At 44.3% G+C, this 129,532-nt stretch overlaps 2 protein-coding genes and 2 long non-coding RNA genes across 6 annotated transcripts in view; all 4 read right to left on the reverse strand.

The window, feature by feature from the left end:
• Positions 1–5,013: 5,013 nt before the first annotated feature.
• TLX3 (T cell leukemia homeobox 3) lies at positions 5,014–6,859 on the reverse strand. Its single transcript, XM_054288172.1, has 3 exons — positions 6,430–6,859; positions 5,805–6,048; positions 5,014–5,224 (listed from the first exon to the last, which is right to left on the reverse strand). Exons 1-3 carry the CDS (start codon positions 6,857–6,859, stop codon positions 5,014–5,016), a joined length of 885 nt encoding a protein of 294 aa, XP_054144147.1.
• A 6,782-nt stretch (positions 6,860–13,641) lies between these two features.
• Positions 13,642–58,908, reverse strand: LOC128944649 (uncharacterized). 3 transcript variants are annotated; one of them, XR_008483816.1, is made up of 8 exons: positions 58,590–58,908; positions 54,940–55,009; positions 51,509–51,583; positions 47,605–47,720; positions 47,218–47,465; positions 32,461–32,619; positions 19,072–19,170; positions 13,642–14,523 (listed from the first exon to the last, which is right to left on the reverse strand). It is a non-coding gene; the product is annotated as an uncharacterized LOC128944649 (long non-coding RNA). The 3 variants fall into 3 exon arrangements; XR_008483817.1 differs by lacking the exons at positions 54,940–55,009; positions 58,590–58,908 and having other exon boundaries at positions 47,218–47,423; positions 51,509–51,853; XR_008483815.1 differs by lacking the exons at positions 54,940–55,009; positions 58,590–58,908 and having other exon boundaries at positions 51,509–51,853.
• Positions 58,909–62,885: 3,977 nt separating this feature from the next.
• On the reverse strand, positions 62,886–121,267 carry LOC128944650 (uncharacterized). The gene is made up of 4 exons (XR_008483818.1): positions 121,179–121,267; positions 81,007–81,098; positions 74,097–74,171; positions 62,886–65,067 (listed from the first exon to the last, which is right to left on the reverse strand). It is a non-coding gene; the product is annotated as an uncharacterized LOC128944650 (long non-coding RNA).
• A 7,104-nt stretch (positions 121,268–128,371) lies between these two features.
• Positions 128,372–129,532, reverse strand: part of LOC128944549 (kazal-type serine protease inhibitor domain-containing protein 1-like) — a 9,993-nt gene continuing 8,832 nt past the window's right edge. The window contains exon 4 of the mRNA XM_054287852.1: positions 128,372–129,311. Coding sequence (XP_054143827.1) covers positions 129,166–129,311 — 146 coding nt within the window. The 3' untranslated portion in view covers positions 128,372–129,165. The remainder of the gene's footprint in view (positions 129,312–129,532) is intronic.

The raw sequence follows: 129,532 nt of genomic DNA on the forward strand, positions 1-129,532 counted from the left end.
GGCAGGGGGTGGAATGGGATGAGCTTTAAGGTCCCTTCCAACCCAAACCATTCCATGATTCTGTGATCCCACAGTTTGTGGGGCTGGGGTGGAGCACAGCTCACACCCCTCCTGCACAAGTGTGGAACTTCCTGAAGAGCACAGAGCCCTCTCAATGTCTCTGTCTCTGTGCAGCATTTCCAGCTCTGGGCACAGCCTGCAAAGGACACATGGACAGTTCTGAATAAATGATGCAGAGATGCCTTTAGGCAGCTGGCTTATTTTGCCACAATGATCTGGGAAGACTATTTTATTTCTTATACTTAAATTAAATTAATGGGAGCCTTTATCAAAATACCATTACTGCTCTGATCTTAACAACAGATTTTTAAGATATCTGAAATGTTTAGAAATGCTGAGACCCTCTCAAAAAGGGGAGAAAAGCACATAGGTGCCAAACTGCCACAAACTGCACTATAGCTCTGCCCATCAAAGCCACCAGGAGGCAAATCCAGATACCCAAAAACAAGTGGGCACCAAGTAGAAATATTTATTTTGCTGCTGAGTCAGAAAAAAGATAGGAGCTTAAAAGACTCAAAAGACCAGGCAAATGAAACACACGGCATTGAAGGGAAATGCTCCAAACAGCCTAAACCAAGGGTGTAAATACCTCTTCCTCAAAAAATGCCCACCTGCACAGAAGCAAATACTTCACCCACCTGGTCCAACTCAGGCAGCACATAATCTACTGACTGAGGAGGAACAGCTACCTGAGCAAGTCCTCACCTGAGTGAGCCACAGCCCTTAAATTATCACTCCTCAGCAGTGGGGATGATTTTGGTGCAGAAATAAATGCTTCGAGGAAAGTTATGAGGTGTGATGTAAATCTCAGTATTATTTATGTCGTCTATAAATGAGCTAAATTATGACCTAGCTGAGCAAAACACTTTTGTAAACCAAGCCATTGAATATTGTGTAGTTTGCATGTTTAACAGGACCAGGCTTTCATCACGGAGAGGAGGAGAGCTAATAACCCATTGATTTTAGGGCCCATTTAGGAAAAGAATTGCCTATACAGATTTGATCACCACGCATTACTTTGTAACATCTAATACCCTGGGCACAAAATAATGCTGAGAGAGGCAAATTGTGGAGCCATTTTTATCCGGAGTGTTTTTGCATGAGGGCATGGCACAGGGGCTGCTTTGGGCTGGGGCTCACAGCAAAGGCAGGAGGAGCTCTGAGGAGGTGGTTGATGTTCCTCCAGTTTGCCAAGCTCTGCCTTCTGCATCCACCCACGGAGCTGCTCAGCCCTACCCGGGAGATCATTCACACAAACAATTAAGCAAAGCTTGGAAAACAACCTGTCCAAAATTAAGTCCCACTGACAGTTCAATAATCCTTAATCCTCATTGCATTTTTCCATCCTTGTTCAAGAAAGTGTTTCTGGGCTTAAAACTTCCAAACAGAGGAATTTGGGTACATAGAATGGGCTTTTCAAAACATAAATTCACAGAAGTATTTCACTTGTAGATTTAAGACTGCTTGGGAAAGATCCAAATGCTAAGAATTATCAATTTCATAGCAGCATCAAGCATCAACAGATTAAAACTCAGCTCGATGTGATGTGCAGCATCTTCAGCACTCTCAGACCACATCTCCATCACGACTTTCACTGCTTGCCCTGGAACAGCCACGCTGCAGTGCAGCTGCAGGAGCTCCTGCTGCCCTCGCCCTGCCTGCACACCACGGATCTGTTCCTCGGCTGACTGGAGCCCTTTAAGGAGTCTCCCACGGACGCAAAGGAGCATTTAGTGATGAATGAGGGGTGAGAGACACACAATGCTCCCCCGTGCTCCCCCACGGCTGGCAGGGCCGGTGCTGCCAGAAGGGTGTTTCAGAAATTGGGAAGTCAAACTGCTGCCCGTACACAACAGCTCCACTTTAGTTGTTTGCACAGCCCAAGTGCAAAATGTGAAAATGTGGGCAGGACAATCAACAGGATCAGGACAACAGCCAGCCCACCCCAAAAATGTGTCCTCTCCTCCACCGAGCACCCAAACGCTTCACAATTACAATTCCTGGGATGAAAAGGCTCAAGCTCGTAGGATCTAAAGTCTGTGCAGGTCCCTTCAGGCATCTCTCTCTCTGTTGACAGACCTTCAGAGAGACACAGCAGGGATCGTCAGACAATCCTGTCACACCTGAACCAGGCCGGCAGGGAACACTGCTCTCATTCACAGGGACAAATACCCTGTGTTTGCTCCAAGTGGTGTTTCCCTGAGGCTCCTGTAAGCACTGGATTAACTGGGCAGAGTAATTGGAGGGAACCCCCGCTTGTGTCCCCCTCAGCACGTCGAGCCCCCGCATCGCCCCCGCTCTCCTGCCGTAGGAGCCGCGGATGCGCGCGGAGCCTGCGCCCCTCGTCCTCACACAGCCCCAAATGCACCTGAGACAGCTCCTCGGGAACAAAGGCACCAGGCACGGACACCAGCCAGCCCAAGGCAGCTCCCGGGACGTAAATCCCGCTATTTGATGGCTGCTCAGATGGTTGAAATCGAAGTTTGGTTGTGATTTATGAAATCCTTTGACAAACTGGGGTGCCCTGAGGCTCAGCCTCGCTGCCTGTGGCACAGCCCATGGGCAGCAGTGGCGAGGGGACCTCCTGGGCTGTCCCTGCCGAGCTCGGACCCGCTCGGCGCTGCCGTTCATTACAGGGCATTACAGCACGCCGCGGCTTTGCGCAGGATCCTCGCCCGTCACAAAGCCGGCTCCTGAAGAGCGCAGCAGCGTTTTGTTCTCCGCAAACACATTGCTCCTGGGCTTACAGCAGTTTGGGGAAAACTGCAGGGAAATCGGGAACGTAGAGGCTTGTAGCTGTGGGATGTTCGAGCAGTTAAATAACAACGATGTATTGAACAAAACGCGCTTTACAGATGTTCGACGGTGCAGATAGAACGCAAGACCAATACACACATGAATGTGTGCGCCCCTGTATTCCATCCCCATTCGGAGCCGGATTCTTCCCCGCTTTCACCGACACTGGGGTTTCTCGGGCAGTTCTGTGTGCGGTACCCGGGGCTCTCTGCCTCTGATGCTGATGCGGAGGGGAAGGCCGAGGGCCGGCAGCCCCGGCACGGCCGCGGGAAGGGCGGCGGATAACGAATGCAGCGAGCGGGGCCGGGCTGGGGCCGGGGCGCAGCGGTGGCGGGGAGCGGCTGGGGACAGAGGACAGGCGTGCGGCCGTCCCTCGCACTCCGTCGCCCGGTATAGATTTCCCCGTTGTTTTTAATTTTTTTTCCCCACCAGAGCCCTCTCCTCGATCGGTGTTTCAGCTTAGGCTGCACATTCTGGCTGGCGGATGGCACCGCTCGGGCCCAGCACCATCATCCTGGCGTGACTGGATTTGGCCCTGCCGTGGGCCCTCCACAGCCTGCCCCCGACAAACGCAATCGACCGGAGCCCGTGCCCTGGTACCGCCGAGGAAAGAACCAGTTAGGGAAATTATTTTCTCCACCCCTGGTCCTTGACTGCCCTGCGCCGCAGCCGGGGCCGGGACGGGCGAGCCCGTTGCACTCGTGCAGCCTCCCGGCGAGCGGGGCCGGGCTGCGGCCGGGGCAGCGGCAGAGCCCCTCACCCGGGAACGCGGCCACGGCAGCACCGGCTCCTGCCCGTGGCCGGGGGAAGCCCGCCTGGTCGTGGCTGCTTTCTAAAAATGTCAGTTCTGCAGCTTGCTCCTGTTGGAGGCCGAAGCACCCGGGCCCGAGAACTACGGGAGGTTGTTCTTAAAAATCCCCCCGCACAACGGGGCTGGGGCCGAGGACCGGAGCCTCGGCCGCAGCCACCGCCGTCCCGCTGGCGGCGCAGAAAAGGCAGCAAAACGAAAACCACCGGGCTCCGCCGGCGGGCGAGACGGGACCGCGTAGCTGATGGGGAGAAATTACCGGGGACCGGCGGGGCCTGCACCGGCGCCCGCACTCCCCCCGCCCGGCCACCCCTCGCTCCCACGCCGTGTCCCAGAGCCGGGATCGCTCCCGGCCGCGTCCCCCCGCACCGGCAGCGCCGCGCACAACCGCGCCCGCCCCGCGCCGCGGCCCCGCTCCGAGTCCGCCCGCCGTCCCGGCTCCGCTCCCTGCTCCTCTGCCGCCCCCATTTCGGCCTCTCTCCTCCGTGGCAGCCGAGGCTCTGCGGCGGCCCCCGGCCACGGCCCGGCCCGGCGGGCTCGGCTCGGCTCGGCTCTCCCCGGCGCGGCGGCAGGCAGAGAGCAGAGAGAAATTTGTAAAGAAAACGTTTATTTACACGTCTCGGCAAGTACAAAGTATTATACATGGTCTGTGTCAACCCCAAATCTTCTTTATTATGAAACATAAGGCGCTTTCTCGAGAGCCGGTGGCGCAGGGAAGGGAGCGCTGTTTCGGGGCGCTAAAGCTCATCGGCTGGGAAGGTGAGGACAGAACGGCGTGTGGTGCCTGGAAGGAGCCCTTATTACTACGGTGAATAAATTACAGCTGACATTAACTTCACCTGGGACAGATGGGAGCTACCGCTTTTCAGTTTAATAGGGTTTCCGAAGCTAATGAGTCATCACCGGCTCCACCGACTCCCCTCCGCTAAGTGATAGGGAGGTATTTTTTCTTTACACTATCCTCAGAACAGGAAAAAAATAGCCTTTTGTTCCAAAGCCAACACAAAATACCTATGTTCGGATTTCGATATAAATAATCGAGGTTTTATATAATTCCATATTAATAGTGCCCAAAATCTCGATGCATAAATAAATTAAAGTATTAACACTTCTTACAAAAAGTGACATATTTCCCTTCCTAGTGGAACATCGACACAAATATACAAGCGGCTCCTCTCCGCGCCGGCCTCGGGGAAGCGGTTCCGGTGGGACCCGGTCCCGGTGTCAGCCCCGCGGGCGCCCCTCGCCGCCCCGCCACCCGCCCCGTCGGGGGAGCCGCGGCCCCGGGGCAGGGGGAGCCGCCGGCCGCGCCCCGCGGGCCAGTCCGCTGCGTGCCCCGTCTGCCGGGCTCAGACGAGCGAGGTGACCGGGGGGATCTTGGCGCTCTCCTCCTCCCAGGGCTGCAGGTTCTGCAGCGCGAACAGCGACGAGTTGTGCAGGCACAGCGGGTCGGGCTGGATCGACTCGTTCAGCGACTTCTGGAAGGCGTCGTGCTGCAGCTGCAGCATCAGCCGGCTCGCCTGCTGCCGCTCGGCCTCCCGCTCCTCCGCCGTCTGCCGCCTGCCGGGGGACACGCTCAGCCCGCGCCCGGACGAGGGCCACGCTCCGCCCGGGACTCCGCGGGCAGCGGCCGGCCCGGGGTCGGGGCCGGGGCCGGGGCAGACCCGGCGGTGGCGGGAACCAGGCGGGGCGGCCGGCGCGTCCTTCCGGGGCCGGCACCGCCGGGCGGCCGCCGCTTGACCGCCAACGGAGGGACTGTGGGCGGCGGGGAGAGCCTGGAAACCCGCCGTCACCCAGTAATCCCGTTTCCAAATATTCCCCCCTTTTCTCCCAACATTCCCGCGATTTTTTTTTTCAAATTGTTTCCCCGTTTCTTCAAAAAAATTCCCCGTTATTTCGAAGAATCCCTCGTTTTTACTAACAATCCCCCGTTTTCCGAATGGGGGACTATCGAAAAAGAAATATAAAACGATAATAACAATAATAATTATGATAGTATTGTAATAAAAATTCACCCCAAACGGTTTGCCTGCCAGTAAGGGGGGCGACCCCGGCCGGAGCGGGACTCGCAGGGCGGCGGGCGGGGGACACGGCCGGGGGCAGCGGCAGGACGGGGCGGCTCCGGGGGCACGGGACTCACCGCCACTTGGTGCGCCGGTTCTGGAACCAGGTCTTCACCTGGGCGTCCGTCATCTTGAGGGACTTGGCGAGGGCAGCGCGCTCGGCCGAGGCCAGGTACTTCTGCCGATGGAAGCGCTTCTCCAGCTCGCAGATCTGCACCCGGGAGAAGGATGTCCGCGGTTTCTTGCGCTTCGGCGGAGTCCGGTTCTGGTAAGGATGCCCGATCCGCCGTGTCACGGTGAAGGGCGTCAGCGCCGCCGCCGCTGCCCGGGGGGGAAGCACAGGGGTCAGCCCCGCGCCCGCACGGTGCCGGCCGCCCCCCGGGGCCGCCGCTCTGCCCGCCGGCCGCCCGCGCCCCGCCGGCCCCCGCAGGGCCGCGGCTCCCCGGGCTCCCGCTTCCACCTCTCGTCGAAGAGCTACGGAGACGAGCGGGGCCCGGCCGCCCCCCGGGGCGCCCCGCGCTATCCACGCCGCGAGGAGAGCGATTTTTCGCCTCGCTGCGAGAGCGGGGAAGGGAAGCATCCAGCGGCCGCCTTTGCTTTTATTCTTGTTCGCATTACTGTTATTATTTCGTTTTATATTTTTTATTGGCCCTTCCGTTCGTTGTCGGGAGCCGGCTCGCGCGCTCCGCCCCGGCGCCTTACCTGTGAACCTGTCCTTGACGAAGCGCCGGCTGCTCTCCATCCAGGGGAAGTTGAGGCTGCCCAGACTGGGTACGGCGGGCATGGCCGGGATGGCGCTGGAGATGGGCGGCGGCACGGCCCCGGGGATGGGCCTGTGCGCCGGCACCCGGATCACGCCGGCCGGGGCCAGGCTGAGGTTCACACTGTACGATCCCGAGTCCTCGAAGGGCGCGGCGATGGCCGGGAAGGGCGCCGGCAGGGCCGGGTAGGGCGCACCGCCGCGGCCGCCGGGGCCGCCCAGGAAGGTCGCGCCGTCGGGGCCCCGGGGGGGCGGCGGGGGAGCGCTGTCCTGCTCGGGGCTGTTGAGGATCTGGTCGATGCCGAAGCTGATGGGCTCGTGCTGGTGCTGGCCCTGCGCCGGCCCCGGCGGGTCCATCCTCGGCGGGTCCATGCTCCGCCACCGCCGCCCTCGCGCCGCTGTGGAGGCGCCGCCGCTCGCGCTGCGCTCGCGGCCCGGCCGGACCCGCCGCCGACACCAAACTTTGCGGAGCGCGCGCGCGCCGCCCCGTCACCGCCCGGGGGCCGCCGCGCGCCCCGCGCCGCGTGCGCCCCCGCCGCCGCCATTGGCCGCCGCCGCCCGCCCTCCGCGCGCCCATTGGCTGCCGCCGCCCCGCACCGGCCTCGCGCCCGGGCGCGGGGGCCGCCGCCGCCGCGGTGACATCACAGGGGCGCGCGAACAATGGCCCCGCGCGGGGCGGGGGCGGGGCCGAGGGCCGCACGTCGGGGGCGCCGCTCCCGGCCCCGGCCCCGGCCCGGCCCGCACCGCCCGGCGCCCCCGGTCCCGCCCCACCACGGCCCCGACGGCCCGAGGCCACCCCGCGAGGCGGGACTCCGTCCCCGCAGCCCGCGGCTGCCCGGGCCCCTGCCCCGACGGCAGCGCGGAGCGGGGGACGAGGCCGTTCCCGGGGCCAGCCTGCCGGGCGGCCGGAGCCCTACAGGGCGAGATTCCGTTTGGGTTTAATTTATGGAGCCCGGCGCGGCTGCCGAGCGCGCTGGCACCGGTCCCTGACGGCCGAACGGGACTCAAGGCGTTAACAATTAAATAACGCTCGGTGCATTTACTTAGTTCTCTCTTATAAAGGGAAATGAAAACAGGGAATAGAATTTCCCTGTTAATAGAATGTAATGGCATTTGATCAGCACCTGGCAGGGCGAGTCCGGGATGCCGGAGCGGTGACAGGAAGGACTTGATTAGTTTTTAAACCTTTATATTCAATTACCGCAACGTTCCCAATCGTTTCGCCGGCAGCGGCAGCGAGCGGGACGGACCTGGCGGGCCCAGGCGCCGCGCTCGGAGCCCCCGGCGGCACCTGCGGGCCCCGCTCGCCGCGGCTCTGCTCCCGCGGCGGCCCCACGGCAAAAGCGGGCCCGGTGTGCCTTTTTTGAGACCCCGGTGCTCCGCAGGGGTCGCGGGGTCGGAGTAGGCTCCGGCCCGACGGGGTCCGACGGCCGCGGCGAATCTGCCGCCCGGAGCTTCCCGGCGCGGGCGCTGACGGAGGCGCGTCCCGGCCCCGGCCGTCGAGAGCGTTTCCCCGGCTCACGGCATCGAGGAACACCGGCCCCGCCTCGCCCGGCGGTCATTAACGCCACCAGTAAACGCCCAATCCCCCGGTGGGACCGCCGGATGCCACCCGCGGCCCCGGCGGCCCTAATTGGATTGTCCCCGCTCGGTGCGACGGGCAGCGGAGCCGCCATCAGCCGCCGCTCCCCGGAGCGGAGCTAATCCGATTGAGGCGATCCCGCAAGCTGCTGCGGGGCCGTGCAGAGGCCGCGGGCGCAGCGCCCTCGGGGCTCCGCTCCGGGCGGCCCGGCGGGGCGGGGGCAGAAGGGAAACGGAGAGGGGGAAAAAAGGAAATTTAAAAAAAAAAAAAAAAAAAGAAGAGAAAAGGCAACCGGTGGAGGATAAATAAATAAATAAATAAATAAATAAATAAAGTGCCACCCAGTCCTGGATCAGGGCAGGCTTTGTTAGAGAAAATTGCAGCTCGATCTGCATAATGGGAGCTCGGGCTGCCCAAGGCGATCTTTTTATTGCGTGTGTGTCTGCTGTTATCAATTTTGTGAACGATTTCACAGGGAGCCTGGCAGACTTGAGCTGGAATAATATGCAAAGATGAGCTTTGAATAATGAATGATGTGCTTTTAAACCAATTCCAAAGTGTCTGTGATAGTACAATATGAAAAGGGGTGGTAAGTAATAGTATATTTAAAAGGCACTAGTATGTTTTTATTACTATATTTAAAAAGATATCTATATTATTTTTGTGAAATGGATAATATATCACAGAGTCTTTGATAATCAGCTAAACAATACATTTTTCTTTGGGAAAACTCTCCTGGTTTTACACAGTTAAATATAGAGTATCAGCGTACAGCTCTGTAACGCTCAGCTACCTTATTAAATATTAACGCTATTTTAATATTAGCTTTTAAATTTAATATGTTGACGTTGTGTAGTTTTACTTTAATTATGTTTTATAATTAATAACCCCGGACGTATGGTATCCTTAAATGCAGCTCTCCCGCAGCCGCGCCGTCTCCCTCGCCCCTCTGCGGGCGGGGGGCGCGCAGAGCCCGCGCAGAGCCCGGATAAACCCTGACAACGGCGCAGGGCCCGCATAAACCCCCACAACCGCGCAGAACCCGCACAGCTCCGCACAGCCCCGCGGCCCCTCCCGAGCCAGAGCCCGCTGCGCTCCGGCAGGTGCAGCGCTCCTTGGCCCCGTGCCGGGCTTCCCTCACGGCCCGGCTCCGGGCGTGCGGCCCGGCCGGCGCGGCCCCGCTGCGAGCCCCGGCCCCGCTGCGAGCCCCGGCCCCGCTGCGAGCCCCGGCCCCGCTGCGAGCCCCGGCCCCGCTGCGAGCCCCGGCCCCGCTGCGAGCCCCGGCCCCGCTGCGAGCCCCGGCCCCGCTGCGAGCCCCGGCAGTGCAGGCCCGGCCTGAGGGGCGGTGCTGCTGCGCCGTTGGGAGCGCCCGCCCGGCTACGCTGCAGCCCGTCGGGGAGCCGGAGCCCGCTCAGGGCTGGCTGCAGCGGGCACAGAGAGGCAGCGGGACCCGCGGGCAGGCGCAGGGCACCAGCAGCCAGGCAGCTTCCCAAAGCAAGGAGGGGAGAGACCCCACATCCAGCTGGGCTCTGGCCAGGCTCCAGCCATGGCACGGTAAAGCGTGGCATGGCCTGGCCTTGGCCCTTGCATGGAGTGGCACAGAATAGCAGAGCCCGTGGCCTTTGCCTGCCATGGCACAGTGAGGCAGAGCGTGCTCGGAGCCCAGCCTGGGAGTGCCAGCCACGAGCAGGCAGCTGCAGGTGCCTCTAACCCAGCGCACGGGCAGCAAGGGCTGGACAGCAGCAGGGGACAGTGACAGACAGCAGCAGGGGACAGTGCTGGACAGCAGCAGGGGACAGAGCTGGACAGCACCCGGGGACAGTGACTGCACCAGGGCACAGTGCTGGACAGCACCTGGGGACAGTCACAGACAGCACCAGGGGACAGTGACAGACAGCACCAGGGGACAGAGCTGGACAGCACCAGGGGACAGAGCTGGGCAGCACCAGCAGGAGATCACTGGAGCCACACAGGCAGGAGAGTTCTGGAGGTGTGTGGGAAGGCTGCTGGGGCATTGTCATTCCCTGTGAAATTCTGCTTTCAGAATTTCAGGTAATGTTGTACAGGTATTACCAGATGTGGAGCCGGGTGTGTGGTGCTGGCAGGGAGGAACACGGTGCAGCCCTGGCACACTGGGGCACAGCTCCCTGGGCCTGAGCCAGCTCTGCCAGGACGCCTGGGCACAGGGACTGACCAGGGCTGGAGAGCCCTGCTCCCAGTCACCTGCAGACCTGTGGGGGACAGAGTTAAGCAGGGAGAAAAGCAACTAAAGGTGTGGAAGAGGAGTGACCACTCCCTGGCCCCACTGGGCAGAAGAATCCCCTATCCAGTCTGTCACTGGGAGTCACTGGGGACAGAGTTGTGGCAGCTGTCTCACTCACGCCTGAAACCCAGAGCTGCTCCCAGGCCTGGCTGTCAGGAGGTGACAGGAAGGGGATGTGCTGCAGCCTGCCATGGTCACCACGTTTGGTAATGGTGTGCACAGGCACTCCTCAGCCCTGGGAATGTCCTCAGGATCACAACAATGAGGGGCTGGAGGGAGGGTGTCAATGCAGCCCCATGTCCTCACAGGACCCTGATCCTTGCAGGACCCCCACCATGTGCCTGACAGTGGCCCATGCCACCGTTCAGCTTTTGAAAAGCTCCTGTAGCAGGAGATAATCAAACCACTGATGAGCACTGCAAACAACCCCCTGCACCAGGAAGCAGTAGCAGATGCTGAGATGTTCCTGCTGTGGCTCCAGAGTTCCTGCTCTGTCTCCTGTCTTTGGCAGCAGCTCTCAGGCTGGGCAAGGCCAGTCCTGTTCTCCACAGCCTTTTCTGGATGGATATTGCTGCACAAACCCCACATGGTTTGGAGTGATTACACAACTCATGTGGAATTCAGCATGACAGAGGACACACGGTGCTTTTCACGTAGCCCTGGAAGGTCCCTGTGCAGCTGGTGGGTGATGCTGGTGTTCATGCAGAGGAGGGACATGTGTGATCTGTGTCCTGGCACCAGCAGGGGAGGGGGAGCAGGACAGCCAGAGCAGCTTCCGTGCTGCCTGAACTCTGCCTGTAGCCAGATGTGCCCAGCTGTGGAGGGCAGTGGCAGGCAAGGGCTGAGGTTTGTTGCACCAAAGGGGGATGTGGCCCTGACCCTTGTGCCTCCTGCAGGGCTCACTGGGACCCTGGGGGACCCCTGGTCAGTGATGAGCCCCACCATGGCCACCAGGCCCCAGGGCAGAGCAGAGGCCTGGCTGCCCATGCCAGGGATGGAGCAGGACCCTGGTGCCAGCTGTGGCTGTGCTCTCATGGGGCAGCACTGCGCTCAGGCACTCAGCTCCTGGCGCTCAGCAGAGCTGACAAAAAGCCCCTTTTGTTTCTTGTCAGCCCACAAGGGTTAAATGAGCTGCTCTTTTTCTGAGGGAGGGGCTGCAGAGCCGAAGGTCATTCCCCTCTGCCCCTGGCTTTGGGTTTGGAGGGCTGAGCCCCCTCCTGCCTCCCCTCAGCCCATGAAGGCAGAGGGGAGGGCAGGGTCCTGGAGCTCTGCCCTCAGCAGCCTTTTCCCCATCAGAACAAGGGATGTTCCCTGTACCCCAAGATGGAGGAGATCAGGACTCCTGCCCCATAAGCCTGCCCAGGGGTCCAGACACACAGCAAAACTCCCTGTCCTCCCGTGTCCCATTGGTGGAAGCAGTTCAGCCCCACTCAGAGAGCCAATGCTAACGGGTTCTAAAGCCTCTGACAAATGAACATTCCTTAGTGGCTTCAATCCCTGTTCCAAAACACATCTCTGTGGGGCTGGTAACCTTAACTGTGATATTTAAAAAGCCAAAACTTTATTTCAGTTCAGGATCTATGCATTGTTCCACAAGTGGCTAAGACTTGGTGAGAAGGAGAGGGTTCAAGGGAGGTGCTGGGGAAGGGCAGAGGGTGATGGGCAGATGGGGCTCCATTTCTTTCTGCCACCTTTAATAAAATCAGGCTGTAGTGAAGCTGACAGGGAACATCCTATTATCGTGGACAAGCCCTGAAAGACACAGAGACATCTGGTTTGAGGGGGAAGGCAGGGAGGTGCCACAGGTCAGGGATGAGCCTGGGGAAGCAGCTGCTTCCTTCCCTCCTTCATTCCTGCTTTAAATACCAACACACAGCTGCTGCCAGGTTTTTATACTAAATATGACTTTTGCTGGGCAAATTACATTAGGATGGATGCCACAGGTATCCATTAAGGTTTATTTATTGTGATACCATTTGTATCTCATGCTTATAAATAACTTATGTTATAGCTTTTGTTTGTAGAAATGTAACTTACATATTTTATTATGCTTTCTGTAAACCTCAAAAAGAATTTTGTCAAAGCAGTGCCTCTTAACAGCAGCCTACACCCCAGTACATAAACCTGTAGCAGCATTATTTTTTAATCTGGTGAGGAAGCGTGTTATCCCGCTGCAGTTTGAGAGGTTCGCTGTCATCGTAAACTCCTTGTGCAATAAAACATTAATGAAGGCAAGGAATTGCTCTGTAAGGTGTGCATGTGCTGGGCTGAGCTCTTCACAGGCTCCTTTGCAAGCAGGGCCCGTGTTCAGTGTGCTGAGCCCAGTGCCTGCCCCAGGCAGCAGAGCCCAGCCAGGCCACTGGCTCACACATGGAGGGATGGATGGATGGGCACTCACCTGAGCCTCAGCATCCCTGCCCCGCTCTGCCTTTGCTCTGACTCACACAGGGATGGATGGGCACTCACCTGAGCCTCAGCATCCCTGCCTTGCTCTCCGAGGATACAAAACACAGCTGGGGGAGAACCAGCCCTGTTCTACAGTCCCCAACTCGTCTGCATTGCCAGACAGGCTCACCTTGGTTCTTTGGTGGAAATTGCTTGGGCTCTGAGTGGCATTTGACATTTCCCATTCCGTTGTTTCCACTGTCTTTAAAGATGAAAACAATTCCAAAGCCCTCAAGGCAATTATGTCTTTTCAAAAAATGCATAAGGCAATACACGTGCTCCATGGATTCCTGTAGCCTCCATGGATTACTGCCATCTCTGTGGATTACTGTAATTTCCATGGATTTCTGTAGCCTCCATGTTTCACTTTACCTCCACAGATTACTCCTCAGATGCTCAGCGTTCCTGGAGCTCAGAGCCTTTGGCTGAAATCCTTTCTTGAACTGAGCTCAAATGTGAACAGCAACCTGACAAAACACCTTCCTTCCAGCTGTACTTTCTGCCATCTGAAAATGTGCAGAAAAGTAACAATTGAGAATGAACCATTCTGCAAAGAAGAGAACTGGAAAAGCCCTGTAAGAAATACAGGTGTGAACTTTTTCTCCCTGTTGGCCACAATTAATAATTCCCATTCTTATCTAAGAAGTGGTGAAATGTTACTGAACTCACAAATGTCAGCAAACATGACAAATATGTGAAAATTTTTTTTCCTTAGGTAAATAATGGAAAACCCAACTCAATCCCAAAGCAAGTTTGTATTTGCACATAATAATAGCTTTTCCACATACTATACTGAGTTATGGTTTAAGAGGTTCTGATTTTTATTGTCTTCCTTCAATCCATTTTGCATCTCTCCAGCCAGCAGAGCCCCTCCTGCCCAGCACAGGACACCCACTGCTCCCCAGTGTAAGTCTCTTTCTTTTTTCTGCAGTTTTGGATAAACTTTATGCTTTGTAAAGGGTTATAACACCTCCATTTTCTTCCGTGGTTCTTTTTTTCCTGATTCTAAAGACATGGAAAATGTGTACTTGTGAAATAACACATCAGTACTTCACTAAGTCTTGCTCCATCCTCTCTCATTCCACTCTGTGCAACATTCAATTTTCTTGCTACGCTTATAGCCTAAAAATGCTTGTTTTCAGTCTTCTTTGTGGTCCTCATTGTCATTAACCACCTGTGCTACAAAGAAATGTAGAACATTTTGCAGAAAAATAGTTTGAAAAGGTGTCATATAAAGTTTGTACTGGCTTTCATCTCATTTTCAAACAAATATGTCTTCAGGAGTGAGCTAAGAGGTTTGAACTGATGAGATATTATTTACTATTATGTACAGAACTGAGAATCATGAACTGACACAAATTCAGAATGAATGCATATCCTTTTTTTCTCTAGTTATACACTATTTTTACACTGTTTCATAAAACTAAAACAACAGGATTATAAATTTTGATAAGAAAGGCTGAAAACATTCTTCAAAGTAAGGCTGACTTTCCATTGTTTTCACTATTATAAATCTTTACATTTAGGCTAGAGATTGAAAAATGCAGAAAATATCTTAAAAAATAGTTTTCACAAGAGTAAAAAATCTCTCTGGAAAATAACAGGGTGCCAGCATTTTCCAAGAGGGTTTGTCAGTCAGTTCTCTGTTTCCAAAGTCCTTGTCAAATCAGATCCACGCCCTTGGGAATGGAGGCCCCTTTGCAGTGCAGAGCTTTGGCCACGTCTCTCCAGCATGCTCTGAGTGACCTGGAAAAGCAGACACCAAACATTTGGTTAAAGGAGACCTGACTGTAGGGGATACATTGTGAGAGATGGTAAAAATAGAAACTATAATGTGTATTCAATTGAGGGAAAACCAGAGGAAGACTCAGCAGCAGAATCACCAGGTGCCCTCAAGAGCCAGTTCTGTGACGTGTGAGTCTGGGCACAGCAACGTGTGAAACATTTGAGAGGCAGCAGAGAAATGACTGCAGCCAGAAGCTTTCCCACCCCACCTGGCTGAGAAATGTCCTTCCTGCCCAGCCTGCAGCCAAGGGCTCTTTGGATGTGCCATGGAGGCCAGCCCCACCTTCCCCCTCGGGAGGACGCCAGAGCCCAGCCCGGCTGGTGACAGGTGGGATCAGACCCTCTGGCACTGCACAAACACACACACCCCCAGCAGCTCACCACCTGGGGGACAGGGTGTGAAATGTGTCTGCCAACATCACCTGGGACTGAAGGACACCTCAGAGCCCAGACATGAACTCCTCCCCTGCAATGAGCACCTTGGCTGCTGTTTGTCCCAGCCCAAATCTGGGTGTTTGCTCAGGGGTTCCTGCCCATGGCAATGGGGCTGGAACTGGGTCATCTTTAAGGTCCCTTCCAACCCAAACCATTCTGTGATTCTATTTTTTTCAAAACCCAAATACCAAAACAATCCAAAACCCACACAGAAACGATTTAAAGTACCAGATGTGCCTGCACTCCACATTTAGAGTTTTTCAAGTGTTCTTTGTCTGTTGCCTCCATGCTCTTTGCTGTGATTGTGTCAGGCTTTGCTGGCTCACAAGAGCCAAGCTAATAAAGTCTCCCCAAAACAGCTCCTGAGGGCTCCTTCCTGCACAGGACTGTGGGGACAGGTGCCTGCAAACTGATGGGATCTCAGCAAAGGTCTGTTTGCCGGATCAGAGGCAATAATCCTGCCTGCCTCCACTGCACGGGGGTGTCTGGAGCAGTGGGGTGAGCTGGGGCTTGTGTGCAGGTACAGGATGCAATTAGCAAGTTATTCTTTATCCTAGTCCTATTTTTTTAATGATTGTGCTTATTTTCTTCCTAATGGAAATTGATTTCTGCTCAATTTTAAGCATTTGCAGTTAAAAGGAGCCCCCTGCTCCACAGAAAAGCTAACAGCCACCAGGGCTGAGGTGAAGTGGGACCAGCAGTGGGTGTTGGCCCCCAGCCAGCTCCAGCACACCCTGGCGAGGTGGCAGCAGCACCCTCGAGTACTCCTCAAGCCTTTTTAGGGTGGTGCCAGTTTGGGCCATCTGCTCTGGGCTCTTGGGAAGCTCAGGCATCTGCATCACATCCTGTATTTCTCTTCCCATCATATTCTGGCACAGTTACAGGCTACTTAAAGCAGAACTTTTTAGCACCTCACAAGAATGTTGATTTAGCTTAGAAATATGAAACAGGAGGGGACTGTAGTGCTGCCCACCACCCTGCTACCACAGCCAAGCAAGTCAAATAACCCTGTTCAGCCTTTATTACATTGGCTGTGTCAGTCACAGCCTCAGTCATGGCCCTGGGCATCAGCACAGCCCTGGGATAAGCACTTATACAGACAATTATTCAGAGGAGAATGAACCATTCTGATGAACCTGTGCCCACGTACCTGGCAAGGTTCCTGAGCAGTCTGATATTGCACTCCAGAGGAATATTACCTGTATTCCACAAATTTCAGGTGTGTAATGAGAGAACTTGTCAAAGGCAGGCTGAGAATCAGCTTTTAGGATGCAAAACATAGTAGACTTTTGAAGTTAATGTAACTTGTAGGGTGTCACACAGAGCATCAGAAAGCACAGAAGTTTGGGATTTATTTGCCAGATTTTTAAAAAAACCTTTAAAAGGTTTAAACCAGTTTAAATCTTAAACAAATCCCAAATTAATCACACGTCATTATCATCAAAATTACAGTTGTCTGTACATTGGCAAAAATATGGGATAGTGAAAGAAAATGTAATAAAACTGTAACACTAAGGCTAAGCCCTGACAGCTCCACAGTTGTGGAGGGAGTTTTTGGTTTAATGTCTCCTTGGCCAATTTCATGCCCCCAGGACAGTTCCTCTCACACCAGCAATGCCCTGTGTCACCATCTTTGCTGCCCCTGCAGCAGCACTGGAGCAGAGGCAGCAGCTGATCCCAGCGGGGTCCTGCAACACTCAAACCACTCTGAACATCCCCTGGGAGCAGGCGTGAAGGACACAGGACCTGCCTGCACCAAACTCCAAACCCCAAATCCCAAACATCAACAACAGTGACCAGTGCAGAGTCCAGACTAGAGGAAGCCACAGTCCTGAGACCTTGGCCAGTGTCCACAAGTGATTTTTAGAAAAGAGGCATTCCAAGAACTTAATTCAACCCCACAATGGAAAGCATTAAGAGTATCCCCAGGCAACAGCAAAGAATAACATCTGTGTGTCCCCTTCCTGATCACAGCATCCCATGGCATCCATGTGCCACCACCACGGGGCTGTGCTGAGCCCTGGGCTTCCCAAACATGCCAGTCCAGACTGAGCTCCTGCTGCCTCAAGAGAGCAGTGCTGCTGTAGGGTGGGCTGTGGGTATGATTCCATTTGGGCGTAATTAACCCTATTGGTGCAGGCATGCGTCAATCCCAGTTTTTCTGAGTCCCCCAGTAAACATGATGCCTTTCTTTTGAAATCAATTATGGGCAAAGAAGATCTCATGAAAACAAAAAAGCAGTACTGGAAGGAGCAGTAAGACCTGGTAACTTGCATGCTTGCTGTTTCCCAAGAACTGTAGAGACAGTAAAGGAAGTAAAGGAAGCCATTCCCAATAAATAAATCAGCAGTGCACTGGAATGAGCCAAGAAAAGATTACTTTTACAGTTATATGTAAGTACATGTCCTCCTTTTTTTCAACATGAAATAAATAACCTTGATGCAAAAAGGGCAATACAAATATTGCAAATCCTATTTCCTGTTCGTCACTCTTCCAAAAGAAATATAAGACTTGTTCCTAAGTAAAGGTGCTTATACATGTCCATGTCTGCTAAGCAAAACACATAATCATTAGAACTAGTCTAATTTCAGTAAAAAGAATATTCTGACAGTCACAAATTTATTCTTTATGATTTACAGCTCCATGGTTTTATCTTCAAGTGAAATATTTAATTTCTTCTTATATTGAAGCATCAAAACCATATAATTAATATGTAGTCAGGCTAATCCTTAAGCACTATAAATCAGAAGCATTATATAAACAAAAGTGTCGTCTTGAACAAGATTGGGAGTGCAGAAAACTACTTATATCCCACTTTTATAATGAGGCAGTGACTCAGAGCAGATAGAAAATGATTAGTTTTCCTTCCAAAGTAGAAAATATTGCTTCCATCTGTAAAGTATAATATTGTGATGTCATAAAGTTTTCCTAAACACTGAATTTACCCTTATTCCCTCTCAATCATTTTAAAAGAACTGCTCTCTCTTATAGAGCTTGGATTTAAATCACAGTAACACACCAAGAAGATGAATGACATTGCTGTTAGATATGGCTAAAATTGGATCCTTCAGCACAGGTGAATGATGAGACAGCGCTTCTCTTCTTGATATATTTTCTTCTTCTATTAGTTTCCTTCCATGGCTGGGATTTCAGTTTGAATTTTAATGTATGCGGTTGCTGCTAATCTTAGTGTCTGATTTTTTTTCCAGCGCCCTCTTATTGTATAGACAATTCATTCTCCAAAGCAGTAATACACTGAGGCTTGTGAGTGCCCAGGAGATAAAGCAATTCAGAATAAAGTTAGAGCCAGCTCTGCAGAAAGGCACAGACAACAGGTCAATATTCTCAGAAACAACCCCTTGCCACACAAACAATGCACACCTCTGGATCAAGGCTGTCCCTCAGAGGGCTCCCATCCCACTGAACAGCGTCCCTAGGAAGCCACCAGGGAAACGTGATGGGCATATCCAAATTGACAGCTTCAGATTTTATTGGAAGGGCGAATTGCAGCCTGTTTCCTGCTTTACAGAGTCTGCCACAGATGCACACAACCCAAACTGCAATCAATGCCAGTAGTTAAGTGTGAGCACTCAGATAATCCCCACCAAAGCCAGTTGCTCCTGGGAAACCATTCAGAGAAAGAAAATGGTTAACTATTTTTCTAGGAAGCAATTTTTCTGATGTGATTTGCATGGTGGTGTTGTTTTATCTTTCTATCTAAAAGCCTGATGAGCTTGCATAACTTCTGCTTAATTCTGGAAATATGAAAACAAAGTTTATTAGGAAAAGGTTAATTATATCCTTGCATGATCGAAGGTTGGGTGTAAAGGTTGGGGTAAAAGTTTGAGAGGATTTTTCATCAAAATGGGCCCACTCAACCTCTGGGAACAATCTGTAAGATGCTTACAGAGTGCATGGGCTGAAATCCACTCTTCATTCCTAACATGAGCATAATGGAGCAAGGACCAGGGACAGAGATGGCAGCTGGGAGTGCAGCAGGCAGCTTTGTTCTATGTGTAGTGATTATTTTTACTATTTTGGCATGTGGTCAGGCAGAATTTCCTAAACACTTACTTTCTCATTAGGAAGTGTGAGTCTAAGCAGCAGTCTTGACACAGGCCATTGGTTTCTTCAGTCTCCAAAGATGATGGTGTTCATTAGGACTGACATCACCTGAAAGAAGAGTCAGACAGTTTACATGAACATGGATGCTGTTGTTAAGCTGTGTGATGTGTTGAGAAGGAAAAATGCATGAAACCTTTACTAATCCTGCTGAAATCACTGATGATTCCTATATGAACCCAGTATAACAAAAGTCCTTCTTCCAAACAAATATTTCTATAACCAAAACTACCGGGTGAAGAAAGTTAAAAAAAATATTGCCAAAGCTCATCTCTAAAGCCAAAGTTGAATAAAACCTGAAGTGTGAACTGACACTTAGAGCAGAGTTAATTGAGGTACAGGCTTTGAAGCTCCCTCCAGGATTTTCCCCATTGTCACACTATTTCCAGAGAGCAACACGTGTGCCCAGCAATCTGTACGAGTTTGAGACAAAACCCAGGCTGCTCTTCAAGATTCTGGTTTTCTCACATCCAACTTTCTCTGTGCAGGACACTGCCAGGGCTGGAGAGGAACACTCCCTATTGCAACCAAGGCAATTGTGATTACAGCAAAAGGTCTTTAAACCTGTACCCTTTCCACCACAGTTACACACCCAGCCTCAGAGTTTAGACATTTGAGTTTATTCTCTGACCTGCTTTACAGAGCTCTAGAGCAGGGATACAGCCACTTCTCAGCTCTAGAAAGCACTGAGATCCAGCAGCTCACACATTTAGGTTCTGCTGGCACCTAAGCAGAAGCTGCACAATTCACTTTGCCCTAGAGCCCCACAAAGCTCTGACTCTGAGCCCTCTGCTTGTTCAGCTCTACTCCTGTTCCTCTGGTGTGTCTAGCTGGGAAGGATAAGCCTTATCTTAGTGATTGGCACCATTCTTGTACAAAGAAATTACAGAATAACGATGGAATCCATTTAAAGATAAAATGCTCTGAGATAGTCCCAAACGCCAAAGGCCACAACATATACAAACCTAAAAACATTACTTAGAGATTAAACAGAGAGAAAATTTGTAAAATGTCACCAGTAAATAGTTTGACTCACATTTATAAAATATCCACACCCTAAAACCAAACACAGAAGAAGTAGAAAATCATTAAATCCTTCTTGTAGGCCAATGAGCAGCTGTGAGTGGGGTCTCCAGAGAGCTGCCACACTGCAAACTAGCCTGTAATAACTGGCCAAGGCAAAGTCAAACAGCATGTTTCACTAAATGAAAAAGATGAATCCTAGCACTACAAATCACCTGGAACACAGAGATCCACAAATCATTTCAGCATCCAGGTTAGGAACACATGGTCTGTCATGGGAAAGGCCAGTTCTTCACTTGATTTCACAGTTATGCATGACACCAATTGTGCTCCATTACTCAGAGGACAAAAACTGCTCCATTCTGCTTTGGAACCAGAGGAAACTATTCCAAACCTCTGCACAGGCACCAATAGGGGCTTGTTTTCCAAATATGAAGAATAATTATGACTCCTTATAATTCAGTCCTCGCTAGGTTTTCATCTTCACAGCTTGTAACAAAGCCAGTTGTTGGGACAGAAGCATTTTTAAAGTTATAAAGCAAGGAAGCTGGAAGAGAAGCTGCCCTTCCATTGCAAAGGCTGCTTTGTGTGCCAGGTTATCAACAGAACATTTGCAACACTGCAAGTCCTGTAACTCACTTCTCTTTGCCATATGTTTGGATGGATCCTTTACTATGCTGCAAAAAATCACTTTTTCGCAAAAAAACCATTACAGTAACACCAGAGAAAGCACGATGAGTATTTCTTTACAAATGATTTAGAAGGGAACATGCACAGATTTTAACAAAATACTTGTCCGCTAATAGCATTCATTGTTTCCATTCAGATCTGAAAAATCACCTTTTTTTTCATTGCTTAGTATATAAAATTTGGTGGGTTTTTAAAGCTCCAGCTTTGGAGAGTCTGCTCTTAATTTAAGATCTGTAATTACTAATTTAAATGTCCTTTGGAATTCTTAGTTCTTTCATCATCAATTTTTCCTCTATCAGTAAACAGATCATAATTTACTAATAACACTAGAAAGATTTCAATACTACAGGATTATTAAATACTTTAAATTTTAATCTGTTTTTTAAAATATTTTTTACTAGAAAGTTTGGCTTTCATATTGATATTTTTCATGTTCAAAGCTAAAATTTCCAGATGAAATGCAGAAAATGAAGCCTTTATTTATCTTGAAAGTAAGAATAAGCCCATTATTCCTGAACTAAAAATATTTAACTGTCAAAAACAGCACATCAGCTGAGCTTTGTAATATATAAGAGTTGAAGAACCACGTGCCTTTTCCCCTGTATGATGAAACCACATTAGTGCAAGACAGAATATTATCAAGCTGTCCAGAGCAGCACAGGAGGTTGGTGACACTGCAGCTCCTCTCCCTTATGACTTTCATATTTCCTTCCTTTTCCATCCCCAGTCCCTCCCATCCTGGTGCCAATTTCCATGACATGTACAGAAGAAGAGAGGAGCTGTGGCAGGAGGAGGGAGGGAGAGGCAGGAGAGGAAACACGGGCAGTCCATGAGCCCAGGCAATGGATCCAGAGCCCTTTCCAGAGCCTTCCACTGCCCTCAGGCTGAGCCTGGCATCCCCCCCCGACCAGATTCCTCCAGATATTCCTCAGAGTATGTAGCATTTCACCCTCTCTATGCACACTTCCAGTATATGTATTTAAATAAACATTAGTAACTAAAATTTCAGGATTCAACAGTTGAAGCTAAAAAGTGTGAGGGACCCAATTCTGTACCTCTGTTGCAACAGTTCAACAGGCACTGCCCTTTTTGCCTGCTTTTATGAGAACTGTGTGCAAATGGCTGAGAAAAAGCCCAATCTTGGTGCCAGGACAAGGCATCTGGGAGACACACTGCACACCATGAACTAGAATGTGCCAGCAGCTGATGGACTGAAATATTCTCCAAGTGTGTCTCTCACAGGGTATTCCCATCAGTTTTACGTCCTGCTGGCAGACTCCCATTCTCCCAGTGTCCAAAAGGGTGATGTGAAAAAGGAGCGGCTACAGGGAATGTGGAGCTCTGCATTTCCCAAAACATCTTCAGAACTGGCCAAAGGGCTGAGTGTGGGAATTCACTTGAAGCAGATCCAAGCCATGAGCCAGCAGAAATAGTCCTAAAATAAGAGTGTGTGAACTTAGGTCAGAGCTGACTTTGTATATAAACAGGAGCATGAGCACTCTCAGGACACCCTCAGGACAGGTTTAGCCCCTGCCATGTGCACCAGAGCCATTGTGGTCTGGTTCTTATGTTAACAGCACAATAACCCAGAGCAGGAGTGCAAAGAGCTCCTTCCAAAGCTTCCCCTCCCAATTCCCTACCTTTAGCCAGCAGTGATCTGCCCTCCAGGGCATTGATGGGATTACAAAGCAGAGGTTTGTGCCATGCCATGGAGCCACCACAGCTCTGCTGGGCAGGGGCAGCAGCTACAGTCTGCACCTGAGCTGTTCACATCACAGCTCTGCCCTGCCCCAGCAGGTTTTCCAACAGTCATTGTCTGAGATCCCATTCCTACATGACAGAATATGCTATTTTCAAATTGCAGTTGCATCTGAATTTTTTCCAAGAAGGACTGTCACACATCCAGTCTCACTCATCAGAACTGGGTCCACCTCTGTCAGGGGAGACCATGCTGACACCCACCAGAGCTGCAGAAGCGATGCCAGTGGCCAGTGCACACTGCCCCAACAGGAAAGCACTGAGTCTCACAGGGTGGAGCAATCTTGCTCGGTCCAAGGGCTGGCTACATCACATTCTGGGAGCAGAACAGCTAACAGCAGCAGGACTGACAACGCCTGATGAATGAAATCCCTCCTCCTTCTGAAGGATATATTTCATTAATTATTACCTTCCAGGGTGTGTTGACTTGCTCCTGTCTGTGCAGAATTTCATGTAAACCCTCTGCTGAATGTCACATGCTCATGCGCTGCCTGAAGTGCAGGATTTTGTATCTGGGTACCTGCTGTAGCTGACAGATGTTTACAAACTCATGTATCTGCACAGCTTCTTCCTGCCTATCCATCTGTGCTCCCTGTTAGACAGCAAGTTATTCCACCTTAGGCTGGAATAATTTAAGATTGTGACATCAATCCTTAATCTGCATTTTTTTAGCTGGTAGCATGCAGAGATTTTAAGTTACAGCCACTAGACTGTCATTTTATATTAATCTAAGCTGCTTATTTAAGATTCAGCTATTTCTAAACAAGTGGCTGTAACTATATGGTGCTACAGCTGTTTTTAATTATGGCAGGACTGTGATTAACTGGGACCTGTGGAATGCACAACCTGCCATAATTCGTAACAGAAATTTCAGGATGGTCTGATGTACCAGAGGACTGAGCTCTTTCAAAACTTCACAAAAAAAAAAAAAAAATTAATACCCATTCCTCTCTGCTTTTAGCAGCACATGAAAAAGCAGACAGGTTCAGGGCTTTCTAGCACAGGCTCACCTCTGAGGATCCTTAATCATCTTTTACAGTCCCCACAGTGAGAGCCTCTCTCTGTCTGTACAGCCAGCCCTCTTGTCTGAGAGGTGACACAGGATGGAGCTGGGGTCCCCTGCAAGCATCTCTGCCCCAGTGATGAGTTACACATTATTTAACCCTCTTGAGAGGGCAGAACATCGATTTCACCTACACCAACACCTTCCAGTAAGGGCTCAGGCTGGGCTCAGCCTGGCTCAGAGCAGGCTCAGGGCAGGCTCAGAGCAGGCTCAGGGCAGGCTCAGGGCAGGCTCAGAGCAGGCTCAGGGCAGGCTCAGGGTGGGCTCAGGGCAGGCTCAGGGCGGGCTCAGGGCAGGCTCAGGGCGGGCTCAGGGCAGGCTCAGGGCAGGCTCAGGGCGGGCTCAGGGCAGGCTCAGAGCGGGCTCAGGGCAGGCTCAGGGTGAGCTCAGAGCAGGCTCAGGGCAGGCTCAGGGCAGGCTCAGAGCGGGCTCAGGGCAGGCTCAGAGCAGGCTCAGGCTGGGCTCAGCCTGGCTCAGAGCAGGCTCAGAGCAGGCTCAGGGCGGGCTCAGGGCAGGCTCAGGCTGAGCTCAGAGCAGGCTCAGGGTGAGCTCAGGGTGGGCTCAGGGCAGGCTCAGGGTGAGCTCAGAGCAGGCTCAGAGCGGGCTCAGGGCAGGCTCAGAGCAGGCTCAGGGCAGGCTCAGGGCAGGCTCAGGGTGAGCTCAGGGTGGGCTCAGGGCAGGCTCAGAGCGGGCTCAGGGTGAGCTCAGGGCAGGCTCAGGGCAGGCTCAGAGCAGGCTCAGGGCGGGCTCAGCTCCATGGACACATGCCTGCAGCAGAGCCAGAAGCTTCCCCCACACAGCAACAATAACCAGAGACAATTAGAACAGGGGTAATTATTTTACCCACATCAGTTGATATGGAGATGATTAGCAGGGACAAGAGGCAGGGTGGGCTTTAAACCACCCCCTGAAGGACATGAGGGTGGGAGAAAGGAGCAGCTGGGCTGTGCCCACTGTGCCAGGGCGGTCTGGAGGGCACAGTGACCCCTCTGCTGGCTCCAGCAGAGCTCTGGACCAGCACACAACTTAAAAAGCCTAAAATGAGTATTAATTACCCATTGCCTAACAGATTGCAAGCCTCTTCTGTTTTCAAACTGTTCATAAATAGATTCTAATTTCTTCTGTGGAACAATTAAAAGTGTTTTTGTTATCCTGATGAACTGAACTGTAACCAAAGCTTTTGCAAATAAACACAAAGACAGATGATAAAGCTGGTAATAAGCAGATTGCTCCTGTGTCCTGAGCAGCCACCAACACTTGGCAGTGAATATCATCTTTCACAACAACAACAACAAAGGCTAAGAGCACACGGCTATTTCATGCAGTCATCAAAACAAAATGCACTGAATATTATATTTCATACTAAATACATTACCCTGGCAGTTTGACACTCAGCATTTCAATAGATATTGCATCTCTCTAACATTCTGCCTGAATTTCTGCAGATGGACTTTTAAGTATCAATGGAAGATTACTTTACTTGTCATGCTAAAAAGATTTTAAAGAATGGTTGCACACACTTCATTTTTAATTTTTTTCTATTTCTTTTTTTTAAAGGAAAACGACTTATGAATTCAAAAACATGGTTCTACTGCGAGGTCACAGCCCATGTTGCTGCAGCCCTTTGTGTGTGGTGCTCTTCCAGACACTCAAATCTCTCATTTGATGTGCCCAGCAAAGCACAGGGAGGATTTCTTCAAGTTAAACTCAGCTTACCTAGACAATGCTGTGCTAAGCTGAGAGAAGGTAACAGCATTCTCAGATCTCATCAAGCCATTGTGACATTGGTTTTTTTTAAAACTGTATTTTATTTTAAAGCTGTGAAGCTCCCTGGAGACATGCAAATACTCAAGAATCTCAACTCTCAGTAAAAACTCCAAATGAGTGCACACCAAAGGAATAAAACCCAGCTGGAGGCCATGACTTCAGAAGACATCTCGAGCACACAAATATCTCTCAGGGTCACAAACAGACAAAACCAACAGCATTAACCCATGAAAAATGTCTATTCTGAGGTTCAGTTCCAGAGTCCTGAAAATCAGACATCTGCCAAGGTGAAGTGGGACACATATTTAGGGTCTGCCAGTCACTTACAGAGTTTTGGGCACAAACCCTCACCTGTCTCTGCTCTGCTCCCAGTCAGAATGCCCAGGAACTGCCTCATCCAGCCCTGGACCTCCACACCAGCACCATCTCGGCTGCTGCCTTCAGATCCAACAGCAATTAACATCTTTGTAAGCTGCAGCTATTCTAGAATTTTAAATTTACTTTTTTTTTCCAAATGGAGGAGGGAGTTCATTCACAGACAGCGAGTTTCATCACTCACATGGCAAATCTGCCAGTAGCAGATCACAGAATGGATTGTTACCTTTCCCTATCCATTTTGCAAAGATATTGCTTTCTTTCCAGACTGCAAGCATCACTTCTAACTGGATTTTGAATTATAATGTGAACTTTACAGAATTATTGGTGCTATTCATATCACTAGTTAGATTCTATGGAACAGTGATATTTTTTGACCTTCCCCAAACCAGCACCTCTTAGTGTTTATTATCATAACAGAACCACAGCCAGCAAAAATTGAACATTTCCAAGTAAAGTATTACATTGCAGGGAGTAAACAAGGAATAAAACATTTTTATACTTCTCCCTAAATTTATTTGCTTTTTGAAAATACTTATGCAGCACAAAGACACGAGTTTAGTGAGAAATACAGCCAATTCCTCTCGTTTAATTGAAACATTTATGCTTTTTGTTCTGCTAGCAAAAAGCAACAAATAGTAATATTGCAAGATAAATACACAAGAAACTTATAGATATGATTGTAAAACAACATCATCCTAATGTTTCCACTTAATTACCCTGAAATGTATTCTATTTAATATTCATTACTCAAAAGCCAATTTAAAAGAGAATGAGGTGAAGGGACTTATTCAGAAAGACGGACTGTCATTCACTGCAATAGTTATCTAATATACAGAAGTTAATAAAGCAGATTAATCTACAAGTCCCTTTAAGCCATCACTGAGTTTAGAACAACTGCCTCTTTGACCCCTAACCCTCCCGCTGCGCACCAGTAGCAGGTGCCAGCTGCGCTGAAACGGCGGCTGAGGCGTTTTAAGGCAAAGCCTTTTCTTGCTTTGCTTCTGACCAGCAGCTGACCCTGTAGAAGCGATTGTTTCGTGTGCTGGCCTAAAGGCTACACAAACCAGCAAGGGATAAACAAAAGCAGACACGGAGCAGCTGCCTGGCCCGGGGCCCTGCGGCGCCCACACCTCGTGCGCCGTGCGTGGCTTTGTGCGCTCGGGACTTGTCCCCAGCCCAAAACCGCTCTCCCAACTGCAGCGCAGCCCGCATGATGGAGAGGGGATTCCCAATTTGATTTAGCGCCATTATTAAGACCGTGAAATCTTCCGATAGATCACTAATGATGATGTATTTTAACATTAAAAGTCTTAAAATTAAATTACTCAGTTCACATGATAACGAATCACAATGAGGCTTTAAACAAAGTGGAATTAGAAAAGACACTAAGCTCATTAATTTTTTCGTTTGTTAATTGACAGCACACATAGTGATAACTATACATTTAGCAATATACTTGGGACTGGGATTGCTGCTGTTTTTACATGTGAACAGTAAGAAGCACGTCTAAAAGAGAAGCAACTGTAGCCTTCATTAATATAACACAGCTTTGACATAGTTATTTTGCTGATGCAAATTACACAACCACAAAAACAATCAGAGTAATGATTAAATGCAGTTATGTACATGGGAGACTACTAGTGCAAATGTTAACATATTTAAATGGCTTCCTTCATTAAAAAGATTATATATGATATTAAACCATCAATCAAATCGAAACACTAGAGTCTAAACGTATTGTCACTGGTTAAAGTAAATGACTTTGAGACTGAATTTTGGCTCACTCAATATGATGCCTTTTCTGTTGCTTAGCCACCCAAATCTCTGCTGGCTTGGCTACAGCTGGTATATCGCCATCCCTTTCAATTAATAAAGAAAGTTGTGGTAGTATTGGATAACATTTTTAAATTGGGCTAAGAGGCTGAAACAGATGTCCCAGGAAAAATCCTTCTCACTATTTTGTCAAAACTTTCAAGCCTTGAGCCAGCAAAAGCTGAGCACCCTCCTCCTGATTCAGCTGAGCCTTCAAACACATTTGATTTTAAGCATAGGAACAATCACACCTGTGGGTTTGATCTGCTCTTAAGATGAAGTATATGCTCACAAATATGAGTGAGGGTCTTAGGCACTCAACATCTTGCACACCAGTACCCCCTGCCAGTGCCAATTAGATTCTTTGTGATGTGCTTATGTGTAAGTGCTGCTGCCTGGGCCATGAAGCACGTGTTATAAACACAGCTCCACTGCAGGTTTTTATCTCTATTACTGTGCATAACTCCACACTAGCTGTATACAGCACTGAGCTTTATCTGAAAAACAAAAACATCACTTATTTCACTATGTAAAAGGGAAAGAAGGAAAGTTGCAATTTATAATACTTTCTCATTGTAGTAATGCCACTTGATTTTTCATTGCTACTGGCACCTCTGCTTCCTGGTTTCCACTTTGCAGGCAGTGCCTGTCGCGCTGCTTCACTCGGTGCCTCCCATCACTGGGGCCTTGGTCACTGGGCAGCCCAGGCAAGCTCCTCAGGCCATCAGCCCCTCTTCCCACCCAGCACCTCCCATCCCATCCTGGCTCCAGGCTCTGGTCTTTGCTCACCTGCACACCTTCCCTCTTACCCACTGTGACACTCCTGCCCAGAGGTCCCTCTCCAGCCCTTGTATTCCACCAGATTCTCCTCTGGCAGGGAATGCTGGCTCGTCCCATGTCCCTGCCAATTGTCCCCTCCTCCAGCACTGCCCACCTGCTGCCCCCTGAAATGCTGAACTCTGGAAGGGCTCAGCTCGGGCTCATCCCACAGCCCCAGCCCCAGAGCCCCTCTCTGCCAGCGCTGGGGCTGAGACAAGGAGCAACCATGGCTGGGGAACCCAAACCCTGCTGCAGGGCTCAGGCTCATGGAAAACCCAGCTCATTGTCCACATGATCCTCCTGAAAATGATGCACAGCAAGGAACCACTGGGCACTGCCGTCCCTCACTTGGCCTCCCTGTACTTTACATCCCTGCCCAGGAAACACCCAGGAAAGAAAGTGAATACTGGAATGCCACTGAAATCCTGTTTCTATTCAACCATTTATCCCCTCTGCAGCACAGAATCATTTCAGAAATGCAAGCAAGAATTCTTTACCTATTTTGCCTTGTTCATAAACATTTGTTAGAACTGCAGGTGAAAGATGCCACAAAACTCATCGACTTTTTTTCATGGAAAGAACTAAAAGGAATAGTATTTTACGACACAAAAATTGAGCTAACAGCCCAATGTGTAGAGTTCAGCACGATCAGCATTAAGAGAAGGTAAAGGTAGATTCTTAAGACCAAAAATTACACTTTCATTTATAAAGTGAAGCAGCAGAGGCTTCAAGTCTCAATTTGAGAAAAATGACAAAGTAGGAGCTTTTTTAAAAACTATTTATCAAAGTGCTTAGAACAGAACATAACATCAATACTTGAGTGCAGTAAACTTAATACCGTGTTCTACCCATACATCTGAAATTACTTCCCACATTAATTGGGTGTGGCTGTAAGATCCCCTCACCAAGGGCTCTCTGCAGATGGAGCTCAGGCTGCGAGCCCGGGCACAGCCAGAGCCAGCAGCCCCTGCTGAGTTTCCCAGGGGTGCCGAAGCTTGCTCCTGAGCGTTACGGAGCTGTTTCACTTCCATGTTCTCTGTCGCTCCCTCTTTGTACAGTCACAGCACCCCATTAAAGCCCCGCGCTGCTGCGGGTCACTCGTGAGGGAGCAAGGTAAGATCGGGGGGGGGCGATCCCACAGCGCTGGGCAGCGCGGGCCTGATGGGGGTGATGGGGATGATGATGACGGTGGTGATGATGATGGTGGTGATGATGATGATGATGACAGTGATGCCGCGGGACACTCGCGGCCGGGCGGGCGGCGGTTTCTGCTGCGGGAGGGCCCCGGGCCCGCAGAGCCGCACCTGCCCAGCCCCGGCCCCTCCCGCCGCCCGCGGGCCCGGCCCGCACCGACCGCCCGCTTCTGCTCCGGCGGGGCGGCCGCTGGGCCCCGGCCCCACCCCGGGCTGTGCCGTGCCGTGCCGTGCTGTGCCGGGCTGTGCCGGGCTGTGCCGGGCCGTGCCGGGCCGTGCCGTGCTGTGCCGTGCTGTGCCGTGCTGTGCCGGGCCGTGCCGGGCTGTGCCGGGCTGTGCCGTGCTGTGCCGGGCTGTGCCGTGCTGTGCCGGGCAGTGCCGGGCAGTGCCGTGCTGTGCCGTGCTGTGCCGGGCTGTGCCGTGCCGGGCAGTGCCGTGCCGTGCCGTGCCGTGCCGGGCAGTTCCGTGCCGTGCCGGGCAGTTCCGGGCCGTGCCGTGCCGGGCAGTGCTGGGCAGTTCCGTGCCGTGCCGGGCCGTGCCGTACCGGGCCAGCGGAGCCGCTGCCCTGGCCCGGGCGCGCTGGGTGGGGGCGCAGGGCCGGCGCTGCCCGAGTTCCCGGCACGGCTCGGCCCGGCCCGGGGCACACCGGCGGCGCTGCGGGGCCCGAGTGGGGCCGGTCGCTGTCCGGCTGCCGCCGGAGCCTCACGGCAGCCCCGAGCCCCGGCTGGAGCGGTGCAGGGAACGCGGCACCGGCGCAGGTACCGAGCCGCCAGAGCCCCAAAGTGCAGCACGGTTTGGCAGCAGGCCGCAGGGTTTCAGCGCCGTTAAGCGTCTGTGACCCGCTCCTTAACAGGGTTATGCATTACTGAGACCAAACAGATGTCCTGAAAACTGAAACCGCTGGTTAGGAAGCAGCAATCTTGTTCATTAGCTTCTATGATGGTCAAATCGTCCATAAACCCAGTGTTTAATGGCCAGCCAATGAATAATCAATGTCTCACTTTTCATCCGAGTGTGAAAGTGAGAATAATCTAATACGCCGTGCCCCCGGTAGCGCACCAGGCCCTGGGTTCCGCTTCTATTCAGGGCTGATTTATAACCCAATGGAAACCTGATGTAAACATATGATCAATGAGTCCCATCATTGCTAATAATAACCCCCAACCGACACACTCCCTCATCTCCAAAGCCATCCCTTTAGGCTATTAGTTTTGTCCAGCTAATCCTCCCCACTATTCCTGCCTGCTGCTTTTACCTTGGCCATCCGTTCAGTCCGGCAGACTCAGAAGTAATTTTATACGCAGCAGAGAGCGGGTGGAATTGATTTTTCGCTCAGTACTCAGTTCCCATCTGAATAATTATCAATTTTACTGCCTCATAAAGGGAAGAGTCAAAATTTCAAATCAATTCAAAAGAGCTTCTGAGACTATAGAAACTGTGCACGAGAATAAAGGTCAAAGTTGTCAGTGACCTCGGGAGATGATGTCAGATATTAGTACTCTGAATAGTTGACATCAAAGGCACTCAATATGATATGACTAGTGCTAATGCAAATCATATTTATGCTGACTGCTGGAGACCAGCCATTAATATTTAAAAGAGTATGTGAAAGCCTGCATTCAAAATAAATATAACGTATTCTGCAGAATCTGAAGTTAATAAAGACAGATCGCTGCCTAGTCATACGCTGTAAAGTGAAAGATTACTGCATATTAACAGACAAAGTATTACATCAGGACTGCCACAAATGGACCAGCCTGCTGCTCTGCCCCTTCAATCACTGCACGTGAGGTGCAGTGTGGAGCAATCCAACAGCCCCAAACACCGACTGCTGCTTCCAGGAAAGCCCTGTCAGGCGTGTAAAACATAAGAACCTGTAATATGACAAGGGAATCATCCTATTCTGGTAATGATGTCAATAATAAACACCATTAATATTCTCGGAATATAGTGCCAGGATTATATTAGCTACCATTAGTTCCTTTTCACCTTCAATTAGAACAGCAAGCAAATGCTAACAACAACTGGTGACTGCATGCCAGGCTTTTTACAAATGACACCCAGCTAGCAGGGAATCACAAATGATCACACTCGTCATTTGCATTAGATTAAAAGCCTCCTGACCTGTGAAGCACACCTCCTTAAATGGCAGCTCTGCCACCGCATTACATTCCTGTAAATCAGCATTTTCAAATAGTTTAGTGAGAATTTAAGGGCATGTGGCATTGGAGATCTGTAGCTATGAACATCTTTTTCTCTCTGTAATGCACTTGGGCTGTGAAAACCTGAGGGAGTTGAGAAGGGGCAATCTCTCCTAAGCACTACAGAGGCCACTTCCTTTTCAGAAGCATGAGATTTAATTTCTATTGTATTTACCTTTAATAGAAAAAAATCCCAGTGAGTCATCTACTGCAAAATAAAATATTCAAACTTGACAGCATATAGACATTCAGTTTGCACATTTCATTACCAAAATGTGTAGTTCAATGCCAGAATTTTTTCTTCTTCCTCCTAAAATACTTTAAAGACTTTTCTTCCCATTTATCTACAGAAATATATTGATGATCTCACATACATTTTTTTAATCAGCAAAAATGAAACACCCAGTTGTAAGATGCTGTACAGACAAGTACAGGGCCTACATTGCTCAGTGTGACAAAAAATAACTTCAGTCCTTGGTTGTCATGAGAACACGGCTGAAGCTACTCAGGGGTTGCATCCCAGAGTGGGGAGATTTGTTCTGTCACTAAACAGCCGCTGCTACCTGGTGTTAAGTACCCCAAAACCCAGGAGAATTCAGAAATATAGTAATACCCCATAGAAAAGATGTGAATTCACCTGGTGTAGAACTTCTGGGTTCTGCTGCATGAAGTGGAGCAATCTTTGTCCATCCTGTGAAATGTCTCTACCTCTGAGAGTCTTCTTGTCTTTAGTGCCCGAAGAAGCAGGTGACAATGTAGTCTAAAGTAGCTCAGCAGCTGGAGGACACAATTGTATCTGTGTAAAAAATGAAACAGTTTTGTAATTGTTTCCATAAAAAAATAACTAATAATGACATTTCACAGTACTTCCAGAGCTCAAAGCTTAATCTATTTGACATTAGGCTAGATGATAAATCACCCAGTCTGGATTTGGCAGAGGGGCTGAGCAGCTTTGAAGACTGCTTTACTAAGGCCCCTTTGCTGTTGGGGAGCTGGTTATTCATGTTATACCCTGTCGTGGGATATCTACATGAAGGATCCTGTGACTGCAGCAAGCCTCATTGAGCACTGCATGAACACTGGCTGCTCATCCTCTGGCAGGATGAGGGCTGACATTTTACTGGTATGCAGTTTCACATTCAGAACACTGCGGATTCCTGGAAACTAAAATTCTGGTTTGATCTGCCTACTGAGAAGAAAAGGTTAAACCCAACAAAGCTGTTTTCCAGGCTTTCCTCAGGAAGGGTTTCCCAGTGTTTCTGTGCCCCAAGGAGCTTACAGTCCATGTCAGGTGCCAAACACTGACCAAGGGTCATTGAAGTCAGTAAAAAGGTCATCACAAACAGCCAGTCAGTCAGTTCACTTACGAGTAATTGAAGTGGCTTAAAGTGTTTCAAATACATTAAAAGCAGTGTCCTGGCCTGTGGTTCTCGTGCACTCTTCCCTTGCCTTGCTCTGGCAAACAGGGGGCACCTTCCCCTGCCCACTGCCACCTCCCTGGCCTGGCACCAAGGGACTCCCTGGGCCCCTGGACACAGCCCCCTGTGCAGCCTCCAGCCCCCACCCTGTAACTCCTGATCCACAGCTGCCAACTCCATCCCAACACAGCCCCTGAAGCTCCTCGTGCAGGCAGCAGCTGAACCTGCTGGGTGCCGAGCTCAGCCCTGATTCCCTCTGCAGTTCCAAACATCCCATCCCCATGAGGGGAGTGTTGAGGGCTCCATCCTGTTGCCACTAGCTTCAGCAAGAACTTCTCTAGGCCTTTTATAGTTCACAGTATTTATTTTAGATGGGCCACTGGAGTAAGGGATGTGGGGGTTGCAAAAGGAATTAAACTGTTAAAATGCTCATTCTAAGGGAAAAGGGATTAGAAGGATCCAATTAAATGTACCTTGAATTCTTTAAGCTATGCTAATTTGGAGGCCTGCCAACCTTGCAGTGTTCATTTAAACACATCCCTCTAGACACTGGAGTATTTTGATCTGTGTCTATTTAACTCTTTGAGCTCTGTGCTGACACTATTAACCCTTCACCATCTAAATCCAAACAGCATCTTGCCAAGGGTGTTTTGGAGGAAACACTGAAGGGACATTTAGCCAGAGAAGAAGTGGTCTCCTAAGGCCTGATCTCCCAAAGCAACCAGCTGGCTCAGCAGCAGGAGCTGGGAGTCACCTAACAGCTCACAGAAATGAGCTGGAGCCTCTCAGCTCTGTCCCCACAGGACCCAGGAGCTTCTGAGGGCTGAACTCAGTGGTACAAGAGGGCAGGACATGGCTGGAACAGAGCTGAGTCCAAAGCTGTGAGGGTTCACAAAGCCAAGGCCACAGAACCCGGTACTGTTGTATTCCCAACCAAAACAGTCCTGCATATAAACTAGAAATGCAATTCATGGTGGAATTGAATCACCATCAATAACAACAAGTGAGAGATTTGAAAATACATATTTCATAGGAGGGCTCTGCTGTATTTCCTAACCAGTGCTTAACTCTATTTCTTTTTAAATTGAATAATACAAAGTAAATCACTCTCATCACTTTACAAAACAGCAGTAGTTCTAAACATGCTGATACTGTGCAAGTAGGTATTTTACACTCAACAGTAAGTGATTTTAGCAGGACAGCAGACAGGTCTACGCTATCATTTGCTCATGAGAATCTGATAGGAGTGTTAAGAGCTACTTAAATTTGCCCATAACTATATATCAAATATGCTTCCCTATGCTCATTTTTCCTTTTGATTGCAGACAGGGAGTGTCAAGCAAACTCCCTTGAATGACTCTTTTGGGCATGTGGAACCCTGTGCTTTGCAGAACAATGTTCTCACTAAATCTTAGTGAGACAAGCCAACCAAATAAATAGAACAAACAGGAGCAACGAGGAGCTACCAGCTCTAGGCTATGGACAGATAAATGGGTGAGAAGACAGAATAAAGATATAATTACAAAGGAAACAGAGAAAAATCTTGCTGTAATCAGTAAAAATGCAGTCAAACCACGCTTCTCACTCCTGCTCCACTCAGCTCCATGCTCTGTGTACAAATCATTGGATCATGAAGCGAGCAGGTCGTGGGTGCACAGGCACCACCTCCAGCTCTGGGTGTGTCAGCAGGGTGTAGCAGCAGCACCTCAGCAGCTTTGTCAGGCAAAGGGAGCCCTCTGCACCTCCCTGATGGCCAGCTGGGGACATGGATGGCACCAGTCACCAGGCCCTTGGGTTTCTGCTTTGCTAGCAGGTGTTCATTTCAGATTTGGGGCCTTACCTGCACTTCTCTGTTATCTGTGTGGTTTTGCCTCATGTGTGCAATTCCAATCAGCCATCAGCTCATTCAATTGCAGGTTGAGCATGTATCTTAGAATGGGTTATATTGTTTTTTAGAAGAGACATCAAGACCTCAGAGGACTTGATGGTGCCTTTTGGTCTCAGCAATATGACAACAACCTGCTGGAAGGAAATTGTTTTTCAGTAGTTTAATGCCATTGCTGAATCTCTGCAAATTAAAAGATTTTGGTTTGGCAAGGAGAGGGAGTTAAGTGATATTTTCTTTGTCCGTCAACTGCTTGTAGTTCAATACTGGCATTATTTGCCTTTGAGACTAAAGCTGGAAAGTAAATGGATTTAGCAATTTAACATCTAAATTAGGCAGCAAGACAGAAAAAAATGTTTTACTTTTTCCTCAATGAATAGCATCCTATACTATTAATCATATGAGAATGAGAAAAGCTTTTCAGAGATTAGTGACAAAATGCCAGGCAGAATGCCTTAAAAGGCTCTGATCCACTGAGTCAGCTGTGAGAAAGCCAGGTAAACACTTTGGAAGGGAACTGCTGCAGTGTTTATCCTCCCAATAAAAGCTGGGATGAGGGCTTCCATTACAGCTGATTTGAAGTGAGGTGCCTCAGAAGGGACACATATTCCTTATAAAGTGGGGAATCAAGAAAGGTATTTACTCAGCACCAGAATGAGCACTCCTCAGGAAAAAGAATTTGGGGAATGCTTGTCCTACAGCTGACTGCAATGACAGTCTCAAAGGTTTCACATACATAAAGAGAATGGAGAAAAATGTCACATACTTTCTTTCTGTGAAAGAGAAGTGATCTCCTCGTGTATGATTTTTAAAATAAAAAAGACAGCTATTTAATTTTTATAAACATTTCTGAAAATGACTTGTATGTTCTAATCAGTTTAAAATGCAATTCCCCCTCACATGGCTTATAGCCTTGAGCCCTACTATTCTGAGATGTTCTTGTGGCACTGATACAATTCAGTGAAAAAGGCTCACACAAGGTTGTATGTGGCTAAATAGCACAGAGGAAGTAAATTTATATTTCACTGTCTGGTAATTAATAATGTCCGATATACCAACATTTTAAAAGGGATAAAACATTTAGAAAAATAGGAAATACAATGACAGGTGAGACTACTGAGAGGATTAAAATCAAACCAACATTAAGAGCCATAAACTGTCCAATAGTTCTTCTGGACATGTCATTACAGCAGTATGGAAAATAACATTTCTTTAACACAAATGAAGAATTTAATGGCTGACTTGAATATTAATTCTTCATACATGGTATTAAGGAAAAATAATCAGTTTGTCACTGCAACAGGGACGTTTAAAAAAATGAAGCCTTTGCCTTTTTCAGCTGACTAATCATGGGCAGTAAGCACAGGCAGCAGACACAAGTAAAACGTGTCTTGGGGAGCTAATATGAAAACAAGTGAAAAAGAGCAGCGGGATCCTACAGATGGAGGCAGGAACCAAATGAGACCATTGTCCATCCAACCCCCTCTTAAAACCAGGGTCAGCACCAGACAGGTTCCTCAGGACTTTTTCCAGTACTTGGGAACATCTCCAAGGATGGAGACTCCACAGTGTTTTGGCCTTGTATATTTGTACTTTTTTTGTGCTGTAAGGACATTGAGAGGAACTGAAGGAGAACATTGGATAAGCAAATCTAGGGCTTATGATAAAAAAGTGAGCTGTTAACATTTTTGCTGTTACTTTTCTCAGTAGAATATTAGGCATTCTAGAGTATATAAGTTTTCTAAAGTGTTCCTAAAAAAAAAAACCAATGATTTTTGATAATTAAACTCCCACATGCCTACACCACAAAAGTTTGAAGCTAAAACTGGAAAGACACAATTTTCTTACTCCTCCTACTTGCCTTGAGCGAGAGATCAACAATTTTTGAGAGGGAAAAATAAACAGAACACCTGAAAGCTGAAGCTTATTTAGCTTTTACATTTTCTTCTCCCCCTTTTAGTTAGTTCCATTTGCTTTTCAAAGAGATGTTAAAAGTAAACATGGTATGCCAGTGAATTATGGAAATGAGCATAACAGTGTGTCCCATGGAAGCGGAGGACAGCAGGGCCCAGGTCAGGGCTGGCTGGGCTGGCCAAGGTCAGGTTCGGGCAGAATCCCCACCTGCAGGGCCATCGCCGCTGTGACAAAGCCCTCGGGACGCCGGGGACATCGGGTTCTGTTCTGGAGCAGAATGACCCGAGCACTCCTCATGCTGCTGCTCAGCCCTTCCCTGCCCGCTCCCCTCGCAGCGCTCCCTCCCGAAATGCTGCCCGGGTTTATTAACAGAGGATCCCTTCCCGAAGTGCTGCCGGGTGTATTTAGCACAGGATCCCCTCCCGAAGCGCTGCCCGGGTGTGTTTAGCAGAGCAGAGCCCCTCGGTGCCTCTATCCCGGGTGTATTTGGCAGAGCAGAGCCCCTCGGCGCCTCTATCCCGGGTGTATTTGGCAGAGCAGAGCCCCTCGGCGCCTCTATCCCGGGTGTGTTTGGCAGAGCAGAGCCCCTCGGTGCCTCTATCCCGGGTCTATTTGGCAGAGCAGAGCCCCTCGGTGCCTCTATCCCGGGTGTGTTTAGCAGAGCAGAGCCCCTCGGTGCCTCTATCCCGGGTCTATTTGGCAGAGCAGAGCCCCTCGGTGCCTCTATCCCGGGTGTGTTTGGCAGAGCAGAGCCCCTCGGTGCCTCTATCCCGGGTGTATTTGGCAGAGCAGAGCCCCTCGGTGCCTCTATCCCGGGTCTATTTGGCAGAGCAGAGCCCCTCGGTGCCTCTATCCCGGGTGTGTTTAGCAGAGCAGAGCCCCTCGGTGCCTCTATCCCGGGTGTGTTTGGCAGAGCAGAGCCCCTCGGCGCCTCTATCCCGGGTCTATTTGGCAGAGCAGAGCCCCTCGGTGCCTCTATCCCGGGTCTATTTGGCAGAGCAGAGCCCCTCGGTGCCGCTGCCCTCCTGCGGGCCGGGGCAGCAGCCGCAGCTCCCTCCACACGCTCATGGTGCGGGCTCCCGGTCCTTCCCCCAAGAACTCCCCTAACCAAGAAATCTGACTCAAGGTTTTGAACAGCTTCCCTGCCAGAAACTGCAGAGTATTCCAAGGTGACCAGAATGTAACTGCATGATTTATTTTTTCTTCCTCCAAATGCTGTCTCCTTCTCCATATTCCAAATTACTTTAGACTAGCACTCCCCAGCCCAAACCCCAAACATTGGACAGGCATCTGGTTCAAAAGCATTAATTAAACAGCACCAGCGAATTCAGTGAACTGCAGTCGGATGCTGTGCTTTGTCATACCAGGTGTGCTTCTGTGGCTCTGATTCTCCCCTGAAGTGTTTTCAGGAAGTACTGAGTAACTGGTTTCTTTTTTCCATGGGCAGATACCTTTACATTCCTCAAATCACATCACAGCTGTGCAGAACAAGCATTATTTACACAACAGCAATGCTGATCAAATAAAACAAAACCCCACAGATACCTGTACACACATTAATATTTTTCTTCTATATAACAAATGCATGAGTTTTCAGTACGATTCCAGGAGAGGCACATTAATAAGTTTAAAAATTCAGGCTTGTATAAAAACACTCTCTGTAAAAATCTACAGGTTTAAAAGAATTTATCCAGTAACCAAAGAGTCACATTCTTTGGCTATTCAAAATCCAAGCGTCTTCCAAATTCCAAACATCAAAATTCAACATCTTCCATTTTTTAAAATATTATTATTTTTTTGAAGATACACATGAATGTGCTGCCTTGAAAACCTGAGCTATCTAAATACTTAAATTCTTTCTGTAGTCAGGTAAAAGCAATTCCTACCTACTGCAGCGAGTCCTTCAGATACTGAGGTCAGAATACAGACTAAGATGTTATTTCTAAACAGGTAATGAAACTCATATGATCCTGGGTAAGGCACTTCAAAAAATGAGTTATAAGAGTGGCTTTGTTTTGGATATTACTGAAAAAAGGAGTACACATTCATAGAAAATACTGATACTACCATTGACTAATATTAACAGTATTAATAGATGACAGAAAAATGATCTTACAGATTTGATGACATGATAAATTCTAAACTAGCCAATAAATCAGAATATTTTGAAAGACAAAATATTCTCTTGTCTTCAGTAGATTTCAACTTTTCAAATTTACCATTGGATGTAACTTGCTATTAGTTTAAAATAATAAGCTCAGGATATTCCAAACCCACTCGAGTGCTTTGCTGTCTGCCACAGCTCCAGTCCAGGAAAAGTGGGATGGCTCTGTTCAGGACTCCAGGTTTGTCTTGCCTTCTGCAGGAACCCTCACCAAGATTTATCACAACCCAAACCACCTCAGAGAGACACTTGTTTTGGTGCCTCAGTGAGCTCCTTCAACAGGCTGTGTGCTGGCACAGCTCCCGGCTTGAGCCCACCAGCCCAATCCAACCATCATCTTCCTCTTAAGGATTCTTGTTTAGGGAATTAAACATTGGATATATGGGAATGTTCCCATTGGGCATGTTTTATTATACAGACCATACACTGACTTAACTGAGAGCAACTTACCACTTCCATGACTTTCTTTATGTAGCAAAAATAAACATGTTACCATCTTTAACTACCCTGGATTTGTCCCTTCCTACAAGACAAGGACAGCTCTGAATGAAAGTGTCATAAAGAAAAAGTCACAGTTTGAATTCAGGCAGATATTATGCAAGATCTGCTGTTTTCCTGTGGAGAAGTGGGAACATGGTGTACTTTAATTTTAAAGTTTCCCAGTTTATGGGGAATACACAGTGCAGTGACAATTCACAGATTGAAACTAATTGCAGAGTAGCTGGATATATGAGGATGCTTTACAGTGCATGCAGGAAACAAAATGGGTTTGCAAGTATAGAAAGGGAAAAAAAATTGCATTTCTCTCTTTTACAAGCCTAGTGAGAGTTCTCAAAAAGCTCTTGTTTCACGTGGCACTTCAGTCATACCTGTATTTCAGATGTCATTATATAAATAAATTCAGGTAAGTGAACTGAAAACTGCATTTGAGCTATTCTAGATCCCTCTCATTATACCAATACAAAGCCTGTGGTGGTATTATTTCACATTTCACATAAAAACTCCCAAGATGAGTAATTGCTTACTAGCAGGTCACTGTGGGATACTGAAAACAGCATTTTGACACAGGCCTGAAGTACATTGTCAAAGTGGTCGTCCCTGTTCAACTTGAAGACACCAAAGCTGACATAATTTCCACATAAGGCAGATTTGAGTGGAGAGAAACAGATGGAAATGCCCTTGAATTTCAGCAGATGAACCTGATCCCATAAGAGAGAATCTGATTACATGTTAAGAAAGGAAAAAAGAGAGAGGAAGGATTCCAGGAAGGAAGGATTCCAGGGAGGAAGGGAGGAAGGAAGGGAGGAAGGAAGGAAGGAAGGAAGGGACTTATTTAAGCAGCTGCAAATCTAAAATGTTTTGATGGCACTATCTAAACTTATTTTTTGCCTCTATTTTCATTATTATTTAGAAGAAATATGTAAAAGATGTAAAAGATCAGTTAAGTAAGCATGACTAGAGTTTAAAAGCCACCAAGCAATTAGTATGCAAAATTAAAATGAAAAGCTCTGAATCCCTGCCACTGATGTACAGCCAGACCATGACTGGGTCTATCAGCACGAATTCCTCAATCTGAACAGAGTTGCAACACATGGTTTTATAGTTTCTCATGCCTCAGACTCAGCAAAACCTGGTTTTGATGCACTACCAGAATGGTCTCTCGAGCCCCTTGCTGACGTATACACACCCTAAATGTATTCCTCAGAAAGCTAACAGGTCCTTTTCAAAAGCTTCTGTTTTACCAGTCACTGATGGGAATGACTTTTTAATTCAACTCCATGTTTATAATATAAAAATAACAGCAGCTGGTAAATATTTTTGTTGCTATTAACAAGCAGTAATGACTTTTGGATCCACCGTGCAGCAGATCCCAGTGCAATCCTCTGTACAGATTCCTGTGCTCACAAGGTCTCATTACCATGTTTTCTTAGTACCTTGTAACAATTTAATGCTCATCTTCACAGCACCCCAGAGGGAGTATGTCTTCATGACAGTCTTTCTCAAAGCTGAGGCAATTCATGAAAGTGAGCTAAAGCAGTGCAAGAGCACAGCAAAGCCAAAGCTCTTGCCCACCACAGAGCAGCCTGTCTCAACTGAGCCCTCGGATGTGACCTGGACAAACCTGGTCTGCACAGAACCCAAGTGCCAGACTTGCCTTTGTTACTACTCATCATTCTTGGCAATTTTAACCAGAGGAAAATACCATAAAGCTGTAGGTTTTTGAAAGGATTCTCATTAAGAACCGCACAACAGCCCACACTGAGACGCTCGGCTCTCTGCTCTCCGTGCTGTCCTGGCTGTGATGACAGCTTGGATCAAGGAGCACTGAGCTAAGTGGGCAGTACCTGGGCTGGTTCATAACCCAAACATTGCCTGCTGGGAGAGGGAGTTATGACAATGCAGTTGTGACTTTATAGTAGGCAATTAAAAAATGCCCTAAAACCTTGCCTGAGATTGCACAGATGGAGCATCATTTAACACATATTGAGGCCTAACCTTAAAGTGGGTCAGCCTCTGCACAGCTCTCCTTCCCATCCAAGCAAATTCCCACCTGCAAATCATCTCCCTGCCTCATTTCAGTTCTTTCTCTTAATGCTACTGGTTACCAGCAATGACAAATTTACAATTTGCAATTAAAAAAATTATTTTTTTACAATCATGCAATTACAAAAATGAAAGGGAAAACATTGTTTCCAAACACCTAATGCACTGAAGTACCACCCATTTGGTGTCACCTGATGTAGAGTAGAAAGGCATAAGCTACTGTTTTAAAACATTAGTGTTGGTCACCATTTCTAGCAAGTACAAGGCAATTTATGCATTAGGGTGTAAAAGAAAAGCAGATGCAAAAAAAAAAAAAGACTGGGAATACGGTCAGGTTATATGCTTTAAAAAAGTAACTGGGGTCTGTAAGAAGCTGCAATGGTAAATTAGAATTACAGAAGGGAAGAGGAAAGCAAATATTTAGCTAGGAAAGATGATCACAAAATAAAATCAAGCCTTCCTAATTAAATAAAAACTAATTTACGAATGAGAATCCAGAATGGTTTTCACATTTGTAAATGGTGCTGCCGCACCTCTCTTATCCCAAATGCTACAGTCAGGAACACAGGGTAACTGGGGAAGAGATACCATTCCAGACACTGTTGCTGCACAGAAACTAGGTCCAAAGGGTGTTAAATCTCTGTTACTAAACAGGAGCAGAATCTAAAAGGTCTTTGAAAAGTAAAACATAGCAGAAAAAGTCTTATAGTGTACTTGGATATTAATTTATTTTAATACTTCACATAAATAAGAGATTTCACTTACAAAAACTTAAACTCTATTTAGCTTCCTACAGTGTACTATTTAATACATCCCAGACAGATAATCCTAATTAGAATTAATGTCTTTGTCAAGTCCTGGCCTAGTTATTGAGAAGATCAATGAACTGCAAATTCTGTGGGGAAAAAAATAAAACTAAATACAAAACTGTCTGTGAGATCAAGTGGGAAGACAGACACTGGTTTTGGAAACCATTGTTGAAGAGTAAAATTCTCAGGGCACAAACAAGACAGAAAAGCAAGAGTGCTGTAAATTAACCTGAGCTGCTCTTCTCCACTATTAAATTCTCTGTTGAAAATGTCAACTTCACTAACGCAAATATATACCTGGCTTCAGAAACAAGCAAAGTTCTGGATCTCAGAAAGGAAGAGCCTTGAGTTTGTAGCTGTTGAAGCATTACATCCTGCAGCCACAGGTCCTTCAACTACTTGGTGTAAAAAGCAATGAAAGAGCTCAGGAGTTGACAAGAAGGCAATTATGTACTTAATATGGAAATTAACTGCAAGCTGAGATAAAAAATGGGTGATGAGGAAAGAAGCTGGAAAAACCCTAGGAATATAGTAGGAGTCCTATTAAAATGTATGTATTGTATAAGTGGCCTTGCCCCAATCCTAGTTGTTCTAAATGGGCTGCAGCTGTGATGTCCTTAAGTGGCTGGCAGCTGTGGCTAATGAAGATAACTGGGATAAAAGGGGGTGGGCTGGCTGGTCAGGGAGAGTCTTGGAGGAGCTCTGATGGAGAAGCAGGAGCAATGCTGCTGTGAAGAGCTGTGTGTGAGTAAAACCCCCCTGAAGGTATGGGACTCTAGAAATATGATAACAACAAGTGGTGATCCCGACGTGATAGAAGATAGGACAGCTGAGAGCTGTGGCAGCCCGAGAGCTGCGACTCTAGAAATATGATAACAACAATATGAATACAACATAGGAACCCCTTAGACTGGGAACATGAATTCTAGGAGGTATCCTCAGCTGCTGCTGTTCCATCACTTTCATTACTTCAGAAAAGCCTCTCCCTGTAATTGAAACCCCTTGATGAGCAGGAGAGATTTGGTGCAGGAAGGGAGCAGGGGAACATGGGGCTGTCCCTCCCCCGGGGCACTGAGGAGCCTGAGTCTCTGGCTGCAGGAGAAGCTGCGCTCATGGATCCATCTCCAAAGGGCCCAAGGGTGGAAGCAGCCGTGCTGAGGGACCGGCGGTGCCGCTGCCCACACCTGCCCCATCAGGGCACCAGTGCAGAGCAGTGTTTCAGCATTTATTGAACAAAATACGAACTACAGTGCCGGGCCTGAGTAGGTAAAAAAAGAGAATGGTCTACTTGTAGCATTTAGCAGGAGCTTCAGGGGAATATTTTTATACACGATGGATACTACTGAACATAAACTAATTTACGGAGGTACTTGGAATCAGGTCAAGAACAACTCCTTAGCTACTGAGGATATACTTACATTTATAATCCCTGTAGTGGAAGACCAAAATACAATTTTATAAACTCCTATTGTTAAAAGAAACCATTTAAAGAAATTAAATCAACATAAAAGTGACCTTTGACATGTTTAATTCAAATATTGTGTTTGAAATTCATAGCTCCTGTCAAAACAACAACTCTGTAGAGACTAATCACTGAAGTCCCTGTGCTACTGCTGAGTTAAAAATCAAATGAAAAAATCCAACTTGTACCAATTTCTTCTTGCTGTGGGAGAAATTGCATCTCACTACCTTAAAATACATTGGCTTTCAAAATTCTCAGTAATTTCATTTAACCCAAAGTTTTGCCCTGCACTTCACGGCAATGTCACTCACACAAATTATGAACTCTCTGTGACTCAGGGGTGATACAAAATTCTGATGGGAATAAGGAAGGGTTTTAAAAGATATTGGTGAAACTGCTGGGGCAGAAATACAGGTTTGAATTTGGTGCCAATTTAATGAGATACTTACTGAAAGACTCCACAGTACAACCACAGATGCTGGAAGAAAAAGGTGTGTGGGCAGAGGGAAGTTCCAAGGCAGCCAAGGGCAGTCTGGGCTGCTGGGGCTCCAGGGAACATCCCCAGGCTCAGGACCATGGCCACCCCTTCCCTCCCTCCCCTGGATGCAGGTTGTCAGCACATACAGCTTTCCTCTCAGCTCTTCTCCTTCATTGCTTTTACAGGATGTTATAGATACATATTATAATATTGGCATTTGCAAATATTAAAATTGATTTTATATGTGTGATGTTAAAGTAATTTTTCTATAAAGATATAATTTTTATTTCTGTTGTTAATTAAGCTTAGACATAGTAGTGAAATAGCTGAAAGAAGTATGCTTGTGTTAAAATGCCTGCTTGGATGGGATATCATCCAATGAACACAGGATGAGGACACCTGTACAGATCTGCCAACTATCAGCACTCATCATCTGAAGAAAGTGTGGACCAAGGCCCAAACTGGAAGTGATAAAGGAGCCAAAACCACAGCCAAGAAACATGCATGCTCTAAAAAGGCAGACCCAAGGAGGGACCATGTAAAATAGTTCCCAGAATATGTAAACTATTTATGGATAGGCATAAGGGTCTATGAATATGCAACAGGCTGATGTTAGGGGAAAGGTATTTAAGGGGTATCCCCAAAGGTAACAGTGTGGTCTGGCTGAGTGCCAAGATGCACCTGCCATAACAATTTTTGCTTTATGGTCCTTGTCTCCTATTGTCCTTTATTAAACTTTTTAAATTTTCACAGAAGAGTGAACGTGTTTTTCACATAGGAGAAGCTGTAACACAGAATGATTTCCTTATGGCTGAGTTCATTGCAGCAGGGCTTCTTCTAACCAATTTCAAACCAATAAACACTTTGGACGGTAATAATGCACCTGAATCATATTTTAACACGTGTGAATTAGATGAAGACTTTGGTGAGATTAAACAAAGGTTGTGAGAACTTATCATATTTATAGAGAAAAAGCCAGTTTTGCCTTTCCCCCTTTCCTATTTTTATTATTCACCACTGCCCATAAAGATGGCTTGAGCTACACTTCAGGCATTCAGAATGCTGGGCAGTGCAAAGAAGTGCCCAGACAAAAAAGGAAAATGTGAATCATAAAGATAAGAGAGAGCTTCAAAAAGTGTTTTAAGGCTTCCATAACAACAAAATGTGCAGAAAAGCTCTCAAATCAGCACAATGAGTGTGTCCAGCACCAAGATAAATTTGCTGAAAGAAAGCGATTCTGAAACACGAGTTAGAAATACAGCACAATATATTGTGGAACCACCACTCCAGGAATGAGGAGGGCAGAGCAGTGCTGCTCAGAGCACTGAGCGCGCCACTGCTGAGATCAGCTGTTGCTGAGAAATACCTGTTAGACTGCAAGAATCCATTTAACCAAAATTTTGAAGAAGACCCGTTATCTTATGAAGTTGACACTGAATGGATTACCACACTAAGTTTTGAAATACATGTTCTGGAAGCAATTTAAAGCTCATTAGAAATAATTGTGTCTGGCCACTGGAAAATGTGGTAAAATTTAATCCACATCCAAATGCTACCTGAGCTGTGAGCACAGGAAATTGTTTTGTGCTACTGTGGCTAACCTCCTTGCTGACCCTTAGCAGTAACTGCTAGAGCAGCTGAAAGCTGAAGCAAAATTAAAAACTTACATCAAAGTATATCATGACAGAATGTAGATAAATAAAAACAGCATATTGAAAATATTATTTTTATGTCAGCCTCTTCTAATGAAAGGGAAGAGGTTTACTAAAATGTAAAGAAACCACAAAACAAAAAATGGATGGTCGCAAGATGCATTGAAACATTCCTGTGCCACTGGGAGTTCAAAAACACACAGTAACGAGACCTGTACATACAGAATTAAAAGTGAAATATATTTGGGATAAAGAATGGTGAACTACACTATTCCAACTCCTCTCAATTCTCTCTGCTGTCTATTTTAAATCACTATTGCTCCCTCAGACCGGCTCCAGCCGTAATGGACAAGACACAACAGCCCTTGCCAAGAAGCTGCGGAGCCCCAACAAGGATAATTGCCTGACTAAGTGCATCCTACGCCAGGCTTCCCATCTTCTGAGCAGATCACATTAGCAAAGGCATCTCAGAGCTGTCTGCAGCACAGGATCAGTGATAAATGAGCAGCAGGAGAGGCCACACCAGCACTCCCCCAAGCACACAGTTGGATCTGTGCGCACAACTCAGCACTCGCCGAGGTGCTCCTCTTCAAAGCTACAGAAAAATTCATCTTTTGAATTTTACTCCCTGACAACTGAACATACGTGCATATCTTAAAAACAGGCATTTGGGGATGTTTTCTGCTTTGCACTCAAACACGTGAAATCACTATATGCCAGTCTAGGGAAAAAGGAGTCTCTACTCCAGTCTAATACTAAAGATTTCAGCATCCAGACTCACAAGCTTTTGTGTACGTTCACCCTCCCCAAACACTTCTACCCTTTTTTCCTCCCCTTCTCTCTTCAGTCCAAGCACACACCTTACAGCTCTTAGAGAAATGAAATGGAGGGATCATTCAGACACAAATAGACATCCCAAACGGGTTAAACTGAAGGCAGAAAGAAAGCAAGCAACACACTGGATGACCAATGTTTGTTTCAGTCATTTCCACACTTATTTCCTGCACACAACAGTACAGGACCCACACAGAACAAAGCCACATATAAATTTTAGCTGATTTGCATCACCTGAAGAAGGCCATATGTGTGAAGTATCTCTGTGTTACCCAAAACTGCCTTGATTGGTGTAGTCCAGGCTCAGGAAGAATGCACATGATGTCAGCAATCACCACCGTGGGTGAGGAGAATCACCTGATGCACCTCACTTCAGTCACTGATTCCTTGTCAAAATGTTGACTGGACAGAGGTGTATCTCAGATCCCATTTTTATATACCTGTAGGTTTACATAGCAAGAAAACTCCCAGCTGACCTAGGACTTAACCAGAAATTTTTGTGTTTCATTTGGTGCAAATGAAATTCCTGAAAACAACACCTTTACATGCATTTTCTGTGTATCATTGCATATGAAAGAGGAGGAAAAATCCTGTTCTAAAACAAATTTAAATTTCACTTACCAATGGAAGCACAATACCATGAAGCCATATTTTTTTATTGCTTTATGTTCTGTTCTTCTCAGAAAAAGGAGCAGCCAGGCTGAGCTCCTGTCTGTGGAGAGGGACCAAGTCTTTCCCTACAGAACCAGAGACAAACTCAGTGTCAAGGGCATGGCAGGGAGGAGAGGGGAGAGCCCCACAGCTGGAAGCCAGGTGCTCAGACAAGGGTCTGCCAGGGCTCCAGGTGGTGGAAAATAGAACTTCACAGGGATGAGAGGAGCCTGGCAGAGTTTATGGCAATCCTCTCAGTCAGTGGATTAATTGACAAAGAGACTGAAAGGAAGCGCCTTGCTGCAAAGGACAGTGTGAGGAAAGGAGATGCTCGCTTCTATTTCCCCCTCTGCTTCATGCCATCACCTTGTGTTTCTCCCAGTTTAAAAAGGAAATTATTGTAATACACATTTCAGTCAAATCTATCTTGAGTTAAAATGTGCCTTTGATCAGCTCTGAGGAGCTCACCATAAGCTGCAGGCACACACAAGAGGTCTGGCTGACTTGGTAAGATAAATGAGCACATTCTGTCTGTCATCTCCTGACATTTGCTGTGCATCTCCTATTTTTTTCAAATACTTCAATCATAAAATCATGCTGAGTGAGAGAATCTCAACTATTTTTGTGATTTTAAGTTACTTGGAAGAACGGTACAGAAGAAAACTTGAAAACTGAGCCCCAGGATTAGAAGGCATGTATGAGTTTATTCTTTTATCCAAATCACACAATTTTTCAGAATTGGAAAATTCAGGGTCTGGAAACACTGTTCAAGAATCCAAAGTGAATTTTATGATCATCACTTGGTTTACTTGTTTGTTTTTCCCCAGATGTCTGCCAAGATTACACAGGCTTAAAAGACAAATACACTTTAAAAGATCATAGACTATTATGGATTACAGTTTTTGTTAAAAATAAAACTATTAAGATTTTCAGGAAGGCATTGGAAAATAATGCAGAATTCCTTTACATCAGTACTTTTATAAGAATTTGCAAGTTCAAAAGATTTTACTTCGTTAATGAAGCACATTTCCAGAAGTTACATCTTGCTGTACACTGGAACAGAAATCTCAGAAATCTCAGAAACTACCACTTGGTGACAAAAGCTAAAAATCCCAACAGCCATTATTCAGTGCTGATCAGTTGTAGTATCTTGAAATATTTACAGTGGGCAGGGAAACCTTCCCAGAGCAGTGTGAAATGGGGCTGGGTGAGGCTCACTCCATGCCCAGAGCCCAGCAGGGTGATGGCCAGGCTGTGCTGTCCAGCTGTGCCAGCTGTGCCAGCTGCAGCCTGTGAAATCCCTGTCCCCACATGGGCAGGGCTCGTGTGGGAATAAATCCTGGGGTGGATTCCCAAGAGTGGGCTCTGCCCAGCATAAATCCTGGCAGTCACTCACCCAACAGAAAAGCTGCACAGTTCCTCTTGAGTCACACCTGAGTGCTGGAGGGATCACTCGTGGCACCCTGATGTCCACATGCATGTGCTTTAAAGCAAAATAAACCCCACAGACACTGGGGGAGGCTCTTTCCCACATCTCCATTTTTTCTCTGCTTTTAGCTGATGGGTGATTTTAAATGTTTCTTCTGGAGGAGATTAAGCACAGTACTCTTAAACCTGTGCTGGGTGAAATGTCATCCTTCCCTAGGAAAGCAGTTACGAAATACATGGAAGAGAACACAGGAGAAAGCTCTTGGGGGCAGAAGAAACCCCTGCCCATTGCAGGGGATGTATTCAGTGACCTTTAGCAGGTCCTTCCAACCCAGCCCAGTCTGATTCTCTGCTCACTTCCCCTTTTCTGTGGGGCACACCTCTGAGATGCCACACAGTCCTAAGGATCTCTCCCATAATTTAGCAAAGAGGGTGATCAGACTCTGGACACAGCTCCCAGGGGCCCCACGGCTCTAGAGCTCAGTTTTTGCTCCCAGATCTGCACTGGGCTCAGATTCCCTTTCCCACTGCACAATTAAATCCCAGCATGAGTCAGAAAATGCTGTCTGGTCCTTATGTGTAAGAGCTACCAATACCTTAGGGCTGGAAATTTTATCAACTGCATACACACCATAAAAGCTGCAATTGAAAACAGAAGGTTTCTTTACAAAGGTTTTTGGGGATTTTTTGGGCATAAATTAGGAATGAAGCAGGTTGAAAACAACTTGTGTGGTTTACTCAGCAAGGTTTAGAAACTTGATGCCAACAACTGAGCTGAATGGATGCCCAATAATATGGTTATGTTTTTCCTAAGTGCAGAAAGGATGGTAAATGCTGATGGAAATAAATTAAAATAAAAAATTAAAAAGGAAAATATGATTGCAGTGGGATCAGGTACCATAAGACAAATAGGGCTGAATCATCATCATGACTACACTTTACATTTTTTGAGATCAGCTAAGATTTGTCTTTTATCTTTCACACATTTTCAAAGATTGTTTTTATTTTGCTGAAAAAATTTGGTCACTTACAACACAGTACATTTGCAAAAGAAACAAAAATTATTTTGCAAAAACTGAAAGTTACTTGTGTGTAATTTTTTTTTCTGTTACAAATAAATGCTTTAGGCATTGCACAGATACTGTTTCCATGTCTGACAGATCAAATGGAACATCACATTTGAAGTTTTTTTATAAACGCAGCCATGTAACAAACAATTTCCAGACCCCAAAATCAGTCTGAATGAATGCAATAAAAGCAACTTTGATGGGCCAATTTTCTTTCTTTAAATGAAACAAGCCATTAATGGCTTTTCCAGTTTACAGAAACTACAAATGGGGTTTCTCTACAAAAACTTGGTAATGTTCCTTTCTAAATATTGAGAAAGCAAAATCATCTGCAATGTCAATTGGGGTGTAATACCAACTGCTAGTGTCAGAGACCTGTTGCAGTTGCAGGCATGAGTGGGAGTAGTAAAATGGAGCAACTTATTATAAACACTTTTAACAGTGCTCTAGGGTAGAGCTGTTATGGTCCTATTATGTTTTGGAAGAGCTGGAATATAATTTGAATCCATAAAATCATCCCACACCTATCAATCAGCCTGGACCAAACACCTCATGAGTAGGTGCATCTTTGCTGGAACACATCTGGAACACATCTGCAGCTGCCAGAGAGCCTTGGGTTAAAGGGGACATGAGCAGCCCTGGGTTAAAGGGGGACATGAGCAGGCCTGGGGTAAAGGGACACGAGCAGCCCTGGGGTAAAGGGACATGAGCAGCCCTGGGGTAAAGGGACATGAGCAGGCCTGGGGTAAAGGGACACGAGCAGCCCTGGGGTAAAGGGACATGAGCAGCCCTGGGGTAAAGGGACATGAGCAGGCCTGGGGTAAAGGGACACGAGCAGCCCTGGGGTAAAGGGACATGAGCAGCCCTGGGGTAAAGGGACACGAGCAGCCCTGGGTTAAAGGGGGACATGAGCAGCCCTGGGGTAAAAGGACATGAGCAGCCCTGGGGTAAAGGGACACAAACAGCCCTGGGATAAAGGGGACATGAGCAGCCCTGGGGTGAAGGGACACAAGCAGGCCTGGGGTACAGGGACATGAGCAGCCCTGGGGTAAAGGGGACACGAGCAGCTCTGGGGTTAAAGGGACAGAGCAGCCCTGGGGTAAAGGGACATGAGCAGCCCTGGGGTAAAGGGGACATGAGCAGCTCTGGGGTTAAAGGGACACGAGCAGCCCTGCTAGATGGGCAAACCCCAGGCCAGGGACCAAGAGCTCCGGAGGCCTGAGCCCTGCACTGCCAAGGTGGCTCTGGCTGCAGCACCTCCCAGTCCTGCTGAGGATTCCCCAAATCCAGCCCTGCTCAGCAGTAACAACTCACAGAACTTGTACATCACAAGCCAGGCAAAGGGTTACACTGCAGAGGAACCATTAATGAATACCCACCAATGGACACATCACTTTCCTGGCTTCTCTGAAGGGAAGAATTCTGTTTGGAGATGATCCATCAACACTTAAACGCTGTGATTTTAAAAATAACAGAAAAATATTCAGATCTTCATCAGAGCTGAACACAGAAATGGATTCACTTCTAAAAGAAAGAAAGAAAGAAACACACACATTTGCTGATCACACAGTACAATTCAATGGATTTACATATATATATATACAGGAAGGGTTTCACACCTCCAGGCCATGCAGCCCCAGCTCTGCTCTGGGGTGGAGATGAAGCCCAGCCACAGCCCTGCCAATCAACAGCAGCACTGCATGGACAGATGGACAGACAGACAGATGAACAGACAGATGGATGGATGGATGGATGGACTGCTGCTGCCTGAGGCAGCTCCACACTGCTGCATCCTGCAGCCACCTGCCCCAGGCTCTGCAGCTGAGCTATAGAGGGGAAGAGGCTGACATGATAAATGTACTTTAGACCTTGCTTCTCTCTCCTTTATGGAGTTCCTCACATTTGGAATCCAACAAACAAGTTAAGCACACCATGGAGAGCTGTCTAGCAATAAACTGGGATTTAAATTCAAATCTCACTTACCCAAGATATTCTCAAAGGGTACAGATGACCCACATCATCTCATACCTCTGAAAGCTCACTAAAGGCAGCTGCATTTTTACTGAGGTAGACTTCCAATACAGCTCACTCTCAGGAGAGGGTGGTCAATTCTCCAAATGCAGCAGATGCCAGGTAAGCTACAGAGCTGAGCTGTGTTACTGATTCTCCTAAGCCATCCCCATTCCTCAGCCCCATGGCACTGCAGGGAGAGGCTGCACAGCCTCATGTGGAACTTCATGGCATAGAAAGCAATCACCTTTTCAGATTTCATGGCAAGGAGAGTTAATTGACAGCCAAACCCTCCAAGCAAAATGTAAGCCAGCAGCAAAGGCTGCTGATACATCCAGGATACTTCTTAATTCAGAAACTTGAAGCATTGAGTCCATATTCATTGACCAGGAAAGACTGGAAACTACAGTCAAATTTTATAAAAGTCAGGGTCAACAGAAAGGCTTTGGCAATTTATTGCTTCTTTTATAAATCCAATAAGATGGAATAAATTGGTTTTAAGCAGAGTATTATTTTTAAGCGTTTCTAACCACAAGCTTCAAGGAATCTGGCTAAGGCATGAACTTAACCTGAGCAGTCAGTTCAAGCTCAAAGGAATTCAAGCTGCAAAAAACAATACTGAAGTTTAGGTCCCTGTAAGTGGGCAATAACTGCTCTTACAAAGAGATTACTGCCTCATGAGAAATGCATTCTCTTCTTGTGATTAGGAGACATCAGTCTCTGCAGCAGTTTGGCTCTTTCAAGCTTGCACCTAAACCTGAATAGTTAAAACACACAATCAAAAATTTAGTTCTTCAAAATCAGAATAATGTTGAAGAAGCCATCTTACTACTGTTCATGGTTTTATTTGGTTAAGAAATATGATATGGATTTGGACAAATATGTAACACTTATTTGTCAGTCTGGTGAAGATTGTCCTGCTTGTCCCAGTAATCCACAACTGGAGCAGCACAGGATCAGCCAGCCCAGGATCCAGCTCAACCTCAAGTTTTAAATGAGCATGAGATGGCCCCTGTCCATGGCAGGTCATTTTTCTGTGAGCTCAGAGTCTGTGTACACTCAGGTATTTTCTATAGGCAGCTTCATGCACTCACCCACAGACATCAGGTGTGACTGAGCTGACTGCAGCTCTGAGTAAACCTAATGATTTCATTCTTCTGACCCATTTTCTTATTGCAACCCCTTTCTTTTAGAGAGAACAGAAATCCTTAAACCCAAGCATCAGCTGGGAGGAGCACGGGAATGGACTGCTCTGGGTTCCCACCCAACTAAGAAACACTAAGTGAAAAAACAAAAAGGTGGATATTTCCCTGAACTCATAACTGAATTTTCATGGATGTATCTGACTCCAGGCTAAGGACCTTAGACTGCATTCTGGTATTAGTATGGAAAAAACAGCTTAAACACTCAACATCTTACCCAGGCAGCCTGGAAGTAGACTAAAATACCTAAGGAGAATCACCACTGCTGAGGAAAACCAGGTTTTGCCTGTCTACCTGTGGGTACTCAGGGTTTGCCAAGGCCACACCTGCTCATTCAGACCTGACCCACAAACTACAGAGCCCACATGTTCTGAATACAAAAGACAAATAAACTTTCTCAAGCTGTGGTACTGCAATCGTCATTGACAGCTTGACATATCAATATTTCAGGAAGAATAAATGACTTTCATATCCAGGGGGTTGGTTTTCTTGGTCTGGTTGTTTGTGTGTTGTTTTTTGCTTTGTTTTTTTTTTTTTTTTTTTTTTTTATTGTTCATTACTGGATACTTGGGAGGATGCTACACTTAACACCTGAAGCTGCTTAAAATATTTGGAAATATTTTAATGAAGTCTTTTGAGAGATCACCTAACACAACTTAAAAACAAATTTTACTATTATTATAAATATTTTCTCTTCATCCCTTGCCAGAGGAAAACTATAAATCTTGTCTCAGCTGAATGAACACCATTTATCATATTCATTTTCTTGTCAATACAATTATGAAAAGCCTTTGGCCTTTTTCCAAGGAGCCTGATTTGCTGGAGAAACTCAATTAGTATAAGCAAGGCTGCTACAGAGCAGCCCTGTTTGGCAGCCCAGCACAGCCCTGGTGTACCTGCAATGCTCCTCTGAGCCAGGAGCCAGACAACTCCATCCTGGTGCTAAAATACAACAGTGCCCTGCCTTCCCTCTCTCTTCCCTGGACCAAAAGGACTTCAAAGAAATCATTTCTGCTCATTTTTGCCATCTACTGGACAAAGCTTAAATCCTAAACACTGTGATCAGGTGAGAGATTACCCAGTGTCATTTGTTTTCTTACAGACAGGCCTTACACCCAAAGTATTTCCTACAATCACTTGAAAAGTTTATCAAGACATTCTTCTAACAATGATTTATAAGTGACTTTTTCTGGTAGTACTCAATACAGAATAAACATCACCTTAAGATATATTAAAAGCTTAGTCTTTTATCTCTTGCCTCTTTGTATTGTTTATTAATTGAACAAATGTAAGTAAACAGAAATTATTTTTTATAATATTCTGTGTTTTCCATTTTCAATATTGAAATACTGGGGCTTCAAACATAACAGAATAACAACTCTTTGTAAAACAGTTTTTCTTTGCTATTAAGCCCATTTTCTGATGATATATTTGAAACTAAAAAAGAAACATGCTAATATCAAGGATATTTAAACTTGATACAATAAAATTGGTACCTGACCCTCCCTTCTTTTCCCATTTACCTTTTTGTTTTAACTACAGCAAATAAGAGTTGTGATCATAGCAGCTCATTGTGTTGCAATGCTTGGGATCAACACCTGGATGCAGCTGGACTTGTCTGAATGAGGAGAAATCCACTGAACAGAAGCATGCACTTCTCCTTGACAGCTGAAGCGGATGAAGAAAAACATTCTGAACCTGTGCAAGGGAAAAGAAACTGGGAAGGCCTGAGCCTTGAATTCCACACAAAGCTACATGTCCACATATTGTTACTGAGAATATGGAATACTGAAATCCAAAAGCTGGATTCTGTTTTTATTTATTTGAAATGAACTTAATCCATGAAGTGGAAGGACTCAATTAATTTTTAAATATCAAGAAAGGGTCCTCAGGACTGTATGTCCTGGAGCCATCTCCATGGGTACATCCCTTTCTTTCCAGAGGAGCAGAGGTAAGATGCTGTTACTCCTACCACAGCTGGAGGTTTGCAGCTCTGCACAGGAGCATGACACTCGTGGTACACAGGGCAAAACAAAGTCAAACCAATATGGGATGGAAGCAGCACTGATCTGCTTTTACACGTGCTCCTGATTTTATGAAGTTTCAGGGTAACACAAGCACAAACAGCACTAACAAATGTACCCAGTGGTGCCCACTAGAAAATGAGATGCTAATTCACAGTTGGCCTCAGGAGTTGGGTGGCTCGTGTTGTTTTTGTTGTTGTGGGGTTTTTTCCCCCTCCAGTCTTCTAAAACTGAAAATAAGGGATGCCTTCCACTGATTTTAGGAGAAATAAAGCTTACACGGCTTTCTGTTTTGAATTTACTTTCTTACTACTGAGCCTCCACAGACAAAATCCCTGCAGGCTTGTAAGGGTCTTAAACAGGGATTTTCTGAGTGGCCATCAGGATCCTACTCCCCAGCATCCAGGCATGGCAGGGGCTCAGATCTTCGGGGCTCCTGTACAGCCTGGCAGTCCTGAAAGGATAATTCCCTACTTGTGATTTAATATTGATGCATTTTCCTTTCTTAACCAAGAAGATTATTAGTGAAAAGTAGAGCTTCACAACTGACTTTAAATAAAAATATTTTTTAAAGCTTCGTTTCTTGTAGATAATGTAATTGTTCTTAAATGTTATTTTTTCCATAAAACAAACACATAATTAATTTTCATAGTTTTGTGAGATCTAAATTATAAATCAAGTATTTTCATAATCCCTCACTACATATTTCAGCAGTTTATTTCCAACATGACTGTGTGCCTGAGAAAGAGCTACAGCTACTGTATTTATAAAAATACAAAGCATTTCTCCATAGGGTTAAGAAAATACCCTGGGGCAATATTGTATGTGCTAGTTTAAAAATGCACACAATATTTAAGGCAAGCAGAGTTCATTATCATTACTTTTTGAAGAAAACTACAATGTAAAGGTTTTGATTTGGTTTGCAAAAGTCCATTTTCTTCTGGATCAAGACAACTGCAGGTGTTGGGCTATTAATAGACTTGACATAAATAGAAAGTAACTGACTAAATTAAAGACATGATTCATACCAGAGAAAGAAATCTCCCCAGATAGCACTTGTATGGTGTTTTTAAGCACTTTTGATGTTAAACCAAATGTAGGTACATTGTATTTGCAATGAAAGACACGGGTTTGGAGTTTTTTTCTATGACAATATTAGGGATGTACAAAGGGAAGTGTTGGGGAAGATGGAACAGGAAAGCCTTATGATTTTGAGAATACAGAAATTATATGCGAGATTGAAATGAAAGCAAGCTTTGAGATCCCTCAGTTACTGAACAACTGGAAAACAATGGTGTGGCCGGCTGAAGGCAATCCCCTTTTGATGGAACAACACCCTCTGCTTGCAGACAGGCCCGAGGGTCAGAGCAGACCCTGCAGCTTGGCAGAAGGGGCCCAAAGAGGAGTTTTTAGGGTTTACAATGTAACACAATGTGGTAATATAATGATTCTTATAGGCTGTATGTAAATGCTATAGGATTTGTATATTGTACCAGACTGGTTAGTGAGAAATAGAATATTCAACACAGTAGAAGATTTATTGTATTGCAACGGGAACATTGCCCTCTTATCCTCCTTTACTCTCTCTCTCTCTCCTCTTTCCCACTCTCTTCACTTCTCTCAGTCTGCTCTGAGCTGCGGCTGGCAGTTCCAGCAGGGCCCTGCACCCAGGCCCTTTGCAATAAACCACAAATTCCAGGAGCTGGTTCAGAGATCTCTGCTCTCTGTCCGTCCTGACCGTTCTACTGCTCATCGCTCCTACAGGGAAGGAAGCGCCCTGGATGCGTTCTAGGCTGGCGGTGGGAGGGCGAGGAAAGCGCCCTGCTTTGCTCTGCTCCGCCCTGCCCGGCCCGGCCTGGCCCAGCCCGGCCCTGCCTTGCCCGACCCTGCCCAGCCCAGCCCGGCCTTGCCCTGCCAGCCCTGCCCTGCCCGGCCCTGCCCTGCCCTGCCCTGCCCAGCCCAGCCCAGCCCAGCCCTGCCCGGCCCTGCCCAGCCCAGCCCTGCCCTGCCCGGCCCGGCCCTGCCCTGCCCAGCCCGGCCCGGCCCTGCCCAGCCCGGCCCGGCCCTGCCCTGCCCTGCCCTGCCCGGCGCTGCCCTGCCCTGCCCGGCCCTGCCCTGCCCGGCGCTGCCCTGCCCGGCCCGGCCCTGCCCTGCCCGGCGCTGCCCTGCCCGGCCCGGCCCTGCCCGGCGCTGCCCTGCCCGGCCCGGCCCTGCCCGGCGCTGCCCTGCCCTGCCCGGCGCTGCCCTGCCCGGCCCGGCCCTGCCCGGCGCTGCCCTGCCCTGCCCGGCGCTGCCCGGCCCTGCCCAGCCCTGCCCTGCCCGGCCCTGCCCTGCCCGGCCCGGCCCGGCCCTGCCCTGCCCAGCCCGGCCCTGCCCGCTCCGTGCGGGGCTCCAGCGCCGATCCCGCCCCGCGGGGCCGCTCCGGGCGGGGCCGCTCCGTGCCCAGCGCCGCTGCCAGCGGGAGCAGACTCCCTAATTGATTTTCACGTTAGCGCTGAGCAGATGGAGCAATAATCAGCCAATAATGGGCACATATCTGATTTTGATTCATTAGCTTAAATGTCTTGCTCCAATCTGCTTTTTTTTTTTTTCTTGAGAAAAAACACAAAGGTCCTCGGATAAAAGAAGATTTCCACAAGTTTTCTAGTGCTGATATTAGGAAAATGCTTAGGAAATATCTTGGATTATTCAATATGCTCTCACAATGAATAATGCAAATTAAAACATTATATATGAATACTATGTATTAACGTTTAAAAGTGCTTCCTGTATTAATATATTTAAAGGGATAATAACAATAAAATGTTAATTTAAGTTTGTAATATTTTGAATGGTGTAAGACTAACTGATACTCATAACAAGCTCCAATTAAGGCTGCATTGAGACTCCCATTGTACTGTTATTTTAACATATCTTTTGTTGTTTTCTTGGGGTTTTTTAAAGTAATTTTCCAAGTAAGTTTTCTTCAAAAAATGATTTCTTACTTTAGAGGAAACGATGCAAAGCTTTGCCTGTGTTAACATTAGTTCTGAGATGCACTTTTTGCCCTTTGATGACTGAAGTGTGGCTGCAGAATCCTACCTGCTCCCCTGCAGGCCACGCTGTGTGCAGACAATTAGCCCCTACCAAGGGGACATTTTCAGGATAATTAATAGACATCAATAAGAAACACCAGTGAATGAAAAATATTTTAACAACAAAACCAAACTTTTTGATTTACTCACACATAAGTATTCTTCTCTAAATTGCAGGTGGGATTGTACTTTTCTTTTTACAAAAAAAAAAATGACCATTCTACAGAGTCTGGGGAAAAAAAACAATCACAGAACCATGGCAAAAAGTAAGGAGTTCCCTTTTTAAACCCAAGGTTTTCAGTATTGTACTGCTTGGTACTACCACTGCAATATTTATAGTGCTGACAATTACAAAAGATAACAGTTACATATTCATTTTACTTGATCACATAAAGAACAAATTATGTCTGATGCCTTGTAAACTGCTCCATGTGAGCTCAGAGCAGGCCTAATTTCTACTTTTCATATACAGACTCATCAGCCTGGCTGACCTGGGTGGCATAGACATAGATTTATCCCAGGACAAATGGAGTTCTTTATCAAAGACTACTGAGGTTGCTGAGAGTATTTTAATATTTGCATTTCCTTTCTGTTGTGCATTGAAATGGCCTGAACTCACAAAGATGCTCAGAGGTCTCCACTCTCATTAACTTTAATGGGACTCTGAAATCACTAGAGAGGAAGTGTTCAATACTGAGAAGATGCAATATAAAATTGTAACTTTATAGTCATCTGTATTTTCATACTTGGTGTGCTGCTTTGTCTGCACAGAAAATCACTGTTCAGCAGACAAGGTGGCCAAAACATCAAGAATGAAAAGAACTTGGCAGCAATTATTTATACATCTCTCTGAGGGCAGCCAGGGATGCAGCAACAGATACGAGGAGTGGAAACAGTCCATTCTGATTTTGGTTCCCTTGCCCATGCCAGCCACAGAAAAAGGAGACAACAAGGCTGCACAAAGCAAGTCTGGGGCAAGGGAGGAGGGGAGCCAGCACAGCCCCTGGCAAGACAAGAACTCACCTTCGTTCAGGCACTGCTGGGGACAAAGAGCTCCCTTGGCGTGGCTTTGTGGGATGGGGTGAGAGAAGGACAGCCCAACCCACAGGCCACCACCTGTCATTATTCTGTCACCACAAAAATTAGTTTAGGAAAATGCTCTTTTGCAAATCTATTTAAGAAACAGTTTGGCTGTGAGACTTTAAAAACGATTAATTAAAGTAGATGCCCAATTTTGTTTGAACTGCAGCCCCAGGTTTCTGGGAACCTACACGAACACTGGGCAGCTTCAGACACCCCAAATTCCAGTGAAAGAACAACAACTACTACATAAACCACATTTTTTTGTTTTCTATTATTAAAATTGAGATTTTTTATCAAAAAGCCCATAACCACACTTCTTAATAAATGACCTCAATCTGCAAGATCTAAGATATAGATTTATTATTGCATCAGAACTCAGAACTGTGTAAGATCACACTGCCACAGCCAGCACCAGATGAACAGCCCACAGAACAGCCTCCAGAATCCCAAGATGAATCCTGATCCAGTTAAGTCACTGGTACATAATACCCTTAAACTCTAATAGGAACAAAAATCACCCTAGATTCCATGTTTGCTTACCTCACATTCAGTAAGAACCTATCCCTCAATCTCCTAAAATCCCAAGAGAATCTAGTTTTAGTCCACTGTAAGTAATCAAATAGTACTTATGTGCATAAAATGTATTAATGACAAACAAGATTACATACTTTTACATCTGCTTTTTGTGTGCCATCCCATGGGATCCCGAGTGTCCTGCAAACTTCCCAGTGATGGCAGGAATAGCTGAGGCTGCTGCTCCTTTCCCAGCCCTTCCTGGGGCAATGGGACAGCAAATGGCCTCACCAGCAGTGGCCAAAGAGTGAGAGGAGGAGTAAAGAACAGCAAATACAGGAAACCCAGCAAAAAGAGCTTGTCAGCATTCTGGGGGTATATACAGTCCTCTTCTCGATGATGAGGCAATTTTGTGCAGATTTCAGTTTCAGAATATCCTTCCCTGAACGTCAGTGACAGGTTTCCTTAAGATTTAATTATAACAAAGCTATTTTTAAAATAAATTCAGGTACTTGGTTTCAGAGTCCCGAGGCCTGTTTTTCAATGAATTTTTTTCAAGGGAAAGGAGCTGGAGATGTAAATATTCCCAGAAAAGCCCCTCTGACTTGCCAACATGTGCCAAGTGTCTGACTGAGGCCATCTAAAACACATGAGTCTGCTCACACCCACCACCCCCAAAACAGGGCTGGTAATGGAAAGTCTGACAGACCCTTAACTATAGTGGCACTACTGGGTGCAGCTATAATATTACCCTCATAATTCTACTATATAATAACAACAAAGGAAAAAAAAGGTGAAGGGTCATTGTGCTTTGTCTTTAGAATTAAGATGGCTGTCTTCATCCTTACAGCATACTCTTAATTCTGGAGACACATCTTAATAACCTCTAAATAGTTCCAACAAAAGAGCCGTGTCAGAGGAATGAGCAGGCCCCAAGGTGTTTCAACTGGAGTGTTTTCATCTGCCTTTATTGCTCTATCCCTCTCCAGAATTAAGGCAATAACCTGTGATAAATTATTCAGGAACTGCTACAGGGATCAAAGCAAAATCATTCTGTTAAAGTGCTGTTTGCAACATTTGGCACTTAGTGTGAAAACTTTTAATGTGTGCAAGCTGAAAATCAACGATTTTAAATAATTTAACAGCATGGAGTTTCTACAAACCAGCTAAAGATAGCATGTTGCTATTTAACTGCTTTTTCTTCAGATCCCCTTTCCATGCATTTGTAGCAAATCTGATGATGTCACAACTATAAACAAAGTACTACTGAGATTCTAACTGCCCAGGCAATACATTCTTACCCACATCGTCAGGAGAAATCTTGACATTCTTAGGAGAAAATTAGGCACTGTTTTAATACTGGAAATTTTTCCTATTAGTATAAAAAAAACACAAAGAAGAAAGTAGCAAAACAAAACAAAGCAAAAAAAAAAAGGAAAAAAAAAAAGGAAAGCAACATGCATAATGACTTCAGCCATCTTCAATTACATTTGATATCCCTGAAAAGGAAACCTAACCATATGCTTAGTATGCAGATATAATGATTACAAATGTATTTTATAAAGAAAGATCTCTCTTGTTACAACTGTTTTTCAGTGGTGTATTTCAGAAATATTAAAAACCTAAAAAAACCCTAGCCAGTTAAAAAGTCCTAGTAAAGCCCACAAATTAAATGAATTTGGCAGTCCTGGACCATTTTAATAGTGATATTTTAACAGTGTCATCTCCCCATGGATTGCAATACTAAGCATTTTATTGAAGAACTGAACTGTTTTTGTTTTCAGTACTTGCAAAATGAAGTACCTGAAAGCACTTTTGCATGTATTATTTATTTATTATGATAGGAAAAAATAGCTTTAACCTAATAAATTGCGTTTAAGATAATTTAGAGCAAAAGTTTTGTTTATGATAAAGCATTTAGTTCTTTATCAGTAGCTTAAAGCACCAAGTTTTCTTTATACAAATTAGACAGATGGTGCTTACAGTAGAATTTACTAAAGGTCTGTCACAACAAATGCAGCCAAGCTGCATATTTAATCACTGCAGAACCTTGTCTACCTGCAGCTGCCAACTGCTAATCCAATTTCCCTGATAAATGTGGCAAGAGACACGATCAGCAATAAAGAGCATCTAACTCCATTTTCCTGCAGGGCGTCTTTTGATGAACATTTAGGACGGAAGCAGGAGTGCACTGTGTGGCCCTGGCTGGTGGCAGCTGCATGCATTGTGGAGACACAGTTCTCAGGTTACTCACTTAATTCTGCCACTATCATTATGTTGCTATTGATCTCAGTAGCTCTTGTCTACACAGCATTACTCTAGATGAAGCTGAATCAGGCAGTTATCATGCATCAAACTTGCTCAAAAGCCTGGAGATTTCCCCTTAATTACTTGTGATTTTATTTGCAAATACCGTTAAAGTGTAATCAAGCAGTCACTTTGCAGGGTCGTTAAGAACTTGCTAGTTTAGGAATATATCACTGGCACTCCATTAAAATTTCTCTACTAAGACAGTTTCAAGCAATCCAGACAGGACAATGGCAAAATTATTTTAATAAATTGAATCCTCACACAAGAGGAATCCAGTTTCTTACAGAAATGGTCATGTCACCAAATGACCTCCTTGTTCTAATTTTTAGGATTTATAACTTAAACACAGGAGAGGTGAATCCAGGACAGGTGAACTGAGTCTATTTTATACATGGAAAGGGATTACAATTAAATACATAAAGCAACAACAAAGAGGAAACCAGAATTAAGTAACTGTTGAAATAACCTTTAGTACGATAAAAAAAAAATATATTGTCCTAATTCAAGCAATGACTATGAACTGCACATCTTCTGGTACTGTCAGCCACATACTGCAGCCAATTATTTACCAAATACTTCCAGCACAACTGTTTATTTCCTTGTGAAAAAAGCAGATAAATATTATGAAGCAGTATTTCAGTTGCCACCATATTTAAAAATAGCAAATTAAAAATTACTGTTAGGATTTCTTCAAAATGCCCCTGTTTAGCTGAAGTGAGCACTCCAGTGTGCAGTTAGCTATTGATTCAGTGATGGCAGAAGAAGATCTCTTTAATGCAAGAGTGCTCCAATACATTATCATTCCTGATGATGCACCTTGTATCCAGTAAGTCTTTTTCTTCCCTAAAATATACTGTTGTTTTGACACAAACAGCTTGCTACACTTAAGGATTTTACTAATAAAACATAATGTTGTGTTAGATATTATGACTGTTGCCACAGCTGAACTGCCTTGTCAAATCAATCCTAATATGGCTCCCACAGGCACATAAAAACCTTATTTAGCTATCAGTTATCCTAATCACTTTGTTCAGTTTAAGGGTGCAATACTTCAAGACCCGTTCCAATTTATACATATATGCCCAGCCATTTAATAAAGTCTTGATTTATATAATAAATTCTTGTTTGGAAAAAAAATACTTTAAACCAGCAGTGTTTTATCAAGTGTGTTACATGTCTCCTCATACCCCCAAATAAATATGTAAATATACACAAAGAGGATAGAAAAGGGGAATATGGAACAGATAAGCTATCACTGAAGAAAAATCTGTCTCTGATTATAAATAAGCCTTAAATGGGGTCCCCTGATCTGCAAAACACTGGAGAAATCCCAATGCCTTTGCAAATCTTTGTACAAAGTTTATCTAGGATAGTTTTCACAGCCTTTGTACCTGCGCTGTGTGAATTCCCAATAAAACAGATGTACTCAGGAACAGACAGCCACACACATGCACAGGGGCGCAGAGGTGCCAGGCGGCTGCTGAATGCCTGCCCCACTCTCAGCTCTTCCCACACATTGTTTCTTCCCCTGCAATAGAAATAAACCTGCCTTTGCTTCTTCTTGTTCAAAACTACTGCTGAGTATCTGAGTGGTGCCTTAAATCAAGCTGTGGGGGGAGCAGGAAATTCTCAGACTCGTCCTCATCCTCACCTACAGGAAAAGAAACCAGAACAAGCCAGCAAAGGCCTCATCTTCGCATGTGTTCAGAAGGGTCAGGGTCTGAGGCTTTCACAGAGAAATCTCACATCGTGGGAACTTCATGGGACCTACAGGAACAAAAACCTGAGCTAGGACACATTTTTACTGAGCTACAGACACCACAAATCATTGATTTCAAACGACTTGTATCCAAGACTGGTTCATGTCCACATTTCACACCTTTCTCCTTTTGATATTTCCTCTGTTAACCTGCAGCATTTGTTCGCTGCCCTACAAGAATATTCACATAAGAAAATCCAGATTCAACAGTTAGAAAATGGTAAATTTAAAACAATATTAAAATAGATGCTTTCACGTGTGCAGTTTATGATATTTAAATGGCAATCTTTTCTGTTCATATACTGTTTTGCCTGCCTCTGCCTATTTGGGATAAAGAATGAAGCTGCCCTGGAAATGAACCTGGGCTGTATTGGGATTATGTGTAACATTGCCTCACTTGTTCCAGAATATGTGAGTTTAGGAGACACAAGTTGCTGTGAGAAGGGAAAAAGATCAACAGCTGAAAGGTATCCTGCAAGCCTGGATTGATTTTGTTTTGTTGTGATCCCAAACAAGTAACTGTAGACAACTCTCTAGAAATGGCAATCTGCGCAAGGATCAGCCCTCACCTACTCATCTTTAGGCCCTAATGAGGCCAGCAGGCTTCTCCCACGTTCATTCCCCGTGAGACTAATTCAGAGTAGGAATTTAATTTATGTTCTTTTAAGGGCTCTTGGCTATAGGGCTTCTCTCCCTTCTCTCTTCATGGGCAAACTCTGGGAAGCTAAGTGACAAATGGAATTAGGAGGAGTCTTTTGTGTGTTAAACTGGTTGTGCAGAGTTAGTGTGAGCTTAACAGTTCAGTTTCCACACTTCACACAGCCACCTGTAACACAGGCCTAATTCCAGCCCCTTACCTTTAGGGATACTGCCCAGACCACATCACTCACCCCAGTGCAACAGTGGGAATGACAGAAAATGCCAGAAGAGCAGTCACAGGGACTGACAAATTCAGACAACACCCTGTAAAGAAAAAATCATAGTAAGTAGTAGCTTTTCTTGAAGCTAAGATGACACATCTTCTGAACTGAAAGAGCCAAATATCCTCTGAGAGAAGTAATTGTGATCCTGCAATTAAAACTGCTCTGTAACAATGCCAGTATTTACAGTTGCACTGGCAATCCAAGCCCTGCCATTTCCTCAGTCCCTAATACCCAGCTTTGTAACCTGAACTGCTCTGCTCTAATACAGGCCTTTCCAGATTTTTCTTAAAGCAAATACATGCAATAACTTACTGCTGCTCACTGGTCAGCTCAGTTACAGAGCCTTCAAAGTACAATCTGTGCTCAAGGACTTCCTTAACCTGCTGAAGGGTCTGCCCAGATCTGTGAGCTGCATCCTGCACCAAACCCCAGAGCGAGAGGGGCTTTGTGCTGGGTCCCAAAGCTGCTGCTGGCAGCCAAGAAAGGGTCTGATGGACTTTGGGCAAACCCAATTGGAATTTCATCTAGAAATATGTACAACAGAGATATTCCTTAGGACATTAAAGACTGTAATCTGTTATTAATTAAAGCAATTACGTTTCATGGTATATATTCTAGTCACAAAAGAGACACATGAACCCAATTACTTTTATCTCACTTGAGTTACAAGAGATAAAAATATGTCCCATCCATACTAAGCCATGTCAAACACTTCACCAAAGCTGAAACAGAGCTGTGGAGGTTGATTGCTTTGACTTCAGCAAGGTCTTTGGCACTGTGTCCCAGAACACCCAGAACTCACAGATGCTCCACAAACCCCAGCACACTCACTGCTGCCACTGGGCTTTTCTGAGTGCTTTCACTGTGCCATCCCTGCACATCACTGACCAAAGACTTCGCTAACTTTTATAAGAATAAACAATTTTCCTTTTAATTTTAAGTAGATTAAACTCTTTTTGAAACAGGTAACATTCTAAGAATAGGTTTTATAGCTGCCAGCTATTGGAAAATCTCCTAACTTAGTTTTAAGGGTTGTTTCTCTGCCAATATATAACATCCAACAGGGTTTTATTTTGCAAAGCTTCATAGTGGGTTCCCCCCAATTATAGGGCAGAGTCTTTAATAACATGAGGCTAACAAACACAGGGACTGAGAACATTTGAGAGACTAAAATTATTTCACTCCAAGTTATATACGCAGTGATAATAAAACTGCAGCTATTTTGCTACAAAAACATAGAGTGGAAAAGTTAATTATCAGAAAGAACAAAACATGTATGAGAGAGCACTTGGCTTCACAAACATAAAGGAAAGACTAACATATTCCATTATGTAAATGAACTCAAAGATATTTCACAACTGATCAGCTAGGAGGGACATAATGATTTATAATTCAAATAACTGAGCTTTGAAATCAAATTGGACTAATATATTTCGAAATATGCAAACCTGGGATAATTGTGAAAGTAATGGAAACCCTGATACCAACCCTAATCATTTGTTGTCTTTGTTGATACCTTCTTATGGTTTTTCTTCCTTTTTTTCTGTAGTGACGTTGCTGAAATTATGGTTTGCTTTTAATTCTACTTTATCCTTTAGAAAAAGACTATAATACACATAAAAAAAGAAAAATACCAACTTCTGAGACTGTGTAAAAGCTGACTGGTCTACAGGAAAGTACTGAAATGAAATAAATTATTACTTTAACCTTTCAGAAGAGCCACAATTTAATCTATTTCAAATACTGAAAATTGATCCACTGGATCTAGCATCTTAACAATACACTATTTCTTTCAAAGTAATATATACTTAAAGCCTTTAAAAAAACCCCAAATATAACGTGAAAAGGCCAAAGTTTGCAATGCCAGGAAGTAGTTATAAACTACTTCATATGTTTGAAATAAAAAGTACTTCAGTATTATTATTAAAAAAAACCCTATTGGTAGAGTTTTTAATAGGAAAAAATACATATCTTTAAAAGCCAAAATGACCAGTGAAATTAGGTTGTACATCATTTTCTGGGAAAAAGGAAAAACAGCCTCGACAGGTGTAATTTATCATTTTTCTGATTTAATACCAAAGAAATATATTAAAATAATAAAAAGAATCCTGAAATCCTCAAAATTTGTAGTGATAAATAGCCCTCCCTGTCTTTATTGCATTATGCCTACTAACAGAAATATTGCATGGTGGATTTCGCCAGACAAGGACGATTATTTTCCAATAAAAAGTTGCATATTAAATTCCAGCACAAAAGTGGGTGTCTAATACTTTTGAAATCTTTTATGGTTTGCCAGGGAACACAATTTTAAACTTAACTAATACAAGCTCAGGGTGAAGTGAAGCAGCACTGAAGCTGCCTGGGCTCAACCCCACCCCTCCAAGCAGCAGAGCAGCCATTCTCAGAGTTCCTCCTGGAATCATTCCAATGGAACTCATTGGGGGTATTTGTTTCTTCAGCTAATCTCTCTTTTTGCTGATCTTTCAACACTTTACACTGCTGATAAAGAAGTTTATTCATTTAAAAGAAGAGGACAGTGCTGCTGGACAGCCTAAGCACATAGCAGGGTCTGAAACCGCTCTCACAACAGTTTTCCAGTTTCTGCAAAGAAAAACCCCAGAGGTTCATCACAATGCCCATCTTCAAGAGAACTTAGACTATTAAGTATCTCCTTTTTCATCCTTTCTAGGTCCTGATATTATTACGTCTATTCCACGAGCAGAAACTCATTTATTGCAAATATAATGTGAGCAATCTGAAAGCTATCCTGACTTCTCAGCCTTGGAAAGGATTATTTGCACCAACAGGGTACCTTGACCCTTCTGGAGAGCTCCCATGAGAATCCATTCCTTTCCAAGCCTCCAGAAGACAGCAGGAGATGCTGAATGCTTGCTGGCTGTGCAGCAATGTGAGGTGATTCTGTCGGGAAGCACAGGAATAACAAGGCAAGCACCCGCAGTCAGGAGCCCTGAGCTACATTTCATGGGGATTCTGAAAGTGTTCTGAACCCTACAGAAGCAATAAGTATCCAGTAGAAAGGAGGAGAGAGCTCATTAGTTCCTTCATAAATCTTGTTAATGAAATAAATGTCTCTCATTCTGGTTTTGTTGAATTCCTTAGCAATGTTTCAAGTCCTTTCCAGTCTGATCTCTGTGATGCCATGAGAAAATAAACACATGCATATTTAAAATATCAAGTTAGCTGCTTAATGGTATTTCAAGTCAGCATATAGAAGTACACTTGTATGGTTTTCATTAAACAAAATTCACTTATGGAATGTGAAAACCCACACTCATCTTTCAACCCAAGGAAATATATTAAAATTATTCCTACAGTATTAGAGTTCTATGGAGAAATAAAATGATACCAATTGTCATATTCCAGGTGCCTTCCCCTCTGTTTGTGTAACAACCCCCTCTAGAAAATTACTGAAAAGTTGCTTTTGTGAGCCCTGGTGGTTTATTATCTGTCATACACCTTTAAATATTGTGTCATATCAAACACTGCTACCATTTTTTTTTTTTTCTACCTTCTTGCTTGACTGACTGAACACTCCAGGAACAAACATTCTTCTGCAACTTATGGTAAGTGAATATTAATTAGAATAAGCTACAAAAGGCTCCAACAGAGAGCAAGTTAGCATCCATGACTGAACAAAAATTTCACAAAAATATCTGAACCCAGATGAAAATGCACATGAAAAGTCACGATTGCTTCATCAGTGACACTGAGGAACCCCAAACCAGGAATGACAAGACATGACAAGAGCCTTTTGGGGAAATCCTGCAGCCCCACCGCCTTCTGCAGGTTCAGGGTGAGAGGTGGGGCAGAGGCAGGACCTGCACAGCTGCAGGACCTGCACAGCTGCAGGACCTGCACAGCTGCAGGATCCCAGGGAGCTGGGAGGGAACATCCTGTGCTCACCTGCTCCACCCAGCAGGAGGGGAAGAGGTGGCGTTGGCCTCGGGATGGAAGTGGGAAACTGCTGCCAGTGAAGTGTAGGAATGGAATTTTTCAAGTGAGGTTACAGAATGCAGAGTGGATCAGGCTGAGGGACCCCAGGGCTCAGCTGTGTCACCTCCTGCCCAGCAGGGCCATGCCAGAGCTCAGGGCACAGCAGGGTGTGCTCACAGCTCTGCAATGTCCCCAGGCAGGGACACGGCACAGCCCCTGCACATCGAAGTTCTGCCTCCTGGGCAGGTGGAACTTCTGGCAATCTGTTTGTGCCTATTGACTCTTGTCCTGTTTTTGGCACCAGTGAGCAGAGCTTGGTCCATTCTCTAACACCCTGCATTTGGATACCAGCCTGCTCAAACAAAAGGGCCCCATGATCTCCTGGCTTGGGAGCCCTGGCACCTATTCCTGACCATGACATCAAACCTACAGAATCACAGAAGGGACCACGGGATCACTGAGTCCCAGTCCTGGACAGAACATCCCCAAAAGTCACATCCCGTGACTGAGAGCATTGTCCAAACCCCCCTGGACTCTGCAGGGTGTGCTGTGCCCACTGCCCTGGGAGCCAGGTGTGCCCCAGGTGTCAGGGAAATGGGGCAGCCCAGCTTTGTCTGCTCAGTTTCCCTGGCTGTGGAATGTGCACAATGATTCTCACTTTCAGCTTCACATACATTGATGACAGACTGTGAAGTAAGAGATATCAGCACCAGCTATTTATACTGTCATGCAGTAGGATTTCAGTTTTGAGAGAAGAGAACCTGAAGAAGAGATGGAAAACACCTTAAAATCAGCACTGATTATTGAATTTACACAGTCACAGGCTAGGGAATGTATACAACACACAAACTATTTTTTTCAGGAAGTTTTACACTCAACAGTGTTTCAAGCATCTAAATGTTTAGTATTATTTGCTCAGGAAAAGACACATAAGAATGCAATTACCAAAGCAATTCCTCAATTTAAATTTACAGACAGACATTGATTTACTTTATAAAATCTCTATGAAGAGCTATATGGGTTCAGATTGCCCTAAAGAAATAGCCCCTTCAAACAAGTCCATAATTCACAGTTTATCCCTACTATGGAGAGTTCTGGAGATGTTTATAGTTGCACTAAATCCTTAACAAGTATATACCATACAAAGCAATAGAAAGGAACTTGAACTACCCAGATTTGACACCAATATCAAAACCATAAAAAGGCTATTTTGCAAAAGAGCAGAATCTTTATCCTTCAGTTACAAGACATTTAAAGAAAAACAAGAAGCCATGGTGAAAGCTTGAAGGGAAAATTAAAGGAAGGAAGTCTCCTCATCCAACATTCAGGGTACTTTTGTCTGCATCTGTTCTTTTGGTTCAGGGTTGCATTTGGATGCTGAAAGATGGAGCAATACTATAAAAGCTGGAAAGTACTCTGGAGTGAACAGAGGCAATCACAGAAATTCCCATTTCTGTTTTGGCCTTGCCAGTATCAGGTAAGATGAAACACACATAAAATATAGTTTTTTAAGAAACATTCGCAAAACTTTATATAAGTATCTGAGAAAGCTTCTAAAGATCTAGAGCTCAATCTCATAATACAAAAAGCAGTTTTCCAGTATGTAAGGAAGAGAAGCAAGGAATAAAAGAGCAGAAAAATTTACAGATCTCAGAGAAATCATGGCAAGACAGCTCTTAAATCCAGGGGCCATGGTCCCTCTATCTTTGTCACTCAAGGGATTTAGTGAGTTAAAAGATGAACCAGAAGTTACAGAGTCAAAGGAGATAACCATGAAATTTCAGATGAGCCATCCTCTTTCCAGGAGGCCCTGAACCTCTTTTCTGAAAGGCAATGGCAGGTTCACCATCACAGTGCAGAGGAATTGCAGGAACACAGGAATTTCTGCTTACACATGGGTTGCTGAACCTCCCATGCACAGGAGAGCTGGGAATATGCCAAAGAAGCAGTTGCAAGAGTTAAGCTGCTAACAGCCAGAAGAGGTGATGACTGTCATAAAGCACCAAATTTGGCTGAGGTGGCTGTTTTGGGGTTTTGTTTGCCTGTTAAATAATTAAAGAGTGAAAACCTTTTAAGCTTATCTAAGAATTACATGAATTGGGAATGTAAATTTATGAACAGTCTTGGTCACAAGTTAAGGATATTACAAGTGTAGTTGCATTACAGAAAAGATGGAAAACAACTCCTACATTTTAAACAAAACTTTCAAAGTTGCTATCCAATTCCCATTACAGTGTAAAGAAAAATGGGCTTCCAAAATCCTTGAAAAGACACTGAAAATCTGTTCCTTATGTGGTGCTGAGATTCCAGTAAAAACACAGAGGCAAGAACGCTCTGTACAGTCAGGTTTTAATTATTTCTGATAGATTATCATCACTTACCCTGAAAGGTCTCGGTGGCTCAGACAGCAATGGGATATATACTTTTCATTAGAGCTGGACAAAGGTGAATAGTTAAAAACTGCACGTTCTATCATGAGTAAAAGTACTGAATTTTTGTTTGCTGTGATTCAAGGAGCCATTGCAGTGTAAGTGTTCCAAAAAATATTCAGAGATCCACACTGAAAAGCTGTAACATGGAAAATCCCTCTATTGATACATATGTGCGTTCACCACAGTGACATCCCACATCAATGTTTGGACATGCACCTCTTATTCATGTTACACTTATTTTACCATGACCAGAAATGCGAAATACTTGAGAAAACATTTTGTAAATCCACCTCATGAAAAATCATTTCCATGTGATTTTGATAATAACCAAAAAAAAAAAACCCAGAAGAGGTTCACAAAGGGTAAGGGAAGAAAAGGAAAGGTGATTGCAGCCAAAATAATGACAAGGCACTTCCAGCCCAGGCTCAAGCAGCAGGTGGAACTAAAACTCTCCAGTCTCAGCATTTCCTCACCTCTGCAGGGAAGAACCAGGGCAGGTGGGCCCCTACTGAAAGAAAAACTGGATCTGTGCGGTAAGACAGAAGAGTAGACCAGTGGCTTTCTAAAATACCTGTGGCTAAAGCACCCACTCCATGCACAGGAGGAACAGGTGAATGGGCTCCCAGTCAGGGATTCATTCTGCCTGCTGCTGCTGCTACAAATGTGCTAGGAATATTCCCAGTAACAGAGCTCCACGAATGCTGCCAGACTGGACTGCCCCATCAGACCATTGGGTTTGGATTATATAGATCATTATGCTGATTTCACACCCAAAATTTTCACCTGGCATGTTACCACTGGGAAGAAGACCCTCACTGCCACAAACACAGCAGTGTTTATCTAGGATTCACAGCTGCTTCTTACAGCCACTCAGTGAATGTCCATGTCAGGTGGTAGCATCTATTCTGTTAAATACGATCTTCAATCTAATCAATTAACAACTCAGAGCTTTATGAAAACACAGTAGGCCACAAGGAAAGAGAAAATAAAACTACAATGTGAAATCTAAAAAGCAGCACTGATTTTTGCTTTTTATGTACCTTGTTTTCTTTTAAAATCTTCCATGTAACACTAAACCCATTAACACTAAACTATTTAACATGAAGAAACTAAATTTTTAAAACTTAATTTACAGTAATTGTGCAAACACAACCCTATCCCATCAAAATGCATGTAGGGCTGCTCATACAACTTGTTAAAGGATGCTATTCCTTCAAGTGGCAAACATAACAGAGAACTCCTCTCAATGGCAGCAATGAGGAGCAAGAGAAGCAAACTGGTGATATCCAGAAAAGAGCCCTCTGCCTCCTTTTTCCTCAGCTGTTCAAGGTTCACTGCAGTCTGAAACAACCAAACACAGCCCAGCCATCAGGCTCCATGGCATGGGCTGCCTCCCAAAACTCCTCAGTAGCACCATCAGCATTTTTCCATCCATCACCCTCCACTGACCTGTCTTCAAAGACTGCTCCAGATAAATATCAGGGTTGGATGGGCACTGTTGTTATCCTAAGGCAAGATACAGCACTTGCCTTCTGGTTTGAGGAAGGAAAGTGTTTATGCCTTGTGTTCCACAGATATTTCAGTTGTATCAGAAAATGACCTTGTTTTAATTACTACAAGTCCTGACCAGCACTGTCCCAGCAGGTCACAGCCAGCCTGGTGACACCAGCAGAGAGCTGTGTCCAGCAGGCCAAGGTTTCCTGGGAGTGTTCAAAGGTCCTGTAAGCCAGATTGAGAGGACAGGAAGCAAATGACAACACACAGCAATTCCCTCACTGCAAAATGAAGAGGTCAGACACTTGTTTCTCTTTCTCCAGGCACACATGGGCCTCATTGTCTCCTGGGGACTCCCAGATTTTTTTGTGTATATTCAGTTTTTCAGAGGGATCATTTTGTTTAACTTCAAGAGAAAAAATGATTTTAGATGAAACTCTTTTTGTGTCAGGAGAAACTAGTAAATATCATGAAGGCTATGCATAATAAAAACCAAAATCCTGGTAATTTTGCTGGCAGCCAAGGAAAGCTGCTGTAGCTGTAGAGGAATGGTATGTTCTACAGAGTAACTGTCCAGCAATATTCTTAAGAGAGAGTACTGCAGCACTTCTCTGCCAAAATAACAAATACTATGTTATTCTGCAAATGCCAGAGATGTGAAGACAGGTGATGATAATGCCTCTTGTCCTTCAGTGTGAGGCCTGAGGATCCTCCTCTGTGAACCTGCATTTTTAAGATAGCAACATTTGCCAGATCTTGGACAAAAATCAATCCAAGAAAACTTTCCCAAAACAACGGAAGATTAGTTTGCTTTGGTCAGTTCCCCACTTCGAAATGTCACAAAACTTTACAGGCAATTCCACACAGGGTGCAGGAAAGGGAAGGGAGGGATGGGGGCTGTTTGTGCCAGTTTGTCACTGAACAAGAGGCTGGGACATCTCAGCTCTACCCCCAAAAGCCATTTTGAGAGGGGACAGAGGCGCTATGGTGGAAATACTGAGCTGCAACTGTTCACTTAGAGGCTTGCAGTACCTTCAGAAAATAAGATATGGGTCCTTCAAAAAATGGTTGTCCCTTACTTCAAATAGTTCAAATTCACAGAAAACATTTTTCTAGCAAAGAGCAAACTTGACAGCATGTTAAAGACAAAACAAACAACATACACAATAGAATCCAAGCACAAACTTACATTTTTGGTCATAAATGCTTCCAGAACACGGTTGTCACCTTTTATTCCCAAGACTTCAGACATCCTGGCATGCACCTGGAAATTAACATTTCAACAGTAACATACTATAGATACTAACTACCTTTAACACTTTCAGTTATTCTAAAACCTTCCCCAATTTGACTCTGCAGGAGGAAAGCACAGGCATAAGTGCCTCTACATCCAACCCATGACCTTGCAGGCTGCAGCACTCGTAGGAGATGGCTTATCCACTCTCTGATGGTGTCCTGATGGCTTATCCACTCTCTGATGGTGTGATGTGGGGGCTGAGGCTTTTACTTGCTCTTACAAACATTTCTTTGCACAAAGGAGTGCAAATTTTCACATTAACCTCACTTTGTTGTTCTTAGAACAATATAGTCTCTATTCAAAACCCTGGTTTATTACAGAAAATTAGAAAGGGGTGGAGAAAACATTTTTGTCAGTCTGTCCTCAGTGGGATGTCATTCAATGCTGTCTTTAGGCTTACAAATTCTTGCACTGCTGGTGATAGTATCTGGTGAATCTGGTACTCTTCAGACATTGTTTTGTGTCCTTGAAAGGAGAACAAAGGCTTAGGCAGCCCAATAGCTTGCAGCAGTGTATGTGGCCCTTTATTTCCAGTCCAGGACAGCCATTTCAGGGTCGGTGTCCCAGCACCCTGCCTGCCAGACCCGGCTGTGGGCAACACGCAGCTGCAAATGCACAGGACACAGCAATTCTATTTCTTCCTCACTGTGTAATCTCCATAAAGTTTTCTCGGGGTTTTAGCATCCTAACATTTAGTTCAGATAAAAACATTTTGTCAGGTTAAATCAACTTCAGAGACAGCAAGGTGACGATGGTGCAAAGCCGCTGCCCAAGCCTGTGCCGGCCCCTCCCCACACGCGCCAGCCGCGCTTCGTGGGCAGAACGCAGGGCCAGCCCTCAGGGGTGTCACTGCAGCCGCTCCAGCCCTTGGGGACACTGTCCCCTTGGGGACACCCGGGCTGCCCGGCATCGGCCTGCTGAGGGATCCCGTAATGCAGCAGCGGTGCGGGGAGAGGGCCAGCAGCTCCCAGCGGTGAGCGCCTGGTGCCATCTACTGCCGGCTCCCTTCCCCATATCCATCTACTGCCGGCTCCATTCCCCATATCCATCTACTGCCGGCTCCCTTCCTGATCCACGGCCGGCTCCCTTCCTCATCTACTGCCGGCTCCATTGCTGATCCACGGTCGGCTCCCTTCCCGATCTCCCTTCCCCATCTCCATTCCCCATTTTCCTTCCCCATCTCCCGCCGGCTCCCTTCCCCAGCTCCCTTCCCACAGCCCATCCCATGCCAGCCTCGGCACCTGTGCCACCGCACCCACACCAGCCTCCCTCTGCCCTGATGGAATCCTGCGACTTGCTTTAAAAACCAAATTACCAATGCTCCACCTCTGAGGCAATTAATAAGAACAATGAAAACAATAATAGCAACAATTGGATTTTCACATCCCAAAGGCTTTAAATTCCAGCTTACTAAAGTCAGGAGTATGTAAACTTGCAGCTGTAACCAGAAATCACAACAAAATCAAGGGTAACTTAATGTGTAAGCTAATTTATCCTTTTATAATTGTATGAATGTAGTTTTTGGTGGCAAAACCAAAGGACAATAAAAAAATGAAAAAAAATAGTATATAATACAATCTTTAAATGTTGCAAAATACTATGTTCACACTTGTAAGTGTAAAGTTATTGCTTACAGTAATTAGGCATAGCAAAAATAATATATTGAAATATAAAAATAATACCTTCCAATTAAAAAAAAAAATCCACTCCCTAAACAACGCACTGCTGAAATGCTACAGCAGCTGCAATTTTTGCAATGTTTCAGAATTTTTGCGTTTGGTGTCATGACAAGAAAAAAAAAACAGTAGCAAGGAATGCAGAGGCATCAGCAGCTACCCCTGTGTGTTCCGAGCCTTCCTTCGTGCTCTGGGAGCCAGCCCAGCTCATTGTGCTCTGCTGTCAAACTAGGCTCTCCCCGCATCAGAGTTTAACAAATAAAATACTAAAACAGCAGTCAGTGTTGACAAAGAGCAGTGCTTTAATCCACAATTATCCTTGTAACTCTTACTACTCCTTTTATCATCCATTAGCTTTGATTCCCATTATCCCATCAAGAACTGTGTCAACGCTTTTGTCCCTGGGGATTTCCCACACTACTAGGATCTGACAGACAAGCCTGAGTGCTAAGCAGGATCATTACCTCTTAAATCCACTTATCTGATCCACTGAATAGTAAATTGAAAAGCTCATTAACAGCAACAATCTGATTTGTTTTCACGTGTGACAGGGTCATTCCAAGTCAGCATGAATACAGCCCTCACAATAAAAACTACCCCATCTATAGCAAATTGTAAGCTAAAATAAATATGATATTTTAAACACCTTCTTCAAAATCATTTTCTAAACCCGCACATGCTATTAGCATACAAAAATAGAAAAGTAATCGCCTCCCACCACAGCAATGCAATGCCCCTGGACTTCTAAACACTATGAAAAATTAATGATAAAGCATTTTGGTCGTACAATTATAAAACACGCTTCAACAACAAAGGCTGTGCTACATATTCAAAAGGCGGAGAGAAACCCTGCTGAAAGGGGCCATAAAAAGCTGTGGAGGTGATCTCATCTTCTGCTTAGGTCCTGCAGGGAGCCCCCGGGTAAGGGCAGCAGAGCCCCAGATCATGGGGCTCCCCCCTTCACCCCTCCCTGCCGGCTCCAGCAAGGAGCAGGGAATCAACTTCCAGTGGGAAAACCTTGCTCAAGACTCCTGGAAAACAGTGACACAATGAGTCCCAGATCCTTATAACTGCAAGATTTACAACTCCAAAAGGAAATTCCATGTCAGTCCAAAGCTGTGTGACGAAAACATGTACGGCCAACAACGTCAGCTGGCAGGAGAAGACCATCCCCAGCTCACCTCACACACCCGTGGCCATGGGGAAACACCCTCACGAGTGGCAGTGTCAGGCTGTGATGTTTCAGGAGCTCCAGGAACCCAGCCAGGGCCTTTGGTTGGAGCTGGAGCTGGTGGCACCACTGCCCCCAAGCCCCAGTGGCGCTGCTGTGCTCAGAGGTGACAGCAGTGGCCATGGCAGCCAAGAGAAAGAACAGACCATCGAAACACCTTCCATATTGACCAGCCACAATTTCAAACATACTGAACCAAGTGTGAAAGCTAAGGATCAAGGGATCCTTCTTTTTTCTGTTTGTACCCTTATAACCACCTTGGTGGCATCAGGACCCTGAAGGAAGACAGCAGACTCACAAGCTCTGGTGCCAGGGAATTTTTTAATTATCCAGGAAATTTTATAGAATCCCAGCAAGATTAGGTTTGGAAGGGACTTTAAAGCCCATCCAGTCCCACCCCTGCCATGGGCAGGGACACATTCCCAGGCTGCTCCATGCCCTATCCAACCTGGCCTGGGACACTTCCAGGGATCCAGGGGCAGACACAGATTCTCTGGACTATCAGTTGTCCAAGTTACATAAACATACACCTCCCAGGTCCTTGAACTGTCCCAAAAGGACAAGAAATAAAACTGTGGAAGCAATGTTTTATAAAGCAAAATATTTGCATGTAAGTACAGACCAAGAAAAAAGAAATAATTCAGTAATAACACCAAAACTTTATTTCCTTCTCTTCCCTACTCTTTGGCCTTGGATATGTTTAACTTTGCTTTGCCTTTGGAAGTCTTCTCTTTTTGGCTCTAACATTATAACTCTGAAGAAGCTAATTATATCAATTCTTAAATGTGAAGCAGATTACAGAACTGGGAAGCTCAGAATATGAGTTCCTAAAGGTTGTATGGCTCAGTAATGACAGTCACAGAAATTCAATAACAGCACTGTATGGAATGTACTCAAACACACCCCATGAAACAAATTAAAACAGAGCAATGAATCTCTCACACTGTGCAAATAAGAAAGCACAAGAAAATGTTAGTTTCTACAGTTTTCATAAGGGCTATTATAATGAATTAAGATTTTGGATAATGAATCTTCAGAAAATTACAGTAAAGTTATTACCCGTAGGCACAGCGTAAATGCTGCAGATATTATCACTTCCTTGACGCCCTCCAGGCCTCGCTGCAGAGAACTATCACAGCAACATTAAAGCATTTTGTCATGAGCAGTGAGGGCAGAAGCAGACCTGCACCACGTTTACCCCAGCCTGGCAGGGTTGAAGCTCATGGAGCTCATGGAGGGGAGCCTGTCTGTCCCCGTGGTGTTTTTGGGAATCCAAACAAAGCAGGGGGGACTGCCATGGGGCTCTACCCCCCACCTCCCTGACCAACACGCCTCCAGCACCCACCAAACTCCACACTAACTGCAAGTGCCATTCTTGGTATTGAGTGCTAAAACACACTTTGTAATTTCCCCTGTTTTTAAAATCACACTCAGGTATTTTGAATTTTCAGCGCTTAAAATCATCAGTATAACACAGCAGAAATCCAGCTCAACATTCTGCAGTCAGCTTCAGGAAATGGGAACTGAATCCCCTAATTGGACCATCAGGGTGCCAGATCATTCATCTTTATCTCCTGATCAAACTGAGGGCTTCAAAAGCCCTGGCTTTTATCTCCTCTTCTTAGCAGAGGAAAACCTTGGTCACTTCCATTCCTGACCAGCTGTCTTAAAAAGCTAATATCTCAAAATACTCTTAGCTCAGAGCCTAAACAAGAGAATGAGCTTTTACTGGATTGCAGTAAACTCTCTAAACGAAGAAACTCTCCAAACAGGCCATAAGGAAATGCCTCAGTTAATTCAGACAGGATCTCTGAAGACTCAAGTGGATTTTCAGCTGCTTTCTACGTAGGCCTCTCTCCCACCCACTGCTACCTGTGTTCATAATAACCACAGCACCCAGACCAATTACATAAATGATATAGATGATTTACTGTCTTACCTCCAAACCCAGCCTAAAGTACTGCATTAAGTTATCCTCAACTGAAAGAGACCTACTACAACCTAACATTTAAAAATGAGGAGATTTTTATTATAACCAAGTGTTCTGTTTTAGGTGAAAGGGTAAACACGCTGTGTGGCTCCTTGCTATGGATGTTATTTCCCTCCTAGTCTGTTGAAATACTCTGCCACCACAAGCTCTGAGAGTAAGAGGTATTAACATTTCCCACAAAGGCTGTTTTCCAGGCCCTGTTCCCCAGTTCTTCCCCATAAGTTGGAGGATTCAGAGGAGTCTAGGGTGCCAGAGTGATGAACTCCCTGCTTCCTGATCTATAAAATGCCTATACGGTGCCAGCAATAAACTCTCTCTTACATGGAATTTGATCTCTATTTCAATTACTACCTCTCAGCTTTTATTTACTTATTTATTTATTTCTCCTTTTCTTAATCCATGTTTTCTGAAAATCTTGAAAGAAAGAGGTACAATTCTGCTGAACTTATACACTAGACCTACCATGAACTGACTGCTTTTATTACTGATGCAGCCTGAGAAGCATTCTCCGTGAAAAACAAAGAAGAAGAAAAAGAAATGGGTTTATCTGCTAGGTTTTCAGTTAGCCATTAGTTAAAAGGATGCTTAGCCTAAATAGTCTTGTTTAGACTTTCGTTTTTGTTAAGCACTGTTAGAGAGTTTTAATTCCACTGTCTCTTGTGTTCCCCTTCAGGGCTTAAAGAACAGATATAGTGAAAACGGAAATACTGTTAACAGCTGTTACTTTTTGAACACCTTCCAGAAGATTTTTAGCTTTTGAAGCACAGTGTTGGGCTGCACTTTCCATCAGAGCTATACACTGAACTACAGAAATTCAAGCCATGTATGCAGTCAAGGATTTGCTTAACAATAAGCCAAAATGCTGTTTTAGAATCCTTCGTGATTGAAATGAAGCACTACTGTGCAGTTACAGGATTATATTTGTGCCAGTCAGAACACTCCAAAAGATCCAGAAATACAGTAATCGAATAGCAGTAATCCACACTCTGACTTGTCCCTACATAACTATTACAAGTGTGCAGCTAAATTTTATTCAGATGCTGAATTGTATCTAAATGAGTGGCCCACTCAGCACACTTATGTGCAATAAACACTAACACTCAAGAATCTACATCACTTGGGCACTTAAAAACAAGGAATAAAATCAGAGCTACTTAGTATAGCTCTAAAACCTCTATATCCAAACCTATTGCATTGTACTGAATAACAGCACTTCAGGTGTTCTGCATCTCCAAATCAAGCCTTAAGCACATGAAATTTAGCAGGATCACTTCTTCTGAAGAGGTTTTGCACCAGGGTTGTACATAGTGCTTTTGCACATTTATCCCAGGGCATAAGGAGAGGTGTTACAGCCACCACAGCTAATACCAGCAATTTGAACAACCCTCTTTGGCAAGCCAGAAATAAGATAATGGTTCAACATAGGCCGGCTCCTCTGAAATACTGGCAGCATTGCCTCTAATTATAGACATCTGTCATTGCTAGCCACTCAGTAGTAACCCTAACATCAATATACAACTATAACACCACACTGCCTGCAGGCACAGCAATGGGAGCCAGATCCAAGAGGCGGGCAATCATCTGCCTCAGCCAAACTATCTGTCAAGGGCTCCTAGCCACAAATAGCTCTTACGTTTTGTATCCTTAGGATAATATGTTGATTTATTTTAGATCCTCTAATATTTACAGTCTAGGCCATCTACTAAAATACAGGAACAAACCCGATGGCTGATGGAGGTAGTTGCTGCTCAGAACCAGCACGGAAGGCCATAGCACCCGCACCAACACCAGGGCAGCTGGAACAGGCACCTGTGCCCCAACTCCCCTCCCCAAAATCTCACCTGGGCATTTCCAGCTGCAGGGCAGGGGTATGGCTATGCCCTCATCAGCCCACATTCTACTTACCAACCTGAAGGAGTATTTTCAGTCTGGACCCGGAGAATATCCGTGCCAAAGCCAGCACAGGGAGTTCCAGTATCCCACAGTTCCCCGTGTCCCTACAGAAGAGACAAGCTCTGCAGAATTATCTGCAACGTGCAATTTTGAAACAGAAATTGCATTAATGCAGTATGTTTACTGATTAAATACTTCACCACTGCTTAAAGGTAAACAGACATGTGCTGCTAACCAAGAAATAGTTTCTTGAAATGTACAGGTAAACATAGTGATTTTTTTTTTTAATGCTAGGGTGAAAATCATGCTGAAAACCTCAATATTTTCTTTCTTTTTTTTCTTTTTTGTCTTCATTTGAAAATCCATCTCAGAAAGGGGCAAAAAAGATTTTAAGTTTAAACTAATTAGGAAATAACTTCCTCACAATTATCTTAATTTGTTATTAACAAAACCAAGATTTCTTAGTATGATTCACAACAGCCTGTGCTGAAGAGAAACTATTAATTACTCGATAGACAGTTAGCTTTCAAGTGAGCTGCATTTTAAAAACCTCCTTTAAAATACAATTGCTAAATGCCTTACAGTGCTGTAATGTGAGACAGGTTCAAATCTTATTACTTCACTGAAATTAAAACCTAAGTTTTAATACTGTTCAAGTCGAACAATGATTCCACACTTTATTGCTTTTGAAATCCCTTGATGATCATAGGAAAAAATGCCCTCGAGAAAAAGAGACTCTGTTTTCGATAAACAGAAAATACAGTTTGCACTCTTAGCCTCTTTGTCATCACAAAAAAGGATTTAATGCCAATTCTTTAAAAAAAGACTTTTTTCACAAAATGTGCACCTTGTGTGCCATTTGTAAAATCAGCTCACTTTCTTTTATTTATTACTGCAGTGCGGCAAGGCAATAAAGCAGCTACTGATAGCTAATAAATTACATGCCTTTTAAAACAATTCTCCAGCTACAAAAAAACTTGTAACTACAAAGGCTTACATTTACATGGTACATCGTGTGAAGTGTCTACATTTATGTTCTACTTAACCACATAAATAAAATCTGACCCTTTATTAAACAGACAAGCATGAACCAGGGGCTCCACATAAGATTAAACAAAAGGTAACTTTTTAAGGCTTTCCTACAGATTTACATAACTAAACATAAAATTTGCACCAGTAGTTCACATGAAAGTATTTTTAAAATAAATTGCCTTTTTAATTGATGCCCTTCAAGATACCTTCAGGAAAAAAAGGTGAGCACAATTTTTCAATTACAGCATGATAACACTGATTTACACCTGAATCTAAAAATTAAATAAGGTTTTAAATAATAATTGCAACATATTACTGTAACATAAAACAATAATTCTCCAGCACATACCATGCAAACCACGATTTGTATTTTTAATTAAAAAAAGTATCAGAGCTTTGGGAAAGAATTTCTTTGTTAAAGTAGATTTAAACAAAAAAACCCCCGCAGTTTTATTTCATCATGCATCTCTCCAAGAAATGCTTTAAATTAGACATATCTATTAAGCTTGTTGAACTGCTCTTAAATAGTTTTGCTCCATGGCCAGCCCAGCCCTCACTGCTGACAGCACAGAGCGCTGAAGTGCACTGGCTTTGTCTTTCCATCTGCATTATTTTTAGGGTGATGTGCTCAACTGTTTTCATAAATTTCTTCCTTACAATTTGATTGTCTCATAAATCATTATCCTAAACATTACATTCCTTTTAATTTTCTCTATATCATCATGGAGCTAAAATTCAGACGTGTAGTTGAAATATTATTTTCTCCACTCACAATGATTTTTACAGTTCCTGAAGCTTTGGTTTTGCCTTGATCACACAACTTTCCCTCTGCAGTTCCAAAATGGCAGTTCTTCAATTGAGCATGGAAGCAGATCTTAACTCCCTTCTCGTAAAACCATTTAAAGACATTGCTGTTGCATGTTAAGGTAACACCCCTGACATGTCAGTAGGGTATGGCAGGACCAGGAATTCTTCCCACAGCCATCCATCACTCTGAGCTGAGATGCTGTGGGGCACACCTCTCACTCTGGACAAGCACTGCTTGATACAAAATGAGATGGGAAATAGTTTTCAGACACTTTCCCACTCCTTTATCCTAGGTTTACCTTGATAGTGTGTCTTCTTGTATTTTGCATCAGTGGTAAAACAGCAAGACGAAGACATTCCTTATCCAAAGCAGACAAAAACAAGGTTTAATAAACCATGTGGCCAGGGCAACAAACAAAGCAGAGCCTGTGGTTTCCTAATTCAGGTTAGTCTGTCTACTTGTGGGGATGAAATATTGGTGCAATTCTAAGATGGTTAAGAATAACAAGTGAATGAAGCCTGGTGTGTCTGTATCAGGAGGGTCCTTCGAGGAACAGAAGTCCTCAAAGCGCTGCAGAGTGGAAAGAGAATTTAATAGGACAGACCTTTAAAAACTACAGTTTGGTTCAAGAGGAGTTACAGATGTTTTTAAATATAAAAACACAGTGATACTCAAATACTGAAAATTCATCAACTCTGAATTTCACCCAAGAGCTCAAGCTAAAACGCAGGACACTGAAATCAAGAAGAACTCAGGAAAAGGGAATGAGCTGGTCTGACCTATAAGCACACAAAGTATTTGAGAGGCATAATTTAAAGAGAAGTTGCAAATCTTTAACTTCTGCTGAAATTAGGCAACTAAAAAATATAGCTAAAATTTGAGAGAGCATAGTATTAGTCAAGAAATTCCAAACACAAATATGCTGTAGAGATAACACAGCAATAGAGCCAACTCTGGATCACCAGCAGGGAGCAGAATTACAGTTACATGAGTATTTATCGAAAAGCTTACAAAAGTAATAAAAACTAATGAAACCAATCAATCAAAATTGGTCAAGAACCTTGATCAGTGATTATTCTCAGTAACACGTGGTGAGCTTCAGACTGCAGCCTTTGAAGTTGAAGTCGGAAACAAAGGGGTGACACCCTGAAGTTGTGCACAGAAAAACACAGCCTGCCTTGGCTCTGTCACCAGGCTAAGTGAGAAAAATGCAGGGCAGAGTAAATAAAGGCCCTGTGTGCCCAGCTGAGTGAGGCACACGGCAGGGAACGCCCTCAAGGACGGGGTGGCTGATGCTGAGCAGCCAAACGGGAGCTGCAGGCACCCAGGCAGCAGCACCCACGGAGCCCAGTGCCCTCCACAGCCTGGGCTCCCCAGGACCCCCGTGGCAGCCACAGCCTCTGCTGGGCACCCAGGCCTCCTGCGCTGCCTCTCCTCAGTCTGACTGACAGCAGCAGTCTTTAATCAAGCACATGGTCCATTCTGCTGACCCCTTCCGCAAACACGGTGATCTCACGAAGATGACAGATGCCATCAGACGCAGCTGCTCTCCGCTGGAGAATCTGAGGCACCTCAGAAACCCAGTGAGCTGGAAAGGTGCTGCTGACTCACCCCTATCTTATGAGAAATTGCTAAACTAAATTTTTAGTTCATATAGTTTAGCACATATATTGAGATGATTACGTTAATATCTAAATAACAATCTAAATGTTACTGTTATTCAGAAGAAATTGGTTATTAAAGAAAATGCATAAACTAGAATGGACTTGTGCTGTTCAGAGATTATTCAAAGATAGTCTATTCTATTAATGTTACTTAAATAATCAGATTCTGTGCACATTCTTATAAAATCTAAAATAATATGATTTTATATTGACTTACATACTAAAGTTTTTACGTATCTTGTGATCAGCCACTTTATTGTATAGATGATATCTATACAAATCATTTAATACTTAAATTGATATAAAACCCTGCTTCAGAAATAAAACTTTTGTTCCCAGAAGACATCTTTCTCAATAGAGCTACATGCCTCAAGAAACAACTCGTCAGTAGTGAGAATGCTCTGGAGAAATAATATGGAACCTTCCTCATGGCCTTCCTAACTGCAGTTCTTTTGATCCAAATTGATGCCAACTACCCACTCTTCCAGCAAAGATGATACAGATGAAGCCTGTGTGAAACACAACACTGAAACACTTGGGGTATTATTCCCCTCCTTGCTTCAGAAGAAGGGAAAGTGGAAGAAAGAAAACAGTTTGCCTTCCTGCGATGTTTAACAAAAGTGCATTTACGTCTGAAAAGCATATTTAAGAATATCTTCCTGTATGTGAAACAGACCCATATCTGGACATTACTAGCATTTTTGATTACTCTAAAAGCACACAAAAGTAAATGTCAGAAAGATCTCTGCATGGTCTAATAAAAATAATTTTATGAGGATGCGCCTATCTAATGAAATATGAAGCCAAGCCCAACTGCTGTTTGTTCTGCAAATTTGATTTCAGGATATGGAAAATGGTTATAGACAAGATAACAGTCTCCACTGCCCCAGCCTGCACACTGCCTGGGTGAAACAGCCTATCCCCGCTCCTCCCTGTGCACATGCACACAGATGCACCAGTTGTTCTGCCTTATACTAATCCAATTAGGTATGAAAATCACACCCTGCTATGCTACACCACACACTGACAAAGTCTAACACAAACCTGAACCAGATGCTCTGGAGAAAATGTTTATTTTCATTTTTGTTTTAACTAAAATACACCTTTTTCCTAAGTGGAAAAAGCCCCAAGCCTTCCTAAGTTCAAGTGATCCACAGATGAACCCAGGTTGTACTGCTTCAGACATTAAGGTTGTGACTCCATTTTTTTAACACATAAGAATCTAAGGAAGCCACGTGGCTCCTGGGGCATCTCTGGATACTATAAAAAGGAGCATTCAACAATTAACAATGAATTAGGTTGTGAATTTGTTGTGTGAGAGGAACCGGGGTGTGACAGCTTCAGAACACCTGTGAACAAAAGCGACAGTTGGCCGCGAGGTGTTCCACTGAATCATCGTAAAGTATGTCAGTCATCCTCAGAGAATGTTTCTCCTTTCTCTCACCCAACTTCATATTCAGTGCTTTTGGCAAAACATGTTCAAACAAGAAGACTTTCCATACTATTATTTATTACCTATCTTCACTCATCTGTTATCAACTTGAAGACAGCTACAGATATTTTTCTGGGGTGAAAGAGCTGTTATGAGGAGTTGTATTCCTAAAGACTGCTGAAGGAAATTTATGAAATGTCTTAGTTTAGCTACAGAATTTTAGATTTAAATTGTGAGGGGAATATTTTTCTTTCTTTGGCCCAAAGTAGATAAACACAGACTCTTCTCACCTTGTTCTCCAAATCTATTCCCAGAGCCATCACTGTGGTAAGAACGAGCCGCCCTGTGTGGATGCCCAGCTCTCCGAGGGCATCCTGCGCCCTGCCAGCCACACTTCCAGCACTCGGAATGCCACTAGAGGGCTCACATATTGCTAGGAAATCACACAGGCTGCTAGCCGGGACTGAAGATAATGGAATCTGCATTATTCCTTTACTAAAATTCTCTTACACACAGAAAACATTGCTGACAAATATATATTATTGGGCCACGGTTTAACTGAAATAAGGACTGAAAATGCTCAACAGTCAACTGTGCAGCTGGAGAGCTAAGTTAGCACAGGATTTTCCTTGAAAAACAAACATCTGCAGCCCTTGCTCTGTGGGCACCAGGATTCACAGTAAACGCAGGTCAGTCAGTGTCATGCCATGCCATGTCATACCACAATGGATTTGTTTTTAACTGTAGATTTTATTGGGATGATTATATTCAGTAACTGCACAAGTGACAGAGCTGCAGTCTCTGAACAGCTTTATTAGGTGAGAATCAGGAGAACTGATTAATCCCTCTGTGCTGTGCCACCTGCGGGTGCAAGGAGCTGGCAGCGAGTCCCACTCGGGTGAAACCTCAGCTGCCCAGGGCCAGCACCCAGAGCCACTGCAGCACCAGGGCCACTCTAGGACCAACATCAGCCTTCTCCTGCAGAGAGAACAGCAGAGCAGATCTGGCTAAACAAGAATCAACTGCAGAGAAAAGAAATATATTATGCATGCACCAGATACGTATAGCATATTTTTATTCCTGTCCACATTAAGCTGTGCTCCAAGACAGCAAACCCAATGGGAGAGAGATGTATCCATAAATTATTAAAGGAATTAAATGGGAAATATTTTGATGGAAAGTGAGAGACTCTAAGCATGTTTGATTTTAGAGCTAAAAAGCAATACTATATATTTTAGGTAAAAATATTAGTTGACAATGCATCCCATTTGACTGAAAAATCAACTAAATAAAAATTAACACATCAGCACAAGAACAAAATTAACAGTCTATGGCAGATGAATCCTCTATTGCACCTGTCCTCCACTGTGCAAAAGAACATCAGCCTGCCACTGATTATTTCTTTTTGACATGATTTATCACCTACTATTCTTTAAACTTGATAAAGCAAATTAATCTTTGATTGCAGGAGCCACTGGAGGTTGTCATTAGTCATGTAGTTTGGTGAGGCTGCATGTGTTTCATTTACCAGTCACAAAGAAATGAAAGCCCAGCAGCCATTACTGCCTGCTTCAACTGCCTTCCTGACCCACCCAAGAGAAAAGACAACTGAATTCCAGGCACGGGATATTAAGCAGCTACTCCAGGACTGACCCACATAAACAGAACAGAGTATTTGCTTTTCCAGGAAGAATGCTGATGCCTTAAAATGGATGTTCTCAGGAAACAAATAAATTCTAATGATCAACAATTTCATCTGATTAACATATATTTCAAGCTAGAAGTCTACCGAGTTGTATCAATAATGTGATTTTAGGTATTAAAAAATGAAAATTGAACCTTAAATAATTGTGTACTCATCCAGAAGACATACCGGAAAAGTCTCAGCCAGCCTAACAAATGTGCACAAACTGAAAATCCCTTAGATTTGTGGGCTGTGGCTGGGCCATGCCCATCGGCCCCGAGCTCTCCTGCCCAGCACGTTTCAGCTGTCCTTGCCACGCCAGGATTCACTGCAGCTCTCTGTGTCCATCTGCCCTGGGCCCACTGCTCCCCTTAGCTCAAACCCACTGTCCCTCTCCTCAGCCGGTGAGGGTGGGAGCACCTGAAATAGGGACAAATGGCAAATCTCATTGATTGTATTGACCATGCTTCACAGCATGGCAGAGAGTCTCTCTGGACCAAGCCCGGCTCCAGGATTCACCTCCTCAGCAGCAGAGGTGGCTGGGACTGGGGGGGTGGCCACGGGCTGAGACCCCGTGGCAAACCGGCCAGCCCGGGGCCTACGGGGAGCTCTGAACACAGACCCTGCAGCAAACCGGCCAGCCCAGGGCCTACGGGGAGCTCTGAGCCGAGACCCTGCAGCAAACCGGCCAGCCCGGGGCCTACGGGGAGCTCTGAACACAGACCCTGGAGCAAACCGGCCAGCCCAGGGCCTACGGGGAGCTCTGAACACAGACCCCGCGGCAAACCGGCCAGCCTGGGGCCTTCAGGGAGCTCTGAGCCGAGACCCCGTGACAAACCGGCCAGCCCGGGGGTTTTGGGGAGCTTTGAGCTGAGACCCCGCGGCAAACCGGCCAGCCCGGGACTTACAGGGAGCTCTGAGCTGAGACCCCGTGACAAACCGGCCAGCCCGGGGGTTTTGGGGAGCTTTGAGCTGAGACCCCGCGGCAAACCGGCCAGCCCGGGACTTACAGGGAGCTCTGAGCCCAGGGAACCACAAGGAAACTCTGCTCAGCACTTTCCAGGGAGACACCCCCAGAGAGGGCCAGGAGCTGTTCAGAGAAACACATCCAGCAAGAAACAGGGGTCCAAAGCAGAGGAACCTCCAAAGGGACGTGTGTTTGGAACCTTGCTGCAGCCCATGCCCAGTGAGCACAGTGGCTGTGGGACACCAGGGACACCAGGCACAGCATTGGCCCTGACACCAGGGACACACAGCACAGGACACACACACTGACACCACAGGGACACACAGCACAGGACACACACACTGACACCAGGGACACACAGCACCACAGAGAGAGGTTCCCATTCTGGCCAGGAACACCAGGCAGGAGGCACGCCTGAAACACTGTCCAGCTTTTATTTATACACATTTAACAGAAACCCCACACTAGCCCAGGGTCTGTCCCTCAACAGCTTTTCCAACTGCCATGTTGAAGCAGTTTATTAACCGGGGACACACAAAAGCTGCTACTATAGAAGCCAATTAGAATTCTGATGTATAAACCCCACACAATTATGGGGCTGTGATGTCTGACTTTCTCAAGGTATATATATTGAAATAGTAAATTATACATTTAGAAATAGTAAATTTAGAAATAGCACATCGCAGTGTGATATGCTAGGAAGGTCATAGAGCCAGGAAAACAAAGGAACATCATCAAACAACTCATGGTATTCCTAGTGTTGCCATTACTATTTGCATCAAAATTAATTATTGCTACTTTGTGTTGAAGAAATAACTCAAGCTATTTTTCAATGTCTATCTACAGCATGAAAGTTAAATTAAAGACTTACAAATTACTGTGAGGTACTTAATTTGATGTGTTAGTGTTTTTTTGGGTTTTTTTTTTGTTTCTAAACTGAGTCATTTGGAAGTATCTATATGAAAATTACATTTCAGCACCAGAGATGCAATTTGTATTCTAGAATTAATAATAACAAATACAGATAATAACTGCAGGAAAAAATCCTCGCAAATATCACCACAGGAATCTCTGTAGATATTTGAGAAAGCAGAATAAAGACAGTCACTGAACTGTGAATTATGAGTAGTCATTTTCCATACAAATGCATTTTTAAAAGTGAGAATCTCTACATTCAGTAGACTTTCCACTTTTTTTTCTTAGTTGCACAGATAATTGTATGTTTAAATATAAGTACAATAACTTAGGATTCATATAAAAATACACACATTGTTTGGCTCCATTGAGAAGCTATAAATTTCATCTATTGAACATTAGCTAAAAAATTACACGTATTTATCATCTGGATTATTCTCAGATTAATAGAGATAAATGGCAAAACATAATCAGCACCAACTCTGCAACTTAATCATTGCGTCTGAGCTATAGGAAACACTTAATTACTCTCATTTACTAGGTGCAATCTAATGAGGAGACATTAGCCAAATGAAAAGAATGCAGTACAAACAAACAAAATAGTTATACCATCATTAAAAACAAACTCTGACAGTGCAGGTGACAGCGTATGCAGGATAAATTACCATAATGTCCTAAATGCTGAGCTGTCAGCATGCTAATGCCGGATCGGATACCCAGGGAACGCCGGCACCGGAGCTGTCAGAACCGGGGATCATCAATCACCGCCCGGCCCCGCTCCGCTCATCAGCGCCTGGGCTGGGCTGGGCTCGGCACAGCGAGAGGGAAAGCTCGGCTGGCACAGGGAGAGAGCGGGGAGAGCCTGCAGCCCGAGAGCGCGGGCAGGCTGCGCCCCAAACAGCACCCCCGCACCCCCCGCACTGCCCCCAGCACCCACCGTGCCCCCAGCCCTGCACCCAGCACCCCCGCACCCCCCGCACTGCCCCCAGCACCCACCGTGCCCCCAGCCCTGCACCCAGCACCCCCGTACCCCCAGCACCCCCTGTAACCCCAGCGCCCTCCTGTCCCCAGCACCCACCGTGTCCCCAGCACCCACCGTGCCCCCACCCCTGTCCCCAGCACCCACTGTAACCCCAGCACACCCCAGCACCCCCCTGTCCCCAGCACCCCCCTGTCCCCAGCACCCTCCTGCCCCAGCACCCACCGTGTCCCCAGCACCCACCGTGCCCCCACCCCTGTCCCCAGCACCCACTGTAACCCCAGCACACCCCAGCACCCCCCTGTCCCCAGCACCCCCCTGTCCCCAGCACCCCCCGTGCCCCGGAGCTGCTCCCACAGACCGGGCTGAGAGGGCTCCTGGCACATCCCTCCCTGCCTGTCCTGCACCAAACGGGACCCAGGACGCTGCCTGCTGTTTACACAGCCACCTACTACAGCGACACTCCGTTTATCTGAACGTATTTGTGTCTTGACTCTTTAAAGGAACACACAGACTCAAAAAAGCCATGCAAGAACAGCCCAGGCAGGCAGGCAGGTGTGTCAGGGCTGCCCGTGTCCATCCCCACGCGTGCCAAGCACCCGGGGAGAGCAAAGCACTCTCTGCTTACAAACACTGCTGCTCCACTGCTGCAACACCAGCAGTGCCACAGTGATGAAGCTCGGTGGAATAATACCTTTGGTTTTCATCTGACCTTTCAAATTGCTCTGTTGAGCACAGTAAACATTCATTAAACTTTGAGAAACTGCAAAGTTTCAGATACCTGGGGCTGGGTCCAGCTAAGAGTTCTTCCATACACACATTCATCTTCTCTCACCTTTATTTTGAGGTCTTAAGTGATAGAAATGCTAGAGAAAATGCAGTGAGGTTGAAAGATGAAACTACTTCATCCATAACAGAGCAACCATAAATCACCCTCAGATTGAGGGAAGAAATGAACTTTAAGAATGTGAAATGATAAACCTGAGAATTAAAGAACTTTTTAGATTCCAATGCAAGAGAAGAGATCCTATTATTAAGGAATCCAATTTTCAGGTTCTGCTGATTTCCATGGCATTAATAATACTCATTGTTTCCAAGGCTTAGGCCAATGTGCTGTTCCAGTCTTGTATCTTAAATATTGTTGCAGAAGCACAATCCAGAAAATACTGCTCAGATACGTAAATCTGGTTTGTATTTTATACAATTATACTTTCCCTTTTCTAATTAAGATGTGAGGAGGAAAACAAACCCAACCCACATTAAAGAATCATATTATCCAAGATTCTGCTTGTGTCTGCAGAAGCTGAAAAAGAGACTGGAAGGGTTTTTGTATAATTCAGGTATCACCTACAAGCAACACATCTGAGAGGGATAATTAGCACTGCACCTTATACTCTTATTCAAGCAGTTCTTCATAATCCTTTAGCAAATATACTACAAAGTCATTTATTAAGCAGCAGGACAGAAGAAGACAGACAGGAATGGCAGAGAAAGAATATCAACAGATAATACAATATTTCTGAATTAATTTCAAAGACTCAGAATTTAATTTGGGTGCCTTTTGTTGCCCTTGTAATTGGGGAAGGCAATCCTCTGTCAGTGCTTCCATACAGCCCTCCAGAATTCCAGGCAGACACATAAAATCCAAACCAACAAACACCGACTCCCTCAGAGCTCAGCACATCCCTTGGGTTGCACACAAAATCCTGTCCCACCTTTGCAAACCCTGCCCTCCTGAACAGCAGAGCCAGAGTCAGCACAAACCTCTCAGAGCGGGCAGGGAGCCCTGCCCACAGATGGAAACAGACAATATAAACTCTGATTGAAAGCACAATTAAATAATTTTCTGGTTTGGAGGATTTTTTTGATGCAAAAATTAATGTTCCCTGAATGTTATACTTCAGGTGGCTCTCCTAAGTTCTACATGGGAATCAGCAATTTCTTTAAAGAGAATTAAATACAATTTGTTTTCCCAAATCTAACAAGTAAGGATACAGAAGGAAATGTAACATTTTGAATTCATGTACCATGGATGGACTACCCTTACACAAGGTTCATGCTGGTTTTTTTTAAAAATAAGACTGTGTTTAAATTGTGGGCTGGTAAAACAAAAAGCAACCCAATTTTATCAGGCTCCTTCCTTGTCAGGACAAATGGTCTCCTAAAGGCCCTTTCCTTGGATTCTGATGGACAAAATAAAAACATGACTGAAATGTCTTGCAAGCGGTTAACAAATCCATGCTTACAGAAAATGAAGTAAGGAAAAGGATTAATGGAAGTTGGAGAAAATAGTGCTCATGCATGGACTGTGTGCACTGCTAGCAGGTAAAGACAGTAATATGTGAAAGACCAAAAGTATGTTACAAGTCTTCCTAAGAAAGTAACATTTACTGCCTTTCAAAGATGACATATTCTAGTAATTCTGTGTTTATTTGTTTAAGTAGGCTTGAAAATAAAATTTTCAATACTAACAAGAGAAAAGAATGAATAAGAACTATTGAAGTGCATACTAAAGACCTTCTATATATTATGGATATGTAATAGGATTTTTTCCTCCATCATAAGATATTGCAGGGGTGGACAGATAAATTACTGTCTGTATTTAAAGAGTAATAACGACAAACTGTTCTTAAAGGGGAATCCTTCCAGATTTGTAAAACACTGGTGACAGCAGCAATCAAACTAAGAAAAAGCAGTCAGTCCTTGACTCATAACCTCATTCATTTTTAAGACAAATGAAGTACATTATAGGAAAAACAAATGTAAGAAGTTTGTTTAAAAATATTCTGCATATTCATACAGTACCATGTAAGAATAAAAAAAAATTAAAATCTAACTAGATTATCATTTGCTTTGCATATAACATTGAGTACCTAAAAAAACTGCGATTAACATTGAGTAACATTGATGTTATAAAGCATCATCATTGACTGGTATTAAAAAGATATAAATTCAGTTGAGAACAGTTGATACACTCAACAGATCATAATCTCAAATACTGCTTTTAATTCGTGATTATGCTTAAAAGTTACAACAAATACATGGACTCTGAAGTCCCTGAATTATGTAAAACTAGTTTTCCACAGACTGAAGGGCTAAGCATTTACAAGATAGATTAAAATGATAAAACTAAAAACTCAAAACACTGATAAAATTCCCTTATTTTAAAGACTAGTAATTTCTTTTTATAAAACATTTCCTAATTCAGTTTTATAACACAATTACTTGTGATCTTTGCGAATGACAGACATGGTACTGGCCCCTGACCTGTGAGTAATGCACCAAAATAAGGTGATGTTAAATCTATGGACTAGCTATTATTTAGATTTATGATTTAATGAATGGTAACATATTTTGCTACTTTATGAAGAAATGAGCAAATCATAATGTCTTTTTCTTCCTAAGAAGCTCTCCTTGGCAACCATCAATGGAGTGTGACTGTAATTGATAACCTGAGCTGATTTTACATTCTGTTTGAAATCCGGGTTCACAAGGTTAATTACGGCCTGGCCACAGCTCATGGGAATACGAGGCTGCTGTGCCTGCCTGGCTGATGAAGATGTACAGCGTGATGCCAGCAGTTCCCTGACACAGGAGGGACCTCCAGCACCACACGTGGCACTGACACCCACCCTGTCACCCACCCTGTCACCCTGGGTGGCACTGACATCCACCCTGACACCCACCTTGTCACTGCAGGTGACACTGACACCCACCCTGACACCCACCCTGTTCTGCAGGTGGCACTGACACCCGCCCTGTCACCCTGGGTAGCACTGACACCCGCCCTGTCACCCACCCTGTCACCCACCCTGTCACTGCAGGGGGCACTGACACCCACCCTGTCACCCTGGGTGGCACTGACACCCACCCTGACACCCACCCTGTCACTGACACCCACCCTGACACCCTGGGTGGCACTGACACTCACCCTGTCACTGCAGGTGGCACTGACACCCACCCTGACACCCACCCTGTCACTGCAGGTGGCAGTGTCAGAGCTACAGCCCTGCTTGCTCAGAGAACACTCTGCTCTGCATGTTCTTTCTGCTGCCTTTTGCTTCATGTCTTCTATTCTATTAAATCCAGGGATCAATAATTGTGTGTCAATCCAAAATAAGTTACCAATTAATATCCAACAAAATTACCACTGAGGAAGGATCAACACTTGGTTCCATTTTCAGTCCCCTCTTCTGCAGCACTGAATTGAAACATGCAGCAAAGGAGTCTCAGTAATGAAACACAAGCACAAGAGATGGGAATTTTAAAGACATCTCAAAATTACTATAACAAACCACTTACAAGGCAGGGGAAGATAAGCATTACATCATAAATGAGCCGTTCAGTGATTTCATCCTGAAAATCAGCACCCATCAATCACCTTGTGAACCACCAGACCAAGCTTCCCACTCAGCACTACAGCACCAGGCGCACCCTGGCAGCCGGGCAGGCACTTTCAGCATCCCAGAGAAGCACGAGCAGGGCAGGGCTGCGAGCACAGAGAGCTCTGTCTGTCTGTCTGTCTGTGTGTCTGTCTGCCTCCCTTCAGCTGCAGCCCAGGCAGCGTGGGGATGGCACAGGGAGCCTCAGCACCCAGGGTGCTGCAGAGAAGCAGAGCCTGGGCAAACTCAGCTTCACTCACAGTACAGAGCACAGATCAGTAAAATCCTCTGTTGAGCTCTGCCCTGCAGTCACTGCGGGCTCAGGAGTGGAACCGGGCAGTGGAAGGAGCAGCAGCAGCCACCAGCTGCTCTCCTCAGCTGCCTCAGCAAAGGCAGGGACACCCCTGCCTCTGCACGAGTCCTACCTTCCTTTGCTCTCCAGATGGACAATGTGTCATCTACAGGTTATTTTCTAGCAGAAAAACAAGGCAGAAATCTCATTAGTTGTCCTCTATGTTCATAGATTCACAAGTATTAATACAAGATTTTAAATGGGAAATGCAAAATTACCTTCTACATGATTCAATCATGTTAAAGAACAGATAAAGTCTCTAAAGAGACCTAAAATACCTAGAAGGAGTGTTGTGGATGCCGAATACTGTTCATACCAATACAGGCAAGCATGTCCCTTAATCCTTTTATAAATCACTCAAATTTCATTTCAAAATCTGTTAATAATTTTCCCTCCATAATTCCCCCTCTGGGAGGCTCCTCTGGATGAGCCTGGATGTTTTGAATTTCTAACCAAAGGTGTTTCGTAGCCATATCCATTTGATCCTGGGCCAGCAGCATCCTTAATTTAAAAAGCTCTTTCACCTGCCCAGAATTTTTATCTGTCCCCTCCCTCCCCACACACGGTGATGGATCCTGTCCCATCCCAGCCCACATTCCCAGGGCTCCCCATGCATCCAGGAAAGGCTCCATTAGATGTCTGCAGCCCTGCTGCACATCCCTCCTGCTTGGAAGGACTCTCTCTAGGAGCTGCCAAGGTAAAGCAGAAGGGCTAACATCCACACAATTGTTACTTCACATTTGCAACGGGACAGGCCAAAGGAGGTGACATTTTTTAAGGCAACACAAGCTTCATAAATGGGTTTAAAAAGGAAAGCAACAAATGGAAAAAAAATCAAGTGTACAGCTTGCTATTGTGGCATTCACCAGCTAATCAATGCACAGAATGCTTACTCATCTTTAATAAAGCTACATGAAATCATAAAAAAAAGCCTGTTAAAGAAAATCCATATTCAGCATTAGTATGTGGTAAATATTAAAATGCCAAAAATTATATGATTCTTAAAGGTTGAAAAATGAAGAAAAGTGCCTGCTATCCCAGGAAATCCTCCAAAGATGTCCAAACTTCTGGACCTGAAAGAAATGTCTCTGACCCAGCATCGGGTGCTTGTGTCTGTCCTCTTAGAACAATGAAAGAGAAATAAAGGCAAAACTTCAGCCTGCCATCACAGAGAAGAATTCTATAAATGTATTAAAATCAACTACAAAGTAAGCCAAATTATCTGCTTAACAGTGGAAAATTTAGGCCCAGATCAACTAAACAATAAGAACTAGTGATGGGGCATTATGTGTTTCTTTCCCTTTTCTGTGCTTCTTTGCTGTGTCTTTTAACTTATTTAAAAGGAGTATTTGTACGTAAGGACATCAAAGTCATCCAAAAATAAGGTTCCACTCCTGAAATATCCCTGCCATCTCTGATAGTTTAGTTTTACGTTAGGTGAAAGCAAGATTACCTACTGCCCTTATAATCCACACAGTGGATGAAAGATAGGAAAATATCTACAGGGCTGTGCTATTTGGAAGATTTTCCTTCTCTTCCAGGTGCTGCTCTCAAAGCTGGGCACCCTGCAATGCATTAGCTGGGTAGGGGGACAGCCAAACGCTGCCTGGATGTACAGAGCCCCTTTTCCTGCAGGTGAACAGCCCCGGAGATCCCAGGAGGGCTCCAGCCCCTGCCCCGGGCATCCCAGCCTGGGGGACCCTGCCCCATTCTCTGCGCCCAGCCCGGCTCTATCCCAGCTCCACCCTGATTCCATCCCGGCTCAATCCCTGTTCCACCCTGGCTCCATCCCTATTCCACCCTGGCTATATCCCCATTCCATCCCAGCTCCATCCCCGTTCCATCCCCATTCCATCCCAGCTCTATCCCCATTCCATTCCATTCCATTCCATTCCATTCCATCCCAGCTCCATCCCCATTCCATCCCAGCTTTATCCTGGCTCCATCCCTATTCCACTCTGGCTCTATCCCCATTCCATCCCAGCTCCATCCCCATTCCATCCCAGCTCCATCCCCATTCCGTCCCAGCTCCATCCCCATTCCATCCCAGCTCCATCCCCATTCCATCCTGGCTCTATCCTGGCTCCATCCCCATTCCATCCCGGCTCCATCCCCAGCTCCATCCCCATTCCGTCCCAGCTCCATCCCCATTCCATCCCAGCTCTATCCCGGCTCCATCCCCATTCCATCCCGGCTCCATCCCCATTCCATCCCGGCTCCATCCTGGCTCCATCCCTATTCCACTCTGGCTCTATCCCCATTCCATCCCAGCTCCATTCCCATTCCATCCCGGCTCCATCCCCATTCCATCCCAGCTCCATTCCCATTCCATCCCGGCTCCATCCCCATTCCATCCCAGCTCCATCCCCATTCCGTCCCAGCTCCATCCCAGCTCCATCCCCATTCCATCCCGGCTCTATCCCGGCTCCATCCCGGCTCCAGCCCCGCAGTGCCGGGGGAGCTCCAAGCCCAGCCCGGTGCAGGGCCTGGCTGCTGCACCAGGAACACGAGGAACGGCTTTAAATGTTTGCCACTCTGTACTCAATAGGGGTAATCAATTGAGATAAACTACAGAAAAAATTCCATCAGCTGCTATGTAATAACTCCAGTTTAATAATCATTGAACACAGTTGTAGCCAAAGTACTGCAGCCTTAAATCAAAGATCACTTCATATTACAAGGTCTTAAGGGACAATTTTGCCTAAGAGTATATGTGGCATGCTTAGATATTAGCATAAAACTACAGTCACTACAGTTATTTTCAATACAAAAGGTTGTCTACAAATCAAAATTAAATCCCCTTCACTTTATTCTGAGTAAATGGCTGCATAAGGATGCAAACAAATTAACTGAAAGCTTGAAAGTCAAGTTCTCAATTACTATTTAACTGCAATTTTACTATATTTGAATATAATTTACTGTATACTTAGCTGTTTTAAAATGGAATCCAATACTGTATAATAAAACCCCAAATAGCACAACAAATGATTTATGATGATGCAAATATACAAATACTTGGGTCTGAATAGTGCTCTTTCGGCATATATTGCTAACTACTGTATCAGCCTAACATCTAATAAATCATTCATGAAAAGCCAAAGTACATAATCTGCTATGCTGCTGCTCAAAATCTGCCTGGCTCTGAAAGGCCTGCTGACACAAAGACTTCAGAGGAGCTCTTACTCCCAGTTAGTAAAAGCTGAGAACTCTCACTTAAAGGAAGGTATTTCTACAGATCCGGGGAAGGAGATAAAACTGGAAAAGTTCTAAATAGCAGGCTTTAATTATGGAATAAAACCAGGAGTTCATCAGTTTAAATACTATCAAAAACACATCATTACTTCATTGACCATCCATTAATTAGCAATATTATGAAGTAGCACCACACCTCTATGTGTAAAAATATAAACATCTGCAGTATCAGAGAGAGACAGATCTATAACATCATCTGTGTAACAATGATGAAGTGCTCTATGCAGAGTGTTCTATTTGCAGCAGTGATTCATAGTGCTGGGCAAAAAAACGCTGACACTCTGAGAAGATATTTTCCCGTAAAAGGTTGAAGTCCTTAAGCAGCAAAAAACACCAACGTCCATCATCTTTAAGCTCTATTGATTTCTGGTGAAGATTTAAAAGGCTGTTTACTTATTTCCCATCATTTCTGTCGGAGCTGTAACAATTCTCTTCCCACTGAATAAACCTCTCATGATCCTCTTGGTGATTAAGGTCAGACAAAATGTCAAACTCCTAATGCTAAGTGCTTTCACATTAAAAATTAATACCAAATCACCAAGTAAAATCCAAACAAGAAGTCAGACATGTAAATAGAACACAATAAGGGCAATACTGACCATTACAAAATAGAGCTGTAATGCATACATGAAAAAATACTTGGCAACAGGTAAGAGTGCACTCTTTCACTTTTACATCTTTAACCCCCTTCCTTATCTCAAGAGTTATTGTACTATGTTTGAGACAATCCTTTTAAAAATCCTTTTTCCATTAAAGCTTGCAGTCACCTCCTCTATTTATCCCCAAATGCCATTTACTATATGACTGAAGTATTACAAGGATTGTTTTTATTCCATTCTGAACTTCATCCAGGAAGAGAGGATTATTTTACACCTGCTGCTGAATACAAAGCCAGTATACAGGTAACAAAAAGACATCATAATGACCCTCTAAATCAAACTCAAACTTATTGCTAATCATCTATGCAACATTTTAAACCATTGAATATATACAGACATGAACAGAGGAATGCAGAGCACAGCCCTGACAGAGGCTTCCCAGGGCTTTTATCCAGACTGCTGCTGCTCCAGGCAACCAGACCATGTTAATTCATTCATAAACTTATCAAGTACAACCCTAAAATTAACTACTTTCTTCGGCCTTTTAAACAGTTACTGACATCCTGAGCATGAAAGCATGAAACCATCAAGTGTAGAACCAAACCTGTAGGGTTTGGAAGCCTGCAAGTAACTATAGAATAAACCACAAGGATAGATTTCAAATAAAGTACCAAGACAGCCAAGTATGCACACCAGTTTGGTGTAACCAAAGGAATTTATTCCAGCAGGTTACCTTTAAAGTTTTGGCCCACCTTGCCAACTGACCTCCAAAAGACTGGTGTCATACAGAATGCATGAACACAAATGAGAGATTCACAGGTGCTATAGTGAGGAAAGGATCCCTTCATAGTGCCTGGGCTCTGAATGGCCAGTTCAAGGCCAGCTTCTGTCTGAGCTGTGCCATGTGCACAGAAAGGTCAAAGTTACTGCACTGAGAGGTGCAGGAGGCATGGCAGGAACGAGGATGGTGATCCTGTGATAGGCTTTAATATCAAGCTAGAAATATTAACAAAATGCAGTCAGTTTCCACCACAGATTATTAAAAAACCACAAAATGCAGTAAAACCAAAGTTGGTACTCTTCTAATTAACAGCTATCTGGTTAGTTTTCAAATCAGAATTACTACAAAGAAATTAGGAGCTGTTTGCTATGCAAACGTTGTTTCTTTGGGACTTTTTGAGTTTTATCTTGCTCCCACAAGACTTTGATGGGAGTCCTGAGAAGGGTCAAGGAAGGACCTTGACTAAATACAAGAACAAGCTGTTTTGTTTGTCAAGCAGATAGGATATCAAGGACAAACTGTTAGCCAAGCCCACAACCCAGCAGTGCTGTAACAGAGAAAGCAGAGGATGCAGAGAACCCTTCTGCACTTGTTCCAATGAAATACTGATTGAAAAATCTACTGTTCCCATAACATCCTCCTTGGGAAGCACAATGAGCAACACACAGCTCCTCCTAGGTGTGTGTTGAAACCCTGTAGCTGAAACGATCAGAATAAAAGTATTAAATAATCATCCCTACTTTTGCTATACATTGTAGTGGAACGGTAATGCAACACCAACACGAGATTTGGTACGTGGTTATCTAACAATGCACAGTGTGCTTGGACACCAACAGAGATTACAAAGACCCATCAGGAATCACACCATAGGAGCATGTCAGTCAGTGAAGCGAAGCATGCCAGTTCAGAATAACACAACCTCAGTGAAGCACATTACACACATCTCTGCAGTGTTACAACTTCAAAACTTGATCTGAAAGTTGTGCTGTGCTTTAGGATTAAACATGATAAATGTTTAATATAATTTCAACATATATTATTTTTATGCTTAATCTTAAGAATTTCAAATATTTCAAGATCACTTCCTATGTTAATTTGTATACTGTTTAATATTTCTTAAATACTCCAATTCAGATACCAACATGTAAACGCTTTAGGATAAAGCTTGCATTTCTGATCCAACTAAATTTTTTTTCTGTGCCTTATACTTGTTTTTTTCTATATTAAAAATCACTAGCTACCTTGAATCATACAGGTTTGCAAAAAGTCAAAGCATACTTATTTCCTGCCTGTAAGGTAAGAATTTGCAAACAAAGGTTTTGGTTTTTTTGTTTATTTCAGAATGAGTAAAACTGCCTAATGAAATGATGACTTGTAACGGAATACATTATAGTTTACCAAAGAAAATAAATCATTGCTAAGAATCTTCAAAATAACACATTTAGTTGGAACTGCCTCAAAATCTTGCTACACCCTTCTCTGTGATGTGCTTGCCACAATTAGCCAGGAGGGTGACTATGATCCCTACCTCAGCATCACTGGATTTTACCTGTACGTCCATGAGTGTTTAATAATGGCATTCACCATGCCCTCCCTGCACCCCAGGCAGGAACACCTGTCTGCACAGAGCTGCCCCCGTGCTCTCAGTGTTTTCAGCAGAGTCTGACAGCTGGATTTGGTATGGCGGCCACACTGCCTCTGTGCTGCACTGCTGAGTCACAGCAGGAGCCACCTCACGGTAGCTGTGAGACTCTCAGGGCCTTTAATGAGATTTAACTGATAAAGTCTGATATGTAAATAGTGTCCAGGGACTTGCTCAACTTTACTGTTTATTTTCACCAACCTACTATATCGCAAAGATTACTGTACATTCTTGCTGTCTTGCTTCCCAAATGCTGGTGAGACTCCCAGAGAGCCATTCCAGGGAGGGGTGCAGGACACCCGTGAGCCTCCCAGAGCCATTCCAGGGAGGGGTGCAGGACACCATGAGCTATTCCAGGGAGAAAAGCAGGACACCATGAGCCTCCCAGAGCCAGGAAGGGGTGCAGGACACCATGAGCCTCCCAGAGCCATTCCAGTGAGGAGTGCAGGACACCATGAGCCTCCCAGAGCCAGGAAGGGGTGCAGGACACCATGAGCCTCCCAGAGCCATTCCAGTGAGGAGTGCAGGACACCATGAGCCTCCCAGAGCCATTCCAGTGAGGAGAGCAGGACACTCGTGAGCCTCCCAGAGCCAGGGAACAGTGCAGGACACCCGTGAGCCTCCCAGAGCCATTCCAGGGAGCAGTGCAGGACACCATGAGCCATTCCAGGGAGGAAAGCAGGACACTATGAGCCTCCCAGAGCCAGGGAACAGTGCAGGACACTCGTGAGCCTCCCAGAGCCATTCCAGGGAGCAGTGCAGGACACCATGAGCCATTCCAGGGAGGAAAGCAGGACACTATGAGCCTCCCAGAGCCAGGGAACAGTGCAGGACACTCGTGAGCCTCCCAGATCAATCCAGGGAGCAGAGCAGGACAGCCGTGCAGCCCCGGGGCTCTGCCATCTCCCCTGAGGGCAGATAACAGAACCAAGGCCTCAGAGAGAGCTCCCCTCAGAGAGAACTGCTGAGAACGCGTTACTGAGCGTACCAGAGGTTCTGCTGGCTGCTGTTCCTGCCCCAGAGGTGTTCCCAGTGTGCCAGGCTGCAGCAGGCTCCTGCCACTGCCACAGATGTGCCAGCTCAGGCTCATGGCACCAATTCATGCTCAGAAGGCTCCATGTCCCCAGGTCTGAGCACACCCACATTCAGTGACTGTACAGACAAAACTAAAGGATGCTCCTTATTTCCTCCCTGCATTTTCAGTTATCTGTAGTCTCCTACACTAAGGAAAACTAAAGTAACAAATTGTCAAAATGAAAACTTCATTTGCGAGAAGAAACAATAATCCAGATTAATTTCTGGGTTTATAAACCCAAGATTAATCATGAATGAATATAATTAAGAACAACCAAATTACTCTTCATTAATGTCTTGCTTTCCACACTTAGCTTCAAACAACAGCCCTCTCATGTACGTTTTATATTAAAATCTTGTAAATCTTCTACAGATGTTTTGAAAATTCTTTATTTCAAAGAAAAGAAAAAATTATTTACCTTAAATTCACTGGAAGACTTTAAGAGCAACTCTTCATAGTCTGAACATGCAATCTCACCTACTAAAATTAAGTATGTGCTTAACCTTTGAAAGGGTGAAATGCAACTGTACTTGTGGTTTGTGTTGTCCATGGCCAACCAACCAGTCTGGAATCCCACAAAGTTACGTTGCTCAATGATTTATGTTTAGTTTGACTCCATCTCTGAGGAAAAGAAAGGTTTTTTCCTTCATATATTTTCTTCAAATATTCCAGTCTCAAACCATATGAACTTTTCTGAAACTGTATTTCTGAGAAAAAGATATTCTTCCTCACATATAAAAATCTTTTTATGGCAAAAATTTCTTTATCATTTGAATATTTCTATAACAGAAATGTATTTTTAAGAGAAGAGTGCATTATGAGCATTACAAAACTATTAAAACTGCTTAAGTTGTATATTCTAATTAGTTTGGCAGAGCTAATACAAATTATGTTTACAGACTAACAATAATAAAATTGAAGTACTAGTTAAATATGTAAAATAATTAAAGGGATCATTTTTAGCCTGGCATAATTAGCTAATCCACTTTACATGCACTTATTAAAATGAATTTACATGTTATATTCCATAGGTAGTTACACAATAGTGTTTATACAGGAAAAATATAATGAACCAAACTCTTTGTATCCAGCTCTCCACAATTAAAACGAAGACTCCCCAAGTAATATCAATCTAGGAGAGACTAATTAAGTTTGGTTTGATAACCATTCATTTCTTCTATTGCCTCTGAGCAAATTGTTTATTAGAGAAAGTTATTTTACACAAATCAAATCAAACTGGGTAAACCATTATATTTGAGAGAAACCTTAGCCATCAGTCAATTAATCCATCATTTTCTCCAGACACTTTTGTTTAACAAGCAGATCATATTATCAACAATTTAGATATCCTTTGATTCAATTATGACAGAAAATTTATTGACAGCTTCTCTAATACTTTTGTTATGAATAAATATTAAATGTTCTCCACTTTGATGAGCAAACCAAATGCATGTTAAATATAATAGTCAAAACCTGAGTGATACTTCCAAATGAAATGTTTTTAAAAATATTTTAAACCAAAATAATTTATATTATTAAAAAGAGTGATCAAACATACCTCACAATTTCTGAGAAATTAGCAAATTAAAATTAGCAAATTATCTGATTTCTACTGATAAAATGAAAACACATCTATATAAGTCTTACCAAATATGCATGAAGAGATTTAACACAAATAAAAGTGAGTGGGTTCATGCAGCACTCTAAAATATTTATGTAAAAATGGCAAAATTATTATGTCAAATGGCATTATTATGTAAAAATGGTATCAACATATCATAGCGACACTTTCTGCAACTACATGCATGATGTGCCTAAAAGCTAATAGAAATATATTCTTCAAACTTAACAGCTGAACAGATTTGCTGTGGTAATCATGTCTATTAAAACCCAACTGGTGAGATGTTTGGAATTACAGCTGTCTTAAACTCAACAAGAGAACATTGCCTAACAATGATTGCTCCAGAGCACTCAGACTCCCTGCCAGACACTCTTTGAAGGAATCAGAGCTGACTCATTGAGCGCTGAAGAAACCAATTCCTGATGAAAGGACAGAGGGGAAGCTCTCTCCAAACCAACGTCCATTACGGAGATAATGGAACCACACTATCTTCTGCCAGTACATAACAGCATCACTGCCGCTTCAAAGGGTTTTTCCTTGAGCCAGGGAGTTCCTGTGGAATGAGGGAGGAGCAGGAGGGTCCCAGCTGCAGCAGGAGCCCACGGGACAGGCACTCGCTGCAAACTCACACAGAAGCGAAAGCTCGGCGAGTTTTCCAGCTCTGACCCATTCTGCTCGTGAGAAGCAGTATTTTGTGTCTAGATTGCACATCAGCAATATGTGTTGACCATTTCTCAACCTGGGACGCTCTTACTGTATATATCTTAGTTTAAAACATTATAATAGATACGTATTGTCAAGCATCTATAAAATACAACCCAACAATCATTTGGACTGGTGCATAATGATGTGTTGCGGTTTACAGACATTGCCTCTACTTTCAGAACTGAAATGAAAGGTGAATTCATGCCAAATGGAAGCCAAAGAAAGGTCAAATGTACTTTATTAATAAGCATGCGTTTCCAAAACCCCTGGCAAAAGTGAATGCACATCAAGTTGCTTATTGCCTCTCAGTAATTGAGTACTCTACCCCGATGGTTTCTCCAGTCCCCATTAAGAACTCCAGAAGCTTTCATGCAAAAAAATATGGAATATCATTATTATTAAAACTGAAATTGTCAGGTAAATAGCAGTACATCAACTTACAGAATTTTTTAAACAACTTACAGAAGTCTTAACACTGTCTGTTACCTTTTTCAGCAATCTCTGCCAGTAGGTAGCCAAGCACTAAGGTGTCTGCTCTCCCAACACCTCAGCACCCACAGGTTTGCAACCCTTGCTCATGCAAAAATTCAGCTAAACTGGCAGAAACAACATGTTCCTACCTTACTAAAATACGGAGCTTACCACATTTTGCTGTAATATTCTAAAAATTCTAGTAGAGAAGAATCAAGTACTGATGAAAGATGGCACATATAGCACAAATTCAAAAGGTGTGAAGGTTTGCATCCTTTTGAGGAGGCAAGTAAAAAGGATGAAGGATATTGAAACCTCTTTGTCACCATAACAGACTGTTATGTCTTTTTCAGAACCAATCTCTGAAATCTCACAAGAGTATGAAGAGATGCTTCCCTCTTTACATGTCTCATGGTCAGAAGTCCTAAGTTCAGTTTTCTAAAATTAATTTTTTTTTTGTAGCTGGAGAAAGTAACACCTTGAATATATTCTGTGCATACTGGTGTTGTACTGTTGTGCTGGCTCTCTCACAAGAGATTGCAAAATTCCCCAAGTCGAAATTCAGTGTGTCCTCTCATCTTTTATAACAAAGGTATCATAAATCCTTTCACTGTAGCTCCCAAAATTCTTAATGGATACTTTGCCTCTGTGTGTTTGGAGAACTTACATTACATTTATCAGCTGATGTCTGTTGATGCAGTTGTCCTTCCCTGCCTCTGTCCCACACAAAACCAACATGTGCAGAGCTCTGGCTGTGCTCCCCCCCATCCCAGCACCTCGACAACCACCCCACTCCCCCAGAGCTGCAGATCCACCTCTGGAGCTGAAAGGTGCAGTGCAGTTCCTGTGTTTTAAATGCTTAAATATAAAACAAGGCCTACGTGGAATGCAAAAAGTGCATGATTCATGAAATAAGGAAACACTAACTCGATCATAACAAATATATTTGACCTTTAAAGCAGTAACAACAAACATTAAAAACACTCAAGCTTTCCTTTGCTGCCAAGTTTATTTTCCTCATAAGTTGTGCCCCATTATGCTACAATAATCCTTCATTACTCTAGCCCAATAATGCACAGTCTATCGTCTACCTATAGTTGTCTGGTGTCTATTTAGTTTTATAGCAAGCAAGCAATTTGAGAATATGGTAATAAAGCATCAATCACAGTAATGATGTATGATGGGCTGTAATTTCTGTGTGCTAATGGTTTACAAACAGTATCCCAATGATGACAGGAATCTCATTGATTCATTATATGAGTGCAATAATACCAAAATAACTTACTATAGATCACTGTTTACTCATGCACATACTGATAACAACCTCTATATATTTCTATATACAGATATATAGAAATAAAATTAGTATTAGTCTTTCCACATAAAAGTTCACACAGCACAAAACATTTTGTGTTGAGTTCCCTAAATCAATGTTTAAAGTTGAAATTACTGCATTCAACGGGTTCTTTGAAAAGCAACCCATTGATTTTAATCTGCTTGAAGCAATCAATTACTCCCTGTCCTCTTTATTCCAAACTGTAATGAAAACTAAACTGCGTTGTCTTGAAAACTAAATGTGAAGATGATCATAAACAGAATTTAAACTCCGTGGATTATTCATATCTACCCATTTAGATTTGCCATTTCCATTATGAGTACATTTGCCATGAGCATTTAATGGACATCTAAAAGGGAATTCATTAAAGCAGGAGCTGTTGGCAGCACTTATGGGCTTCAGACTGCTTTATGTTTGCCTTTAATAGCTCACTATTATAAAAGTGATATATTGTGTTCATCCCATTAGTAGTTTGCAGAGAGGTCTCTAAGACATAACAAATCCTTTTGAGTATTGTCAGAATCAAAACTAAATCACAGGGTATTTTTTTTCAAGCGGCATATTATGACCCCAACAAGGTACCATTTTAGGTCATCTAAATTTTGATGATCTTAGCCAAGTAAGAATTTAATGGCCCTACAGACAGTTTGTTCTTTCTCTTAATGAAACATACATGAATTATTAATGCTGTCTCAAATGCACATATTTTAAAAATTTGTCATAACTATTAAGGTCGAGCATGCTTAAAAATAAAACATGTATTTCTGAAAAAATATCTTCTCCCTTGTTTTGGGCCAGAGGAGTGTCAAGGCAAGCAGGAAGCTCAATGCCACCAACATGTGTGTGGGAACTGCAGCGCAAGCAGCCTGCACCCACCTGCTTCCCCTCTCCTGGCCCTCCAGGGTGAGCAGGAGGGATGTATCTGCACAAGCATTCGCTCATTGGCACAGCAGGAAAGCAAAAGGCAAACTGAAACAAAGTTGAACTGCAAAAAGTAATCCAGGATTGGCGACAGAAACACCTCCCCACATCACAGATCAGTCTCACTCGACAGGTTTATGCACCTCTAGAATTAACTTCGTATCATTCACTATCTAAACATTCATGGTGGCAGCCTGGAAGTGTTCCTGTGATAAATCTTTACCCAATAGCAAACAAAGAGGTATTTGATGATTCAGTGCATGCTCAGCAGAAGCACTCCCATGCTGTCCATGGCACAGCTCAGTCCTGCTCGTTCCCTTGTGCTCCCTCTGCCGACCCTGTGCCTCTCACAGCCCGTGCTTCCCCACAGGTGGGACTGATGGATTTATTTCCAAGGGAAACAAATAAAAGAATTCACAGCACGTACAATTAAAATTATTTTTTAAAAGATCACCCCAATTACTAATAAATACTAATCATGAGATTTACTTTGCAAAGTATGAATTTGCTTAAAATCCCAATAGTTCAGGAGCTTCCAAGGGTGCTGACAGCTCTACAAAGCAGTCTTGGTACTGCACTAAATTCAGTGTCCTGACACTCTGAAAAAACTTCTGCAGGGGGCTGTACAAACTGAAGGCAGCTGCAAAGCCTGTGCAGTTAGAACCAGTCTCTAACACCTTGAAGACCTTCTAGCCTGCGCAGTTTGGTCTTGAAAAACTAAACTAATGTCAACAGCTTGAAAGCTTCTGAAGAATCAGGCTTCCTCAAAGTATCTGTACCAGCCCTACTGCAGATTCCTAATGGGAGCTGCTCATCTCTCACGGCTCACCTCACCTGGATGGAAAGCTCCCAACAGCACTGACCTCTCACCTGGGCCTTTATGAGCGCTCCCAGAACTGCAGATGACAAGCCAAATATTCCCTGAGGAGAAGAATGTCCCAAGGTAGGTTGGTTTGCCACATGATCTCGCAGAAAGATGCTAATTTCTCGTGCAACACAAAAAAAAGGGAAACAATAGAGAGGCAATGGGTTCATTTTCCTTTTCCTAGAGAAGAAACACCATCTGGTACCCTCTAACACCATACCTCTATGCACTTTGGCTTTTCAACACCAGAGTCAATCACATAAGCAAAAGTAGCCTTTGTATTTTCTAAAAGTATTTTCCCAGTTAAACTTGGCATTTGAAAACACTTTACAGCTTTTCCTAATGGTACTATAAAATGGGATGAAAAGTACAAATGGTTCAAATATTTAGTAGAAAAGGAAAAAAAAATTACCAGAGTGCAAATGTTCAGATGAGCCATGAACTGCCACCCAAACAGAAACAGAAATGCTTGCTGGAAGCTCTGTCCTTGACTGAGCAAATGCAGTTTCTGCAGAGATTTCTGTACACACCTCTCCTGGCACAGTTATTGTCACACAGGGGGAAAAGGAAGGAAGTAGGTGTGGTATCTCACCTGCCTTAGAGGAGTCCTTTCTCTTTATTCACCATGAAGCATTTTACAGTGATGTGGATGTTTTCTCCATCTGGCACTCCCAGACAGTGTGTACATAAGTCATGTGAAGCCAAGGGTAGTCCAAATTAAAAAAAAAAATTAATTTGATTGAGAAATCTGATGACTTTGTGCATCTGGAAGGTTTCCAGATCAAAGGAAACAGAGGAAACAGCTGAGGCCTCATTTCTATCTCAAACCTTAAAAGTTTTCTCATTCTATATATTGGACATGGCTGCTGCTCTGAAGAAAAGGCTCCTGAGGAGCTCAGCTCCACCGTGATGCATTGCTGGTCAGGCAACAACACCTTCACAAAAGACACAAAGGTTTCTGCACATGCAGCTCAATCAACACTTGACCAGGCCAGCACTGCTCTTTCCACACAGTTACTTGTAAATAACTCTAAAAAGCATGAAAAAAGCAATTAACAGATCATAATAGGAATACAAACTGTCCAATCTTATTTAATTAAAAAAAACCAGGAGTAGATATATGAGAGCAAAAGCTAAAAGGAAGAACAGCATGTCCTTTGCAATTCTGGATTAACCCAGTATTTACAACTGTAACAAAATGCCCCAAGTGATGGACAGTTCCCATGATGTGTTTAACACTCACTTTTCTGTAAGGTCAAAACCAACTGACCTTGGGGTCACAAAGGGTGGAAGTCTGCACTTTATCTACTCCATTTCACCTTTGTTTCACATGTAAGAATAGAAATCCTCAGTGCATGAAGCTACCTGGGAAGATTGCTACTTGAGTAGCAATTATCTTCTCAGGGGAAAAAAAAAGAAATAAATGAACCAAAGTTAGTGCTGTGGAACAATTCCTGTTTAGGAATGCTGCCAGACAAATACATATTCCCCTTTATAAATCTAAACTGACAACATTGTTCTAAAGGAAAATCTAGAAGATCATCCAGAGGACTGGATGATCACTAGATTTTACAGCAATACACTAATTGCTGGTAACTAAATTCAGTTCATGAGTAATTCTGCAGGAGAGGTTAACAACTGATCAGGTAAAATCATACAACCCCCCTTTCAGCAGTGCTGGACAGTGCACACCACAAACCCAGGGCCCAAACAGAATGGTGAATAACTCACCCAGTATCAACAAGAATTTTCTAACCTCCTGGGATCTTACTGGATTGTTCTTTGCATAATTTTTCTCTTTGAATTACACAAATATGCAATAAGCAATTTAATAATTAACTTGAATCATAAAAATTGCTGTAGTCTAATATTAAAAAATTATTCACTCTGCTCTGAACTCTGATGGTTAATTTACTTACTGCAAGGTCTGTTAAATTAATTCATTAAGCTACTTAAATAATGAAGATACAAGGCCAATGTACAGCAATGAAACCAATATATTTTAGATGAGTAAGTCAAGTTAGCCTGGGTTGCTGGGGTTGTTTTTTTCCCCAAGATGCCCTATTTGGTACTTACTCCTTCTTGTTAAGTTGGTTTTGGGAAATGCAGCCCAAGTGAAAAGGTCCAGCAGTTCGAGGTTACTCAGAGAAGAGAATCTGCTTGAGGTGAAATATGTGAATTTTGAAACAAAGAGCATAATCAACATAAAAATTACCAACAATCTAATAAATACAAAGTCATATTTAGTGATGTGGGCAGCAAACAGTGTCAGAACAACCAAGTCTGGCCACCAAAAACAAAGCAGAGGCTGGAAAGCCACAAAACAGACACATGAAAGCTGAATCCAAAACAACTGTTAGAAAGCAGAAAGAGGAATTCTATTAGGGACCTATTAGGTATATCTGTATCAGAAAAAAAAATCATTTAGCGATGCAAAAGTTCCTCTCTCCGAGAAAAATCTGAAACACACTTGCATTCAGAATAAGATGTAACATGCTGAAAGACTGATTCTCTTAACATTTACTGCCAAACAGCATTCCCTAACTATCCATTACTGAGACAGGTAACCAAATTAACCAAAGGGGTGGCTATCACTCACATGCCAAGGAAATACAACAGAATATTAATTTACACAAGCACTTAAAAGTCAATTACTACTACGCATATTTTGCATACAAAACCAAAATGTATCAAAAGGTTGCTTCATTACAGATGCAAACATCTCCATGTGTGGAATTACTGACAGGCAGCTTAGACCAGTTTTGCAAATGAACTATCCACCTAATTTCACAGGCAGTTTCATGTTCTGTCAGCAGAAACACGAGAATTTTTCCTAAAGCAAATCAATGCACAAACTCAACCTCATTCCTCTTCAAAACACACTTGTGATATTATTAGGAAAGTCTTTTCCTTCTTGTCCTTTAAGCATGCAGCAGGTTTTTATGTTGTTAAATTGCTGTACTAAATTGTCTGAAATGTAACTCTGAGAAAAATTCATCCTGTTTGCAGCATTTTGTGACACACTGTACCACTACTTTATCAGCATTTTGTTGTCACCACAGCTTCTCTCTCCTCCTGCCACCAGCTCAGTTCATTCTGGGCACTTGCTATTAGAAAAACAGTATTCTCTCTCACATCACAAATTATACTCGCATCCGAATAACTCAATTATTTGTTTGCCAAACACTTAAATCATCAATGACTTCGAGTGGAAGTAGGATTAGATTTTAAATTGGCAAGTGATGGAATCAATTCTGAGATGTTTAAATATTAGTTTACAAATATTGCTTATAGCTTAATAGCATCATAGATGTAACTTCACACAGATATTGGCTCTAGACAGTAATTATACCCTCAGCCTAATGTTGCAGTTAATGGACATACACATTTCAGTGATAATTGCAATCCCTGAACATGATAATGTGCCTTTATTAGCAGCTACAAAATAAAGCTCAGCAACAGTCAAGTGAAGAACTGAACTGTGCTTATTATTTATTGTTAGTATTGCCTGATTCGTGTTATAAAATTCTAAAATAAAATAGTGTGGCACTTAAACCAGGGCTTTAATTGCAAACATGTGAGTAAAGAATATCTCTATAATGATTCATGCAGGTTTGGTTGTCATGAGCAAGGAGTCCAAAGGTAATGAGTGAGAGAGACAAAGGTGTAAGCGACAGAACAGCAAATACACTGCAATTCAGGGGGAAAAAAAAAGAAAAGGAGGTTTTAAGGACTTAAGGACTTACAATGTCATCGTAGTAGAAGGAGGAAGGCAGGACTATATCATGTAAAATCAGAGAAAAGAGAAAGCAGAATAAAAATTCCCCAAGCAAAGGCAGAAAGGAATGTGCTGTACAGTGCATGAAGAAAAGCATCAACTCACGCATCAAACAACCACGTAAAAATGATGGAATTGAGGACATGTAAAGAGAAGAACACTTTACCACTCAGCCTAATGAGGAACTCGGTGTTTATGATTCCAGAGAGTTTTGAGTTTTTGTCTCTATGTCCTGACAGTGTGTTTGCGGTACAGAATCTCCAGGTAATGGAGAAATTCAATAAAGAAATTTCCAAAAGCTGTCAAAGGGCAGACATTGTGATTTAAAGTTTGCCAAGGTTTTATTACTGAGAACTACTTATTCTGACTTCTGTACTAACACTTGCCTTCTATTTAATTCAGTATGGGCTGTTAAGTGAATGTGGATTTTACATGGTGGGCACTACTCCGTGCTTCCCTGCCATCCTGCAGCTGGAACAGCACAAACCTGCTGTGTCTGATGAACCACAGGGAGCTGTGCTGGGCTGTTCCTCCTGCTCACACCCACGGGGAAAGCTCTGGGTGCCTCACAGGGAGGGGAATTGTGCAACAGCTGCTGCAGCTTTCCACCAGCACCAGAGGATCCCCGACCCACCAAAGCCAATCCCGACTTTCTTTTCCTAAGTAAACTGCAGAGAGATTGGATGAGAGCAGTGTGGGAGCTACGAAACAGAGCAAAAATGAGATTTGGCCCAGTGAAGGGAAAAATACCAGTGACGATATTTTTCTTCTGAAACAACCGTTTTTTATTCTTCCTAGAAAATGCCACGGAAATAAGTTGTATCCAATTCTCACTGTAATATTTCCTTAACAAACTCTAAATGTTAAACTTAAATGAGAGGCATTTCATGCAATCTGAAATATATTCAGTTCAATTAAAAATAATTGATGCATAGTGAAATAATTCTTCCCAAAGCTGCTGTAAGATCTTCAAAAAATAGAGCTACTTAATAATTTTCATCTCCTACAGGCTAGAGAGAAGCATTATTGCATATTAAAATTGGAGTGTGGTTTTCCCAGAGGTAAAAGAAAGTTATTAAAACAACCTATTTATTGTTGATATAACTATCCATTTGTGCTACACAAAAAGTAACAATTTCAGTACATTAAAAGAAAAGCTAATTAAGGCATAATTAGTATTTTCTATGTTTTGATAATTAAGGGTTAGTTGGCTATTTCTTATCAAATTTCTATTTGAGGTAACCCCAACCATGTCTTTAATGAGCAGCTAACACTATTGAATCCCTGATGGCTGAGGAGTTTAGTGACCACTACTACATTACTTTCATTTATCACTGCCTCTTTACGTATAAATTAAAGTAGCCCTGTAGCTATGTTGATCTACTTTATATCAATTTCTTCATCCATATCAGCTGAATATGTATGGCATTAACCTCATTTACTAGTTTGGAAAAGCTGAATTAAAATGAGATCTAATTTCTAGTGCACAGAACAATTTCAAAACTGCCTGCTAATTCCCAGCACCTGTCAGTGTTGGATCTTCACCTCGTCGTAATGAAATAAAACAGTGTATGTATTTTACAGCCAGGAAAGGATAATCATTCATAAGGGGTTAAGATATCATTAATCATGGAGATGCCAGGGCCCAGAGTTTTGCTCAGCCATTCACAGCTCAGCTGCTCCACTCGCAAGGATCCCACTGAAGGCAGTGGCACTGCTGCAGATCTCTGCTCTCGCACTGCACGGGGGTCACATGCTGCACAATAAGTGTATTTCTCTTTCTTGCTAGGTCATGCTTTGTGTCTGCAGGCAATGTAATCAGAAATATAAACATACTGAAGAAATCTCAAAATAACAAGCCAAGAGAATGCCCCTTCCAGGTGAGAGGACAAGCCTGTGCTCAGTGCTCAGGTGACACCTGGCTATACACGTCTGGCTTTCAGCTGCTGCAAACACAACCCAGCAAGAAAGCTATTTTTTCCCTCCCCCCTAAACACACTGTAGTCTAAATTCTAAACCCTTGAGATACTTTTTATAATAGTGCAGATCTGCCAAGTGTAAAAGCCCGGGTTCCCAGCCTGTGGGACCGACAGGCGGTGGCTTTATCTCTGCACGGGTACACGAGGCTGCTCCCCAGAATTTTCACTGCAAAGGATTTTCCCTCTGCTCTCCCACCTTGCGTCCCCATCACTGCTATTTAAGGATGGGGCAAAATAAAAACGCCGCTTGCTGGAACACCCCATTGCCAGGGATCTTCACTTCCAGAGGGCTCCCTCAAGCTGCAGTACCCGGCACGGATTAACCACGCCAGGACTTGTCCGAGCTCGTTCAGGGCTACCGAGCAGGGAACCGGCAATCGCTCACGGTAAAGAGCTCGCCCAAGTGCACGTTAATAACAAAAGGAACGGGCCAAACAAGCACCGCCCGGCACAGCAGCTACCTGAGGAGAGCACGGCGACATTTCCCGGGCCGCGCTCGTCCCGCTCAACTCCGGTGCAACAGCGCCGCGTGCCGGGCTGGGCCCGCGCCGGGCACCGGAACCACGGCGGAACCGGGCACCGGAACCGGAACAGCGGCGGAACCGGGCACCGAACCGGGCACTGGAACCGAGCACCGGAACAGCGGCGGCGCCGGGCACCGGAACCGGGCACCGGAACAGCGGCGGAACCGGGCACCGGAACCGGGCACCGGAACAGCGGCGGCGCCGGGCACCGGAACCGGGCACCGGAACCGGGCACCGGAACCGGGCACCGGAACCGGGCACCGCAACAGCGGCCGCACCGAGCTCCAGAACCGAGCCCGCTCCGCCTGCACCGGGCACACAGCCACCTCCTATGTGCCCCTTCCTCCAGCACTGTCCCCTAAATGATTCTGGTTTCAGTCACAAAATGTTAAACGAGCACAAGCATTCCCCCAGAAAAGTACAATGCAATTGAACTAACGATAAAAAGAACTTCCTGCCTCTATGCCTATAATGTCCAAGAACTAGAACTATTTTTCACTTCCAGAATAACTCCCAATGCAATCTCATGAGAAAAATCTTCAACCAAAGCAATCTCTTTTTTACAATCACTGTGACAGTGTATATGTGGAAACGGAACTGTTACAAGAGTCAGAACTCCCGAGTATGAATGCACCTTAAACTTGTTTCAAGTCCATGATTCTCAGTGAGCTGAAGAAATTTCAGTAACTACTACCTTCGTTCAGTGGCATTTCCTTTGATGCATTAATCGGCAAGACTTACCGGTTTTACTGACCCCTGGCAATGTCTTAGGGCCATTTAGGGGCAGTCACAGCCAGCCCCTGCCCATCCTGCAGGCTGCTGATCCAGCCTGTCCCAGGAGAACGGGGAATGGCTGCACACTGAACTGCTCCAGGCAAGGCCACAAACCCCTCCTTTGGCTTTTCCCCCTCTGAGGGCAAGTGTCTGCTAAGCAGCTCTGCTTTTCCAGACAACTTTCTTCCTCCTACCCTGCCAGCATCCAAACCAGCAATACACCACAAAACAGTGACACTATGAAAACTAAGTCATGCCAGCATTAAAACAAAATATGTACTGATAGACAATTGATAAACCAGTACCAACAGTCCTGCACAGTTACCAGAGAGTCCAGTCCAGTATTCAGCAGAAATTTATTATGTATATACTCATTCAAAAGTCTGTCTGTTCCACAGCCAATCCTGATGCATCATTTTTGTACTGGAATGGTTATGGCACTAAAAGTGTATTACAGCATCATGGAAGAAATCTCTGAGGTTTTGCTCTCCTTCCTCAGACAGTAAGCCCCAGTGGGCTGGTTAATAAGAATGCATTCATTTACCTAGCCACTTCTCTTTTCCTATAATGAGTTTGCTTTTATTACATGCACATGCTTAAGAATATGAGTTAATTACTGAACAAAATGTATATATTTATATAGAAGACTTGTTCTACACTTACATCAGACTCTTCACCGTTGTCTAACCATTTTCTGTTTGCCAGTATGAAAGCATATCAGCAAAAAAAATCATTACAACATGACTGAAGCATGCAAAATTTCCATTATCCATTCTGTAAATAGAACAATCCAAGCGATCCTGAACATTTATATAAATCTGTATTAACTTAGTCATTTGATGTATGTCTGACTTTCCTGGTTCCAAGTTTCTTGCAGTTTGCAGAGAGCTGCCAGCAGGACCCGTATGTGAGGATTTGCAGCGTGGGGGCAGCGTGCCATCTGCTGCTCTCTGAGCTGCTACAGCAGCGCCCAGTGCTGCCTTCTGCTGCCTCTGAGCCGCACACACACACACAGCTCAGCCCACATCATTGAAAATGTTACAAAAGCACCAAAACCGGAGCTCAGATGCCTTCACACAGCGTTTGTGAGGTGAGCTGGCAAATACTGCGCTCCAGACCATGGGAGTCTGCCCATGCACATGAGGGGCTCCTGTACCTGCTCTAGGCCTGCTAGAACACAACAAAAATTTGACTGCAAACTAAAGGATACTGGTAAATAATGTAATCAAACTGTTGAAAAAAAAAATCACTTTGAAAGTGCATTTGCAATGAACTCTAGGGGTCAAGAGTTCAAGGGGCTGGAATTCGGGAACATCCTTTGAATGGTTACATACCAGGAGAGCCTTGAAGAACTCCTCCTGTCCCAGCCTGGTTCCATAGGAGCACATGCCGAGGCAAAAGCAGTGTATGAAATAGATTTACCACCAGTTTGACTCATGTCCACTGATGGGGTGGAGGAAAAACAGAGACCATGAATCAACACAAAACCGTTTTCCGAAATTCACCCTACAGTGTTTCACCACATCCTTGTAGTACAGGTTATTTCTTTCTGTTCCAAGTGCTCTCCAATAAATCAGCTGAAAACATTAGGCAGCATTTCCTCAGTAATTAACCATTTCACCCTCCCTATACAGTGCAGTGGCAGAGCCAGGCTTGTGGTCACCCACAGCACACTGCTGAGCTGGCAAAGGGTCAGCCTGGACATTTTTCCTACTGATAACAGAGCTCCAGGTGCTTAAATATAAATCATGCACTGCCCATTTCTGCCTGCTGCTCCACACACACACAAATGCTTCCTCCAGCTCTCACTAAGGATGGATATGAAAAGCTTGGGGTACAATCTCCTACCCAACCCCTCAGAGCACACTTTACAGTGATGGGGCCTCTCCAGGCAGTTACACCCCCATCAGGCGGGATAACAGGGGAAACAGAAATCCTCAACATCGGATAAAGTGAAAAGAGTAACTATAACGTATAATAAAATAATTTAGGAACAAATGAATAAAAATAAAAATAATATTATTATAATAAAGAGAAATTACAGATCAGAACGACAACTACTGTAGAGCCACACTGCCTTTGAAGTCTCATTAGTAGGAATTTTGCTCACGAAAATACCTAGAGCACCAGTACACTTTTACGGGGCACTTCCTGTCCCTTAGCATTAGAGAAGTCCACCAGATTTTAAAAGAACAAGTCAGCTTTGACAACTGAAAGGAACACGTTGCTTTAATGGAAAAGCAATTCAGTACAGTGCATAACTTTCCTTTTAATAGTGAGAAAGTTGAAGTACATTCCAAACCTGAAGAGGCAAAAATATTCTGGAGATTGGTACTGTCCTCCAGAAAGCAAGGAAGACATGCTACACAAGTGAAGCCAAACCTCAGTCACTGTCACAATTCTTGCTAAGGATTTGCAAGGATTTGCTTGAGGCTCCAACAGAATTCTTTCTCAAGATCAATTCATCTCATCTTACTGACATTCTCTTTATAACATCTACATTATGACTGTCCCCTACAGTTAAGGTGAATTAACTGCTGCTTCTTCAAAAATGCATCTTACTTTTCCTTTTCCATATTTAAAATGCAGAAAAGCCAAGTAATGTGAGAAATACAGTGGAAACCACATAAATGAATAACCGTCAAAAGAACAGAACTATTAAAAGAATAAATCTTGTGTACCCAGCTGTGAAATATAACACAATATAGCGCAACCCAGCTAAATGTTTGAAATAAAAAATTGAAATGCAAAGTAACCTAAAACTGTTTAATGAACATTGCTGCTAAAATATTAACTCCTTGCATGCCAAAACTCCAAAGCATACATGGTAGGAAGCCTGATTAGATGAACATCTCAATAAGTGGTTCTGTCTCTCTCCATCCAGTCATTTTCCCTCAGTTGAGCTCTCAAGAGCTTTTATGGGTGAGATATATTGGCAGGTTCATTTCTGCACAGACTGTTTGAGTTCAAATGTTGTGGTTTACAAAAATTATTTACCTTTGAGCTGTGCTGAAGCTGGGCTCTCACGCTGATCCAAGAACCACAGAATTGCCAGTTCCACTTCTTCATTTTACTACTGGGGTAACTGAGCATCCGTCAAAGAAATCATCCAGAAAACTCTTAATGACACAAACAAACATTTTCAGGAAGAATTCTGAAATGAAAGCATATTGCCACAGCCAATCTCTTTGGGAACCCATCAGCTATTTCTGTTTGCCCAGCTTTAAGGCTGTTCTAGGATGTAGCGGGAGCAGCAGCTGGTCTGTCAGCACACAGATGGATTGGCCCCAATGGACAGTGAGGGCCCAGCTCGTGAGGGAACGGGTGAAGGTGCACCCGGGTAAGACAGTGATTGGCTGGATTCAAACCCAAACAGCGGATCCCAGCCAATCCCTGTGAACCATCATCAATGCACCCATCCCATTGGCCAGGGAGCTGGGCGGAGCTAAGGCCCCAACCAATCACGTGCATGTGCGCAGGAAATTCAAAGCCCCTCTAAAGGGGGCGCCCAACACCGAAACCGCGGCCGTCACGTGCCTGGCGCCAACATCCGCACAAGATTTCTCCTTGTTTAGATGCTAATTATGCTAATTGGCCATGATGAAACATAAACATCAACATAATGTTTTTCTAATTACTTTGTAATTTGAAATTTCCTCAGATGTGTGTGTTATGCTGTGGTGAATTTGTAAAAGAGCTTTGTTGTTTTTTTTTTTCTTGGAGCATCCCTTCCAGACGGAAACAAACAGAAGTCTGAGAAACTTCAGGGGTCTCAAACTGCAAGTGCAGAAGAGCAGTTTGGGTTCCCTGGGCACTGAAGCTCTTGTACATAGAAACAAATTTACATATGTACCATATAAGGCAGGGTCATTCCCTCCACTTCTGTCTGTCCTAAAACATCTGAACCCAATGATTTTTCTGCCCTAAATCCTTCCCTGGTAAATATTTCCATATTAACAAGATTCAGTTCAAAGAATCAATTTCAGTCTGTGTCAGCCAAGAAAATTTAATTAATTTTTAAAAGGAATATTCCTTTATTTAACCTCACGAGTTCTTCTGCTATCTATTCCTTGAAATCTGAATTCCCTAGCAATTCTTAAAATTAATTCTCACTTTTTGTCAGGTCTGGTACAGCCACTGGATTAGAAGTCAGTAGCTACTTCATCTGTAAACCTGTATATTAAAACCTTTCACTTTTAATAAAAAAATAGCGGAAGATTGCTAACACCACAGAGCCCCAGGGTAGATTAGAAAGGCAAGAAACAAAGGAGAAAATGTAAAGCTTTTTCTCCACTTCTAAGTTGCATGTCGTTTTTCATGTGTTAGCTAGTGGATGGAAAAGAACATGATCAAACGTGCACAAGGATTAAGAAAGTTTTTGCTACAAGAAATTGGGCATTCACAATAATCCCCAGCTCACTGCAATAGGAAGACTCTAGTATGCACAATTTTAAATCTAGAGCCTTCTTTTTTATTCCAAGCTCTAGTCTAAAAATAAGGTTAAATTTCCAGTTGTTGACCAGCAGCTCCTCTGCACTTCTTCACCCACAATAATTAAAGGAAGTACTGCAGAAAACAGCAAGCAGAACTCACAAGTAATAAAATTTACACTTGTGGAACACACAAATGAAAGCCCTTCAACCCCTCCTGCCAAGGCTCTGGAGAGATTACAGACTTAATTACCCCAAAATGTTACAGAGAGGATGAGGGAACTGCTCAAGGAGAAAAACACCTTGGCCTGATTTGACAGTGCTGCCTTACCACAAGAATTTGACTTTCTTCTTGGTTTCTCCTAGTTCAATAAAATAATTCTTTTAGCAAATACTGAGATGGTAGGGCCTGGCAAAACTGAGATACAATTAAATTAAGAAAAACATAAAAAAGAAGACAAGCTCAGAATTTATACAGTCCAAACTTTATGGCAAGACATAGAGAGATGGCAGAGAGATGGAGAGACAGCAAGAGAGACATGGAAGAAAGAAGACTGGAATTTTTGTCTTTGAACCTTTTTTGGCCACTGGAGCTTAATTGGGTGCCCCATAATCCATTTAAGCACAGAATTCATGAAGTCAGAAAAAAATACGGGCAATTATGTGAGCAATTTATGTTCAATAATGAAAAGCCTCACCTCGTTCAAAAGAGCACACAAACACTGGTGTGTTCTTCAGAGAGGTGTCACAAAATGAGGCAGCTCTTTTACGAGGCTTTGCTGGAGGTCTTGAATAATCATCCCAAGAAAAGTAAGGGGTGAACAAACAATGTTTCTTCGTTGCTAAAACTAGACGGATATTTGGCAGATTAATTATTTGACACCAGAAATGAAAAGTATGGCCCAGCTCTAAATGCAGGCCTCAACAGGTTCCTGGCTTGCCTCATTTTTTTCCTTCAAGGTTGTTCCTCTTTCTGGATGGACAGGCCTGGGAATTTCTTCAAGTTAAGATGTAGGCAAAAGAAACTCACGAGCAGAAATACAACTGGTTTTGTTGTATTTTGCTTTATGGGTTCTGGTGCCTGTGGTAAGAGAACATGCAGTACTGGACGAGTCCCTGCACTAAGAGTTTCCTGTGTCTATATGTATTTTTGTCAGAGAAGAAAGGTGTTTTAATCCCTTCATGGCTAAGAAATATTTCTTATGAAAGGCCTTACCAGCATCCCTTGCAGAAGGAAAAAAGACACTCACCAGACCCATTTCCTGAGTCAGTTCTGAGAGAACCATTCCTGTTACACAATGGTCCACAATGCCCTACGGGGGAAAAAGACAGGATTGCTCAAACATCAGGCTTTGTATTTGCCATTTTCCAGAATTACTAGAAGCAGATTGTATTTAATATTTTCCAACATTTCTAGAATGAAGAGGAATTGTTAGGCTGAGACTTCCTAAGATGTTTAGAAGGCTTTCATGCCAAATTCTGTCAACATTAATGGAAATAGACCTTCACATTTCCTAATTATCTCTGAAAAAACCCTCTCATCATAAATTTTAAGAATTGTCTGATAACAAAAATCCATCTGAAAACAGACTCCAAGGAATTGGAGTCTAGAAATTCACTCCTGCATTTTTCTCAGAGATCTCGGAGGTTTAGTATTCTAGCACTTGAAAGGGAAGCTGCATGAAATTCAAACCATTAGAAAAAATTAAGCTGTGCACAGATGAAAAAGATCAGAGGGCACGCTCAAAAATACACACTACCTATCAAAAAATCCATTCTCTTCCTTCCACAGTAGTTCAAAAAGCATTGGTTTGAACTGAATGATACATTCCATCATTGAGAACTTCTGTCTTAAAAGCAATGCAGGGGGTGTTCAATATTCCATGTGAGCATACAATTTCATCATCGGGGCTTAAGATCCTTGGAATGTTTTAAAATCAGATAGAATGCATAATTGTGCAATTAATTAACAACATTTAACTGTCTTCATTCAGCTATGCCAAAGCTTTTATAGAACAATTAAATCCGCTCCTTGTTGAAACAACTAAAACCAGCTGCCTCAAAATCAATTAGGCCTTGCCATTTAATCTGGGGAAGATCTCTGTGTACTTTCACAGCTGCAGTTTGCAGCCTCATCTCCCCTGGTGTCCAAAATACCAAGTCATACATGTCAATATTTTCCTGCTATTTGCTGCAATCACACTCCTTTTTACAACTCTGAAGATCACCCAGAGTTCAGCTAATGAAAAATCTGGGTATTTACCAAGGGGCCTGACTTTTCCCTCTCCTCTATTTTGTACTGTCACTTGCACCAAAGCACGTAAGGAGAAATAATTTAGGGGAGCTCTCAGGCAAAAGTTACATTGCTGCCCTATCTGCCTTTACATTTCACATTCTATGAACATTAGAATGTTCCTCAGATCACACAAACATGCAGAAAAAGAAAATGCACTCTTCCCTTCACTAGGTGTGAAACACTGTGTGCTGAATTATGAAGGGAGCTGGGAAAAGAAACTGCAGACCTGGCTGCTAATTCCTTTCCCAATATTAAATCACACTCAAATTCACACTGGATGAATCTCAATCCAGAATGTTAATGTATATGTATTTGAAACTACCATATGCTAATTATTACATATATTAGTATTGTCTAGGGATTATTTCTTCAGTTTTTATATAAAATTTAATTCACTAGATATATGGTTTAATTTTCTTTTCTGCAGAAATTCTTAATTTAACTAAAGATATGTCTTACGAAACTATATTTTGTATTTAAATCACTGTTTTTAATGAGCTGCACACTGAAGAGTCACACTGCAATCATTTTAATAATAAATGCAAACTCCAATTACAGTACATTCATAAAAATAACTGTAAAATCATGGAGAAGTGTACTTGAGTTCATTTTTAATAAACAGATTATTGCAACTTAGCTTTTATTGGACATTCCCAAAGTAATTCAAAAAGTACATTAACTTGAACAGTATTACAAACAAAGTAAGACTGAAAAGCAAATGAGAACCTCACTGGCAAGGAAAAAACCTGTTAACTTTGCACTTCCTTGCTGAGTTACCAGGATCACTAACACATGTGCACATCATGGATCATGCTGCAAGTAAATTGCCAAATAGCTTGAATTTTCCCATTGTTTCTCTTATCAGAAGGGGAGAAAGGCTTAACCTTCACACAGACATGTATCAGAAATGGATCAGGAGCTGAAGAAAAAGGGAAGCATTAAACACAATGACTTGACAACATGGGCTGCTATTTTACAGCCACACCATAAAGACCTCTCTGAAAAAGAAAACTAAGCAAAAGCCATGGCAGCACTGTGAACTCTGTGAGGAGTCAAACCCCACAGCCTCACACAGGCAGCACAACCACCCTGCTCCTTCCCATGGCACAATCTGTTCCGAGCAATGCACTTCACACTTTCCCACCCCAGTATGAAACCAAGGAACGCAACATGCCAATAACTATAAATGAAGAGGTCAAAAGAAAACCCCTAAAAAGAATAGAAGAAATGAACAATGTTTCGTACCACCAAACCTTTTTTTTTTTTAAACGTCAGCAATAATATCTTTGAAGATGAGCTGATTTTTCAGCACATCAAGCCATCCTAATTTTGCAATTTTAGAAATGATATTAATAGGAGCTTGATGACAAAAAGAACTAGTTTGGGTCAAGAAGCGACATAGTTCAGAATGTAACTTTTTGTAATGAAGTATTTTAAGATTAGCAACACAAGTTTTCTATAGAGAGTATGAGCTTAACAGTTCTAATGGAAACTTAAGCCATGGATTTTTTAAAAAAGAATTCATATGGTCAGCACAATAATTAACATTAAATCATTAAATAGAGGTAAATATTTAACAACACAAAGTACATTACATACACAGTCATTATTCTAGGACACGACAGCAGTTTTTGAATTCACAGAACACCAGCAGGTAAAACAGTAATAATTTGTTCTGCTCCCATACAGTGGGCACTGATTATTTCACTCTGGAACAGCAGCTCTACCAGCCAGCTGTATTCAAGTTTTTACAACCAAGTCTCTATGAATTTCCTCAATTCAATCTTCATCTTCCCACCAGGTAATGGACTTTGCAGTGGTAGAAATTCTGCTCTAACTACCTTCAGACACCTCCTTTGTTCAAACCCTTATAAACAGCTGAAAGGTGATTCCTAAGAAAACAATTGTGTCAACAGAGATGGTCTAGCATTCAAACAGGTGCTGGCTGCTTTAACTCATTTGGGAGTAGAAACAGACTCGAACAAGAAGTGGCATTTTTGATCACAAAGAACAGGAACTTTTTCCAAGGAACAGATTTACATCCTAATGGAAAACATTAGATATTTCCCTCCACCACACACTTGTGATATTCTCATAACACACAAGAATAAGCTGAACAAAATTCTGTGGGTATTCCAGTCCCACCTCTCTAGCTCCCTGAAGTCGCAGGCATCTCTCCTCGCAGCCTGTCAAAGTTCCAAGAACCAGAAAGGCTGGAGGCCCAGCCTGCAGCAGCCCACCAGGCAGGCAGCCATGGAGCCAAGCACACTGGAAACCAGGGAGGTTCCTAACTTTGCTGACTCAGAAAAATTCCCACAAACGTTTTGATTTTAAACAACACTTGCTGACTGAAAACACTCTATTAATAAAGTTCAACTAGCTCTGCCCAAGAGCAACTTGACAGGCATAACTCCTGAATTGTCACAGCTGAGGGGAAAAAAAAATGCAATTTAGTGGTCCTTTTACGTGGCGTGCCTTGTACCCAAGTATTCAAATAAACGCCCAAAATGACCTCTCTCACGCTGCCAGAGCCTTGCTGCCAGCAGTGGAGCAAAGCCCCAAGGGATGCCACATGCCTGACACCTCAGCGGGTGTCTCCCGAAGCCCTTTCCCACTCCCGCTTCCTTTCCCCGTCGATCGAGGCCGTTTCAGCGGCTGATGCTCATCTCGGACACGTTCTGCAGTGTCTGGTTTTCGGGGGAGAAGAGGCGCAGGAGCCCAGCGCTGCCTGCAGGGAGCAGCGGCTCGGACGAGCAGGTGCGGCTGCTTCCCCCCGGCAGCCGCCGTGATCCCAGCCGGGAGCGGGGAGAGGGGAGCGGGGAGAGGGGCGAGGGGAGCGGGGCGAGGGGAGCACGGGAGCTCCGTCAGTCCCGGCCCCGCGCACATCCCGGCCCCACGTGGGCCCCGCGCACATCCGGGCCCCAGGCGAGCCCCTCTCCCGCAGCACAGCCGGGGCCGCCGGCTCGGCTCCGCTGGCCCCGCCGCAGCCGCTCGGGCAGGGCGGCTCCCGGGCCCCTCCGGCCCCTCTGCCCGGCCGCCCTGCGCATCCCGCGGCCCCCGCCTGAGCGCAGCACCGCGGCCCCAGCACCGCCCTCCCTCCTCCCCCCGAGCTCCGGCCCGGCCCCACGCACGGCCCCGCACCGCCCCAGCCCCGGGCCCGCCGGGCGCACCCACCTGGACGCGCACCCATCCTGCCGGACCGCGCATCCTGCCGGGCGGGCCCTGCGGGGGCAGCGGCAGGGCCGGGACCGGCCGGGGCTGCGGGGCGGACCGGACCGGACCGGACCGGGGGCGGACACGGGCGGTGCCAGCTCCCCCCGGAGCGGCGCGGCGGGAGCCTCGCGATGATAAAGGGCCTGAGCAGGTGATGTTTCCCTGATGCTTTATTGACCACGTTGCAAAGATTCCCATGAGAAGCCCGGTAGTCCCAAAGAAGGGGCTCACACCGCTAGAATGATGCTGGAAATGGAAATTGCTTTAGCCCTGGAAGGAAAACATGAACTGGATGTATTTGCTGGATTCATCTTCAGCAGTGAGGTCGAGAAACAATTATTATGACAATTTAATCAGGATTGGAAGAGTGGTTTCTTTGTACATGAACTATCACAGTTGAATCACTGAACCATATGCTTTTATACAAAAAACCTTCATTAACTGTCTGAAGCAAAATTACCGAAATGGGGTTAATAAATAAATAAATAAATAGTTCAAGAGCAGAGTCTGTGGATAGCATATGTACCTAAGTGTGAGTGAGAGCTGGGCTTCCTGTAGGATGAGCCAATTTCCAGCTCGTCTGGAGGGTGTTTGCTCCTGGCCAGACACAGGAGTGGGTTTGTCCCCCTGGCTGGGTCTCCTGCCTGAGGTGACGGCTGGGCAAGGACAGAAGGGAGAGCCCAAAGCTGTTCCGCAGGGCAGGCAGGGAGCCCACGCTGTGTTCAGCTGCACAGGGCAGCCCTGGCACACGCTTTAACCATCGCTTGAATCATTTGTGGAACACAGACAATTGCCTTTCTATATCCGATTTCTGTCAGCTATATCCTGATTATTTTAAGGGGAAAAAATTGCTCCAGCTAAAGAATTAATGGATTCCTAGACTAATAGTTGACACACAACTTAAACACAGCAAGTACTAATATTAGATTGTGCGAGTACCCCAGCCTATGTCGGGGTCATGCCCAAAGGACCTTCTGCATCAAGCAGTGGAATTTCTTTAGCAACTTGTGTACAATTCTTTCACCTTCACAAGGGAGGGGGAAATGACATAGTGAAGATGCTTGTGTGACAGGAGGAAGCTGTGCTATGAACTTCAGACGTGCACGTCACAAAATCTAACAGTCTTCTGTGGAAGCTCAATTAAAGAAAGCTTCAGGTCTGCCTTGCAAAACACAGGACCAGGACTAATCCACCATTTTCAGCTCAAGCCTGGCTCATTTCCCACTGGTGGAATAAACTTCCCTTCTTGAACTTGCTGTTCCTTTGGGTTACATGAACAGATCTGTTGCTACAGGCAATGCATTACAATGAGATTCTAGTCTACTGCTTAGAGAGGACTGAACCTTCTCCATGCTTTTTAAAATTTAATAATAAATTGCTCGATTAAAGCATATACACAAAACCAGCCGTTTGTGTCCCCTCCTATAAAAAAAGAAACTAGAAATTGTTCAAGGTACCAGTGTTCCTTTGGTTTTTTGCATCACACTGATATTTTTCCTAAAATGCAGTTTTCTTACTGAAAGGAATGGCTGATAATTTACAAGAACTTATAAATTGTATTAAAAAATACATAGAGAGAGAAATGCAATGTATTTAATTTAGAATTCTTTGTTCTGAGACCCTTAGCTTTTCTTAAATAGACATACTTCATCAGGACAAACACTTGCAGGTATTTGCTGGAGTTCTGCTGCACATTTTCTCATTCAAACATTCTTTCTGTTTTTCATTTTCCATTAACAACAGCAAAAGGCCCTCAAGAATTCTAATTTCTTTTGATGGCTAATGATTTCAAGATTATTTTCTGTGCCATGTACTATATTATACCAATCTACATTGCCACCATTTAGTGATTACTTCAGTAATCTAATTCATTAATTTGCAATGCAGATCACAACTGATCTTGAGGATATGTTTGCATATTAAATAGTTCCATAAAAAGTAATCAGTAATTTCTATCAGATAATTCTATGTTAATATATAGTGGATAAGCAAAAAAAGTTATTAACATATCACAAGACCAGGAAGAGTCCATAAAACCAAAATCAATAGTTAAATATTAAGGAATATTTCTATTCCTAATTAAAACTAATTAATCTTTTTCAATAACACAATGACACACTTTCTTCTCATAAGCTGACAATACCCCATGAAGCCTGAAATGAGATAAATTATTCTTTGCTTGTTTGTTGGACGGAGGTCAATAATACCTCAGGGCAAACACTGTCTATAGCCAATTTCTTAAAGAATTTCAAATTGAAAAGAAAAATCTTTCTGATAGCAAAAAAAGGCAGAAATAGCACATTAAAGGAAGAATTTGCGAGGCATTGTGTATGCATTAAAAATTCTGCACAGGGTGCGTGCCCAGTGCCCTTAAAGGCTCCCTGTGCCGGTGAGTGCAGAGGGGGCAGCTCTGTGTGTGCAGGGCACGGCACGGGCTGCTCATGCCAGGGCTTCCCCTGCTCATGCCAGAGCTTCTGCTGCCTCAGTCCTGGATGTGCTCAGTCATTTACTGCTGTTCATCTGCCCTCAGCCAGTGGGAACCGGAGGTGTGAGAGCGGGGTTGGTGTTTTGCGTTACCCATTAACTCAGAGCCAGCCTTCATGAATTAGTTAACACAAGCAATCAGAGAAATTTCTCAGGGTGCTCACTCAGCCCTTGGAAGTGCTGTGCTTTTGACTCCAACTCCTTTGCTGTCTGGCTCATGGGTCAGTTGGAACAATGCTCACGTGTTCTGGTTTGCTGCTCCTTCAGCAGCCTGGCAGTGCTGATGGCTCAGGGATGGGGGTGACTTGTTCACAGCCCCAGACAAAGCACAGATCCTGGCTCCAGGGTGCAATCCCTCTGTGTTTGGAGGGCCTGCATGGAGCCACAGAGCAGCTGCTGCCTTTTAACTGCAGGAATTCCCACCGACCAGCATCCTGTTTGGGGGAAGATCGTGATCCCAAACCCTGAACTGCCCCAAGGGTGCTGGGAGGGAGACATTGCTGAGGGCAGCAATGCAGGAGCTGCCACAAAAAGGAGTCCAAAAGTGTGCTCAGAAGTTTGAATGCACAAGGAATCTTTTCTGGCTGGGTTTGAGTATTGACTGTAAGTCAGCACCTACTGCCTTTAGACCATGATTGCTTCACGTATCTATTAACAGTAAACAAAAACATCCCCCAAAAGACACATAATTCACCTTTGATGAGACACAGAAAATTTCATATGAGAAGGAAAATCCTGCTCAAACTTATGAGAAAACATGAACTAAGGAAATTAAAGACTGTTTTGCAACCTCCTTACTTAGGCTTGTTGCCATGTGAACAATCCCTTGATATTTCTTAGTACTTTACAGAAAAAAAGAAAATTGATAGAAAATAAAAATTTTGTTAAACTATTGGCATTTTTGCTGAACAAATTAGAATGTCTGAAAGAAATTAAAAGATAATTTAAAAATTAATATAAAATTTCATCCCTTTGGCATATTTCGTAGGAAGGTGCATGCTGAAGCATTTTATTTAATAGTCTAAATATATGGTGTTACAACTGTTCTTACTTCTGGTGAGTAGCACGATACACTTCATCCAGAGCTGCATTTCAGGAAGGTGGATACACAAGTAAGTATGTGTGTTATCAGAGGAGCCATTTACAGAACGGACACTACTGGTAAATATAAGAGTGTGAAAGGATTTGGACAAGAGATGTATAAAAATTATTATTCAGAATTGTTTTCATTATCGTAGTTCCCAGATTCATATTCTTCATCATCTTCCTCATCAGAGGTGTCATAATACTCCTCGTACTCAATGCTGTAGCTTGCACTTCTACTGCCAGCAGTGAATGCAAATGCAGGAGATGGGCCTGCAAGATGTAATTGAATCCAGATTAAATCAGCTGAAGATAGAAACACAGAGGAAGGATTTGTACAGCAAACCCAGATTTTCGGAATCCTTGTTATCTATGAAAAGGACTGGGGTTTTAGCCAATACCTCATACCACTGAAGGTCATGAGCAAATTTCTATATAGAATCATGGAATCCCAGAATAGATTGGTTTGAAATGGATCTTAGACCTCATCTTGT

The sequence above is a fragment of the Melozone crissalis genome, unplaced genomic scaffold, assembly GCF_028551555.1.
Source record: "Melozone crissalis strain CALT ecotype California unplaced genomic scaffold, PUWL_Pcris_2 ptg000061l_1, whole genome shotgun sequence".
Taxonomy (NCBI): Eukaryota; Metazoa; Chordata; class Aves; order Passeriformes; family Passerellidae; genus Melozone; species Melozone crissalis.

Coding starts and splice junctions, on each gene's coding strand:
- TLX3 (XM_054288172.1), bottom strand. CDS start 6,859: ATGGACCCGCCGAGGATGGACCCGCCGGGGCCGGCGCAGGGCCAGCAC. Junction 6,049..6,429: donor CGTCAAGGACAGGTTCACAG/GTAAGGCGCCGG, acceptor CCCCCCGGGCAG/CGGCGGCGGCGCTGACGCCC. Junction 5,225..5,804: donor AACCGGCGCACCAAGTGGCG/GTGAGTCCCGTG, acceptor GTCCCCCGGCAG/GCGGCAGACGGCGGAGGAGC.